Source organism: Anastrepha ludens, chromosome 6 (assembly GCF_028408465.1).
Source record: "Anastrepha ludens isolate Willacy chromosome 6, idAnaLude1.1, whole genome shotgun sequence".
Classification (NCBI taxonomy): domain Eukaryota; kingdom Metazoa; phylum Arthropoda; class Insecta; order Diptera; family Tephritidae; genus Anastrepha; species Anastrepha ludens.
In genome coordinates, this window is record NC_071502.1 from 47113515 (window position 1) to 47242743 (window position 129229).

General features: G+C 36.6%; 1 protein-coding gene across 1 annotated transcript; it reads left to right on the forward strand.

The window, feature by feature from the left end:
• The first annotated feature begins 45819 nt into the window (after positions 1–45819).
• On the forward strand, positions 45820–96405 carry LOC128867319 (protein espinas). The gene is given in 5 exon segments (XM_054108436.1): positions 45820–46475; positions 59976–60089; positions 60569–60697; positions 91661–91864; positions 94204–96405. Coding segments are annotated over 5 exon segments (2727 nt in total). The 5' UTR covers positions 45820–45893; the 3' UTR covers positions 95902–96405.
• The last annotated feature ends 32824 nt before the right edge of the window (positions 96406–129229 follow it).

The following is a 129229-nucleotide window of genomic DNA, read 5'->3' on the forward strand; positions in this document are numbered from 1 at the left end:
AGTTGATTTTAGGTGATCACCCGTTGTTGAGGGGTGCGGTGGTGCAAGGCCAGCCGAAAGAGTCCTATAAATGAAATCATATTCTGTAATTAATGGGAATATTTTCTATTTTTAATAAAACCAAATTTTGGAAATAAAACCAAACTAAATATAAAATACAACTCTGTATCTGCAAACTTTGTCATTGCCAGATTTTCTTTAATTTATTTATAAACGTGCTCAGGATGCCTTATTTACATGACTACTCCTATATTAATATTAACCCCGAATTTCTACCTTTTGTTATAAAAAGTTTTATTTGGAAAATTTTATTGCATTATAGAATTAAATATGTGTTTAGTAAAAGAATAAAATAATATTTCAAAATAATAGTAAAAACTTCCTAAGCACATCATAGATACAATTTTTTTTTTATACAAATTTATTTATTTTCTTTTATACTGCTGTTTTCATGCTCTCAACTGTACATATTTGTTATTGTATATACATTCGCCTGCATGTCTATTTTTGTGTACCCCTTTGTACTAATGTAAGAGTATTCATTATTTTTAAAACTATTCTTTCCCCGAGGTAAAACAGAAATATTCAAAGAGCATAACTAATTTAAGGCACTAAGTTTGTATACAAATATGTATTTATTCTTTCGGTTACCTTGTTGCATGCAACTCACTTGCGGCATTCAAGTAAAGTCTATCCATCACTTAAATACAAAACCGGATATGTAGCACATTTCTGTTTTTGATTCCTCATTTTAAGCTGTCTTGGTATACATATGTACATATATACATACTACATAAATACGTACTCCTATGTGCTATGAACAATGTAAATATGCAGTTGAAAAAATGCATAAAATATAGTACATGCTGACTTTACCACTAACACAGGCATGCATTTGATTATGAACAAGTGTTGTTTCTCTTTGTGCTAAATAAATATACAGAGGTAAATTAGTATATCGGTGTGGCCACTTGCTCGCTCAACCGCATCTCAGTCTACGCTTCGATTCATGGCAAACTTAATGACTAGCAAGAGAACAGTGGCTTCTCATTCCATACTCAATTAAAATGACTGAAATGTTTAAGCGGCAGTTAAGAAGCCAATCTAAAGAACATTAGTCATACACAGAGGGTGGTTCGAGTGGTATAAGTCTCCTTTAAAGTTTCCTTTGACACTTAAACCAATTTGGCGCCCTAAATTTTGCAGCCTTAAGTTCTTGTAAAAAGTCATCCTGTCATCGTACGGTGTTGTTTGGCTAGTTAAAGTGGTGATTCATGATCCGTCCTACCTACTTTTGGTACGAAGACGACCTTGACTAGTTATCAATTATCTGAAATACGGCCTAAGTTTAAACATGCTTTGAAAACTGCCACTAGGTAAGATACAGTCCAAGATTTCCTGTAACATTTTTGGAATGGACCCATCAAAACCCGGAGATTTAAAAGGTGAAAAAGATTTGATTGTCCATGCCATTTTCTCCTTCATAATTATTGCTTCTATAAGATGCTGCGTATCATATTGGTTCCGTCTAATACTTCCTCTCCCACTTTTTTGGCGCTGCATTCCGCAAAATGAGTGTTTAATAGAAGTTCTGATGATTCTTTTGCCGTAACAATCCAAGTACTATCTGGTTTTTTGACCCAAGAAGAAGAAGAATGAATGATCTTTGGAAAGTATACGGCTAATCCTAGCAGAATACCTGGTAGATTCGATAGACGAAAAAACTCCTTCTAGCTCTCTTTCTTAGCGGCCTTAGTTCACTTCTTGTACTGTCTTCGACTTTCTCTGTCCGGTGTACACCGTAGAGATTCGAGCTGCTGTCGATGAAAAGATTATTTTAACCTTCACACGCATTAAGTTTCCTTAGGTCAGGAGGGTGGGAGAATGAATTCAAAGGCTGGAGACATAAATTGGCGCGTGCACTGATTGATAAATCTTTAGTAGACCTATCGTAGCTATTTGCAAATATTTAGCAAATTTTTGCAAAAGCTAGGCATATAAAAAAACCGCTCGTCACATAATATAATACGATAAGAACTTCCCATAACCTTCCCTTTCTTCTAAGCCCATTTTTTAGAGAATTTTCAACTACAAATTCATTATTTTAATGTCATAGGACTGTGTATAAAAGAAGACGAACTCAAGAATTCAACAGCTCGAGCACCAGTTCGATAAAGATTTCGCTTAGTGGTATCGCAATATTCACTTATAAGATCCAATTGACGGTAATGAATGGCTGGTTATTGCTTCCAGGGGCCTTAGAGTACCTCGAATTTAACGTGGAATTTAACGTCGAATTTAACTAAATTTTGAATTTTGAGTAAATAAAAATTCATCTAAGTGGCTATGTAAGCAATAAAAAATTTTTAGAACTGGTGTAGGGAAAACCCAAATTTGACTGATGAGAAGCCAATGCATCCGCAAATAGTGATAGTCTGGTATACGCTGTTCAGGAGTGGTCCATCTATTTGAAAATACTGCTGTTAATCCTATTCTATTCAACTTTCGTCACCACAGAATAAACCAAGAGAATCGACTTTTTATGAAGTGAAATTGAAAAAAATGTGCTGGGGCAATCTTTGATCAAAAAAGATGGAAAACCAAGCCACGAAGCTAGGTTTTTTTGCTCGATAAGTTCAGTTTAAATTGGCTATCCGTGCTGGAAATCGTCGTAGACTTCTTTTGTGAAGTGCCGTTTATTATTCGAGAAATTAAGAAATGGTTAAAATAGTCCAATCCATATATGAAAACCAGAAACCGGCAACGTGGTTGTAGAAACTTTAGTTGATGGGTGCGCTAGTGCAAAGCCAGCCGAAAAAGTCACATGAATGAAATCATATTTTCTAAATAATAGAAATATTTTCTAATTCTATTTTCCACCCTATGGAAAAGCAATACTATATAAGTCTATAAAAACCAAAGAGCTGGTAATTGAAGCAGCCACTCTACTATTATTTATAATAAATATTTATCGTGTCCAGCGGATCAATGCGTCTCTATGAACCCATCATCAATAACAGATATGGCCTAATAATTTGGGCGATAGAATCATGGAACGCATTTACAGATTCGATAATTCCTTTTAGTTTTGCACTGACGGATCCCAGCTTGGCGGCATCTTCACTAAACAAGTAGAGATGGCAACGCGATATTGACTTCCAGACCACCGCAGCGTAGTTCAGACCGAATTAGCGGCAATTTATAATATCAAAGGTAGCAGTTGACAGCCTACGGACTGGCAATTTATTATTATTGTTTTTTTTTTTGTTTTGCTTTGATAGCTGAAAACTGCCGTTAAGGCTCGTATGCTAGCAGAGTAGTACGCTCTGTAATATATCAAGTAAAGGGAACGCAGAAAAAAATTGTATGTAATACGGAAACACATTTATATTCGGAGTACTCTGATTTGGTCAGAGCAGAAAATAAAAAAAATCGCAAGAGCTCTTCCCTTTCAATAGAAGCGAAACATTCGTAGCCATGTGGCTACTTACAGACCATATACTTATCTGGAGACACATCAATCCAAAACTTTTGCAGATGTTACTCTAACGAAGAAGATCTAGAAACTGATTAACTGCCATGCGCTATGAAGTAGAAGACTTAATGTTTTCATACAGGGCTCATAAGTAAGCAGAGCGCATTGGCAGAGTTTCAAGGTGCAGAGGCAGAGCTGAAGGGGTACCGGTGGTCTAGAGCTCGAAAATATACATAGCTTATTTTCAGGATTTTTTTAACAAGAAAAAAATTGAAAGCGATATTTAAATTTTTTAGGCTTTTCATTTAACTTCTTTTACATACAAAAATGAAAACAAAAATGTTTTCTTAATTGTAATAATTTCAAAAATGAGGCTGAAGTTGATCTTCCAGAAAAATTGGATCTGGACGGTGTTGTCCATTTTGGCTCTTCTATTTTCCTGAAACACAAAACCAAAAAAAAAAAATTAATGAGTATAACTGTAGCTATGCCCCGTACTAGAATAAAAAATAAAGAAAAATTGACAAACTGGCGCGGTTTTGGTTTTACACTGTAAAAAATGGCGTTTTTTTTAAATCAAAAAATACGAAATAATTGAAATAATAATATGATTCTAGTGCGAGCGATAGCTAATGATGCTATGAACAACATATTAAAATTTCAGACGATTCGGTTTAATAGTTTGTATTTTGTTTTTGTTTTTTGACAACACCAGACCGAAAAAAGTTGTTTCAATGATAAATGTGATATCACAATGAATTCTGTACAAGTGAATATGGCAGCATCCAACTCAACCTTATCGAACCCTATTAAAAAAACTTGATAGTATTACCTTGTACATTCACTCGAGTGCACATGCACATCCATAGCTGCATATGCATTACAACTCATTTACTCTAATCTCAGTGCTTTCGAATCAGTTCAAGTTAAGCTGCACCTCTTAAGTGGCAAATTACTCTAAGTTTTAGTATTCTATAAACTTTTAAAGCACCACCACCATTTAAGATCTAACTGTTGCATTAATTAACATACAGCTGCGAGCTGCAACATGCAACAAAAAACCGGCCAGCAAGCATTGGGCCAAGTGGCAAGTTGTGTTTTGTTCTTTTCGCCGCCGAGCTGCTGCAATGGCTTAGCTCATCTGCTGAAAGCACTCATTAACGCTGCTAAATACCGCTCGGCCTAATGGTCAACTGTCAAAATAATGCTAAATGCACAACAAAGGTGAAATGCTGTTATTGCAGCTACGCAGCTGTGTTGACAGTGCCACAAAAGTGCACGCAACGCGGCGTGGCAAATGAAGCCATCAAAAGTACTAAAATGAGTTGGGGCATTTGTGAAAATGAAAAAAAAAATAATAATAAATACATAAAAAACAGACACGCCGTCGCACAAAAATGCAGTGATTAGAAAATGTTGCAGGTTTTTCATTATTTTTTTTATTAACTAGAAAAGACATGCAACGGTGAAAATCCATGGCTGCGCATGTGAGTTGTTTGTCTATTTGCATTAATGCTGCCAGAAGGAATATTTCGCAGTTGTGCAGTTGTTGCTCACGGCTCCTTGCAACACTTAATGTACACATACACATCTACAAGTGCATGCATACAAGCAAACACACTTTTGGTATGAAGAAAATCTTGCCAAACTGGTGCTGTTATGATTTGCTTACCGCAGTTCGCCTTTGTAATGTTTTTCATCAACTGTTGCAACATACAACAACAAGAGTAACAGCAACCAAGCGACATCATCGTAATTATTCATCTGATATGAAGGTGTGTATGTATGTACATCGTTCAAATTTATCAGCAACAAACCATTTAGGCTCAGAATGGAGAGGCGAAATGCTCGGAGTATCATTTGGAACAATGTTGGCAAAAACTCGTTCAAAGCTCAACCTGATTTCAGGTGGATTGTAGAAGTCATTTTTGTAACATAGTTTTAGCAGTTATAACTGCCTCCCAGTTTATATTTTGCGAGCTCATTCCTTTAAATATTTAGTATTTTTTAATTTTATGGAAAAAAAGTGGGCAACTTATATGCCAGAAATCTCTGCTTTTTTGAAATTTTGAGGTACATTGGCCAAAATCGATAAACCTCTGTTCGATTTATAAACATTTCTAGTTATTTTAGTCTTGCCGGTTACGTGAAGGACGCACTTTGTTGCAGTTTTGAAATGATTTTCAAACCGCGATTGATTTTCAAAAAACTACTAGGACCAAATGACTTGACATTTCAACTGTAAATATAATAATTATTTTACATTCGGCATAAAAGTACGCATACATTTTTTAATATAATTATTTTAAAATTTATTTTTATAAACAATTTTTATAAACTGTTTTTGAAAATTGTAACGCTGTCTTTGAAAACGCGCATAAGAAAACCCAGCACACTTCTATGAAAGAAAATTGCAGCCACAGTTGATCTGATCGCAAGACTTAAAAACAGAACAAAGCTTTCTGAAAAAAAAATTACACAGCCTTTGTTGTTGCAGTAGCATAAACATTCCCCATGCATATTTGGGGAATGCTGCTGTAGTGACAGTCCGCGGCTGGATATTAATCCCGATTGTTCCAGTAATGTAGAACTGTCGTAGGAACGCGAAATTACACAGATTTAACTTGAACTTACTATATGTATAACGCAGGGCTTTTTTAGAATTTTAATTCTCGTTCAAAAAAATGTTCTAAACTTATTTTTTTCTGCCGCTAGAGAGGGCTAAATCTCTTAGCAGACGGCGTTTGCAATAAGAGTAGCCGACCTTTAAAAGAAAATAAAAACAATCTGCCAGGTCACATATGACAGATTAGCTGTAAAATTAACAGTCAAGACTGTTTTGTGAGGTTTTTCTTCATAGCAATTGGCTTGGTGGAATATTTTAGTGTTTTCGGCTTGGGAGTTAAGCCCGAAAAAGGAGATAATCTACTTACTTATATATGTGAACCTATTATTAGTTTTTAAGTTATGAACTTAATGAATTGTGACATAAAAGATATGAATTCTACCTTTTGCACTCAACGACCTCTCTCCTCTTCCTCTTCTTTATTTGTTATTCGTTTTCAAATGTAAGCGATTATACAATTTAAAAATACTATATTATTATTATCTTTTTTTTTGCGATATGCACCAGATATATTACTTTTTACTAGAAGGTACAAGATCCCCTATTGGCAGCCCCCGAAGCGAAACGACGTGGAACTAACTCTTAAAAACCACACAAAGTACCTTGGAGTAATTCCGGATAGTAAACTATCATGGAAGCACAATATATTAGAGAGGAAGAAAAAGGCCAGTAACGCACTATACGCATGCAAAAAGATGCTGGGAGTTACATGGGGTCTATCTCCTGCTATAATGTATTGGTGCTACTCAGCTATAGCAAAGCCAATATTACTGTACGGCGCTCTGGTGTGGTGGACTGCGCTAAGAAGACCGACATATAAAAAGCCTATGGAAAGTATTCAACGGCTTGGTGCACTCTGCTCAACAGGTGCATTGAGAACTTCTCCAACGGCAGCGCTTGAAAGAGTTCTCAACTTGTCACCGATTGATATTGCGGCGGAATACCTAGCAGCTAAATCCGCCGTAAGACTCCGCGCGACAGTCGAATTTACCTGTAAAACATTCGGACATAGCTCAATAGGCATTAATTATAGGGTCCAAACGGACTATATGACTCCGAAATGCAATTGGGTGAAGAAATTCCGAACAACAATAGAAAACGAGGGCTGGAAAAAAGGAATGAAGCCTAACCCAATTACTATTAATATAGATATTTACTGATAGATCGAAAATGTAAGACGGCATAGAGGCAGAGATCTATTGCGCAGAGCTAGGCATCGCGCAGCCATTTAAGCTTCGTGACCACTGCAGTATCTTTCAAGCAGAAGTCTTTGCTGTAGCTAAGGCTGCGGAAATAGCATTCGCAAAGACAGCAAGCAACTCCAAAATAAATATATACGTTGATAGCCAAGCTGCGAAAAAAGCAATAAACTCATATGAAATTTCATCTAAAATTGTACTAAGAAGCAGGGAAGGCACAAAGAGATTAGACGCAGACAGACGGTTGCATATCTATTGGGTACCCGGACATATGGGCATTGCAGGAAACGAAATTGTAGATGAGATTGCTAAAAGCGCTGTTTACAGACAATTCGTACAAGAGAACGACATACTGAAACCTTTAAATACGGTATACAAAGGAACGCTACGGACATGAAAATACGGATAGATAGGAGGTGGAATAATCTGGCCACTTGCAAAACCACGAAAATTATGTGTACACAGGGTGCAGATAAATACGTCCGATTCGTACTAGCTCTGTCTAGAAAAGAAAGCATAACTATTGTAGGTATGCTGACACGCCACAATTTGCTAGCGGCGCACGCAAACAAGATAGGAATTACAAACATCGATAGCTGCAGACTTTGCAATGAACTAGAAGAGATGGAAACGCTAGAACACCTTCTATGTTTCTGCCCTGCCTTAGCTAGAACAATATGAGAAGTTGGATAGAGCTCCAAAGTTTACTTAGATTCGCAAAAGACGCAAACGTATTACAAGATGTTTACTACAAAGAAACGTAAGGTTATAGCTCCATCTGGTAACACTAAGGATGAATAAGTCTATATGATGGCTTTCAGCCAGCCAGATCAACCTAAGCTAACCTTCTTCTTCTTCATTCTTCATTAGAAACGTGATCGGTTCAGGTTATTTGAAGTACTCTCCGGAGAACCCACATTTCAAATGCTTCCAGTCAGTTCATGTTTGAAATTATTTTTATCCGTATTTCCATGCCTTTCAGCAGAACTGACCCCACATAGTATTTTATGAAGCGTCTTGCCATATTTAAGAAATGTAGGCCTTGACATTTCAATGGGATTTCTTACATCTGTTGAGGCATCTCAGTTTTCGTTGAGCAGGCAACCAAAATATTGAAATGTATTTACTCTTTGTTTTTCTCTATGTTCCTGTGTCACTGCTGATTGTTAAATAAATATTGTTGTATGTATTTCTTTGGCTAATAGCGATGTATTTAGTTTTTCGTCTAGTTTACTGTGTTTGTGTATAGTTTTCAATCAGTTTTTGAAGGTCATCCGTGTTGTCACATAATAGAGTTTCATCGACGGCGTACCTGTGCTTGATTTACTTTGATACCATCGTCAATGTTTTCCAATGCTTACTGGGATATTCTTTAGGAATAGCAAGTGGTTTTACAGTGAAATAAATGGTGGTAATATAGAAATCTCTTTCAGTCCATGCCAGCTTTAATTACTTTTGACTAATTTTCAACCGTATATGTTTTTTTATTAGCGGAAAGCATCGAAAGTTGGAGTACGAAACTTTAGTCCTATAAATCTGATTCATAGTACTTCCACCACTAGTTACTCCAATCAGATCACCTATTAGAAAATACTGAAATTACTCCACAGCAGTGGTTGGTCAATTAAGTCTGCTCATTATTGTAGAAGGAATAACGCCTAAGATATTCAGTTACGATTTAAATGTCTGCCGTAGTCGAATGGGTTTGTGCGTGACTACCGATCGGTAGGACCCGTGCTTGAAATCCGAAGTGAGCATGAAACACTAAATGTTAAAAAAAAAAACGTTTTTCTAATGGCGGCCGCCCCAAAGGCAGCTAATGACAAACCTCCAAAGACATTTCTACGTTGAAAAGCTTTTCATAAAAAACCGCTTCCTGCTTAAAGTCGGCATAAAACTGTAGATCCCCAGAATTGTGAAACAACAACTGAACACGCACCACAAATTCATTTTAAGTACAAAAAAATGGCGCTGCTTTTTTGAAATATATATTATATATTTTTGTTTTTGCTGGCGGTCTTTTATTGTACATTTTCTTCATATTTATAACGAAAGAAAACACTTAACACCGTCAGTGAACAAAAAATTGTCAAAAATCAACGTGAATTTTAAGCTTCTTTAAACTTTTACTTCGTTATACTAAATTGAATGCGCTATAAAATTGCCTACCTGGAATTGCTCTGAAAATTCTGTTAAAAAATTGTGAAATTTGATGTACATTTATTAATTTTTTTTTTTTAATTGCAAGCTTGAAGCTTGAATTTAAAGGGTTTTTGTAGGAGATCGAACTATATTTTTTATTAAAAAAAATTTAATTAAGAATTAAATAAATAAATTGCCAAAACTTGCCAATAAGTTCTAGTGCTATAATTATTTAACGCAGTGTATAGAAGCTGCCATCTAGTATGTGAAGACAACTTTCCATTGTTAGCTAATTTCCTCAAACTCAATAAAGAATAAAGCCTTTTGTTTGCTTGTTTCCTCATTCAATGAAATTTAATAGCTTTACCTAATGTTCAGGTTCGATAAATCCTCGCGTTTCCGCTTCTTTTCTAGGCAGTATACCATAGACATATACTTTGACGCCGTAGTCGGTCCTGAAGTCATCAGTATACTATTTTAAAATGTATTTAAAAGCGTTAATACATCCCTTGTCCTCCTTTTCGGTTTTTTTCTGGAGTTTCACGCAATTTAGAAACACCAAATGAGTGAAGTCCTTGTCAACTTGTCTTTCTAACTTAGTGCTTACTTTTTCTTGCTCTGTCAATATGTGCCACACCGCATCGAGTACACTCAGGGCTGGAGCGTTTCGTTAAATGCCATACAAATCATGGTCTCAATATATTCCATGAAAACTCTTTCAATTGTTTATTCCCTCTAAAGTAGTTTCCGACATGTCAAATACTACCGTATTCAACCCCTTTTCCTCGACACCATCGGAACGATTCAGACTCATATCCGGCAAAGAAATATAACCCTAGCGGTCACCCACATACCGAAGAAATAATAAGAAAGGCTATCCGCATACAAAAAAAATCTTTGCTCTCTCGAATATCTGCTTGATTTGTCCTTTAAAGCGAATAACCGAGTCATTAACAGCAACCGTATTATTAGTGATAAAATATATTGAATGTTGAATGGTATTTACACTGAAGAAATGTGGTTTCGTTTACTCTTAAGAAGCTTTTCACAACGGTAAGGCAACTTCCTTAAGCTCCGGACACACCCAGAACTCAATATCGGTATTCAAAGTCTGGTGCTTAGTTTCCTACTAACAATATCAGCAGGATGCATCTTGGACCACCATAAGCGATGCAGTACTAGGAATAAAAGTGCATACATTTCTTCTCGATCTTCCAACACATTTTTGTATCAAGGAAAAATGGGATTAAATGTTAGCGCGCGTGCCCAATTTCATATTCAAGTTTTGACTTCAACTAAGTTCTGCAGAAATATCGAATAATTCATTCAAGTTAATTAATTTTCTTTGAAAGCTGCCATTGGCATACGAATTGCATGGATGCGGCTAACTATGTTAATAATAAAAATACTTGGAGGAGATTTGTTGCAAAAACAAATATACATTCGATAGAAAATATTTGATTTTTGTCTGCTTTCTGTTCACATAGGCGGCGAAGAAATCTCTCCAATCTAAATACGTAGTCTTTCTAATGCCACAACTCATTTCATTAGTAATGCCAGCCTGGTTTCTCCTTTCGCAGTGATACACCACTTTTGCATACATACAAGTGCATATGTACGTATATCTTTGCCTTCTCTTTTGATGGTGAAAATTTATTGCCCAACATCTTAGATGCATATGTCTGCATGTATGTGAAATTGTAATATTTCGCATTAGCCGCATGCAATCAAGAAAACAGCAAATGGCAAACCTGCAAATACTCGTATTCGGTGTCTTTCTAGATCTGGTTCTGCAGTGAAATGCACTTAAGAAAACCGTTAGGAGTTGTTCACAAGTCGCAAGACCGCAACTAACTAACTGGTACTCCTGAGGTTTTGTTGGACATTCATTAAATTTGGTTTATTTTGTGTGAGGAAGGCATATGCACGTTTATACATACATACATACATATGGAGCATAGAAATCTATGTATCTACTTATACCAAAGTGATGCGCTATCAGTGAATTTCAATGAATAGTTCGGGTTTATACTCGTTCTGATGTAGAAAGTGTCAATCGTGCAACAGCAGCCTTTCTTTTTCGTTAGTTCCAAACTGGTGTTAAAATCGATAATTTATAATAGCTCAGTTTTATGCCCGTATAATTTAGGTTAATAACTTTACTGCATATTTAAAAATTGTATTTTCAAAATCACAGCAAACCTTTATGCTCCGTATGGGAGTGTTGCTTATTGAATATGAAAAAGTGACGAATTGTAAAAAATTGTGTGGTACCTTGCTATTAGTCATCCAAGGCTTTCATAAGCAATTAGTTGTGAGCACTTTTCAGTAACTTATACAGAAAATTGATAGATGACATTTTATAAAAAGGGTGTCAAAACCTAAATTTTCGAGAAATGCTCTTCGAAATATTTTCCTAAATCCCTCTAAGTGCGGACAATGAAATAAATAAGATATTATGGGTACAGAAAGATCCATGGAGCAGTTAATTGCGCCCCCCCCCCTCATTTTCTTACGAGGGGGCTTAAAAAGTTTCCGTGTTAGAAATGAAGACATCATTTAAATACAAAAACGTTTGTTTTTATTTTTCAACATAGCACCCTTTCAGAAAGAAACATTTTTCCCAACGCTCTGGCCATCATTTTAACCCCTCCAAAAAATAAGATTTGTCGAACTCCCCAAAATATGCCTCTGTCTCGGCGATGATTTCCTCGCTTGAGCTAAATTTTTTCCCGGGAGCCAATTCTTCATGTTAGGCAATAAGAAAAAAACACAGGGAGCCAGATAAGATGAGTACGGAGGTTGCGGCAGCAATTCATAAAGCAATTCATGCAGCTTGCCGGTGAAACAGCACCTTCTTTTTCGCCAAATGCGGCCGTGTCTCTTTAAATTTTGTGTGAAAGCGGTAGTATTGTAGTATTGTTCAGTGATCGTTCCTCGTTTTTCTAAAAAATCCATGAGGGTGACGCTGTTCACATCCCAAAAAATCGTCGTCATAACATTTCTGGCCGTTGGGACTGTCTTCGCCTTCTTTGAAATAGACTCACCGGGAGAAATCCATTGTTTTGATTGTTGCTTAGTTTCTGGTGTGCAATGATGAATACAGGTTTCGTCAACGATGACAACACAATGCAAAAATTCCTTCGGGTCTCGTTTAAATTGCTCCAAACACCGCTTCGAAATTAACAGCAATCGCGGCACCCATTGGTTAAATAAATTAAAATATTAATTGCTATTACGGTCGATACACTCATATCCTTTGTTACTTCGCGCACTTTCGTTCGGCGATCAGCGAGAATAATGTCGTGGACTTTTTGAATGATTTCCTCAGTAACCACGTCTGCCGGGCATCTTGGTCGCTCCTCATCAAAAACTGATGTTCGTCCACGTTTAAACTCGTTGAACCAATATCTAACTGCGGTCATAGATAGCGAAGCGTCCATATAGATAGCATCCAACTTAGAGTTTATCTTCTTGTAAAAACAAAAAGCGAATTACCGAACGATACTGCCCTTTTTTCATCTTAGCGAAAATCTCGAAACACGTCTTACTCGACGTCTTAGCTGCCAGATCCAAACTAACCAATCTATCAGTCTGAAATTTGTCTTGGCGTCGTTTGATAGATGACAGCACACGATGCTAATACGAACTTCCCTCAGAAACGCCGTCTGTCATCAAACACGGGTACTTATTGAACCGCCCTCGTAAGTTCGCAATCTCTTAGCTACATTTCCTTTTAGTTTCGTCAAGAATTTTGTGTGTATGAGAGTTCAAACAAAAGCCAACGCGACATTGGTATAAAATTCCTAGATGAGAATCTATTCTTAAATTTAAATTTATTTTCTTAAATTTTCTATGAAAATTGTGTGTATTTAAGCATGCAGCGCATAAGAATGTCATTGTATTTCCAATGAAGGTATGTAGTAAGAGATAGTTTATTGTTGAATTATATAAGTACTTACTTGAACAGGGACTTATTGACAAGTTTTGACAATTTATTTGTTCCTTATTATTATTATGAGGAGATTTAGTACTGCGACTTAAAATACCTTCTGTGTCCCCTTCATTACTGCAGAGTATTTCTCTGCGCCCAATTTCCTCAATAAATTTGACTTTGGTGTTCTGCTCTCGTAAAATGTTTTCTCAAAGGTGTATGTGCCACTAATGTATCAGGGCACGATGCCAGCGCATTTTTGGCAGATTCATCTTTCTCCCTATAGAACCTGCAAGTTTCACTGTAGTATTTTCCCAAGTTAGAAGGATGTAATGTCATGTTAGAACAATTTATTGACAAGTTTTTCGTTTCTCATTCAATTTTAGAAATTTTTTTATGAAAACATAATTAATTCTCCTACAAAAACTACATAAATCCAAATTTGAAACTTTGTGCAGGTTTAAAAAAAATGAAAAAATATCTACTAAAACTTCTCACTTTTTAATCAGAATTTTTAGAAAAAATTCGAGTATGCAGTTTCATAGTACATTCAATTTTTATATAATAAAGTGCAAGTTGAATGAAGCTAAAAAATCGAATTGACCTTTGACAATTTTTTTTTGCCAGCGGTCTTGTACATTTTCTCCATTATAATGAATGCTTGAAATTTTTTAATATGAAAAAAGCACCCAAACCCGTCAGCAAACAAAAAAATTGTGAAGAATCAACACGAGTTTTGAACCAATACAAACTTGCTTTCTATTATACCAAAATTCAGTTAGCTATAAAACTGCATAGCAAAACTGTTTCCGGAAATTCTAAATAAAAACCGTTTGTGGAATATTTCTAAATTTTGTATAAAATTTCAATTATATAATTTTTGGTAGACAATAAGTATAGCTTACCACACTTACCACAGACTATTGAGTATTCAAAAACAAAAAAAGGAAAATAGCCAGAACTAGTGAAAAATATAGAGTGCTATCATTTCGTTGTTGGTTCTATTGTATAAACGCTCGGTTTAACAAAATACTTCACTTCGAGTCATCAACATGGGTTTGCGAGTAACGCCTCTGGCGCCACTGACAGTCTGATTGTGCGAGTATCTGTATTTGATACTTTGCTTATTAGTATTTTTTTAGAAATGTATTTTGTATTTTACTATATTAGTTGGTTTATTAATGTAAAGGGTTTTGTTACCTATTATAGTTTGAAGCAATTGTATTTATTTTCTAGAACCTTTTTATGCTTTTTGTGTAATTTAAATACTAAATTTGCAGATACTTTGTAAAAGGAATGGTTAGTTTTTTTAATATTAACGTTTACCCAGATTACACCATTCTCTTTTAATTAAACTCATCTCTGAAAATGCAATGCAGCTTACTCTCCCAGGCATTTGAAAGTATCATTACTACTAACAACAGACGTTTAACCACAAAGTTAATTACTCCTGCCCACAAATTATATTTTTTTATCAACAGATATATTTCATAACCAATAAATCGCATTTGGCAGAATCGATTTTCTTAAAATCAAACCTTCCGCGTGATTGCATTTAACTATTTTGTGTTCAGGAAAAACTTTCATTTTCAGTTAATGTTAATACTGTTTTTTAAACAAAATACAGCAATAAAAAGTAATTATTAATATTTGAGTTGCTATCGTCCATCTAAGATCATTTATCAATGGTTTACTGCATTTTGCTGACAGCTCAAATTTTTACTCAGATGAAAAAATTGTCGTTATGTCACTTCGTTTTTGTTAGTTTCTCTTTGTTTTTCGTTACTCGCATTGCATTTAATTTCCTGGGTGATATATGGTAGCTCAAACTTTCACAATGGCAAATGATTTATGATACGAACGACATCATAGTTTTAAAAGTATGAAAATCTTTAAATGACTTTTGGCGTAACTAAAGGTGTGTTTTAATAATTTATGTCTACACAGGGCTTAGTTTTTGAAAGGCAACTGAAAACCTTTAAATTTTGGAACAAAATGTTAAAGTAAACAAAGATTTTGCAATGAGGACAATTACCTAAGGAAAAGGTAGACAAAAGTCAACAAGTAAACTTCGGCAATATGTAAAAGTTGCCTTTACAAGAGACAACAAATGGAAATTAGTTGAATATTAGATTTACAGCTTGAAAATTAAATACTTTAATGGCAACATAAATTATTATTTTATTCCAATTTTTTCCATATAACTTTTTCCGTTATCGCTGGTAATTTTTGATGGCTTGCAAAAGAGAGATCAAATAAAGAATCAAGCTAATTTTTGAACGCTTGATTTGAAATGCACCATATTTTGCATTCAACGCAGCAAGTAGAAGTCAATTAAGAGCAGATTTGATGAATACTCATTGCGCGATAAAAGTTTTCATAAAAAAAAAATATTCAAAAATCTACGACTATTTGAGCCACTTAAAGCTTGTATTTTATTATAACAAATTTCAATAGATTAAAAAATGCATACTCGACTTTTTTTTAATTATCACTAAAAATTTTGCAATCTTCATGGAAATCTGTTGCATTTTTTTAATTTTCACAAAGCTACGACAAACGCGTCACTTCCGCGACTTCAACGGTGCCTCTCTTATGATCTGGCTTATTTTGGTTACTGTGGCAAAACCCAATTTTTTTTTTTAATTTCGCATTAGATGAAAGCAGAAAATGAAGTAGAGGTCTTGGAAAATATTTTATAAAATTTTGCCGAAAAATTTCACGGTGAATCTTGGACGTATCAACAGGACAATACTCCAATCCCAAGCGCTAAGCGTGCAAAGCAGTTTTTAGCGTTGAAAAATATTCCTTTACTCAAGTAGTACGCAGTTAGTTTAGGCCTGAATGTTATCGGGAACCTTTGGAGCAAACAAAACTTCTTAGCAAGCAGGTTCATAAAGGCGAAGGCACCTTAAATAAGCCATTCGAAAAGAATGGGCAAACATCGACTTTAGTGTCCTTCAATCACTCGTAAATTCGATGCCACGACGACAGGTATCAGTTACAATAAATAACGAAGGACCCATAAGTTATAATATATATGATTTTATAATGTTTTCTTAAGATTAAATATTTTTTCAGATTCAATATTAGTTTTGTACCATTTACTTATTTCCCTTTACGCCCTTAAAAATCATTAAGTTATTACAATCAAAGGCTGAAATAAATCCTTTAGCATGCTTTATTCCTACAGGGTGAGCCAAATAAGACCTCCTAATGTTAAACACAAATAACTTTTGCAATAATCATTTATTTTGGTTAATTATTTTTATACATTGAATATATTTTATAGAAATTGTGTATAAAATATTACATCAGACAAATGTCCACCATTTTCTCGATATAAAGATTGGCTCTTTTTAACGCGTTTTCCATTACACCATATAATGTTTCTGGTTGAAGGCACAGTATTTCCTCTCGAATATTTTGCTTCAACTGTCTATTAGTCTCTGGTTTATTAAGATACACTTTGCCTTTTAAAAATCCCCATAAAAAGAAGTCGAGCACAGTCAAATCTGGCGAACGAGGTGGCCAAGGGAAATCTGAATTTTTGGAAATCAGACGTTCGCCAAAAATTTCACGCAGCAGGTCTATAGTTTGCCTAACAGTATGCGCAGTTGCTCCATCTTGTTGAAACCCCAAATTAGGATACTGCTCCGCCATTCGCCGCAAAAAGTTTTCAATCAATGTTCTGTAAGAAGCTCCTGAAATCGATTCCGGCGTTTCATCCTATTTTCGAAGAAATATGGATCGATAACTCTAGTGGCCATAACACCTGATGTTGGTGTGTTGCCCTTCGATTTTCAGAGCCCCACAATCTACAATTTTGTTTGTTGACATAACCATTTAAATGGAAATGCCCTTCATCCGACATCAAAACATTAAAACATCAATCTGTGTGGCTAATTGTGCAAAACGAATAGCGTATTGTAGTCGTTGTTGGTAGTTCCATAATAAATTTCCAACAATTCAATTATAACCTATAAAAAGAGAAAAATAAAATGTCAAAAAATAAAAAAGTTATTTGTACTTAACATTAGTAGGTCTTATTTGGCCCACCCTGCACCCTTTTTTTTTTTTTTTTTTTTTTTTGGCGGTGAGGTTGGGTTAAAAATGCCTTCGCACCATATACATATTTAGTAACCGTCGCTACTACGTGTGTGGTGATTCCACTAAAAATATCCCTTCTCTTCTCTTGGATTTTTCCCTCCACCCCGGGACTGCTTCCGCATTGCTTCGAGGTAGAGGGCCAAGACGGCGTCCTAAAAAGGACACTTACTTACTCACCCTGCGTCCAGGGTCGCCTGTTTTGAGAAACCTATGCTCAATGCTCTTCAACATAAGTTTCCATTTCACGCTTCTTTCTTCGGATAATATCCTCCACAAAATTTGCGACGGCATTCCATTTTTCTTCGTCTATCATCATTTTCTCAATAATTTCTTCAGGTGTAAATACACCAATAGCTCGCTGCAGACCTGTTCTCTCTACGTTCCACCTCTCGCATTTAAAGAAGGTGTGTTCCGCATCATCATACTCATTATCTCCATATATGCAGTTTGGTTGGCTCACTTTTCCCATTCGCCACAGATACTTACGAAAGGACCCATGTCCGGACAAAAACTGTGTGAGGTAATAGTTAACCTCACCGTGCTTTCTTTCTACCCACTTTTTTAGATTGGGTATTAGTCCCGCTGTCCACCTACCATACCTTTCAGAGTTCCATCTTGCTTGCCAAAGTATGAGTGTTTGAACTCTATTATCGGAGAAGTATGGTACTGGGATTCCTGTGGTTTTTGCCTCCCATCTCCGTTTACGCTCTTGTGCTAGAATATCTATAGGGATGGTTCCGCTGATAACTAACACCGCTGCTTCAGATACTGTTCTGTATGACGAAGCCACTCTGTGAGCACAGGTGCGTTGCACAGATTGCAGAATTTTCCGCCGGCATTGCACCTTAAGCGAATCTGCCCATATTTCGCATCCGTATAAGAGAATCGAGTTCGTCGTGTCCATTAAAAGTTTGCGCTTGTTCTGCGTTGGACCTCCAAGGTTTGCCATGAGCTTACTTAACATGCCGCTTACCTTGGCAGCTCTTGTGGCAGCATGGTTTATATGCGCCCAGTAGGTTAGCCTTGTGTCTAATTGCACTCCTAGGTACTTGACCACTCTTTTTGTGGATAAAGTGGCATCAAGTACTTGTATGTCTACTTCTAATGGGATACGTCTGTTCGTTAGAAGGATTAGCTCTGTTTTCTCTGTGGCCAGCTTTAATCCATGGTCTTCTAGCCATGTCTGGACTCGGATCATCACCTGATTTAACTTTCTTTTGGCTTCGTCGGTGTTTCGGGCGTTTATTACAGCTGCAATGTCATCTGCGTATCCCACTAAATGCACATCCTCAGGCATCTCTCTTCGAAGGATTTCATCGTAGCTTATATTCCAGAGTTCAGGTCCAAGTATTGATCCTTGAGCCGCACCTGCGGTTATTTGTTTAGTCTTACACCCTTCTCGCGTTTCGTATAAGAGCACGCGATTACTGAGATAGCTACGAATAATCTTCAATAGATTATTCGGGATCTTGAATGTTACCTTTAAGGCTTCAATTACGTCGTTCCACCTTAAACTGTTGAAAGCATTTCTAATATCCAGTGTGGCTAGTAATACTAAGCGTTTGGAGTATCGATTACCCACCTGGGCATGTTCTACGCTAGTTATTACATCTTGGATGGCTCCTAAGGTGGATCTGCCACTTCTAAAACCATGCTGCCTGTCGGAGAGGCCGCCACTGTTCTCTACGGCTTCGCTAAGCCTATGCTTTATCAGTTTCTCAAAGAGTTTTCCTGCGCTATCCAGCATACATAACGGTCTATAAGAGGACGCTAATGTTGGGTCTCCCTTCCCCTTACTGATTAGTACCAGTTTTTGTTTTTTCCATATTTCTGGAAAAGTTCCTTCTTTTAGGCATGCGTTGTACATGTTTAGCAGCAAAAGAGGGCGTTCGATTGCCAATAGTTTCAATATTTCTGCAACTATGCCATCAGGTCCTGGCGCTTTATTGCATTTCATTGCTTTTGCAGCATCCATTAGTTCTTCTTCTGTGAATGGGACAGGTTCCGTTGCTTCATGCTCGAGTTCTTCCCTCTCAGCACAGTGTGTTGGGAAGAGTGTGTCGACTATTTTACTTATCACTTCGGTTTCCATATCAGCAGCAGGGGATTTGGCTCCTAGCTTTTTCATAACGATTTTGTAGCCCAGCCCCCATGGGTTATTGTTTAGATCGTTTCGTAGCTCTTCCCATTTGTCTTTTTTGCTTTGGCTTATGGCTTTCCTCAAATTTTTTCTACTCTTTTTGTATTCTTCGGATTCCGGTATCGCCGGGCCCAATCTTCTGGCTCTAGTATACTTTCTACGCTTATGGATGCACATATCTCTAAGTTCTGCGATCTCATGTGTCCACCAGTATACAGCATTTCTTTTTTTGTTCTTATCTATTTTAGGCATAGATGCGTTGCAACCTATCGTAATGCATTGCCCTGTACCCTTGTTTTCTTGCCTTATGCTGAAAGGTACAAAGATTTAACCTCTGATTATTTTATTACAAAACAAAAATTGTTTATTCAGCGTCCCATATAGCGGTTTCGCTTTGTGTATATATAAATGGACTAAAAAATATCGTGGAATATATCTTTCAAACGAAATATTGCAGCAATACTACAAAAAAAAAGAAAAACAAGAAAAACAAGAAATCAAATAGTCCTTTTTTTCAACAGTACTGATATCATATCCCACATTATGGGCTTACTTGCTCTACATTTCACTCATGTTGCATATAGTAAAGTAACAACACACTTCAATTACAATTAAAATTACAAGCTAAGCACATGTTAAGCTGTTCCGGGCCGTTGAACTTTCATGTGTTCGGTTGCACCTTTTGTCTACAGATTTACAGGGGATAGTAATTTGAACCAGAACAACTTTGTTGGCAATCGCATACACACACACACACACACAAAATGTATCATTGCACTTTGAGTGACTTTCAGTGCAACTGAACTGTTCACACAAATCGTCAAGTGATGTAAAAATAAACGAAAAAACTAACAGAAACAAAAACAAAATATTGTTAACCGCACGTTTCTCTGAATATGAATATAATTCAACAGTATCTTCGTATGCATCTGTGTATGATGAGCGCCCGTCTTTATTTCAAAAGTGCATGAAAATGCATTGAAATAAATCTTTTCTGAGGCATTCATTCTTCAAAGCCCTCCATTCACTCATCCGCAATCCCTGTATGGCTAAAAGTTTTCCTTGCATTCATTCATTTGATTTTTCTTTTTATGATTTGGCTTGTTGTCATTGTCACAATGCTGCCCACGTACGCTTGAATTCTATACGTGTACATATGCATGTGCGTACGTATTCGCAGGCCCTATTGTCAGCTTGTAATTGCTGCAGCCTGGAATTGAGATTTCTATCTATGGTATTTCTGTTCGCCAGCCCAAATTACTAAGAATTCTATGTCATCCAGGCGGGTTATCTTACTCGTAAGTTTGTGGCACTAAGATGTCAAAGGTAAAGAAATAAAACATTACAATTCTTTCTGAAAGAAGTGATGACTGCAATTTCACATTTTTTATTACAACAATACTAAACTGCGAACATAGGTATATGTAATAGTGTCAACTCGTTGCATGGCCTGATTTGGCAGAGGGTTATTGGAGAACCTAACAAAAAATCAAGCCATTGCCTAATATTGAATACCCATATGGCGAGAATTCGCACCAAGTCTGCGGCATTTATTTATGATTTTAACCTAATGAAAAGTGCGAATACAAATTTCTCGCAGCGTCGTTTTTTCCTCTGCTAATCATATCGGGTACTGCGCATCTAAACTGCGTCATGCGAAAAACCTATAACCATCTATTATAAGCTGCTACCAGCAAGTAAAACTATCGTTTATTAGGAATCAGCCTCGCATATCGGCCCACTTAAGCGAGAAGCGTAACTGACTTGATTAGCCTCTTTTCGTTATTTTCTTATGCGTTAATAAATTATACAGTAGATGACATTCTCAATTGAAAATAAAAAAACTATTTAAGAAAAACATCATAATGCATTTTATATCGCTACTAGTCGAAACATAGGGCGGAAAGAAATGTTCTCCAAGGATTTCTGTCAGCCGCTATGTGTCTGATTTGGTTTCAGGTGGCGGTGTTAGGACTCTCTTGGGAGATTATGCGCATCCAAGTTTAACGTGAGCTACCTCTGCGCCGACTTTCTTCTTTTGGACGCTCAGCCGCTATAGGCTAGACAAAGCCACAGAGCAGAAATATTTCAGACTTAAATCATTTATTATAACAATTTTGTTTAAACTCTTCTTTTTGACTTTGGAAAGAATGGGCATCCACCTTCAAAGCATGTAACTCCTCGGCATGCCCTTCAGCACGCATTTTTATTCCATCCTGAGGTGAGATTTGTAACTTTAGCGCTGCTTGTTTGTTTGAAGACAGGAGGTACTTGGTTTTGCCCTTGTTCACCACCAAACCCATTCGCTTTGCCTCTTTATCCAGTTTGGAAAAGGCAGAACTAACAGCGCGGTTGTTAAGGCCAATGATGTCAATATCATCGGCATACGCCAACAATTGTACGCTCTTATAAAATATTGTGCCTGAGCGATTAAGTTCTGCGGCTCGTACGATGCTCTCCAACATCAGGTTAAAGAAGTCACACGACAGCGAGTCACCCAGTCTGAAATCTCGTTTGGTATCAAACGGCTCGGAGAGGTCCTTCCCAATTCTGTGTTGAGCAAGGTCATCTTGCATAGCCGTATTAGTTTTCTGGGGATCAGACATCGCGGCATACAAGTAACTCCTTTTCGTACTGTCGAATGCAGCTTTGAAATCGACGAAAAGATGGTGTGTGTCGATTCTCCTTTCATGGGTCTTTTCCAAGATTTGGCGTATTGAGAATATTTGGTCGATGGTAGACTTTCCAGGACTAAAGCCACACTGATAAGGTCCAATCATTTGGTTGATGGTGGGCTTCAGCCTTTCACACAATTCGCTCGCTAGAACCTTATAGGCGATATTTAGAAGACTATTCCCGCGGTAATTGGCACAGATTGCAGCATCACCCTTCTTATGGATTGGGCAGAGCACACTTAAATTCCAATCGGCAGGCATGCTTTCATCCGACCATATTTTGCATAGGAGCTGATGCATGCACCTTACCAGCTCCTCGCCGCCATGTTTGAATAGCTCAGCCGGCAGTCCGTCGGCGCCCGCGGCTTTGTTGTTCTTTAGCCGCTTTATCGCTATTCTCACCTCGTCATGATCGGGTAGCGGAACGACAATTCCGTCGTCAACGTATGGAGTATCGGGATCTTCACTTTCTCGGTGACATGCGCAGCTGTCACTGTTTAATAGGTTCGAGAAGTGTTCCCTCCACAATTTAAGATTGCTCTGTACGTCAGTCAGAGCAGGATGGTTCCATGTGTAGAAGTCCACGCAAGTGGGGAAAGTTCCTGATCGCCATTCACTTGGGAATAGCCAGGGCGATTCTTCTGCATATGGTTAAGCAGCTCACAACGGCCGGGATTAGCCCACGTATCCTCTGGGTAGCTTCCGAACACCCGTTCGGGAGTGAGCTAACGTGAGAAGGCGAAACATTCCTGGATAGCTAGTTGTGCGCTGGGTTTGGGACCCGCCACTTAAAAATCCCCCCAATGAAAAGCTTAAAAAAGCCTCGGATGAGACCTTTAGCTGCTCTACCTTCAGCAAATTCAGCTCTTTTGTTAGTCACCAAATGCAACAAGTAAATAATATCAAGGAAGCAATAAGGTGGATTAATGGGAAAGTGGTGCGAATAACATAGTTTCTCCTCTCCAAACGGCATCCTTCACCCACAGTCCTAGACTTTTTGTCAGGTTTTTGCTAAGGAGGCTTTATAGAGCGAGTCAGGACGGTATGGCTTTTCCATCAGCAAAAAATAAATTGCTATACCACTATACTATGCTGCTGTATTGTTCTTATTTGAATAAATGTCAAGAAAGAATACTGCGGCGAGCACAAATCTACTCCTTTCAAATTAAAACTCATACCGAATTTATTAACCTAAAAGAATCTGTATCGATCAGCATTGGGTGAGTCCCATATTGCACAAGTATATCCCACTGAACCATGATTTCATATTGTTTGCCACAGTCTTCTGGTAGTCACTCTAAAAAAATTTTATTGATTTACACTTTTGATTTGCTAATCAGGTTTTATAAACTCTCCATATACGACTATTGGGAATACCCTCGTGTTTGAAAGACAAGACTTGTAATAATAAAGTAAATTACAGATATTTTGCGCTAAAGCTTAACAAGCTTCAACACTTTTATTTGACTGCCCTTTTTAACAGCTCGCATTATAAAGTGTTCCAACCTTGTGGTGCAACCAATAATCCACCATATAATCAATTTGTATTTTTGAAAATAAAAAGGATCGAACAAAAAAATCGATAGAAGACTGAATTGCAAAATCTTAACAGACAAGATAATTGTGCTGGTAATTGGCAAAGCAATCGACGTGGCAATTACTTTTGCAATCAACAAAAGGCTATTTTGTACTGATTGCCGACCAAATGTTTCTAGCTGTAAGTGCGGGCATGAGCACGTGATAGCCAACCGATGATGCTTGAATACAATTAAGGGGAAACAGAATTTAAGTTGTACGGCAACACAAACTGATCTACCAAACTTGTATTGATCTGCATAGTGATCGGCGTACTACAAGTAAGTAAATCGTCCAGTGGTCCTGTGTGTGCTATTTAAGCGTGCTTTGTTAATCGCTTTCAATTGTTACGCTCCATTTTCTATAGCTGCGTGTTGCTATGTGTGCAGTGCAGCGGCTGCTGATTGGTTTGCTTTTGTTGCAAGACCCTGCAATTTACTATAATTGTGAGATACATTCAATTGCTGAGCATTTATTTGGTTTTGCCTTGGTTTTGATTTACTTTTATTTGAATGAGGAAGCTGTATTGCGCATGCACGTAGCAGCGTTGGAGGTCACGTGGGAATCGCAATGACGGCATGCATGTAACTTCCGGTATCTAATTTTAATAGCATCAGAAAGAAAAATCAAAGAAATTAACATTAAGCTGAGAACTAAGAAGTAAACCCTTTTGTTTTTAGGTATCCACCCCTACCCGGTCAATCTGAGCAGCTGACTAAAGCTATAAAAATAGGTTAAAATATCATAAATGTCGTGTTATTCTTTACTTACTCTATATTCTCATAATCTCTTAATATATATATATCTCTTAATTGTAATAATAATAATGCCCAATGGCCGACACTTCGACCCTTCGAGATCTTTTGTATCCTACTACATGTTTTAGAATTAGTTAGGTTAGGTTAGCCAGGTTGTTTGTCTAAAACAAGACACTCGCTGGCCCTGAGCCCCATTATGATACCTGCATTTGATTACCATCCCCTAACTAAATTGCTTAAGGGGTTATATACCTTTTGTTGGACTAAAAAATCGAAAATCTTTTTGTGGCATATTCTAAAAGACATCATCTGAAAAATATAAATTCAAGAAATCATAAAGATCGGAGCACTAGAACGAAAGTTACTGACCGTGGAAGCGCGCAAATTATCCATAAATGAAGTGCATGCAAAACTTTAGACGCGATTTTCTCGAAGTTGTGTTTTTTGAGAATTACCGTCGCGGTGATCATTATTTACCAAAAACTTTTTGACCGATTTGCATAAGCTTTTTTTTAATTATTCGAAGTTACAACCTCGTGAATCTGAATGGTTCACTTTTTAAAAATATTTGCATAGTTCGCTGGAATTAATTTTTTTTTTAATTTTTCAACCCCTCAAAAATCGTTTTTTTGGTGCAAAGCGATTTTCATATCGAGAAAATTTTTTTTGGGTAAATAAACCGTGCAGATTCCCTAAAAAACATTTTTCTACAATAATCAGTTCATGTATTTGATTTCAGCTGAGCTGCTCATGCGCTACCGTGATCACCGCAAGCCTCTTCTAAAAAACGGCGTTTCGGGGGAGGGGCGATATCAACAATAAATAATAACATTTTTTAAAATAAAAACACCAAAATGTATTCTTCGAGAGTTACCCTTCAGTATGATATACCTATGCCTCATTTGAATAAAAGTTCTAAAACATATTTAAAAAAAATTATGACAATCGTCCATTTTTTCGAGCGCACAAGGTATATCGCACCCTAAATACAAAAGGGTCACAACTCAAAATGTTCCTTCTGCTCAAATATCAACGAGACGTTATCAATAAAACGGTCCGCGGATGACATATGGCAAAAATAATTTTTTTGTTTTTTGGTAGCTTACATGGCAAATTTCAGCGTGATATGTCACATAGTTTGTTTTTTTGTGCTACTGTAAACAAGTCAAGCTCGAGTGTGGAAAATTTTGAGTTGTGACCCTTTTGTATTTAGGGTGCGATATAACCCCTTAAACCAACCAACCATAGTTTATCCAGTTAGAAAATCAGCGAATTTCCGAGGTCTTCAACGAAATAATCGCCAAGATATTTGGCGTGGCTTGTTCGAAGTGAAGGATATTCAATTTCTCAACTCAACTCAATTTCTTCTTCATCTCTACAACTCTTAAAGAAGTCGTTGTGAGGTACATCCATTCTACTCTGAGGACGCTGGTGTTTCATTTGTTAAGTCCAAAAAAGATTTAGTTTTGCCCAGAGTGGTTTAAAAACCCTGCAGTTAGTAGAGACCACCTTCTATTTGTTTCCGCCATTACGCTCAAGTCAAGCGTGGTGTATAGTTTGTTTAGCGGAATGCTTTTGTCTTTTACTACTCGGTGAAGGTCAAGCTCAGAGTCTTTCCTTACACACTCATCCGATCTTTCATTTCCCTCCACTCCAGAGTGGCCGGGGTCCCAACAAAGTGTTGTCTTGTGTTATTGGATAAGCGGGAGTGCCCTCCTGGATCCTTTTATACATCTTGAATTTATTCGCATTAAGGCCAATGTCTTAATCGTTGCTTGACTATCAACAGAAATGGTAAGGTTTGCTGGTGGAGGTAAGTCCAACAGTCTTATCGTTTTTGCTGCTTTCCCTATAGCGTAGATCTCAGCTTGGAAGACGCTACATTGGAGTCTAAATGAGCAATTAAAGGAGAATTGTTCCGGGTAAACTCCCGACTAGTGGCATGGTCCATCTTTGCGCCTTCAGTAGAAATATGGTGATCGCTGTCTTCTGATATGACTCTGGTCTGTCAATCTTTTTCGGTATTCGGTATTTCGGTATTCGTATTTTATAGTAATTGTTCAGATATATCTTGGAAATCAGATAGTATGTTTTCAATGCGTCCTGCAATTGTTCCACAGATAGTAGAACTGCTGCCGATACATAGCTACATAGACATTAACTGTAGCCTGAGGAAGAAGTTTGACATAGCAGTTTTTTTAAAATAATCTTTATTCAAATTTTTAAAACCACTAATAAAAATCGTTTCTTTTTTCATTCTGTAATTCCATATAACTACTAGAAAAAAAACATTGCATTTGCACTTCGTAAATGCATAAATTTTCTGTTCCCTGACTTAGCCACTCAAATGTACTTCCTGAAGTGCCTACAACTATTAAAGTCAACATTCAATCTATCGCATAATTTTTATTTATGTGCAATGAAAGATAATGCTTGAAGTGAAGTCACGCAAAGCCCACAAGCTGCCACATTGAACCCATTTAATCTTATCTAATGTGGCAACGAGCATAGACATTCATCAAATTCGTGCACTCAGACGAACGCCTCAAACATATATGTGTAAGTATGTTTGTATAGAAATATGAATATATTTACTTGATAGCTTATGCGGTTATGCACGTACGTGCATTCACAGCTGTGCGCCAAATATTCAATTAACAGTTTGCGAACACTCAATGTAAGCCCACGAAAGAGTTACCGAAAAAGTAGCTGCAAATGCGCTTTTGCATAAATTAGAGCGCAAATACGTGGAAATAGAAAAGTGGTGCAAATGCGAATAAACAGTAAAAACAAAAATAAAAAACAGCCAAAGTTTAACCTAAGCAACTTCCATCATAATTGCTGCGCTATTCCTGCCACCATGGCGTATAAGCAACTCCAGGATTTTACTTTGGTGGCGGTTAAAAAAATATGGTTTTTGCTTTATGTGTGCGATTTGTTGCATTCACAGCAAAAATCGGTGCTAGTTTATGTTCTCCATTGCTGTTGATTTTGTTTCTCGTCTTCTTTTCTGATGCCATTATGGCTTTAGCTAAGTATTTTATGCTAATGAAAAGATGTGCGAGCGCGCATGTGCATGCGCATACAGAACAATTCGCCAGTGAGTTCTGTATATGTGTATGTGTATTTTATCTTTACCATTTGGGTTTGGTTAGCGCGCACCAGCTACAGTTGCTGCACGCCTGTTACTAATTATATACACTCCAAAGTCAGTTACCCAAGCGCACATTTCTAGTTCTCATTCGGATTCTTTTCGGTCGTGTTAATACATATAAATATCCATGCGTATGCTTGCGGCGGCGGCTTATCAGTTATAACGGTGCAAGGTTACTAAATAACATATCTTGCCGGTCTGACCTGACTGACAACTGCCTACTTGCCTCACTGTCTGCCACCCGTTCCTCTCACATTGCCTTCTCCTTGCACCACCAGGCTAGCGTGCCGACTATTGATCTAACTTGCAACGTTGAAAGCGCCTCACTTCATCCCTACTCCTCGCTACACTTTGCTGTCAGTCAACCTGTTTCTTCTACTACTGATTGCCTCTTCTGTTGAAAGCTGCTCGTTGTTCTTCTGTGGGATGCATCGACATCATGGCTGCATTGCAGTCCCATGGTGTGTATGAAATTGTGCATTTTGACGTTAATACTCACTAAATCGTGTCTACATACATGAATAGTGTACATAGTTATAAGTATAAGTACTTTTCTATATGCCGTAGCAATTTTGATGTTCCATAGAAGTATTTAAATTCACACGCAATCGCTTGTGGCAAGCAACAAGTTGCACGCTTTTACTCTTTTCGCAGATTGCGTGTATGTATGCCAGTGTTGGTGAGCAATAGACTAAATCATTAACTGTTTCCGTAAATTTTTAGTTACTGAAATGATTTCTTACGAATAGTTTAACTGAGAGATTAATGGACCATCGCTTTGTCGATTGACAGCTGTGACTAACGAGAAGAATTGCAGCAATTTAGTAATAAAAGCAAGCACACATATACATATATAAATCTCCATCTAATTCACTTTATTAGTTCAAATAATAATCTTATAAAAATTTGCCATTGCGATTGCCGCGTGGGAACAAGGAGACACAACTATGGGCTAATATCCTAATACAAAGATGATCTAAGGCAAATTCAAGCGCTCCCATCTCAATTTTTAAGTCCTTTTACCTCAAAATGTGATAAGTGACGTGAATATTTTGAGGTAATTCGTAGTTCAGAAAGAAGTATGCCAGTGATATTCGCCAGTATGGAATTAGAAAGCGACAGAAAAATTAATCCTGCACAAATTTTATATTCATGTGAAAATAAAGATTAGTTATACAAAAATTTTACGTTTTCTCATCGATTTAATTTTTTAAACAGATTTAATATTTCAAATGACTAAATTTTGAAAAAATTGTTTTAAATACTTATTTTCACTCTATGATAATATATTTATATGGACAACAAGCGAAAGAGAAAATTTCCAAATTTTGTAAATCGTTAGAAAACAAATGAATAGCAAATGGTTTGCGTGTAGCACACTCACTTTAGCTGGGTTTTGTCACCTTTTTGTATTGATCAGAAAAGTAGTTTATGAAAAAATAGAAATTAAAAAAATAAATAATTGGCGCGTACATTTCTGTTAGGTGTTTGGCTGAACTCCTCCTCTTATTTGTAGTGTGTGCCTTGATATTGATACATAAATGGAGGGACTTACACCTTTATGTTGCCTGCGAATGGCAGATGGTTTTTTATGAGAAGCCTTTTCATAGCAGAAATACACTTGGACCTGTACCATTGCCTGCTGAGGGGCGACCGGTATTAGAAAAAAAAATGTTGTATCATTTTGTTGTTTCAGGCACGGAGACTCGAACCTAAGCATTCCTGATTGGTAGTCACACAACAACCACCTATTCGGTCACGACAACCGACAAAAAATAGACATAAGTATTACCCATGCTATCAAGGCAAATATTTTTAACAGAAATCTATTCTAAAAACAAAACACCTGAATTTTATTGCAAAAATAGTAATTTATCATATTTGTGTTAAGATCAAAAGAAAAGTGGTTAAAGAAGTTTTACTAAAAAAATAATTAATAAAAACACTTAATTAGAGGTCAGAATGTAGGTATCAAATCAAATGGGTCCGAAAAAAATAATAATGCCTTAATTAAATTATTTATGCCCAGCGCTGCCATCTAACTCCTAAGACGTAAATGGCAAATAATGGTACAGATAACCTAAGTGTGCATTAAGATGTGGCTATCGTGGAAACTATAATTGAGAACATTGAACATTGAACAAATGAAAAGTATTTTTTAAAAGGCGTTGCCACTTACTTTTCAACTCAACAATTTTGTAATTGCCTTATATTATGAAATATGTTCATACATTAAAATATGTCCAAATGTCGAATTGTCAACTAAAATGCCGCCATTTCATAAAAAGTTTTAGGTGATCTGTTTTAAGAATTTTGGATTGAATAAAGAGATTTAATAAAAATGGATATAAAAATGTATTATTATTATTATTATTAGAAGGCCATTACGCACTGCGACCAGAGCTGATCTATTGTGAAAGGCCTATTTTGTAACCCTAGAGTTTTAGGCTTTTTAGAAATTTTAGCACAGTTTTGGGTTTGTTGTTACAAAGATTGCATGGAGATACTACGAAACCACCAAGGTGATGAAGTCTCTGTCTGCTCAACGCAGGACATTCACAAAGCACATGTTCTGAGCTTTCTATGTCCATTTCGCAAAAGCGGCAGACATTGGTCTCGGATAGACCAATATTATTTAGATGGTACCTCAGGCTGCAGTGACCTGTAAGGTATCCGGTTAAAAGACGCAGATCTACTCTGTTTAGTGAGAGGAGTTTGTCAGATATTCCTTTGTTGGGACTTAGGAATAGTTTGGCTTGACGCTGACCGGCACAGTTTAGCCAGTGTGCGGCAAGTTTTCTTTCCTCCCATTTCCTAAAGAATTCATTAATGTGGCCTTTTGTCAGTCCACAGAAAGGCTCAGGACCAGTAAGTTGCATATTTGCTCCTTGTTTTGCAAGGTCGTCAGCCATTTCATTTCCCTCATGTGCTTCATGTCCCGGAATCCAACCTAGTTTTACTATGTTGAGGTTTCCTAACGGGTTGAGAAGGTTTAGCCAATCATTTACCAATTTAGAGGTGATAGTTGTTGATAGAAAGGCTTTTAGAGCCGCTTGACTATCTGAAAGTATGTAGATGTGAGTACCTCTCATTTTCCTTCTAAGGCATTCTCTCACACATATTTCAATGGCATGTATTTCTGCCTGGAATATTTTGGGTAGGATCCCATCGGAATCGATTTTTTGAATTTGGGCCCATTGATTCCTGCCCCTGTTCTACCATTTTTCAATTTGGACCCATCAGTAAACCTTAGCTGGGAGCCAGGTTTGAAAGTGATAAATGTGATAAAAATGTATTACAAATATATTTAATTTTAGATGCAAGCAACGTCGCGGCCATCAGCTAATGTATTATAATTTCATTGATATAACTTCTTTCTAAAGATAGTCCAACAATTTTTTATTAGATTAGAGTCTGGCATGCTCCCCAGCTACGACAAGTTTCCCAGCGCGTTTAAGGATATTACTAACATTATTGTATTTTTACAACTGATAGACAAGCGGCTTTAAAACCCTAATAAAGCAGACGACAATCATCAAGGTAGCCATGAAATGTCGCACTTCTTTTAATGAGATGGCTGCGTAATTTCATCCAAAGGTAGCATTGAGCGACAGACAATGGCATTCGTAACAGCCAATGGCATACGTAAGGAACAGACTTGTAAGCTATTTCTTTTTGCTTGTAAGAGTAGCAAATGAAAAATGGCATAATGAACTCACGTCCAAAATCGCCCGTCAATGGTGGCCGGCTCTCAATCCTAAACGCACAGAATCTCTGCTAAGCCAAAATAAGCCCAGTCTTAACACACTGATTTCAGTCATAACGAGGCACTGCCTATAAGGCAGGCACGCCCAAAAGGTTGCGTGTGCAAGCACATGACTTTTTTAGAAGTTGCCTAGACGAGGGGGAGGAGGAGACAATCTCGCACCTATTATGCCACTGTTCTGCTCTATCCAAATGTAGGTGAACAGTTTTTAATGAGTTGGAAGATCTTAGTTCTGTGAAAAACAGGTATCTTCTAAAATTTATGAAAAGTTCACACTGCCTTTGGAAGAGATAAGAGCAAGTCCACACCATTGACGTTCATGGAAATAAAGTAGACTAAAGAATGACTTTAAACGATTTAAATCTGATACCAGAACATTGTTCAGTTCCGGAATGTACTGATCAGTACGAATTGTTTCTTCAATGAAATGTACTGGTCCAGGTTCTTCATTAAAAATGGCGCTCCAAATAAACTTTGCTGGTGAATATTTCGCTCTTGGAGGAGCACAGGCAATCGGCACTCTGTTCGCTTTTTTCTCTGTGTTTGAACTGGCTTTTTTGGCATGCCTCATATGGAGTATGCGTCGTTGAGGGTGGCTTTAGAATAATAAAAACAAATAATTTTTAATTTTTTTTTAAGGGCTCACCAAAGTTTTATTCAACTATTTTACTTTGCTCTAATGTATCAAGTCTCAATCTTTATGAGGTTTAGGTGACATAACCGCCTTCACTGCAACATATCCGGTAGTTTGAGCTTTTGAGCTGGCCTTGGAAAGTCTATTCATAGTAGTAAAATTTTCTTCAATAAGTACCTCTAACCATTCTTTAAAATTAATACCAAGTTTTTCTGATACATTGCTTTGTTTATTCAGGTACCCTTTATATTTAATTTTCCAAAAAGGTAAATTTCATTATGCCCGTTCAAAATTTGGGCTAAAATTAAGATGGGCTATCTTACTTAATTGCTTTGTCGGATTGGCTTCGGTTTTAAAAGTTTCCATTAAGCTCGCTTCAAAAATTGAGCATCGTCAATTCTGAAATCTAAATCCTTTTGATGATATTTTGCTTATAGTTTACATAATACACACATGCATAAAATCATTTAGTAGCCAGTTCAATGCGTTAAATAATTTTTTTAGCAAATTTTCTAAAACTTTAACTTTTTTGTAAGTAACTCCCTTAGCTTTAAAGTTCTTCAGCCAAAAATTTGTACAGTACTCACTTTTCAATATAAGCTTAGTTATTTCTGAAAATCAGCAAAAACAGATCTCCTAAACATGTGATGTAAGGTTATTTATAAATAACACCTCAACACCCCAAACAAATCTACTCAAATATCGCTGTCTTAAAAACTAGAGCGAATGTGACAAAACGAAGGACGCCATTGAATTTAAAAGGTTCCAGTGTAGTGAAAAAAAAATATTAAAAATTTATCCAAAAGCAAAAATTTAAAAGTCGAGTATAACGTTATTAACTGATATGGTGCGGAACAGGCAGAAGAAAGGCGCATACGCTCAATCTAACCCAGCTCTGTCTGGAGTTTAACATGGGAACTGAGCCAGGTTGAGGTATTGTGATTAGTAAAGGGCGCTAAAGACAAGAGATCGAAGGGTAAACCTCGAAGCAATCTTATCTAATATAATCTAATCTGTTAACTGGTAAACTAACCTAAAAATATTTCACTGACGGAAAATATTGCATATGCTGATCCACTTACAGATAGCAACACTAATTTTCATGAGCTGATTTCATTACAAATGAATTTAAATTCATTTCACATTTTATTTAGCCTAGCAATTTAGAAATTATTATTGTACTACTCAAAGCAATGTAAAATTTGTTCATACAATTATAATTAAAAAAAAAACAACTACTACAAAATAATTTAGATCTGAAAAGAAAAGAAACACAGAGAATGAACAAAGCCATATTTTTCTCATTTCAATACACGAATTTGCCACAAATTATGCGGAAATCGCAACCGCAAATGCCAACCGCAGCGAAAATTCTGAATAAAAATTCCATTTCAATTACGTTCGGCGGCTGCACGTCATCGGCCAAAATGTGCAAAAGAATCAATTCGAATTTGAATTTTATTGCAGGCAGCGAGTGGTTTTGGCGGATGATGAAAATGAACATTTGCAAAGAAACCCATGCGCAAGTCAATTGCATATCCGAGTGCAGGTAAAAATCCATATAAGCCACTAACACACTTGCAAACGATTCTGCAAATGTGCATTTTGTGCAAATTAAATGCGCTGTTTGACAATTAAATGCATTAATTTGACAGTCAGCTGATGGAGTGTTGCCTAAATGAAATTGAAATCCATACAAAAACGAATGCAGTTGCAAGTCTGTGAGCTCAAGTATTTTTTTTTTTTTTTTTTTTTTTGTGATACTTACATACATACATACATAGGTGTTTGTATGGCAGTGTAGTGAATTTGACATACTCGTAGACTCATGACAGATTACAGACATGACCCAGTTAATGAACGCCAACGCTGCTTAGCTCCGATAAGCAGTTGTTAATGCGATTTTGTTGCTGTTGATTTTGTTGTTTAGCTGTTGGATTACGCACCAACAACTTGGTACGCTGAGATTAGAAAGTACTTATTTGCATACTCTTGGCGATTCGCAAAAATAAATCTAAAAACTACAAGAACAACATTTTAAGTGAGCCGTAAAAAATACTCGCAACTGCTGCTTGATGCTGTGAATTGAGAACAGTTTCACTTGTCGGAATTTTATTCAATTAAACAAGTTTGCATAGGCCTTAATCCACAAGGCGATTAATATGTATATGTAATAATGTGTTGAGTGTGTCAAATATGGATTTCTAAAATTGGGGACAAGTTCAAGTGAAATGAAATTTGCAAGTAATAAGTTGAGAGAAAAAATATATAGAATTTGTGGAACAAAAATGAAGATCATTATTAAAGAAAAATAAACCATTTTTGCTTGGTCTTTTTACATACTTAGGAGCAGAACTTGATGCTGCTTCGCGCTACCAGCAAATTTATTTGTTTTAATTAATTCGTTGGATCTTAAGGGTTTTCCAATAACAGGTGTTATTTTGAACAGCCCGCTATTTCGGTAGATGTCACTTATGAAGCTGTCATTTTTTGATATTTGACAAGTCGAAACTACGTCATTAATAAAAATGGAACGATACAGGCTTAAACAACGCATTGAAATTATTAAAATTCACTGTAAACCTTGTCGGATCGCAATACAGAAATTGGTGAAAAAATTTGAGCTGTTGGGACAAGTTAGTAATGTGTAGAATAAACCCGTGCATGTCGCTCAAGAACAGCCGAAAATATTGCTGTTGCAGCCGAAAGTGTTGAAGAAACCCCAGGTTTGCCCATTCCTCGTCGTTCTTTGGAATCAGGCATTTCACAAACGTCATTACACCGTATTTTGCATAAAGATTTGGGTCTAAAGCCTTATAAAATCCAGTTAACACAAGAACTCAAGCCGGTCGATCATCAACAACGTCATTTTTTTGCTGATTGGGTCGATAAAATGCATGAAAATGCTCCAGAATTCCATCGAAAAATCATCTTGAGTGACAAGACCCATTTTCACCTAGGTGGCTTCGCCAGTAAGCAAAATTGTCGGATCTGGGGCTCAGACAATCCAAGACTTATTGTTGCAAAGCCTATCTGTCCTCAACGTGTGACTATTTCCCCCCTTGGATCCGCCCCTGCATAAAAGTAGGTATGAAATATCTACAACTAACTTGAAATATCATTATAACCGTGAATGTTGTAAACGTTTGCCACGTTCGGTTATGCCATGTAAATTCGCTTTCAATTCATTTCATTCCCAAATTTAATTCATCTTCGAAAGCGAAAATAAGCAAATCAAATTGAATATTGGATGAACAGAGAATGACGGAAATCGATGATTGGCATGAAATTAGGGAGCGAAAATATATGTGAATGAAAATCGCTGGAAGCAAAAATGATATGTTTACTGCTTTACTCGAGTAGTTAAATCGAAAAAGTATGCGCATGCGTAAAGTGGCTTGTGAGTGTTGAAACGGCAAAAATATTACCATAATTATTGTAATTGATTACAAGTGTGCGCATGTATTAATCATATATACGTATGAGTATACAAAAATATGCATACATATAAACATTCATTTTAATACTTGAGATTGGTTGTTGTAAATAAATTTTATTTATTTCATTGACCGCAAAAACAACTATAAAAATTAAGTTTTTAAGTTATTTCAAAATTTGTTTCTGGGTAGCACATGAAAATTTTAATTTTACTAAAGTTTATTTTCAACGCTTTTTATTAGCCAACTGTTAAGTTGTAGAAAACAATTTATTGACGATATGAAAAGTACAGTTTTAATAAGAGGCAAATATCATTAAGATATCCAACTATTGACAGCGATTGAAATGATTAATTTTATGCAGCTGTTAATTGCACACAAATCACCCGTACATACATATGTGATTATGTATGTGTGCAAACCGTTAACTTAAATTTCAGTAGCCGAAGGTTGGCTGAGAAAAGTGAAAGGAAGGCAGGCGACTTGGGCGCTCATATTTGATGGCCTAAAAAGGCGAAAAGTAGAAACTTTTTAATTGCTTTGCTTGGGCTGGGTTTTGAAGTTTTGTTGGTTTTCCTGATATTTGCAGCATACATGCGTACTTCTGCATTAGGGTGCATCAGAAAGGCAGTGATGTGAAAGCCTTCAGAAATTTAACGGGCAAGGAAATGCCTTTTTTGTGATAGCTCGGAAGTCTAAATGGGTGAAAATTTAGGAATATCTCGATTTCCATATCGTTAGATTCTACAAATATACCTATATGTATATAATTCGCGCTTACACCCTTTTTGTGTGTTTGGCCGAGCTCCTTCTCAAATTTGTGGTGTGCGTCTTGATGTTGTTCCATAAATGGAGGGACCTACAGTTTCAAGCCGACTCCGAACGGCAGATATTTTTATGAGGAGCTTTTTCGTGGCAGAAATACACTTGGAGGTTTGCCATTGCCTGCTGAGAGGCGACCGCTATTAGAAAAATGTTTTTCTTAATTTAGATGTTTTACCGAGACTCCAACCTACGTTCTCTCGGAGTTCCGAAGGGTAGTCACGCACCATCCCACTCGGCTACGACGGCCGCCAAGATTCTACAATTCAAAAAAAAATATTATATCTTTTTTATTGTTTTAATCAAGTTGTAAATATTTAACTTTAGCCCATTTTTTTTTTGTGATTTCATTAATAAATGGTTTATATTAGTGAATAATCGAAACAAAGTCTTGTGTGTTTTAACTAAAACTAAATAAATAAATAATAAAACAAAGGTTTAACTGTGGCATTCAAGTTTTCCTTAACCTATAACCCAAATCAAGTCCAGAATATCACTGATAATCTCATTGATAACTTTTTTAAACATTTGTTCATCTTCTAAATTTAAACTCTTCTATAATCAGAGTTTATTTAAAAAAAGAATTCCGTTGAACAAACCACAATACATTTTTTTTTTGACAAGGCACCCTAATGTACATATAAAACTTTAAAATCCGCAACTTATTTCAACGCCCATTCATCAGTTGGCAGGCAGACAGGCCATCAGCTAGTGAGCGCAGTAGCCAATTTGGCCAACTTAACGAAGCGTAAATGCATAATCATAAAATTTCAAATGTATGCTCTGTTGAATAATTACAAATTTATTTCTAATGAGTAGAAGAATTGCAAAAAATCCATAAAGAGAAAGAAAAATTACCCATAAATAAGCGAAAAAAATGCTTGAAAAGAGCAAAATAAAAAAAAAACAAAAATAAAAAATAAAAATAATCATAAGACACAAAATGCAGCATACCATAGAGAGAAAGTTCCCAAAGCGGGCGCACACATCACCATATATGCGCAATGAGATTGCCTGCCGCCAACAACAACAAGCGCAATAAACTCACAACAGCAGCAAGATTGGTAGCTACAGCAGCTTGGCCAGTTCTAATCGCTGCTGACCACTCTAGCCAACATCCACTTGCTTCACTGCGCAATTGCCCATGTTTCGTGGCGCGTCACTGACCAAATACAAATTAACCAAAAGCACGCAAGCGCAGTACCACCACCTCACCACATCTCACCAAGCGTAGACAAGAGGTTCGTTCGTTGCGCACAGCTGCATTTATGTGTGTAGTACCGCGCATGCGGCACATCATCTCGTTTACTTACTTACTTGCTTACACACATTCTTACAAACACATAATCAAAATGCTATCAAATAAATAAGAAAATAGAATTTTTCATTTGCCTCGTAAAAATGTCCGCGTTCAGCAATGTCTACAAGTACGAATATTACTTTTTGTGTATTGTACCATGTAGCATGCAACATGTGAACACTACTGGCATGCACATTGAGCAACCAAAGCTTTGCGCGAAGCCAATGCAGATTGTTCCTCTTTGTGTCTAAAAATGGTAAAACAGTATGCGAAAAATTAATAAAGGAAAAAAAATATGTTATGCTTAACACTGCTTTGCTTGTAAATGTAGAAAATTCTAATTTCGCTCTTGTTGAAAGTAGAAAGTATTTGTGGCATGCATCTTCACAAATTGCATTTTGCTGCGCTTTTTGTTTGCGTAAGGCAAGCCAGTTTGCTGTTGGCGAAATTGGAAGCAAATTTAGTCTGCATTCATATGAATTCCTCACCAAATTATAGCAAATGAAAGTTTAATACAATATGCCAGTAATTTATATGGCTTCGAAATATATCTTCTATTAATGGAAAAATAATCAAATAATCAAGTAGGGGAACTAACTCGAAGGCTTTCGCATTCAATGTTACTTTGGAATAAAAATAATTTTCTCTCAAAGTCCGGCTTGAAAAATGTCATGATTAATATTGAAAAAAATACGCTTTTATCGGCAAACGTCCCACCAAATGTCTGGCAATTAAGTTCCAGGAATTTTTCAATAAAACACAGGCAATTAAGTTACGAGTCTCGCTTTAACTCCACCCAATGATCACAACATTATTGTACTATTGGAAGTACCCTTGGTATGCCTGCGAAATGAACCCACTCAGCAACCTGATTACAACTTCTTTGACCACCTGTACGGCATCGTGATGAGTTCCCTAGAGGTAGTACTTCAGAGTACTTGGAGAATAAGAGTTTTCCTAACTTTTGAACACTACTGCAATCACTACTTAAAGCCACACCTCGCGCGGAAAAGCTTTGTCTGAATTTGAGCAGGGACAAATTTTAGCATGGAGAGAGCGAGGCCTCAAAAGGGGGTTCTGTCATGGTTTGTGCAGACATTAGTGTCAGAGGGCGAAACGCCCATATGTTTTATATTCACTAAAAATGAATCATGTTAAGTATATAGAACTTCTAAACGAAGTATTTATTACTTTTTTTTATCATAGTTTGGATAAGGACTCTGAACGAATCACCACTTAAACCAACCAACCCACAATTTGGTCTTGTACTTTTTTGGTCATATACTTTTTTCCTTCTATAGATTTTACTTTTCTTAATAATTAATTAAAATTTTGTAAAATGTGTGCTTATTTTGAGATATTTCTAAAACATATATCTTAAAAAGTGTAAATATTATATTAAAAACATAAATTGTTAGCCCTGAACCAATAATTAACAGAGAAATTTAGTTGGTCTTATAATTTTTTCGTGTGGTGTACTTGTATATGCTTTCTCGTGAATTAGGTATGCGAAATTTGGAAATTGATTCAATTCAGATAAATTTCTGAAAATAATACAGTTTCACTCTAATTTCCTTGACAAAGTCGAACTCTCTTAGATCCTCAAAAGTATACATAAAATAAATATGATTCACACGCACATCCTTAATCCGCGCAGAGTGGAAATAGTCATGTTGTAAATAACCGTAAAACAAGTTGGTAACGAGGATGTGGCAACAAACTGGTGCGAAGGCGCTAGTTGCATTCTGGGCGAATCATCACTTAAACCAACCAGCCAACCAACCACCCAGTCGCTAAAATTGACGACTTATGCTTGAGTCTTGGCGACAAAAAAAAGTTTTGACGACAAAAATTATTTAGCGACTTATCTGGCGACTTTTGGAGAGCAAATCAAAACCGTTTTGGGCAATATATACTTTTCTGTCAACTTGATTACCCGTGAATGCCCTTTACCTTCCATACTCTAGAGTAACAATTTACTGACTATAGATAAAATAACGCAATCCGTCGCCATTTTTTTTTTCATATAAAAATTTTCGAAATTCCGTACGTACAACGATAACTACATTTATACAAATTAACAAGCAGTTTAAATTTTTAATTCCAGATGATCCGTTTTTGAGTAATCGATGCGACCATGGAGGAGGAAATACTCGACGAGATTGTTTATAACTTTTTTTATAAATTAATATTTTTCCATAAAAATTTAGGATGACAGTCTTTAATGGACACTTAATAAAAAAAAAAAAATCCGATCCACAAATTCCTTCATTTTCCCCCTAAAAAAAATCACTTAATTCTGTGGCTGTCACAGTGGTGTTCCCCCTTAAAGCGTAGCTTTTTTATGCCACTTTTTCTTTACTATGCTTAAGTATATTTTATAAATCCATTTCAAGACTTTAATTAATAATAATTTAGTAAATTGTTGTATGATTTGCCTGGTTTTATTATAAAAGCGTATTGGTTAATATTATTAATTTTATAAATTTTCAAATTTCCAGTTGAATCCAGTACTGGATCAATTTCGTAAATAACTTTTTCAACATTGCTTGAATCACTCATGCTTTCCAATGATATTTTAAAGATACGAATGTTTTTCAGACACAAATTAACAAAGCGTTAGAAAATTTAGTAGATTTATCGAATCATAATAAAAAAAAGCAGTATTTCAGGAGATTGAAACTAAGCTCCGTTGATCTCAAATTTCAGTAGAGTTGGTATTACTGGTTTAATTATTATTCATCTAAAAATTTTAAGTCCGCAGCTGGCCTCTTGTGCACCTCTCAGAATGAAATATAGGATCCGCCCCTGATGGAGTTAGCGACTTTCTAGCGACTTTTGATATTGACCCTAGCGACTCAGATTTATTGGCGTTGGCAACACTGCAACCACCATCCTTAATTAAGTGATTGACCGAGCTTCTCCTCCAATTTTTTTTGGCGCCTCTTTAGTGTAAAATATAGAAATCATAAAATTAGGTCTTCCATGAAATTAAAATCTCTATCTTTCCATATTTCCGAAATATATTCTGGGTCGATTAATTTTATTAAAGATTCGAGAGTATATTTTAATATAAATTTGGTTAGGCATTTAAATTTTGCGGCTTATAACTCGCTTGATTTGCCTATAATACTTCACTCTCCATATCCATACGCTTATAAGACTTATAAGACACTCTATACTCTCTTTTCCGAATGAAATTGAATAAAATAAAATAATTGAATAAACAGTTCTCAACAATTTCAGCTACTACTAATATACTTTCTAAGCCAAAGCTACGAATTATTTAAACGACTAAATAATAAATGATATTATGTGAAGTATGTTTCATTGGAAGCTAAGTATAGTAAAGTGATCTTTCAGGCAGCGTACGGATTCCTCTGTCGAAAAAATCGAGTTTTTTTGACTTGATCCATTCATTGAACCAGTTTGCGATGCTCTCGTAAGAAGTGAATCGCTCTCCAATAAGGGATGACTGCGGAACAGATGGTAATCCGAAGGTGCAATGTTTGGGGAGTACGGCGGGTGGGGGAATATTTCCTAATTCAGGCCCTCTAAATATTTCTGGACCGATTTAGTAACGTGTGGCCTGGCATTGTTATGCAGCAAAACCAATTTTTCATGTTTACAGTCCCATTCCGGCCGCTTTTCTTTGAGATCTCAATTCGAACGCATTATTTGCAGTCGGTAACAATCGCCAGTGATGGTTGCAGATAGTTTAAGGAGTTCAGTGATAGATTACCCCCTTCTGATCACACCAGATGCACAACATAACCTAAGCAAGAATATTTTTCGCTGTCGATGGACCTGGTTCACCTGGCAGCCTCCAACATTTTCGACGCTTAGGGTTATCATAATAGATCCATTTTTCATCGCCAGTGACGATGCGATGCAGAAAACCTTTTCTTCTCTGCCGTTCAAGAAGCATCTCACACGTCACCAAACGCCTCTCGATATCCCTCTCCTTCAATTGATGTGGCACCCAGTTATCTGCTTTCTGGACCGTTCCCATCGCGTGCTAACGACTACCGACGGTTTATTTGTCAACATCCAACTCTTTTGGCATCAATTGTGACATCTTTTGATGAATATTCGACACATTTCAGCTGCACGCGTAAATAGATTTGACATCAGATTAAAAAGTATATTTACGTTTTAAGCGAACTACTGCGATCGAGGCCTCAAATATATACCTTCAAATCACCAGTATATCGCTATAGCGAACACAAAAATAGTATCAGCAGCGTCACCTCTTTTACGAAGGCGGAAACTTATTCCCATACCCATAATTTTGAGGTTTATAAAATGTTGAATATTTTGCATAGTGTCCTTCAAAGTGAAATATCTTAGGTTCTTTTAAAGCTTTTTAGTTTTCTTTTTTTTAATTTTTAAGTATTAAATATATATTATATAAATAGGTAAACACTTTTTTTTATCAAAATGTTTTGGAGAATCACCTAACGACAAAAAAAAACTTCCTAAAAATGTTCAACAAAAATATTTGAATTTTTTCCAGAAAAAAATTGTATGCACTTGTATATTTTATCTGAAAAAATTAAAACAAATAAATGTAAAAGTGTTAAAAAGAGCAGAAGATATTTCTCTTGAAAAACTCAATATCCAAATTTTCAACATTGAATAAATCTTACAATGAATAACTTTATTCACCTTTTTTTTTTTTAAGTTTACTTCTTACTATTCTGCAATCTATAAATAAACCACTTTTCTGAAAAATTAGCGTCAATGTTCAAAATTCTTGGCTCACTTGACATGGGATCGCTCATTATTTAACTTAATTGTGCCATTGTTGTCTTTTACGAGTACCGCTGCCAATTGATCGTCATAAGAACTGTCCCGACTATTCATGTCAAAATATTTCATAATAGCCCGAGCAAATTTGATTTTTTTGGCTTTGTGCAGAAGTGTGGTAATAATGCACTTATAAACCGAAAGTTGCTTGAGTTTAACTTTTTCTCAAATGCTTTTTGACTTATCAGATTCTGAATGTAAGCTAAATGAAAAATTATTCATTATTAAATACAGGGTGGTACGTATATAATGAAGTGCGTAAGTCTGAATCTCAGTGCATGAGACAGCAAAATCATAGAAAAAGTGTTTGCTAATAGCAGTCGCTCCTTGACTCCGAGTGTATTTCTGCCATGAAAAAAGCTCCTCATAAAAAACCATTTGCCATTTGGAGTCGACTTAAAACTATAGGTCAAACAAATAAGAGGAGGAGCTCAGCCTAACACCTAACAGAAGTTCACGGGCCAGTTTTTTTTTCTTAAGTAACTCCGTTGTTGTTGTTGTAACGCCATAAACATTCCCCATACATATTCAGGGAATGCTGCTGAAGTGACAGTCCTTGGCCGGATATAAGTCCAGTTCGTTCCAGTTACGTAGAGTCGACTGTCGTGAGAACGTTTAATTTACTCCGTCTATATAATCGCTTGAGTCTTTTTGAATACATGTCTTTTTAATGAAAATATATATTAAAGGTTGCCTTTAAAATTTGGAAAATGGGATTTCATTTTTAACTCTAATAGTCTAATAGAAGCAAATCGTAGTTTTTAGATGGCCAATTGACCTCGCTGTTCTGGCTGATTGTACGATTTTCGCAGGTTTTCGAAGATTTTTGAGTGGGTTTGATTTTTGCCAAATTTTTTCAAGCGCAAAGCGCCTCATTTGTAAATTTCTATAAATATAACCTAACTTTCTGACAAATCACAAATTTTATTTTAGCCCTCGGCGTAATAATTTTTTAGTGCCAAGTGCTGAATGCACCACCCTATAATACTCCAACAGAATAACGTATATACCATACATATATACTCATATCTGAAAGCGTGCATTGTACTGATTATTAATGTGAATTAATGTCAAGTATTGTCAACATTAATGATTTTTTTTGCAATAATTTGCATAACAAAAAAATAAAATTTTCTTTGTTGACAATATTCTACAGTTTGCTAATTTTTTTAAGAGTCCAATTAAAAAAAAATTAGTTGGCTGCTATTTACCAGACAACTTTGATGACTGTCAAATAAATTTACTTTTATGAATAAACTCCTTTAGTAACAGAATGATGCACAGAATGCAACCTTGACGTATCCAGGTCGATAGCAAAACACTCGGTATATACAGATAGTCTGCCTAATGGAAGCGTGACTGCCAATCGATTCTGATTTTGGGCAATTCGATTCTAACAAACAGCATCGGATGGATTTATAGTATGTTTACTTATATATTGTACGCAATATATTGAATGGAATCTTTAGTCACCACCATCAGCTATAATGGCTTCATATCTTCGAGTCATGAAATAAAATCTGAAAAAGGCGAGCCAAAGAAGCTCCGAGATATTTGGTAACTCCTAAAACACTCAGGCTAAAAAACCCATTGTATTTAAGGTAAAATGGTAAATAGTCAAGGAGGAAAGGAGAGAAATAACAGGAAGAAAGAGATAGGATAGAATAGAAACATATATGTAGCTAGACCTGTAAGAATGTTCCAGATCTTTGGCAAAACTGAAAATATCCTCCAATTTGAAAGAACGAATATTACACATTATCATGACATAGGAGCCCAAAATTCGTAGCCTTGCTCTGCCAAATGCAGTGATATCCGCCTCCACTAAGCAAGACATGGAAATCGTGTTCTCAATGACGCCAATAGGGGTCATATGCTGACCAATACCAACCATCAACCGAACGTCTTTTCTACCAAGTTTTAGAAAAGAGTTCGACACCTTGATGTAGACCGGACCATCACTCTTTATGTTAAATTTCATACATAATCCTAAACCAATTCATGATTTTTGTAGAACTGATGCCGGTTATTGCTTTCGCACTCTACACATCTTCAGCTTCGATATTTGGGATAGTTATATTCTGGCAAAATCCAAGGTGGGCTAGTTCTTGCAAACATCTGGCAGCTGACGGTAATAATGATTATTGGTAAATTTTATTCATCTAAACTGCATTCGAATTAGCGGTATACACAATTAAACGGTCAAATCCTTTTCCAGAGAAGCACCCCAAACATGCTTAACAGCTCGTTGAAGTTGTCGATTATCCACAGTACACCAGAACCGACGTATGCAACTATTATTCTAAAAGGAAGACAATTGCTCAACTCCGCTTGCCTTAGCCCATGCAAGTCCTTTTTCAATGTGTGACAATGGGAGCAGCGATTTTTTTCAATATGCTCCGGAATTTGAGGCCTTCTGCAAGTAAACATCCTCGAATCGTGTCTATGGATACTTTAACACGACTTTTCCTTAAAACTGCATCAGCTTCACGTAACGATAAGTTCGGCTTTGTCACAAATAAATCAGCGATCTTCTGATCTTGTTTTGAAGAGGTATTCTTATTTGGGTCTCGTCCGGGAAAGGCGTCACAGTTTTTAACTTCGGTATACCATTTCAACCATTTATTTATGAACGTCTTCGACTTATTCGAATATTTTTCTGCAGATACACGTGACGTTTTTGGCTCTTTAGGCAGTGTACATAGGAACACTGCTTCAAATCGTCGTTCATAAGTAAAAATAACGCACGCTTTTTAAAATCAACCCAGACCTAACAAATGGCGCAACGCGTATTGCGAAAAAGACACCGCTATTTAGCGGCATTAAAATGTTTCTGTAATGCAACTTCGAATTTGAATTATCACGCTTCCGTTACATAGACTATACATTTGGACATCACGCAAAATGCGAGTTCCGTGTAATTTGGGTTTTTTCATACACATTCTAAGTCTTTTGTCGTAAGAGATAAAAATAAATTTTAATCGAAAATTTTTACCCAAAACATAAAATTCCTTCCCAATTTTTTTATTTTGGAAAAATTTTAATAAATAATAAAAACAAAATTTTTAAATATCTCAATCAAAAAAACTTTATAACAAACTTTTCATCATTAAGTAAATCTCAAAATTATTAATGTTTTTCAAAATTATTTTGCTATTAAAAACTTTTGAAATTATCAGCTTAGAAAAAATAGTTTCAAACACAAAAAGGCAAAGTATTTTAACCCCACATTTCCTTTCGCTTTCATTTCAGTGCCACCAGCACGCGTGAACCTCCATCCCGCCTCTCATCGTCCTACACCTCATTAACCCATCAACAATTGCTGCTCGAAGTCACCATGCAACAGCCGACCAACTATTACACACAAACCGAAAGTGAATTGCTGCAACTAGAAGCTGCCGGTGGACATTTACCCGAATACGAACAACTACAACCAGAAGCCTCATTATTGCAAACACAGACACAAACAGCAACCTCCTCATCGCCTCAACAGCAGCTCTCACAGTTACAACAGTCGACACAAGCACAACAAACACTCCCAACAACAATAACATCTCTCAATAATTTGGAACGTGCGACGCCCAATTCATCCACAGCCGCCACACCTACACCGACCACTGCTAGCAATTTGGAAGCATCATCGAGCAGCACAAGCAACGGTGGTGGCAGCAGTAATAGTACGACCCCTCAACATTTTGTAGCACCACTACAGCGTCGCTGCCAAGCGCCGCCACCATCATTGCCACTCAGCTCGATTTCATCACCGCTGCGAGCAGCCAACTACAAGACGGCTGCCTATCATCAGCACCAACATCATCAGCAGCAGTTGGAATTCCAGCGAAATTCCCAATCGGACGATGATAGTGGCTGCGCGCTGGAGGAGTACACGTGGGTGCCGCCAGGGTTACGACCGGATCAGGTGAGTGACGAAAAATATGAAGATGAAAATATGTTACAAAATGTTTGTAGCTGCAACGCTGCCCACCTTAACGAAAAATTTGGTATCTGAAGAAATATTAAAGTTTGCATGATTTTTTCACAATTAATCTGAGACTTATAATGACTAGAGACTAAGAGACCGAGGAAATAAAATAGCGATACTACTTCGGATTTACTTAAATTTTAATTTTTGAAATGAGCTTAATAGAACTAAATGGACACGTCAAGAATCAGAAAGAAGATCATTACAGGTCAACTTTTCGGAAGAAGCCCAAGAAAGGTACCATCACAGCAGCCACGACATGTACAGGCCAAAAAAAATTTTCTGTAAAGCACCTCTTTGGCTAAAAGAAAAAAACATCAACATTATGGCTTTGTGCTTCGTTAATAGTCAATGATGGTTTTTATAGTTTTGTGCAATGTTTGGGAAAACTTTTTGCACCAACTCATCGATGCTTTCTGCGATCTTACAGGAGTTTGCTGGCAGGGTGATACATTGTGTAGATTCATCAATTTCCATTCGCCCATTTCCAATATCCAATAATTGTAATGCAAAATTTCCAGCTGATGCATCTCGTTGTAGGTGTACACGCATGTTAGTTTTCAAAATCAATTTCTGTAAATGACGCCATAGAATTGATGATTTAAGACATGCATTAAGTTCATCAGCGGGTGTTGAACGTGGTATATTGGGCAAAAATTAACAGACAATAAAATGAGTGCGCCACCGAAGATCCGCCGGTTTCCTCTCAGATCTCGCAGTGTACGATCAAGCGCTTCCAGTGCTTTCTTGTGAGACATTGTGCATTCACTCATCTATGAATTTGTCATATTCGTTTCCTCTGTGTAAAAATACATGGTCATACTAATATTTATGACAATCGGTTGAACGGGGCAGAAATTGCTACTCTGCAGCGCCACCTGGTGGCGAGTGGCATCAATGAGCATATTCTACAAACCTTCTCCGTGGAAAAATACATACATATACCAATTTTTATAACAATCGGTCCAGTAGTTTTTGAGTTCATCGATGACAAACAGACAAACATTCATTTTTATATATAAAAAGATTAATTGCTTTAAGATTCATTTTGGATGCAGTACCCTTACTGTTGCTACTTTCTAATCACAGTCAAAATGTTTGCTTTTACACATAATTTTTTTTTTATAAAAAGTTTTTCTTATAAACAGATTTCATTCTGAGATATTTTTTCTTCCGTAGAAAACTCGATTAAATGACGCTGCTATTATCCGGTATACTTATAAAATTATATTGGTAATTTTTTCAAACCAATTAAACAATTATCGAGTGCCACTTGATAAGTTTCTCTTTGTTTTTCTAACTTTCCTCGTCTATTGCCTCTTTTTGCCAAACTCATGCTCGCCAAATGAAAACTTCCCACACGCATTGGCCAAATTTTGTATTCGAGTCATGTAAAACCAATCATTTAGTCAACCAGCGACTGCCACCTTATGTGGGCATAAAATACCGAAATGGCTATTGCTGTTGACTTTTACGATTTTTTTCCGCAGCAGCTTTTTCCAATATTTTTGTTTTTACGGGTTTCGGCGCAGCTATCAATCGAAAGTGGCGCGTTTTCACTTTTTTACTGGCGATTTTCTACAACTCAACGTCATTCGCGTTTCAGCTACACTATGTGGCATGCCACAAAGTTGTACGAGTATTGAATAGCAAACCAAGAAAAGAAAAACAATAAAGCAATAAAAAAGAGAAAAAAATCGTCAACACTTTTATTTTCGTCGCGCTGATTTTTATGAATTTTTTCTGCAACACACTTCAAAGTTTTATCTGCTGATACCTAAAAATTTTGTTTTAGTTTTTTTTTTCTCTTGTCATTGAGTAGTATTCGCAACAACTATTAAGTGTTGTTGCATGCACATATGCAATCTTGTTATGTTGCAACCAAAAACAGTCTTAAATGTTTTTGGCTACGTGTAAAAATTCGTGTTCATTAGACACCGTAACAAAAGCACTCGTAAAATGTTGCTGTAATAATTTTCTTTGAAAATGTTTTTAATTCTCCTTATTCATAGATACCTACATACATGTATATGTATACACCGCTTAAACATGCACAAAGTGTGCAGTTACTTACATATACATATATGCAAGTAGGCATATGTACCAACAAATTCATGTATGCATTTATGCCAGCTGCCACTGCGCCAACTCACTTGGCTTGTAAGGAAATTTTCAAACGTTTTAGTTCGTAATTGCGCTGCTTTTCATTGATTTCTGATCGAAATTGTTTATAATTAAATGTAGTTATCTCAAGCTTACGTTGGCAATTTTCGTAATCTCAAATTATTTCAGTGGATTTTTGGCATAACATCTTTTTTTCGAAACCGTTTAAGCAAAGCTGCGAAATAATTGCTTTTCATTTGAAATTAAAGATATTTACAGTTGATAAATGTAATTAGAGCTGAATCATATATGTTCATATATATGCGTTAATGTCTAAAATTGCTTATTGCTAAGTGAGTTATAGTAATTTACGAGTTAATTACTTACTTTTCGAGTTAAATGAAATGATAGCCATCTGCGTAAATGAAAAATATTTTGCAATTATTTCGAAATTTAATTTCTTAATTCCATTTGTTAGCTCAGTAATAGCATTATTATTATAAAATTAAAAAAAAAATTAAAATAGATAGGCAAAGTAAAGTTCATTTTATAAATAACTTTAGCACAGGGAGCCATTTGCAAGTTTTGTGAATTTTTTTGTTTCGACTTTAATTTTAGTAGTTTTTTATGAAAATATAGCTAATTTTTCAACAAAAACCATGTAAGAATAAGTTTCAAAAATATAATCGTATTTTAATCGTAATTTAAAGAAAAAAACAAAAAAACATTCAAGCAGCCAATTTTATAGGCGGCCGCCGTAGCCAATAGATTGGTGCGCGTCTACCATTCCGAAGTGCATAGGCTCGAATCTCCGAGCATGAAACACCAAATAATAAAACAAGTTCTTTCTAATAACGTTCGCCCCTCAGCAGGTAATGGCAAACCTTTGAATGTATTTCTGTCATGGAAAGGTCTCCAAAAAAAAATATTTGACGTTCCGAATCGGCTTAAAATTGGACGTCCCTCCACTTGTGGAACAACATCAAGACGCACACCACAAATAGTAGGAGGAGGGTGTAAGCGCCAATTATATATATTTGTATAGCCCTTTAAATTTTAGTATCATATAATAAGGTGAAAGTTTCAAATTACCGCCAGCAGAAACAAAACAAAAGAAATTCAAATCAATCCTTGACAGTAAGCTTACATGGAAGCCCAATATTGAGGAAAGGGTGAGGAAGGCAACAATCGCCTTGTATGGGTGCAAGGGCGCAATTGACAAAAGATGGGGCCTCTCGCCTCGAGTTGTTTTCTGGCTGTATAATACTATTGTAAAGCCTATCTTGTTATATGGAGTCATAGTCTGGTGGAACTCACAAGAGAAGACGACATTGGTGAAGAAGCTGGAAGGAGTTCAGAGGTCGGCACTCATTGGAATCAGTGGGGCACTTCGAACGACTCCTACTCTGGCGCTCAACGCAATGTTAAATGTGGTACCCGTAGATATCGCAGGCAGAACTGGCGCCACACGTACCGCAATCAGACTGAGCGGCTGGAGCTATAAGCTCAACCTCTCTTATGGGCACTCAAGCATCCTTAGAAACTTTGAGTTCATCCCTCTGTCAACAGACCAGTGTGTACCCTCGTTTAGTCCAACCGGAACATTCTCCACTCACATCCCGTCAAGGGAAGAGTGGACGGGGGGCTACACCTGGGGGCAGGGCCTGGTGAACTTGTTCACGGATGGATCGAAGTTGGAAGGAAAGGTTGGCGGAGGAGTCTTTTGCGAAGGGCTCCCCATCAGACTAAAATTCAGGTTACCGGACCACTGCAGTGTGTTCCAGGCAGAGGTAGCCGCAATCAAGGAGGCAGCTGATTGGCTGCTCAAATGTGTACTAACAGTCAAGAAGGTAAATATTTACTCCGATAGCCAAGCGGCAATAAGGGCCCTCGGGTCTATGACGGTGCATTCGGAATTGGTCAAGGAATGCTTGACCTCACTTTCGACTGCGTCCGAATTCTTTGACATCAGCCTCATCTGGGTTCCCGGTCACAGCGACAATGCGGGAAACTGTGAGGCGGATGAGCTGGCCAGACAAGGGATATGTGAGGTGATTTCCCCGCGGAGGGAGAAAATTGGAATCCCCCTGACTACCTGCGGTCTGCTCCTGGAAAGATGGGCATCGCGCAAACTCAGCGAGCGCTGGGCAAGTACACAAACGTGCAAAGTCGCGAAATCCTTCTGGCCACGTGTGGACCGAAGGCGCTCGGGTGAGCTTCTGAGGCTGACAAAATATCAGCTCTCCAATCTAGTGGGTTCTCTCACAATGCGCGAGGAATGCATGCTGTGAGACTTGGAATCACCTCGAGTCCTTTCTGTGCTGGATGTATGGAGGATGAGGTGGAATCATCTCAGCACCTTCTCCTTAGCTGCCCTACCCTGGCGGGGCTAAGATTCTGGCATCTTGGCTCTTACTTCTTTGCCACGCCTGCTGATATAGCTGGCGCTGACATTAAAAATCTGATGAGTTTCATCAGCAGCATTAAGCGGTTGACGCAAACATAGTCATCGTTCATAATCCGCACGCTCCTAACCTTCCCATCACCACTTCTCCCCGCCCTCTCCCTGCACCTCATCGGTCCTTCCCCTCTCCTCACTTCCTTGACAATGGTATCACAAAGGACGAATCTTTCTTCGTCCAAGTGTGCCCACTCCTTGGGCAACCATACTAACCTAACCTAACCTGAGTCACATGACAGTCACTTTATTACACCAAAATTCAATTGACTTTAAAATTTTTCTGAAAACTTAGATTAAAAGGTCGAAATTATGCTGAAAATTTATTGAATTTGTTTGTTTTTTACAAATAGTGAAATTGTAAATTAAACTCTTTTTGTTGTGCTATAAACTATATTTTTAAGAAAAATATTGTAAAAAAAAATTAAGTAAATAATAAAAATTGTGCAATATGTGACGCTACAATTATTGTGCGCATCAGTGTATATATTTACAATTATAATTGGCACCTGTATGCCATACACTTTGTTGGGTGTTTGGTCGAGCTCATCCTCCAATATGCTTTGCGTGTCTTCACGTTGCGCCACAAATGAAGGGCCTTGCAGTTTTATGCCGCTTTCGAAGGGCAGTTAGATTTTTTTATTTAGAAAAAACCGGTATAGTTTTATGTTTCATCTCCACAAAGGCCTTGAATCCGGAACCTCCCGAATGGTAATCATGCACACATCAATTCAGATATATAGTCGCCGTACATAATTTCTAGAACAGAGACAGAGCGAGTTTTTGAGAGCACTGAAAGAAATTTCGCTAAGCTTCTGGAAATAAAAAGGATTGTGGAAAGTTAAATTGTGTCTCTGTATGAACTTTTCCGTTTTAATAAATGCACTTGTCTGCATGAAAACCTGCACTAACCTATTACCAGCTTATTCTTTTGCATAATGGCCTTCTGAAGTTAAAAACTGAAGAGGCTTTACCCCTAAACAAACAAATCCTGCGACCTTAAATTTATTCGGATGTACTTTTACAAAGTTGTACAATCATATACCCCGAACACTCAAAAGGAAAATATAGTCCGAAAAAAAGTTTCCCTCTTTTGGTGATTGCTTTAAAAAAATTATGCCCTCGTTTCAATGAAACAACCCGAAAATAGCTTAAATTTTTTTTATATTTACACTTCAAAATAAGATTGAATGAGTTTTATAATATAAATCCGTACACAAGTAAAATAAATGTTTCAAAGTAGCTAGGATTCAATTGAAGTTAGTTACTTAGGAGACTTCAAAGTTGCTAATTACGAAACAGATATTCAAATTTCAAAATGACAGACGGCAGTTTGAGTTGAAATTTGCTTCTAATAGATTTGTATTGTATTTGACTACGAAACTGATATTCAATTTTTAGCTATGTTAGTTTCACTATTGTGAATTGAAAAAAAAAAATAACCGGGACAAATTCGTAAGCAGAGACTCCAAAAACCTTCGAGTTTCGAACCAGGCAAAGCGAAAAAATATCTTCGGCAACTTTCTATCTTCAACAGCCGCATTCTAGCTATCTTGCTTTCGGACAATCGACAGCTTTAGACTGTTTAAATCATATATAACGACATCTCTTGCAATCGGAGGTCTTTGCAATACTTAAAATAGCAGACTGAATAACTAGCAAAAGATAGTGAGAAACTAAAATCAGCGACTGTAGTGACAACCAAGGACTTAGAAACCGCTCGCACCAATTAAAAATTGTTCTTGAATATAAGTCGAGGCTGTTGCAAAGTGATGAAATGAGGCTAAACTTATGAAGATACCGGGATACAATAGTGTTCAAAGTAGAAAACTCAGGCTGATATATTGGCGAACTGCGGCTCCTTGGGGTAGCCAATTAGGCCGGAGCCCATTTAAGGGTCAGAAATAGAAAGAGTAGCACGACCAAATACATAGCAATTGGCATAAGCGCCAAATGTTAAGCGAGAATGCTGTGGTACAACAAGGTTTTTATAAATAAAGCTCATGAGATCCGTTGGTGCAGTACTGACACCTACGAAACAAACACGTTTTTTCTGAGCAGGCTTGGCGAGATGAACAAGCAAATATACCTTCTCCTTCTCACAGAAAGAGTGAGCTAAGGATACCAATAGAACTAATTATGGAACACCACGCATAGGGAAGACATATGGTCACCATAAGCATCATCGTCGATACCGTATGTACATCTTGTTTGGTGGATGAGGATAGTACGGCGGCTTTTCTCTACTGATATTCGAATTCCGCCAGATTTAAGCGGTAAATTTTTGGTTTGGATGTATTGAGAATGGAGGAGCTACAATCTATTTCCCTCGATAAAATCCTAAGATTCATAAACAATATGGGAAATTTACAGGAAAGTAATTAATACTCACAACACCTGTGGCCTTAAGTGCAATGGACTATAATATTGCCTGAGTGCTTGGAAAAAATGCCCGCGTAGACGCATTCCATTCATGATAACATCATTACTATTAATGAAATTTCTTTAATTTAGGATCAATCTTTCACTCCACTTTTCAGTTTCTTAGTCATTTGACTTTTGTAATCGCCAAATCGTATTTTACACTTGCCTTCATTCTGCGTTTTGCTGCCGATTTTACGGATCCATACACTCACTATTTACTTCACTCGTACGATTTAAGCTGGAGTATGCCGTCTTTATTAAGAGGGCATATCATAAGTGCCACATCACTGTACTTGAACGCATTCAAAAGAAGTTTTTTCTCTTTGCAATCAGATCAACAAACTGCACTGTTCCGATTCCTTCATATAATGCAAGGTGTGCATTACTAAATTTAAAATCGTTGTAAAGTAGAAGTATACTTTCACTACGCTTTGTTTTCGGTATTATAAATGGGTCGGTTGACTCGCCTTTACTCCTGGAGTGCATTCATTTTCACATACCTCGAAAAATCTTCGGAGTAATGATTTATTTTTCCTATAGCGGGTTAGAGCTGTTTGTGCCTCGAAAGCAACTTTGATTAGAACGTTGAATGAGTTTAATCAGCTTTGAAGTTCTTTGTTGGCTTTTGATTTTTCTTAAACGCTATCTTAAGCCATAATTTCAAATTAGCAATCAATGAATTTTTTGTATAATTACGAAATATGTACATCTATAATAATTGTTATTGTTATAATATAGTAATATTAAAGATCTCTGTTCTATTGCCCCAATTGAAAAAATAACGTCGAACAGTTACTAAGACATTCTTTTTCACTATTCACAAACAATGCATGGAAACAGATCTTTAGAATGAGTGGCATGGAGCTCAAATTTAGAGTTACTTCTCCATTGACATTTTATAATTATAGTTATAGTAAAGACTACCCAATGATATATTATATGCATGCATGTATGTATGTATGGACGAGTGAATTGAATAAACTCTGTTCAACCCATAACTCCGTGCGCTTTTTCAAATCACACCACTTATTTTCGTAACTCCACACCTGTTTCCAACGATGACGGAAATAACGTTTTTATAATATAGCATTCAGCTTTATCTGCGTACATACTCGTCTAACGTAATTCATTTGGGCAAACCACCCAATCGATTGACGCCACTCCATTTAATTTAGTATACCAGCGTGATTTGAGCGACATTTTCCGATTGCGGACAACTGCAATTAATAACACTTTTTTGAGCGTTTTGTTTTTTTAATTTCATTTTTTATTTATTTTTTTTAGTTTTGTTACAAACATTTTTCATGTTTTAGTGGCCCCCTGCTAATCAGTAGGGGAGGCGACCTGCGTTCGTACAGAGAAAATTTAACGCCACCATCGAAATAGTTTAGCGGCGACGATATAGAGAAAAGCATAAATAGCAGGCTGCCTTGCTGTGCAGCAGGAATACCTGGTAGGAGAGAGATAAATGGCACATGAACCGAACGGTCACCTTGGGTGCAGCTCATGTGTATGCAGATGTGTTGTCTACTGGCGTCGTGCTGCTGTGGTCTACAGTTGACTGTAGTATGTGCTATTATGTATGTGTATGTGTGGTGGGTTGCACTGACACTTTGAACCAAATAAATGGCTGTAAAATATTTTTCCTGTTGCTGCTGCTGCTCTGCTGTAGTGTTGTTACCCTATTAAGCCTGGTTGAAAATGACCAAAACAAAATTTATCGTAAAGACGCACTGCTGCTGTGGCGAATCGACTTAGTTGGGAGAGTGAAAGTGTTGTGACTGCGTGTATATTTTGATTAATTTCACTGTTACTTGGTTGCTGTATTATTTCGGAGGAGGATTGCGAGTGGGAAAGAAAATGGAGAGATTTGTTACAAATTGAGGAAGTTTTGAAATAATGTGTAAATTGAAAGTATTGGGAGGAAACGGGTCATGGCAATAATCTGGTAATCAATGACTTTAATCGAATTAATAGGGTAATCTGAAAACTTTGGCAATATTTTGATTTTCAAATAACTGCAGGGTACGGCGCCAGGTAAGTGTAGAATTTATTTATTTATTCACCTACAAAGGTACTTACGGACTACTAGATTAGGTAAACATTTTAAATAAATTCATCTTAAAATTAAATATATTTAAATTAAAATTTATAACTATGGGGTAAATGATATCGGCTCATTATATGCATAATTCAATTTATGTACAGCGACTGTGAAAATTTTAGCCTGTCTCAATACACATTTAGGATAATGACGATATGGCAAATCGTGTAGCGGCCGCCGTAGCCGAATGCGTTGCTGCTTGACTACCATTCGGGAGTGCGTAGGTTAGAATCTCTGTGCATAAGCATCAAATAATAGAAAAAGTTTTTTCTAAAAACGGTCGCCCTCGGCAGGCAATGGCAAGCCGCCGAGTGTATTTCTGCCATGAAAAAGCTCCTCATAAAAAATATCTGCCGTTCGGAGTCGGCTTGAAACTGTAAGTCCCTCCATTTGTGGTACAACATCACAAATACGAGGAGGAGCTCGGCCAAACACCCAAAAAGGATGTACGCACCAATTATATATATAAGCCATTAAGGGCTTTGCTTATAAACGCTATTGAAATGTAACTTCTTCCATCAGATAAGCTCTACAAGCCTAACAGTTTACGCCTACCCAAATAATCGGGATAACCATTTGGCCAATGCAGTTTGGATAATGCAAATTTAATAAACATTTTTTGCACTCTTGAATGATTTTCGTGGTAAGGGTTCCAAATTAAGCAACAATAATCTAGGTGACTGCGTACTAACGAATCATCATCATCATTATTTGGCGCTACAGCTTTGTATAAGCTTTGGCGTACTGCACGAAATGTGTCCGTTTAACCCGATACTTGGCATATTCCTTCCAGTTGTTGACCTTGAGTTTCCTCATGTCGTGTTCCAGTTCGTCGATCCATCTTAATCTGGGTCTGGCTCTTGCTTTCGTTGCAAATATTTTAGCGTTAATTATTTTTCGTTGAGTTCTCGTGGGGTGTACTCTCATAATATGGCCGAGCCATCTTAGTCTTTGAGCTATAATGAACCGTACAACATTTTCCTCTCTTATAAATTGGTCCATTCCTCTTCATCTTGTATGCCATTCGTCGTTGCCTTTGACTGCATCGAAGATTTGCCTAAAAATTTTCCTCTCAAATACTTGGAGTTTCTTTTGATCTTTTTCACTTACGAAACATTTACGCTTTTAAAACAATTTGATCAAAAAAATCTTCGAAGTTCTTACCAATAAACCCAATTATTGAAAATGCTTTACACAAGATATGGTCCACATGCTCCACAAAAGTTAGTTTTGAATCGAAAACCAGGTCCAGTCTTTCATCTCATTGTTTTTTCATCTTGTCATCCAGATTGTAATGGAAAATATAAGGACTCACCCTCCTACGATATGGCACAACGCAACATTTTTGAACATTTAGATGTAAATTATTCACTGTGCACCACGTGTGAAAATTTTCAAGGTCAATTTGGAGATTACTACAGTCAGTCACCTCACGGTTTCGCAAAAATTAAGCTTCACATTATCCACGAACATTAAACATTTCGCTTTAAGAAAATTATTTGGTAAATCACTAATAAAAATGAGTAACAATAGTGGACCGCGGTGTATCCCCTGAGGTATCCACGTATCCCTAGTCCACGCGTTTACCATTACGGACGATCTTACGGTACAAAAAGCTTCTTCCCATTTCAAAAAGCACTGAAAAATTTAGAAAGTACTCAAAAATTTAGAAAGCGAATTTTTATTCCGAAGGTAGAGAGCTTATTCATAAGAATAATATTACACTAGTCTACAAGGAAAAGTATCCGAAATAATTTAAACTAATATCTGCTTCTCTGTCCATGCAAAATTCGGATTGATAACTAAAATTAATTTATTAGTTTGAGTTTTTACGATAATCGTATCTTACGTGTTTAATGGAACTAGGCCGACAAAATTTAACCAACATTCAGACCCAGAAACCAGACTATATATTTCCGAAGGTTTATGATGCGCTGAATCCAAATCGAATATATCATGTCTATGTTATATCTTAATCGATTTTCAGGTGTAGGAAAATTTCGAAACATGAAAATTTCAAAATGCGATATCTCTGCGAAAAAAATGATATTTGAGCAAACAAAACGCCATTTGAAAAAAGAAGGATTGTATTTAAAGATGCCATCCTTTAATTTTGGTGAAAGAAAACATCTGCAAGGCTACATAACCTCAAATATGGGCAAAAATGGGGTTTTTTGCACTTTTAGGCTAGGATATCTCGAAAACCAGAGCTGATAGAGCAATTCTGAGGCCAGATTTGGATTCAGCGCATCATAAACCTTCGGAAATATATAGTCTGGTTTCTGGGTCTGAATGTTGGTTAAATTTTGTCGGCCTGTGTTATTAACCTTGTCGAAGGCTTTTCGAGAATTTGTGTAAATAACATTAAATTGGGCTTGATCTTCAAATGCATTGATAATTTTATTGGAAGGAATGGACGAAATAGCAATGATATTGCATGGTTCTAAAATCCAAAAAACATATCAAATTATTGGCCCTTTTTAGAAGCAAAGAGAATGTTAAGAAGGATATGGCTTTGAAAGTTTACAACTAAGGTCCGAGTACTTAATGGTCTGCCAAGCATTTTAACCTTTTTTACATCTAAATTTTTTGCTTCGAAATAGCTTCCCTGCTCCCCCGCTGTGGTACAGATAACTTTTAGAAGAAAAAATATGCAATTCGCGGCAGTTCCTGCAATAAAACTGCCGAACAACATACACCACGCCAACCCACAATTAATTGAACTAAGGGTCAAATTAAAAATTATAAAAAGAATTCCACAAGTGCATGCTTACATGTCAAAAAATTAATTTTAATCCCCAAATTGCGTTTCAATACCTTTTTTTAATGGGAAAAGTCGTAACTTTGAAGTCGTAATTGCATAGTTGTCGTTGATGTTTCCTCTCATTCTTTCGTTGTCCCTTCTGGAGTCCCGCAGCGCAGTATACTGGGGGCATTACTCTTCATCATCTTGTATAATGTACCACCTTGTAGGTGGCACAAAATTAATCATTCAATCATAACTTATGTTTTTGAATAAACTTTTTACTAAATACAAAAAAATGATTTTGATTATGAAAGTCTTTATTTTGACCTTTACGCGCTCCATTACTTGTCTGTTTGTATACTGCAGCTGTATAGTTCACAAGTATCAAATATGATTGAGGTACGACGCCATTATAAAAAACACAAAAATTATGAATCTTCCTATGGGGTGATTATTTTTAGGCAACCTAATATAACTGAGTGTTTTAAATTTTCGAAATTCTCTTTATGTAGCCAATTTAAAAATTGTTAGATAAATTTCAAGTTTTTCTAATGCGTGTAAGCTCCAGTCAGATCTGAATAAGATCTACTCCTAAGTTTATGGAAAAGCTTACACATATAATTTTCTACGTTTATCCAGTTATTCGCCATCTCGTATGTAATTAGGAGTCGTATCCCACCACCTTAAATGAAGTTTCGGATCTCGGTTTAATTTGTGTTTCAAAACTCCTATTTCTAAGCCATTTAAATTATATAAATTCTTAGTCGTAGTCTATGCTTGAATTTATACAGCGCTTTGATTCAGACTTTGCCGATCCATACACACTAAAGTTAATATTAACCTCGCTTTTATATTCAAAGTGGGAATATGTTGTCTTTTTATGGAGGCCGCCTCCATCACCTTTGTCACATTAATAGACTTCAATGAATTGAAAAGAATTTTCTTCTTTTCGCTCTCAGATCACTTAATTTTGTTGATCCGATTACTTCGTACTATACAAAATGTGGTTTAGTAAACTTTAAGTATTTACAAAGTAGAAGGAGTGCCCTTTCTTTCTTCTTTATCTTTGCAATAGTTTAAGTGTTTTTTCTTTACATTCAAGAAAACACCTGCAAAGTAATGTATTATTCGTTCTGCAGCGAGTTAGGAGGGTTCATGCTTCGATACCTAGAACATTACAAGAATTTATTTAAATAAAACTTAATTTAATAAAACTCTACAGTTTTTCATTTTTAATATTTTAAGCAAACTTCTATATTATCACTGAATGAATTATATAGATAAGCGCGAACTATTTTATTAGTATGTAAGAAATTATGTACTTCTAGATTTAGTAAGCATACAAATACAACAGCTAGGCTCAAATATCAGCAAATTTAAACTAAATATAAACCATAGTTATATATTTACTAGACAGGGCAGCTCCGCATTAAAAGCCACAAGCGGCACATTTGCCAGTTAGTTGTGAACCTGGTGCGATTAATGCACTAGAAAGTTATTGAATTAATTAATATATTATTATATATTATAGAATTTTCTTCTTAGACAAAATGATTAATAGACTTGTTCGAAAATCTTAAACCTTATTTTCTATTGTTACAGGTCCGCTTGTACTTCTCACAACTGCCCGACGATAAGGTACCTTATGTCAACAGTGCCGGCGAAAAATATCGCGTTAAACAGTTACTGCACCAGTTGCCGCCGCAAGATAACGAGGTGAGTGAACACTACGAATACAATTCCCCTCAGAAACAAACAATTAGAAGCTCTAAAAGATATTTGAAATTAAGAAAAAGAACAAATTGTTTGCAAAACAAAAAAAGGCAAGTTGCCAAGTAACTGAAAATGACTGCGGCCTTCAACAATGAAAATCCAAAGTGGCATTTTATCAGAGCAGACAAAACTAAAAAAACCAAAAACAACTAGCTATTTAAAAAACACAGCAGTAGTTAAAAAACACTGTACAAATGTGAAAATGAAACCTTTCAAAAGTTTTTCCTTTTCACTTGTAAGATTAAAAAACTTTGGCTTTTTATTTGCTACTTCGACTTCAACTTTGTCTACAACTTTAGCTGCATTGTCGCGACCGTTGAGGACGTGCAAGTGTATTTTTTAATTAAAATTTACTACAATTTTCTGACGCTCGTTCTTTTCTACATCTTTTTGTTTTCTTCTTGGCTTCCGTTTTGTTGTAGGTGCGCTACTGCCACTCACTAAGCGATGAGGAGCGTAAGGAGCTGCGCATATTTTCGGCACAAAGAAAACGTGAAGCATTGGGACGTGGTGCCGTGCGTTTACTTTCGGATGAGAGGCCTTGCAAGGGGGTGAGTTGTTTTTCTATTAATAGGAAGAGCAAGTGTGGGTATTAAATAAATTTGGTAATAATTTGTTGAAAATATTTTGAGTTGAATTTAATGAGTGCTGAAGTGAATTGTAAGTGCCGTGATGTGGAATTAATTAATATCGGAAAACTGATATACTGTTGAGCAAAATCGAAAACGCGTAGCGAAACGACTATTTCCACTAAAAAACCAAGAGAGATGGAGGTCTTGAAACTACTAATGTTCAGATGCTTATAACGAGTTTTTTATTTTGTATTTACTGAATTATTCAATTTTGTAAATTTTCATCACTAAAGGAAAAACACTTACCAAACAAAATATTTATTTATTTATTTTATCCCTACAAACCTTTAAGTAAATAAAATTCCTTAAATTGATAAACAGCATTAAAAATATTTCGACACCCCTCCTTGAAAGCGAAATCTGAAGGCTGGTAGTATTACATATGGAGATCGAAACCATGTTTGTACGCGCTTACTTGTTTGAAGCGCTTCTAAAAGATTTCTAAAGCCCCTAAAGAAAACAAGGCATACAAAATCTTTATACTCTTTCTCAATACATTCTATATCCTAGAAAGGTATTGCGGTCAAAGTTCTCCTTCAATTGGTAATGTGCGTTTTGGAGTTGATCCACAAATATTTTATCATTGCAAAATAGATCACTTCCGAAATAAAACAGAATACAATGTAAATTACGCTAAGGAATAATGTCATTATTATAGCGATTCCATGCCGAGTGATTCAAGTATTTTGGGCATTATGGTCAATTCTTCTACAACATAGTTTATTTGTAGACTTGAGTCATTGAGCAGATCCATAAGTAAAAATACTCTCAGCTGGTCGTCAAAATATGCCCACAGCTGACACCATCAAAACGGTATTTTCTGTAACATAGTTGCTTAAACAATGATTAAATTTCGTAGAAACTCGTAACAAAACGTCTAAAAACTGTCGTACTTATCTAAATATTAAAATAATAGATAAATAAAAATAATAAAAGAGGATTATTATAAATAAGAAATAAATTAAAAATATTACAATATTATTGCGAATTTTCCAGCTCAAAGATATTATTTTGTATTGCTTTTTTTTCGATATTCTATTCTACAAATTCTAATTCATAGCAACCCCGCCTATACGCTCAAGAAAAAAGACCAAGCACTCACACTATTACACACCTAGGTGTTTGTCAAAAAATTGGAAGAAGACAAGTGTTTTTATTTGTATTTCTGTACAATGACTTGAATATAGTAAAAAGTAAACTAAAAAAAAAAAAAATTCAGGATTTTGAAATTTATTCAATATTGAAATATTTAGTATAGAGTTTCTTAAAGTGAAATATTTCACGAATTTTGTTTTGTAATTTTTAAGATAAAATATACCCTTGAAAAAATGCTTTTTGACAACAAAGAAATATAGTTAGAAATATAGTATTTAGAAAATAAAGTTTGCATCGATTTTATTTTTTACTATTTTTTATTGTAAGACCTGAGACTATGCTCAATAATTCTTAAAAAATACATATTCCACTTCCCATAGCTTTTCAGGTACTACTAAGCACAGTCTCAGCTATTAATGTGAAAAATAATCAAAAAATCTAAGGGGGTGTATTTTTTAAAATTACTAAACAAATTTTTATTAGTAATATCACATATTTTTTCTCCAAACAACATTGTTTGTAAATTATATTTAATTCTAAAAAATATAATCAAAAGTATTGTAAAACTGCTAAAAAGAGTTAAAGATATTTTACTCTAAAAAACTCTACCAAAATTTTCAACAATGAATATGAATGAATGAATGAAATGATTATTAAAGTTTTTCTAATATTTTTTCAGTTTACTTCCTATTATACTCAGGCCAACAAATAAACCAAGTTTTTGAAAAACTTTCATGCTCGAAATATTTGGATGACTTAGCATAAAATCGATCTCTTATGTCTTCTATCGATTGAAAGTGAGTGCCTTGGTAGTGAGTGAATGGTAACGCGTGATTTTCAGAGTTGAAAATTGGACGATATTTGTTGAGTTCTTGGACAAAAAATTGTGGTTTTGTTTTATTGTTTTATTTGCCACCGAACTTTTGTCGAATCAAAAGTTTCACTATAACCTTTTCCTTTAAGTCTTGATAAGTATTTTAAACTGGATATTGAATGATAAATCTCCGGTACTTTTTTGGCAAAATATATGTACGTAGTACAATACTTGCCCTAACCCCTACTCAGATTTGTCTCATATACCTTCTGCTCAAATATGAACGAGTCGGTATCAATAAAACGGTCCGCGGATGACATATGGCAAAAATAAATTTTTTGTTTTTTGGTAGGACTGTTATAAGCTTACATGGCAAATTTCAGCGTGATATGTCACATAGTTTGTTTTCTGTGCTACTGTAAACAAGTCAAGCTCGAGTGTGTTCTTCGAGTTTAACGATGGAAATTCAAGTTGAACAAAGAATTTGTTTGAAATTTTGTAATTCCAACAAAATTTCGGCTTCAGACGCCTTAAAAATGTTGCAGACAACGTATGGGTACTCTGCTCTATCGCATGCACGTGTTTTCCAGTGATACAAATCGTTGAAAGAGGGCCGTACATCGGTTGAAAACTTGCCTCATGAACGTCGTCCAGCAACATCAGTAAACGACGAAAACATCGGAAAAGTAAAGGAAATTGTGCTTGAAAATCGCACAAATCGCAAAATCGGTTAACGCTGAATATTATTTAGACGTTTTAAAGCGTTTGCGCGAGAACATTCGTCTTAAAAGGAAGGAATTGTGGGACAACAAGTCATGGTTCTTGCATCACGATAATGCACCAGCTCACACATCACGTCTTGTTCGCGATTATTTGAACAAAAATAATGTTAATATCGTTCCGCAAGCACCGTATTCGTCTGATATGGCTCCATGTGACTTTTTCCTGTTTCCCAAGCTCAAGTTGTCGCTCCGTGGAAAACATTTTGAGACAATTGAAGTCATAAAAGAGAATTCGAAGAACACACTCGAGCTTGACTTGTTTACAGTAGCACAGAAAACGAACTATGTGACATGTCACGCTGAAATTTGCCATGTACGCTTATAACAATCCTACCAAAAAACAAAAAATTTATTTTTGCCATATGTCATCCGCGGACCGTTTTATTGATACCGTCTCGTTCATATTTGAGTAGAAGGTACATTTCGTTGCAAAATTATATAGACATCCCGCTGTTTTTTCATAAAAATATAGTTCATACTCATAAGCTTCAAACTTTGTGCAAAATTAAAAAAAAAGTTTAAAAATTCCGCAATTTTTTTGGATACGCAGTTTTAGTATAACAAAGCGCAAATGCTAATAGACTATAAAATACCACTGATTTTTGTCAACTTTTTTTTTTGTTGGCGATGCTATATTAGACTTTTTCTGCTACACGAAAAAAACGAGCATGCCGGTTTGTATGGAAGAAAAGGCGTGGCCGAAGTGAAAAGAATTGTCAAAACTATTACCAGAATCGGTTGAATTCTGCTCAAGAAAACGATCTATAACAGCTACATTAATGCTATTTAATAAAAATTAGGAGTGTTAGTTTTTCAACTCAAACCAAAAGGAAGTAAAATCTATTTTGCATCAGTGCAACTTTCTTAAACTTGTTGAGTAAATTAATTCTCGACACAAGTCTTCAATTACATTCATAAAAACTTTGCGGCTATTTGAGAAAAAGTTTCCAACTTACTTATCCCTATTGTCAGTGCAGTTTAAAACTTCAGCTGGCATTTCCATAAATATATATGTATACAAATTGACAATGAGTGTAAGTTGTATCTTTTGGTGCAATTTCACCCACCCACAAACACACAAATGCGAGCGGAAATGTGTTGAAAAACAACAATAAACGATTGTATGATAATAAAAGATGCAGAAAGACAAAAATTTTGAACATAAAAATTGCAAGATAACCGTTACCATAGATGCAGCGGAAATAAACTAAGCAACAGTTGAGATACTGTTATACAAGCAGTTAAGGAAAGTGGAAAATGTCACTAAATACGACACAGCAAACTGAAGACAAGACACAAAAAATGAACTAATAAGAAATAATAAATAAAATAGGGATAGTAAACTTTAAAACAATAAGGAAACCAGGCAGTAATGCTCCAGAAAAAAATACTTTTATGCAGCAAAAAGATGTAAAGAAATATTATTATGTTAGAGCACCAAAAACGACCAACGAAAAGTCACATCGCCAACTGTTAGAAACACAGCACAGAGTTGCACGTTGCAGTGCCAACCGTGTGGTAATTCATACGTACGTACATTTGAGCAAGAAAAGTGAAAGGGGCAAGCAGTCAGCCGCCAAGTAAACGGGCAAGTGACGAAGTAGTGTCAAGTGGCAGCATAATATACGTTTTTTTTTCTTTTTTGCTTTTTATGTTTTCCCGCTTTTATTTCAATCTTTTGTTTGCACTTTATGTGATTTCTTGCGAAAATTTGCATCATTATTAGCTGCAGACATTTGGGAGGGCACACCGTCTGAGGCTGGGACCGGCAGACAGACAGTCACTTTGGCGCGCAGCACTTGGACACGCCGAGACAAAATTTTAGAGTGCGCGCTCAAGTGCATCATGGAGCAACTTTAGACGATTGTCGATTATTTTTTGGCACCATTCGCTGCCCGTCTCGCCGCTCCTACCTTAAAACAAACAATAGTAACTACTAGTCGTAGTTGTGGTGCAGTCAAAACGATTGTGTGGAGTGGGTGTGGTATAAGTGCGCCTTTTTAATAATCTTTACTCAGTTTTAGGTTATTGGTGCTTTTATTTTACAATGAAGTTGGTCGTACGCTGCTTATTTTTCGTATTTAAAAAATTTTAAGTCCAAACAAAAAAAAGTTTTAGATACTTATTAAAAACTTTTTGGTAAAGCAATGCAAGGCACTAACCTGCAATTTTATGAGGGAGATTTTTCGAAGTACAAAGATATACGCATAGGTGTATGTGCATTAGGGAGCTTCACCACTGGAATTATAAAATTTATTATATTTTAAGGCTTTTGCAAAAACATTTCGGAAGAACAATAAAATTTGAATGTTAGTTACTATTTTTATTTATTATTTTTTTAATAGCCTCAGAAAATAGAGAAGTTTAACCTTAAATGCATAAAAATATTCATAAATTGTATCAACGGAATCGAATTCATGAAATTTTAGATGCTATTTTTAACTGTTTTTGGAAGATAGTTTTCAGAACATCTTAAATAATTGTACCAAATCTTTTCCGATTTAAACTTCTAAGATGTCATTAGACAGGTATTTGGCCGAGTTTAACAAAGCGCGCCAGCCGTTTCTTTCTCATGCTAACCGGTGCCAGTTGGACACACCAAGGGCAGCCAAGTCATTCTGCACCTGATCTGCTCATTGTTCCATTATCTACGATCTCGCTTTGAAGCGGATTATTGTGAGATGCTCATGCACCGGAGGACATCGACCTGCCGACAGAGGCACCTTCCCCATTAAGGGACCGGGCATTCCAGATGCATGCCCTCAAATCATAATCTTGAGTCCGTTTGCAGCAATCGTCATCAGAGAAGCAGTTCTCATTTTAGAAACCTGCTGTGGTCCTATGGATATACACAGCACTTATCAGACCAATCATCACTTACGCTTCTGTAGTCTGATGGCGACGGAGCATGGATAATTCCACAATCCGGGAACTATACAGGCTGCAAAGAAGTGTATGTTTATGCATCACGGGTGCCATGAGTACAACCTCTGGTGATGCCCTAAATGCTATGCTTGATTTGCTCCCCTTGGATCTTAAGATACAACAGGAAGCAATAAAAGCAATGTGTAGACTCCATAAATATGGTTTCTGGCACGAAGATGGAACTTCGGGACACAGAGAAATCTTTAAGTTGCTGTCGGAGCAGTATCCACTGTTTTTGGCACCTAAAGATGACGTGATACCCACAGTTTCATTTGGAAGGAAATTTGATGTCAAATTTCCATTGCGTGAGCAATGGAGCAATCCAGAATGCATGCAGGAAGGTTTGACGGAGTTTTTCTTTACCGATGGGTCCAAGACTGAAATAGGGTCTGGAGCCAGATGGTACTTAAACGATAGTAATAAGTATCACTATGCTAAGGGGGGAATGGCAACTGTTTTCCAAACAGAAGTTTTTGCCATCCTAAAAGTAGCCGAATGGATAATCGAGAAGAGATGGAGCGGGAAACAGATTGGAGTCTTCAGTGACAGTCAGGCTGCATTGAAGGCCCTGGAGAACGCGAAGCAAGCCTCAAAGATTGTTCAAGAATGTAAGAAGAAGCTTAATTCTGTCGCAAGACAAAACAGGCTTGTACTTACATGGGTTCCGGGACACTCCGGTGTTCAAGGAAACGAAATTGCCGACGAATTGGCCAACCGTGGATCAGCGGTGCCCCCACAGGGGCCAGAGCCAATAATCGGGATCAGTTCCGCAGGAATTAAGAATTGGATCAGCGATTATGTATGCAATCTACATAAAGAGCGATGGTCCGGTCTGGAACGCTGCAGAACTGCAAAGTGTTTTGTGACAAGTCCGAACAGAAAACTGTCAAACTTTCTACTAAAACTTAGAAGGAAAGATATTCGGTTGATGGTCGGCATCATTACAGGACACAACCCATGGGGTCAGCATATGACCACCATTGGAATCATCGAAGACCCGGTATGCCTGTCATGCTCAGAGGAGGCGGATAGCACTGAGCACTTCTCTGTGAGTGTTCTGCCTTTGCTAGAGCAAGGCTACGAGTATTGGGTTCCGATCATGAGAATGAGTAATATTTGTTCTCTAAAACTGGAGGATATTTACAGATTTGCCAAAGAATCTGGAAAATTCACACATTACTAACTATCTCTATCTCTGTCTCTATTCTTTCCTATCTCTGTCTCTGATACTTTTCTCCCTCCCTCCTTGACTATCTACCCCCTTTTCAGAGCTTTAAATACAATGGGCTCTTTAGCCTGAGTGTTTTAGGAGCCACCAAATCTCCTGGTGCTCCTTGGCTCGACCTTTTCGAATTCAAATTCAAGCAGTTCTCATCCTAGGATTTGTTTCGTTTTTATTGGGGCAGGACTTTTACCTAAGCCCAGCGCACAACCAGATATCCTGTGCTTCTTTGCCTTTTCAGGTTAGCTCGCGCTCTAGCGGATGTTCGGAAGCTACCCTGAGGATAATTGAGCTGCTTGGATCATATGCAGAGGAATCGCCATGGTCACTGCCAAGTGAATGACAATCAGGGACTTTCCCCATAGACACGGAATATATATATATTTATATATATACTTATATGTATAATGGGCACTTACACCCGTTTTTGGGTGTTTGGCCGAATTCATTCTCCTATTTATGGCATGCGGCATGATGTTGTTCTACAAATAGAGGGGCCTGCCGTTTTAATTCGACTTCGAACGACAGATATTTTTGTATGAGGAGGTTTTTCATGACAGAATTATACACCCGGAGATTTGTCATTGCCTGCCAAGAGGCAACTGAACTAACTCAAAACTGATTTATATAAAACTCGTAGTTGGCGGTGATTTTAAAATAGGTTTTTTATGTGGAGTGATGCACCCTAATATGCCTGCTTGCATAATAAGTAGATGCATTCGTACTCATAAATACAAGAAAACATTGTCGCATGCATTTGTCGCCAATTCACTTCCTTTGGCAACTCACATCCGTTTCTCGATTTTATGAAAGCTGTAAAGTATATTACATGTAATTTCTGGCAAATGTGGCAACTATCGGGTGATGAAACTATAAATATCACAAGTAAATTTGCTGGTTATGAAACAGAAATTCCATTGTTTTTCTACAATTTTGGTTGCATATTTTAGGGATTGTAAAATGCACGAGTCGTGAAAAACAATTTAGATAATTCATGTATGTAGCAATTTTGAGAATGTTATATTTTTTATTATACAATGGAAATTATAACAGGCAAATTCGTTTTTATACAATGCATAAATTATTAAAATCAATGAAAGCTAAAATTTAATGCGCATATTTAAAGCAAAGCCTTTGAATATTTTTCACTGTCTTAATTTTAAAAACCGTGGCGGTCTTGTCATGGCTCAGAAAATTATTAATAAAACGAAACTCAACTAAGTAGAACAAATTTAGAGGTCTGATATTTACATATTTTTTACTTACTTCATTTTTATAAAATTAGATGATACTCTGGTTATGACTTCGGTAATTTTGTGTTGTTATGTGCTGTAGATACTACTTACTCACTTCTGTTTCTTCTTCTTCTTGATTGTCGCGGCAATACATTGGCGGCCCCGCATAACTTACTGCATGTACCCCAATCCGTCTTGACTAAGTTCAATCTCCATTCCTTTTGCTGCTTACTGACGCCATTTAGAAACACCAAGTGTTCTCAAGCCCTTTCACTTGGTTATTACATCACAAAGAAATCCTTCTCTTTCCTCTACTGTCATCAACAGGCAAAAACTTGTATCCTTTCAGGACTTTGATGCCTGGAGCGATTTAGTTTTACAGCTCGAAAATTATGTGCATTATCAAATTAAAAAAGTTTCATAATAGGAAGTCATCATATCTGAAAACTATTTTCGGGACCTGGTACTATTTCTACGTAATTTTATGCGGCTTGCATTAATTTAGACAAGCAGCATCTAGGCAACAGCTTCTTGTGCTGCCAAAGGCGGCTTTAAAATAAGCGGAACATTTTTCCAAACTAAATTTTTTGGTTTTATTTTGGGAACAAGCTAAATTCTTTTGCGTACGGACTTTCGTGGCTAGAGGGAATAACTATTTACGGTTAAATTGGCGCGATAACATTTCTTAAGTGCACTAAATAACATAGGTGACTAATCAGCTAAAATATAAAGTACAAAAGCGGAAAACCATGACTGAAAATTAAACAAGGCATAACATTTGTTTGCGCCATTCAACTTAAGTTTTTTGTTAACAAAGGAGTGATTCTAAATTCACTCTCGAAGCATTTTGTGAACACGCAATGCCAATGAAATATCTAATAAAGTTAATTTTCTGGAAGTCATACAGTTTGCAAGTTTGTTCAAATTATACCCAAAAAGCAATATTTGAAATGATCTTTCCCATTTTTCAATAATGCAGGTGGCAATGAGTATAACTTTGAAATAACTCTGGAACTATTGTTTGAACTTAGAAGACTTTCTCGGAATTGCTAAACATATTTCAAAAAAACACTCAAACACCGAAGGGTGACTGTATTGAGAAAAATTTTTTTTTTTTAATTTTTTTTTCAAATCTATGAATTCAACGAATGGTCAGGCACAAGCTCAAGTCTCCATAGGCAAGACCATGAGATATACAAATATTCTTTACCTTTATATTAATATTAAATTGTGTATATATATATATGTATATGTAAAGAATTATTAGTCAAAATAATAGTCCTTCTCAACCGGACACCTCATTCGACCGGATAAAAAATACCTACAAATTTTTACTTGAGATATTCAGTGAATTGAGATATTCATAGATTTCTCACATAGCTTTGAATAATTTGATGCATAAAAAGTAGACCGTTAGCTAGAAATGCCTTATTGTTTATTGACCTCTAATTTCTAAAGGACCTCTTTTTGTTAGCTCAAAATTGGCGACATGAAGGTGAAAGATCTTTAGTATCTGGAGAATGGCGCGCCATGTGACTGTGTGACTCATCAAACAAACGGTGTTTTAAACACTGAGTTCGGTTGTCAGCCACATGGACAATGCCAATTAGCCAACTCGTAGCTGGGATTGGACGCTCTTAGACTTCTTGTATGGGTTGTCTCTAAGCATCGATGTCATGTAGATATACCAGATTCAGTGCCTATTGCTGAGGCAGAGTCAGAAATCGTCATTATAGGCTTGATAAATTGGTTGGACAAAAAGGCTACCGCACTTGAATGAAGTTACATTGCGTAATTTAAGAGGAGTAATAATGCAAAATCTTTGAAAAGTAAAAGGTATGTTATATACATTTTTTATTAAATCAATCGAGCATCCGTTTTTAATGTGGAGATATGTTTAAAAGGCAGGGTGACTATTCAAGCGTACATAGGATTTTTGCCTTTTTCGTTTTATTTTTTTTTTTTGGTACACATTTCTTGAACATAACATATATTAAGTTGGGGAAAAAGAAATGGTTTTAAACTGCTTCATGGGCGTTCTTTAGCTCCTAAAGCATCTTTAGCTCCTAACATGCCTGCCAATTTCGATTATTTCTGTGATTTTATCGATATTTTTTTTTTTTTTTTTTTTATATCTCCCCTTTATTTATTACAGTCTGTTATATATTAACAATATGTAATTTTTGTACAGTTAGGGTCTATTATGTTCTTTTACCAATGTAAGAAGAATCTGTTATTATTATTATTGTTTTTTGTGATTACACTGTAAATCTTTTAGTTAGATCAGTCGGTGTGAGTCGCTTTAATCTTCGTTTGATATTTTCTGCCGGTGCTATTTTACGCATTTCTTTATCGATATAATCGACTAAATGCACGAACGGAATCAACGAAACCGAAATTGCACGAGATTAACTGCTACAGTAGCGGCACCATAAATAAGATTCACAATTTAGGTGGCCTGGCTTGCATTTTGGCTCAGAACGGAATGGAACAAACAAAAAATAGCAATCTAATATTTTTTGTGTGAAATGTCACCTTGACGACGAGTATAAATTTTAAGTTGTTTGATCGATACTTTACAAGATATCGCCATACACCGAGCAAATACTTTATTCCTTCTTCCCAAACTAACACAAATTGTTTAAATAAGCTTAATTTGTTCACCAAAACCTTGCCTCAATCACCGAACTCACCGGCTTTGGCCCCTTGCAACTTTTTCTTGTTCCCAAAGCAGAAAATACCTATGGGAAGGCTGAGCGTTACCACAATTGGGAACATCAAGAGCGCATTGTTGAAAGAGATCAGGCCCTGTTCGAGGATGAAAAAAAGCGCTGGCACAATTGTATTATATCTGGGGCAGATTACTTTAAAGAGGGCAAAATAGATATTCATGAACAAATAAAAAAAGTCAACTTACCTTTTGCACACAACTTGTACGTATCTCGATTTCGTTAGGTTGGTACAAATAGCCACTATGTGAAGGGAGCCATATTACCTATTACTTGTACCCTGGCAATCCTAAAGCTGTAAGTTAATAAATCCAATAGCAATTAACAGCATTTCATATAAAGAGCTACATAAATGCATAAATCACTATTATTACATGGAACGTTACTCATACGCAAACAAAAAACCAGACACATCTTTACAAAGTGACATTTTATTTGCTCGCTCATTTCCCTCACTTAGGGGGCGTCCATAAATTACGTGAGATGTTTAAGGGGGGGAGGGGGTCGAGTCAAATCTCATCTAATCTTACGTTGGAGAGAGGGGGGGTCTCGGCAAATATCACGCAATTTTTTTTCTGATTGAAACAAAAAAATTGTACATGCTTAAGATTTAATCTCAAGCGTAATCGTAGTATGGTTAAGATCATTCACTAATTCGTTCGAAAGAAAATAATTTCATTCATACTTCGACGTTATACATTACTACTGTCAAACCACCATATTTGTTATATACCAAATAGCTCAATTTAATCTGAATTTGCGGTACAGTGTAGCCCGTCGGTTGTTTTCGCGCCACTATGAGCCGAACGCCCTATCACTCAGGTTGACGTTTGACAATTCCGGACTTTAAAGAACATGACGGAAAATCATTTGCTCCATTTCTAATACGCGTACCGATTCAACCGCTGAATGCCTTCATCAGCACGCCTATTGATCTCTATTGCCCAAGTATACGTGATGATTTAGAGAAAATATGCTACAGTACATGCGGTATTTACTTCGCATCTATCACAAGAGCTGCAGAGCACAGGCGAGCAGCTCACATTGCACCAGCTAAGCAATGTTCCGCAAAGTGCGACCCTCACGGATTGTCATAAGACGAGCTAATGAGTTACTGTGCGTAAGCGTCAACGGCTTAGAGTGGCTAATTAGAACGAAGTTGAAGGAGCACATGTTTTTACTGAAAATCATATGGACATGTTGGTCCCAATAGTCTCTCTTGAACCGCATGATTCTCCATGGACTGAATTAGAGTAAATATTCTTTTTTTAATCGCAGTAGTTACGATTTAAGTCTTCTATTGTTAAATTTTTATTACACTTATAACTCTCAGCAATATTGATTACTAGTCTTAACTAGTCGTAAATAAAAGCACGAAGCAAATTTTTTTTCTTTTTACAATAACAATCCAACGCGTTTACATAAGAAACCCACATTTTGAAAAATCTCACGTGAGATTGGGGGATGGGGGAGGGGGTTGAATAAAATCTCACGACATCTCACCAGGGGGGGAGGGAGGGTCAGAAAATTGAAAAAAACACCTCACGTAATTTATGGACGCCCCCTTATGTATCCAACCGAGAAATCAGCGCTATTTGAAAGCAAAAAAGTAAAAAAAGAAAAACCTCATAAACCTGAAATCCATAAAGAAAATTTATGAAAATAATCAATGACGCACACGCACAACAAATGCGACGGAACGCAACGAAGTGTGATGAAAAGAAAATCCAGAGGAAAAAGTGCATGCGACAATGTCCTACCTCATCACCATTACCATCAGCTGTCATACCACTTAGCATTCGAGCGAACAATGATGAAGATGATAATAAAGTACCAACTGGAAAAGGATGTGACAGGAATATGACAGGCGAAAAGTGGTCGAAGACTGGGCGAGTGAATGATGCGTAAAAGGAATTGTGCGAGTATGCGTGAATGTAACAAATGGAATGATGAACTGAATAGTAGAGAAGTGTTTGAGAGATTCGAGCAAAAATAAAGTGCGCTGAAGTGTGTAAGCGAGAAAAAGGTAAATTAAAAGCAAAGAAGAAAATCGATGCAGTGAGGCGGAAGTGTCGACAAATTTTGAGAGGAAAGAGCCCTGGATGACAATGGCTGAGTGCGCAGACAGGCAACAATAAATGGCATATGTTATGTATTGAACGTATGATATTTATTAAAAATGAAACTGTATAATTCTTGTATACATATGTATGCAGTGTATGTGTAAAATATTGGAATCCGCGGACAACTTGTTCGGTCGGTGTCTCAATTACGTCTGTCTTTTTCTCATACTTGACACCCCTTAACACCCAGAGGCGGAGTAGAATTGTGGGGCCTGTCGCTCGCGCTTCGATCTGCGCGGTTCTTCCGGTGTTGGCGATGACGAGGCGACAGGCTGTAGATTCGTTGATGGTCCTGGCGATTGAGTCTCCACGACGTGACCAGAAGTACTTGAATCAACTTCATCAGATGATTGGATTGTGCTGGCTTCGACGTCTTCGGTTGACAGTATTTCGCAGTCGGAATCTTCTGATGCCACCCGACTACGAAGCTGGTCCTGATGTCGTTTGATGACCCTAGAGTCGTTCAACCGAACCTCATAAGATATAGGCCCAGTCTGATTTTCCACCAGGCCCTCGATCCATCTCGGGCCCGTCGAATGATTACGAACCCATACTGGACTGCCTGAAATAAAAGGTTTAGTACTGACAGGGTCGGTGACCTTACCGTAAACTATTTCTTGAGGTTGAATTTTGTCGAAATAAGTTTTCAGCTCACGATTGAACAGTAGCTCAGCAGGCGAGCGGTTCGTTGTTGAGTGCGGGGTGGTGTGTTGGTTGAACAAATATCTAGCCAGGCTGAGATCGATGTTTATGCCAGGCTCTGCTTTCTTCAAATAATTTTTTGGTACTTTGAACCATTCGCTCCGCCTGCCCGTTTGTAGAGGGATGGAACGGTGCAGAACGGATATGTCGAATTAGATTGTTCTTCATAAAGTTCCTAAACTCCTCAGATGTGAAAGCTGTTCCGTTGTCCGACACGAGCTCATCAGGTAGCCCATGCGAGGCGAATATTTGGCGTAACACCTTAATAGCGGCCGCTGAAGTAGTTGAATTAACTACGGCCACTTCAAGCCACTTAGAGTAGGAGTCGATGAGTATGAAGAATAATTTGCCTCGAAAAGGACCTGCGAAATCCACATGCAGGCGGGACCATGGACGTTTTGCAGATTCCCAGTGGTGCGTTGTTGTTTGGGGTTGATCGTTGCGATTTTGTTGACATGAACTGCATTTCTTCACAACGAGTTCGATTTCCGCATCGATGTTCGGCCACCAAACATAACTTCGAGCAACGGCCTTCATTTTGACGATGCCAGGATGTGGTGCATGAAGAGTTTTCAAAATATACCCTCGAAGAGTAGACGGGATTACAGCGCGGTTTCCCCAAACTAGACATCCTCTATTTGCACTGAGTTCAGTTCGACGGCAAAAGTATTGATACAGCTTATCGGAGCGGTTGATTTTGCTGGGCCACCCCCTTAACACCCAGTTGAAAACTTTGGAGAGCTCCGGATCCTTAGAAGTTTGAGAGGCAATCAGCTGCGCGTTGACAACTGGTTTTGCCGATATTTCCACCATGAGAATGTCTTCGGTCGTCGTAGACTCTGCTTCAGACAGCATTGGACAACGGCTCAAAAAATCTGCATTGCCCATTCTAAGACCAGCGCGGTGTACCAAATTGAAGTTGTACGCGCTGAGAAAAATTGCTCGACGAAGCATTGTGTTCGAAATTACGTTGGGGACCGGTTTTGTTGTGGTGAAAATTCCCAAGAGTGGACGGTGATCGGTGACAAGCGTAAAAAATCTGCCATATAAGTAGTTGTGGAATTTCTTCACTCCAGAGACGAGGGCGACTGCTTCCCTATCTATCTGTGCGTAATTTCGTTCTGCCTTCGACAGCGTCCTTGAGTAGAATGCAATGGGTTTCTCCGACCCGTCTGCCAACCTGTGACTGAGAACTGCTCCGAGTCCGTACGGCGATGCGTCACAAGTGAGCACTAACGGCAAGTTCTCATTGTAATGGATAAGCACATTATCTGATGCGATCAGCCTTTTAAGCGTATTGAAAGCTGTTTCGTGTTGCTCCTTCCAAGTCCATCGAGCACTTTTGTCGAGCAAGCGGTGAAGCGGCTCAGCGATTGTTGCTTTGTTGGGTAAAAAGGCGTGATAAAAGTTGAGTAAGCCCAGAAAAGCTTGGAGTTGCTTCTTGTCCTTTGGCGATGGTGCTTCATGAATGGCCTTGATCTTGTCATGTGAGGGTCGTATACCGAGATTGTCCAGTTTAAACCCCAAAAATTCGATAGATGGCACACTAAATTGGCACTTGTCCTTGCGCAAACGTAGTCCGGCCTTGTCGAAACGTGAAAATATTTGTTCCAGTCTGTTTGCGAGCTCATCTTCCGATTTACCCATGACCACGATGTCATCAAAGTACGGCAAAACGCCAGGAATGTTTTGCAAAACGTTTTCGATGCAGCTTTGGAATATACCGGGTGCTGATGAGATGCCAAACTGCAGCCTGGTTACCTTGAATGCGCCTTTATGCGTTGACACGGTTTGCAGGAGTGACGAACGCTCATCAACCACGAGCTGTTGGTATGCCTGTGCCAAATCAATTTTTGCATAAATCGATCCACCTTCAATCGAAGCCAAAAGCGTGCTAACGGCTGGAATTTGATGACAGTGTGGCTTAATTGCCTTATTCAGCGTCGATTTGTAGTCACCGCATATACGGATGGAACCATCTTTTTTAACCACGGGCACTATTGGCGTTGCCCAATCGGAGTATTCCACAGGCTCCAAAATACCTTGACAACATAAGCGATCGATTTCTTCTTCCACGAGGCCCCTAATGGCGAAGGGTATACGGCGTGGAGGCAGTCTCACGGGCGGCACCGCCGAATCGATTTGTAAAGACACTGGTGGTCCTGTGTAGCGACCAAGATCTGTTGAGAATAAATGATCGTATTTCTTCAGAATGGTTTTGATGCTAAGACCACTGTTGACGGCAAAAACTCCTTCTATACGTATGCCCAGTGCATCGAACCAGTTACAACCAACAAGATTAGAGCCACCACTGCTTGCGATGATTAGCGGCAAGTTGTCAATTTTACGGCGGTTGTAATAAATTGACACATCGATGATCCCCTTGACTGGGATGTGGTTGCGTTGGTAATCGCTAAGATCCAAATCACACTTGGAAAGATCTGGCCTTCTGTTGGACCAGACGCTATTAAACGTAGATTCCGTCATGATGGTCACAGGCGACCCAGAATCCACTTCAAAAATACATGTGCTGCCATTAATCGTAACTGAGATCGACTTCTTCTGATTGACCAAGGGCGTGATCTGATTGACATTCTCTCGACGAGATGATTTTTTCCGCATTGAACCTGAACGAGCATTTGTTGAGTTGGATGAAGACGCTCTGTGTGAATTGACATTCGACGCGCTGCGGCAGGCTCGCTGCAGATGCCCCTTAATTCCGCATGCGTTGCAAAGTGATTCACGATATGGACACTGCTTACGAGGGTGTGATCCACCACAACCATTGCATGACAGCTGCTGGTTTCTGTTGACGGCGTTTTTTGTTCGTGTACGAAAACGATTGTCGTTGACAACATTAACTGGTTCACTGGGGTGCCTCATAGCCATAGCACTGATGGCTGCTGCCTCATTCGAAAGTGCACGTTCGATAACCTTTTGCACTGTTAGATCCTTTTCTGCCAGTAAGCCTTTCTGCAGTCCTTCGTCCTTCATGCCACATACAAAACGGTCGCGAAGCATGCGGTCGAGTGCCGTACCGAAGTTGCAGTCCACTGCCAATGTGCGCAATGCTGCTATGTAATTACTGACAGACTCGTCCGGATATTGATCACGTTTGTGAAAATGATAATAGGCCGCAATTTCGGATGGACGTGGTGAAAAATGGTTGGTTAGAATCGTTTTTATATCGGGAAGATTCAGATTACTAACCTGCTTTGGTGACGCCAATGATGCCAAGAGGTCGTAGAGTGGCGCTCCGGCCAATGTGAGGAATGCTGCCTTTTGACGACCTTCCTCTTGTACATCATTGGCCAGAAGGAACAAATCGAAACGCGCCATATACGTTGACCATTTATTTGGATGATTTAAATCAAATGGTTCCAAATTCCCAACTCCAGCCATGTTGACTCGTTTGACCTCTTGCAAAATAACTCGTTCAGTCTTCACAGTGAATGTGCTGCTATCAGTTGAGGAATGCGAATCACCGCTACTTTTTATTTGTTTGCCGTTACGATCCATGTGCTCTCAACGAGAGCTGACTTGCGACTTTTTTCTGATCCAATTTTTATGACTTCAAAATATTCTTTGCGAATAAGGCGACTTAACACAAGGTTGTGTGAATGTCAGTGCATTTTTGTATTTGCAAACGGTTCCTGCAAATTCAATGTCCTTGTTGTTGTGTGCCGGTAGGTTTTGTCGTTATGCTTTGTTTCACTTTTCGAGTGACTTACGCGCAATACGTATGTACATATAGTATATGTGTATGTTGTTTTTATTATATTATGTATTATATTATTGTACACATCCCATCCTCGTCGCCAGTGTTATGTATTGAACGTATGATATTTATTAAAAATGAAACTGTATAATTCTTGTATACATATGTATGCAGTGTATGTGTAAAATATTGGAATCCGCGGACAACTTGTTCGGTCGGTGTCTCAATTACGTCTGTCTTCTTCTCATACTTGACAGCATACAAAATTCATATAACAAATATAAGCGCACAAGTTAAAGTTAAAGGGATAAACGGGTATTCAAAGAAAATGGAAATAGCAGAAAAAATTAAAAGCAAACGCTTAGTTTGTTGCCAACTCGATTTGAGGTAATGCCAAAAAGTTTATGTACTGAAAAGGGCACGATAACGAGCGTCATTAATAATTCCAAAGCTTCCGGCCTTGGCTGATGGCCGAACGAAGCAGTGCTAACGGGTGTGTATATATATATATGTACGAATACATAAACAGCTACCCTGTGGCGCAAGCGTGAAATACTTTAACAATTTTGCCGTGCTGCTCAAAGCAGAGGAAAGGGCTTCGCGAATGAAAGGGCTTCCGACTTCCTAGGCTTGGTCAAGTTAGGTCGTTGCCCGCAAGTGTGGGAGCTCACCTAAGAATCCGTGCATTTTGGTAGGTAGGGCAAATGGGGCAGGAAGAAGTGAGCATGTACGAGCTATCAAAATTCATTCTTTGTGATTCTATAACAATGACTAATTGCAGTTCTGTTAACTGCTTCATCATGAAATTCATCAGGTGGCTAATACCTAAGAATGCTATATCTGTGGGTGTAGCAAAGAAGTGACAACTGTGATGTATTTATTTTAGACCGGAGAGAGCAGGGCAGTGAAGCAGAAGGTTTTGATGCCTGTGATGCCTTTATCTGAATGAAAAGTGAATTAGAGAAAAAACAAGGGATATAAGGAAACGATGACCTTTAGAAACTGAGGCTTGAGCAGCCACGTGTGCTAAGAAAAAATCTACCAGACGACTAAAAGAGTAAAAAGCCGAATTCTAGACCCGTAGAAGCAACCTCCAGGCAGCTAAAATAGACCGTTGTATCGAAATTAACATTGAACGAAATGCAAACCGCAGATATTACTCCTTAGTGCATGTAAAGTTAGCCAGATATACAAATAGGAGACAGAAGGAATACAAACTAGTTATGGTTCTAAATTCACTATAAGCGACCCAGTTCAATACTAATGTATTTCCCTACAGGGAGCCACATTCATACTCACACAGGCGTTAACATAAGAATAAATCGTGCTTTCACAAAGTCACAAATTCAGCTAAGGTCATAATGCGCACTGCAGAAGATGAAATGTTAGTTAACTTGCAGGCGTAAATTGCCAAATGCTACCATATTTCATACATACAATAACATATTGCTATGTGTGCGTGTGTGTGGGATAGTTAGGAGTCATTTGAGTTTGAGTGAAATTATTTTCGGGTCCGCCTCTGTGACATTAGATGCAGACACAGACATAGGTAATGGCCAAGGCGACAATTTGTCAATACTCTAATTGAAGCAGCACTAGCAGTACAAATAGCATACTTCTAGGCAACTAAGCAATCAGTGTTGTATATATGCATGTGACTATTTTTGTACCGGTAAAGAGTGTCATGAACCCGTCGTGACGTTGTTCAACTGGCAGGGTTAGCGAAAATTAAATGCAGATTGCTGACAGCGGCAATGACATGGGCGGCAAAATAAGGAAAGTCAGATTAATTGGATTGATAAAAGTAAATGACTAAATGCTACAGATTAAATATACTATGAAAGTACTCATTTACTATGAGAAATTGAGTAAAAGGACAAATGTAAAAGGACAATATGGGGAGTCAAGGATTGATGATAGCTTAATGTAGAGAAATAATTGTTTTGACAAAGTTAATTTGAAAGTATGACATCATGTAAGTATCGTTTTTACGTGAGTACCTATTGATAATACAATTTTACGCTAGCCCACGGTACTATTTAATCGTTTTGTCATTCAGTCTAGGTATATATGTATATAAAAACAGAGCTGTCGAGAGGATGATCGGCATGCCACGTTTACAATTACTTGGTAAGTAATCTCGAGGGAGATTAAGTACTGAGCAACAATAGCGGGCCCACAACAAGCCCTATTGGTTATCCCTTCAGTTGAGAGGGTACTAAGTTCTTAGGTGAGTCAGACATTGGGAAACAGATTGGAGTCTTTAGTGACAGTCAGGCTGCATTAAAGGCTCTGGAGAACGCAAAGCAACCCTCAAAGATGGTTGCTTGTACTTATATGGGTTTCAGCACACTGCTGGGTTCAAGGAAATGAAATTACCAGTGAATTGGCAAATTGTGGATCAGCGGTTACCCCACAGAGTTCAGCGCCAACAATTGGAATTAGTTATACAGAAATCATGAATTTGATGAGCGATTATGTATGCATTTCACATAAGGAGCGATGATCCACCTTTGGGATCTTTTAGTACCCGTTTCGTCAGTCTTGCTTAGAGGAGGCGGATAACACTGAGCATTTTCTTTGTGAATGTCCTGCATTTGCTAGAGGAAGGCTACGAGTTTTGTGCTCCGATATCATGAGAATATGTAATATTCGTTCCCTCAAACTAGAGGATATTAACAGATTTGCCAAAGAATCTGGAAAATTCACACGTTTAGCTACCTCTATCTATCCTATCTCTTTCTGTTCTATCCTATCTCTTTCTCTCTGTCCATTCCCTCCTTTCATCCTTCTCACCTTTCACCCATTTACTTTCCAGAGCTTTGAATATAATTTGCTTTTTAGCCCGAGTGTTTCAAGAGTTACCAAATCCCTCGGTGCTTCTTGGCTCGACTTTTTCAAACTTTAATTTCAAGGTAGACAATAAGTTTTTTAATGGTTGCCCAACCGGTTATAATAGACGGCATGTTTCGCAAGCTCCAGTTCGATCTGTATACTGAGACAGGTTAACTGCTTTGTTTACTGAAAAACCGGTATTTACCAGACATACATACTCCAGTATATTAGAACCCCTAAATGCAAGAAATTCGTCTTTTCAGGGAAGGCAATTAAGTATCCCTTGGGAGACTCATGATCTAATGAGCAACCAGAACTTGAAGTTTTAATAGAAATACTTTGAAGATCTGAAAATGCCCTTAAGGGGGTAGTATGGTATTTTTTTTTTTCATTTTTTTTTTTTTTTTTTTTTTAAATTATTCTATAACATCTTAAGATTATTGTGTGAAAGTTTGAAGTGCATTAGAGTAAAATTGACAAAGACACAAAGGATTAAGTATCTACCTCTCCAACCGGATTTCACGCTATAAAAATCTTCACAAATCTTTAAACGCGTTTTTCTCACACTTGCCTTTTTTACGGTCGGTGTCCACTGTAGATTCATATCTACTGCACCGATTCTTTTCAAATTTGGTTTTTTTGTTTCTTTACTTTATTCACGAGGTAATGACGTCGAGTTTTTTTTTTTTAAATTTTGTCATATTTTAAAACAACAAAGTTTTCAAGTTTTTTTTATGAAAAATCGGTGTTTTGACTTCAAAGCGCTTTAAAAAATTAAAAAAAAAAAATTCGACGTTGTTACCTGCGAAACTTTATTAGCTGATGAAATCAATTTGGTTTTTTTGATTTTAGTTGATCCAGTAATGAGTTCTGAAGGACACCGCAATAAAACTTTTTTATGAGATTTTTCAAATTTTGTATAAAGTTTGAAACTTTGAGTTTTTGTTGTGCTACAGTAAAAAACGTATATAAAAAATAAGTAAACAGTCAAAACTATGCAATATGTCGAGCTGATTTTGTTGTGAACACAGGTGTAGTAGATAGTTTTTCCAAAAATTCAAAAAAAATATTCTCCCAAAAATTTTGACGAAAAAAAATATATTTAAAAAAAAATATCTCTCAACAATTTAAACCAAAAAAATAATTTTTTTTAGAATTATATATACTGCTTTATATTTCAAAAAATTGTTTTCAAAATATTACGAAGAATAGGAGATATTCAACTTTCAAAAACTCAATACCAAAATTTCAACGTTAATTAAGCCTCAAATTTTTTTCAAAATTTTTTCAATTTACTTCTTATTTCACTCAAGTCTAGAAATACCACCTTAATCAAAATGTTCCCGGAATATGTTCAGGAAATTCAAAATTCAAGCTAATTCTTCAAAAGGAATATTATAGCCTTCAAAACACTCCCCATCAAATGCAATGCACTTATGCCAGTGTTTGATCCATCTCTCGAAACATTTCTGAAAGAGCCGTTTCCGATTTCTTCTTTACTTCCTTTCGGCTGTTAAAACGCTGTCTGTGCGACGGTGCGTTATCGTGGTGCAAAATCCACGAGTTATGTTCCCTCAAATCGCTTATTTTATGGCGAATTGCTACACGTATGCGTCTCCTTATTAACTGTCTGACCTTCTTGCAAGAATTTGAGGTATACAATATAGTTGTACGAGTATTGCATAAAAATTGTGAGCATAGCTTTCTTTTTGACTGAAAACGAAGTGTTTTTCTTGGTATCAGTTCATTCGGAGCCCTCCACTAACTCACCTGATGTCGTGGACTTACGAGTCGTTCTCATAAATTCACGTCTCGTCTCCAGTAATAATGCATTTTATAACTGTTGGGTAGGATTCTGCCTTGGAAATCATGCATTTGGCCACATAAACGAGGACCCTAATGTGCATGAAATTCTGGTATTTGGGACCAAGTTTACAGCAACACGGCGCAAACCCGTGGTTATTTTCAGTTATTGATCATTGTGGCAATTCGTTCATTATCCTCGATGCATTTAATACAAACTCGTGGGAGAAATTCAAGTCTATTTTTAAAACTGTGAAATAATCGATAACACGTACAGAGTTAGATTTACTCAAGACGGCTTAACTTCTACAAATATATAGCAATAACGTTAAAAAAATAATTAATATATAATAAAATTTTGCTAGTAATGTTAGGATGTGGCAATCTAAGAAAACACAGAACTTAAATAAGTTGACTCCCGTACATATAATGTATGTATTTATATGTATATTTCTTCTAATCAGAGGCAAATGACCTTAAGTAGATTTTTCCCTTGATTAAGGTGAAATCACTCTAATTACAACTAAGCGAGCAAAAAAGACTAGCAACAATTGCAAATAGCAAGACGCTGTCACTGGAGTATTTGCAATTTCTCTGCAAGTGACACTAAGCGAGAAAAGACGTTTAGCTGTACGGCCACTGGTAGTGTTATCAACATAGGCCACAGCCAGAAAGCAAGTCCAAAGCTATTACATAACTGCAGCAACATCTCTGTAAACTCACTAAATTTTTGTACCAACTTCCGGCGGCAACTCAATTGTCGGCAAATGCCTCCTTCCTCGACTTACTGCCACTGGAAGGGTCAATGGAGGCATGTTTAATGGTTTGCAAAAGTAAATGTTGAATATTTTGTAAAAACAAGCGCGCTTAATAGCCTGGAAATTTAAGCAGCATAAAAGCAATGGCTGCCAGCGGCAATGCGCCTTCAAGTATGCAACGCAATTGCCAAAGAAAAGGTAATTTGCACTTGTACTTTGTGGTATAATAGTGCCAAGACTGAAAAAAGATGGTAAATGTTGGTAATTGCGTTGCCGCTGCCAACGCGAGTGCCGCCGCAAGGAAGCTAATGAAGCAATTTTAGAGGCAAACTTGGCAGGAAATTGTAGTGCTGAGTGGTTGGATTAATTTGCGGTGTGCAAATACTCAACTATTAAGAAAGAGGTTAGATTCTTGAAATGTAAGAGGCGACAATTAGTTATGCACAGGAGCTAGAGCAGACAACTAAAACTCCTATAAGGTGACTTCAAATATACATTCGAAAGGGCTATAAAAGAAGCTGCCTGTTATTTGAATAGTAGCGCCAGCGATAGTGTCGCGAAAATGTGCTGAGTAAAGTTTGTTGTGATTTGCGGCTGCTCAAAAGTGCGACAGAGGAAGCGAGTTTAATTTTGCCGGCACCTATTGGTGTTGCGGTTTAATGTTCGAAACGGCTGTCATGCCAGGCGCGCTGATTTTATTGCAGTGAGCGGACGGGTTGGCGATTTAATTACTTTGAGTTTTTAATTTAATGAGTTAAGCCATTAAATGTTACCGTTTTTAATGTGTGGGTATGCGAGTTTTTCGCTTCTGTATTTGTATACAATTTGCGTATATTTTACGTTACGAATATAATTCAACTCTCAGCGAAGGGTCGCATGGAAAAAGCTTTCAAATTTGGCTTTTATACTTTTTTATATAAATACAACGTCTACCACTTATGCAGAGTTAACTTTTATCTAACCACTTAAGTTTTGGATCTGTTCTCAGGTATTTTGACTGGTATTACAATGACGTACTTGCACAACCAAAACTCCAATTCATCCTGATTGTAAGCACTGCAGAATTATTTGTGATCGGCAAGCTTCTAGATACTCAGTCGGATCAGCAGTCTATTGAGCCAAAAATCTACACACTTTCTGTACGTATTGGCCACAGGTTGAAAATGAGCTTGCACCCATATTAAAACGTGCGGACGGAAGTTGAGATAGTGAGTGTAGAATCGGAAGAAAAATGAAGAAACCTGAGTTAATGATCGTACTGCGCCAATGAGTACCCAAGTGGTGAGCCTTAACCCACACGGGTTAAATTTGCGCTTATGAACTACTCTCTCTCTCTCTCTCTTAGCTTCACAGTCTGTGGTGGCCCATACATAGCTTCATCAACAATCCTCTTCCAATTCAGTCTCTCTCTTGCCTCATTTCTCCAATTACGAGCGTTCATCTTTTTTAAGTCTACTTCGGCGTCATGAAGCTATCTCTTTCTTGGTCGGCCTCTCTCGTATGTACCACAATGTAGCGCAAAATTAATCACTCTATCAAAAGATTTTTGATTTTGCCAAAGGCCTCTTAGGTTAATCATATTTAGCACTTGTGAACCAAACAGCTGCAGTATACAAACAGGCAAGCTATGAAGCGCATAAAGATCAAAATCAATATTTCCATTGCTCAAAATCATATTTCTTGTATTTAGTAAAAAAATTATTCAAAAACAAAATTGAATGATTAATTTTGTGCCACATTGTCCATATGTATGTAAATGTAATTGACGAATACACCCCTTGTTTAAATACTTGACCAAGCCTCCGTAGACTGTTGATGTTCTACAGATTTACTAGACCTCCGAAAGACAGATGAGTTTTTAAAAGAAATTACTAGATTATACACACTCAGTAAGTCCTCCTCATCACCATCATTAGCACTACAGTCTTGTACAGACCATTGCTTCCATAACTATGGTCCTCCATTGCGATTGATCCTCTACGACGCATTTCCAGTTTCTGATCCCCATTTTCTACAGATTGACCGAATTTCGTCAACTTAGCGACCTAGCGACCTAGCAACCTCATTTGATCTACCTCAAGCTCTCCGTTCAATTAGTTGTTTGTGGAACGCTATACTGGCAGCTCTCCATTTGGGCATTCTGTACATGTGCACCAGCTTCTGATTTGTTGACTTTTTTCCTCCTCCTCACAAAGATATAAATTAGAATGAATTACCGATTAGGCGCAAAGTTCATAAACTACGTTTGGACGAGTCATAATTTGCAAAAAAATAAAAACTAACTAAAATTCGATGGGCTTTAAAACTGCGTACCCAAAATTTTTCTAAAAATTCGAAATAAAATGTGTGAAGTTTTGAAGATTTTTTTTATTTGTATAAAATTTGCACAAAGTTTGAATCATGGCCTTAAATAGTAATAGAATGAACTATATTTTCATAAAAAATAAAAAATAAATCATAAAAAAAATAAGTTATTTCTTTTGATAATCTTGCTGCCGAACACTTCCTTTAATAATTAATTAAGTGAACAACCAAAGGCCTTTACTTTTGTGAAAAAAAAAAATTACAGCTGGAATTTCTGTATTTTTTTTGCTGGTATTTCTATAGAGCATTGGCAGTTAATTAGTTGCCTCTCGAGGAGTTCTGCTGCACACTCGATAGAGGCTTCGTGTTTTCACTTATTCCCATTCTCTTTTTGCTTTCTGATAGGTTTAGTACTAGACTAACTAACCTACTCACGCTTTTCTACACAAGCAGCAACAGTTTATATTAGTTTGGAAAAAAATAAATCCATTATTTTTGCGCAAATAGTTTAAAATTGTCTTATTGTCGATCTTTGGCTCCTGTGTAATGCTACGACTACTAACAGGCCGATTAACCTGGGCTATTTCAGTTATTTGATCGACATTTTCGACATTGTCGACTTTTTCTTTAACATCAAAAATGCCTGAACGGAATCGACAAAACCGGAAGTGCACGTGATAAGCTATTACAGTATCGACACCATCAACATCATTCACAAATTCAGCGGTCTGGCTTGCATTTTCGCCTTTATCAAAGAACAACTTTAAAACATACCGAATTTTATTTTTGCTGACTTCATTTGCTACCACGCTGTAACTCACAACTAAATGGAACAAACAAAAAACAGCAAACTATTTTAAGCATAAACTTTAAATTGTTTAATTAATACTTTAGCAGATATCGATCACTACAGACATCAACCGAGAAAATAATAGAACGCCATCGGATACGGTTTAGTGCTATGACCTACAATTCACTCCATGATACACCGAGAGTTGTCATTTTGGACTGGGTTGATCTTTGATAAATTATAAGAGGTATTTCAGTTGCACGCCCTACTTGTAGGGACGGGTTCCACCGTAACGCAAGTTTGCCATTTTCTTCTTCGCTTTTCGCTGAACCATAATGAATCGCAATATTTTTTGGTTCTCTTCTTTTCTTTCCTTGACCAATTGACCTTGACCCAACAAAGAACGTTATACGAGGGGTGCCTTTTATATGTCGGGATTAGAGAACAAAAACAAATTTTAATCATCGAAAATCACTTTATTGTTTTTCAAAATATTCTCCATGAAGATCTATACAATTTTACATGCGTTTGAACCAATTGTCGAAGCACTTTTGCCACTTTGAATGAGGTACCTCCAAAACATGCATTCTGAATGCCGCAACCGCTTCTTCAGGTGTCGAAAAACGTTGACATCTCAGTTTGTTTTTTACGTACGGGAATAAAAAGAAGTCATTCGGTGCCAAGTCAGGACTATACGGCGGATGGCCCATTAATTCGATGTTTTGGCTGCTCAAAAATGCAGTTGTTTGAGCCGATGTGTGAGAGTTCGCATTGTCCTGGTGAAGAGTGATCCGTCTTTGGCGATTGGTTTTCCTAATTTCTTGGAAGACAACTGGCAAACAAATGGTTGTGTACCACTCAGAATTTACTGTTCTGCGTTGTTCTAGTGGTACGGTTGCGACATGTCCAGTTTTTCCGAAAAAACAGGCGACCATTTGCTTGGAAGTGCTTCGTGCGCGAACAACTTTTGTTGGATTTGGCTCATCTTGAAACACCCATACAGTCGACTGCTGTTTACTTTCGGGCTCATACGCGTAACTCCATGATTCATCACCTGTCACGATGTCATAGACGTGTTTCGAAGCCCCGCTATCGTATTTTTTGAGCATTTCCTTCGACCAATCGACACGAGCCTTTTTTTGAGCGATTGACAAATTGTGTGGGATCCAACGCGAACAAATTTTTTTGACAGTCAAATGTTTATGCAATATTGAATGTATGCTGGTCCCACTAATACCTAAGATTGTCTCAATCTCACGATAGGTCACATGACGATCTTGCAATATCAGTTCGCGCACAGCATCAATGGTTTTCGGAACAACAACTGATTTTTGACGACCTTCACGAAATTCGTCTTGGAGTGAACTACGACCACGATTGAATTCACCATACCATCGATAAACACTGGTCCTTGATGGAGCTTCATCGCCAAAAAATGAATTAAGTTCATCCATGCAATATTGCTGAGTTAATCCACGTCGAAAGTTGTAAAAAATAATCGCACGAAAATGTTGACGATTTAATTCCATTTTTGGACCGAGATGAATCTTTTAAGTTACTGTAAATAACACAAATAGCGCTGGTATTTCAAAACGTTCTGAGTACGTAAAAGGCAAAAAATGTCAAACTTTGCGATACAGCTGTCAGTTGCCAGATTGCAAGACCAGGGTTGCCAATTCCTGACATAGACAAGGCACCCGTCGTATAAGTACATTCTTTGGATCCAGTTATCAAAACTTTGCTAGGGTGTATCACCGAATTATTTGAATAACTTCAGCAACGACTTATCTTCAGCATTTTAGAAAATTGTCACTTTTGCGCAAAGTTATGTGTTTCATCAACTTGATAAATCAAGGCCATTAACTGAATATGGATAAGAAAAATAACTCTCAAATTCAATGATGAGCGTTGCACCTAAATTTAAAATGCTAAGCTGAAATATCTTAACATCTTAGTGATAGCATAAGTTATTCAAATTATGAGAATTTATTAGCAATTTCTTGCACCAACAACTTTTACATATCACTTTTCAACTTTGATTTTGCTATGGTTAGCATTATTTTACTAAAAATACTTTTACTTATCATATGAATCATAAGTAACATTTATTCAATCAGTGCTTTAATACGTGATTTGAGAAAATATAGATAGATACCGAAAATAGTGCTTCTATGCGAACCATTAAATTTATTAGTAGGTAGTAGGTAGTTTGTTGATTGATTCCTGGTTACTAAAAGCTAACCCGAAGGGTTGTACCATTTTTTAGAACTGCAGGCCAATCAAACACTAACCAATAGAAAATCGAAATGAAAATGTTGATCAAAGCGCATATACCTATAGTATGCTAAGCCTTCACTTTCCATTGAGAAACGCTAATCATTTTAGCTAAGGGCATTGCCGAAAAACTTTTCTACTTTCAAAGCGAAAAAGAGGCGATGTTTATGAAATCAACTTATCCAAAATGTATGTCAATCACCCAATTTTTTAATAAGTGGAAAAGTGTTTTTGGTAAATATGTAGGGCAACACTTTTCAACTCTACTTTTCGCTAAAACCACTTATCCAAAAACTTCAAAGTGAGTGCAATTCGGCCCAATTGTCTTGCTCCTTTGTGAAGTTACTCAAGCTATTCCTACTAAATACAAAATGTCTTACTGATCTTGATAGCAGTATTGATCCTTAATGGGAGGGCATTTTCATTGGAGCAGCATCGTCCATACGTAATTATGATTTAGATTCACTCACGCAAACGTCTCGAAGAATATATTTCCAATTTTGACAGAACTGCTGAACATATTCAACGTCATTCCATATAAATTACGCAGGAGTATAAGTGGCTTCTCTTCGGACTATCAAAAACGATCTTACGGTTAACGAAAAAGTGGCTGTCGATTTGTTTACCAAGAAGCTTTTCCAGGATTTGACATACCGTAAAATTCTTGTCGGGGTAAGACTCACCAGGTCTGAAGGCTCATTGATTAAAGTAGATTATAACTGGTATATTTCAAGTGATATTGAAAAGTCTTGCGGTAATAGACGCATATGGAAGCATCACCCTCCTTGTGGATAGAGTAACTTATGAGCCGCCGTAGCCGAATGGGTTGGTGCGTGACTACCATTCGCAATTCACAGAGAGAAGGTAGGTTCGAATCTCGGTGAAACTCCAAAATTAAGAAAAACATTTTTCTAATAGCGGTCGCCCCTCGGCAGGCAATGGCGAACCTCTGAGTGTATTTCTGGTCCCTCCATTTGTGGAACAACATCAAGAGGCACACCACAAATAGGAGGCGGAGCGCTGCCAATCACCCAAAAAGGGTGTACGCACCAATTATATATAGGGTTTTTCAGTAAGAGCGCTTCAACTTTTGAACTTTTTGAAAAAAAAACACAAACGGTTTGACTTTTTTAACAAATTTTTTTTTTTTTATCGAGTTTGAACATATACATTTAAGTATGAAATTCGATTTCTTTTGCATGACCAGCGCGTGCACGTTTTACGAAGTCCAATCGTTGAACCCAATTTTCGACCACTCTTTTGCATAAATCGGCCGAAATTCCAGCAATTTCGCGTTCAATATTGGCTCTGAGCTCACAAATCGTCGCCGGCTTGTTACTGTAGACCAATGACTTCACATAACCCCAAAACGGGACGGCTTGTTAAATGGACCGTAAAATAGCCGTAATGCTCTTAATGCAGCAACAGAACGATTATTTTCATAAAAAATTTGCACAATTTGCCATCGTTGCTCAAGTGTGTAGCGTTCCATGATGAAATGAATACTAATGAAGTTTACAAATGACAAGCGAAAAATAAAAAATATTGCGTCGGTCGCCCTCCCTATCGGAAAAAAGTTGAAGCGCACCTTTTGAATAACCCTATACATATACCTTATGGGCAGAGTGAGAGTAGATTCCAATCACCGGGCTTAAAATCATTTAAAATCACTCTTAACAGTTTATAAAATTGCTGCCGCTCAGCCGATATGGGCTGCAAATGGCTTAATATTTTTAGTCTACATTTTTGCTTTTCTCACCTCGTCTTGCGAACTTTTTTTCGTCTTAAAAAGCGTCAGTGGTATTGCAATTCATTTTTGACCTTACTCACTCACTAAATCAAATCACTGAATAAAATTTCTTAAACATCTGATGCACTGACATTTGCAAAATACTTCTCATAGAATGCTAAGCATTAGTTCTGGCCGACTATGTGTTTTATCGCCATATCTTTATTGCATTTAATTTTGTAAATATGTTTATATGAATACATCCCTTCCCATGCCTTTTGGTTTAGTCGTAAAAATTCCCAGGGGAACACTTTTCCTCATTGCCCTAAGCAATTTACATTATGAGTAGTATTCCCAACCCTCAGCTGAACTCACAAATTTGCCATTCAAGCCAGTCAGCCGTTCTTCCAACGAACTCCTCGCCGAGTTTTTGTGTCTGCAACTGTTTGCTGTTTCGTTTAAATTTTTTTTGTTCCTTTTTATTTTGCTTGGCATTACAACTTCTTTGCCATTTCGTTTATGACTTTTTGTTTCAATTTTATTGCCTACCGCTAGGCATAAACGTTTTATGCGATGACTATTTAACATTTATTGTTATTTAAATATAAAAATATTTAAGATTCCCATCAGTTAATGTTTTCCACACCCTCGCCAGGCATGCTGAATTATATGTCTGTACATACGGTGTGCCTCGCTTTACGCCCGAAAAATAAGTAAAATTCCTTTTAACTACTTTTATATTATTGTATTTTTGCATTAAACGCGTTTAATATGTACCCATCCATTTCCTTCTCACTCTCCCCCGGTCTTGTGCTTCCTCAGCCTCTTCATTCCCAATATTACTACCAGCCGCTTTGCACTTTGATTTGCTAGCCACTGTAAACAAAATCGCCGGCGAAAAATGTAATTTGTTTACAAAATTGTATATGCGTGATTTTACCTTTAATATTAAGTACATTCCTTAACACACACACATACACTTCTATATACATGTACAGATTTATAACCTTCGTGTCTTCTCTCCTATTTGTATTTTCTTTGCAGTGCGATGAGCCATTATCCGCCGGTGACATTGTGGTCTTTGCCCAACGTGTCGGCTCTCAGATTTGCTGGCATCCTGGTTGTTTCGTTTGTTGCGTTTGCAAGGAATTACTTGTGGATTTGATTTATTTTCATCGTGATGGCAATCTCTATTGTGGCAGACATCACGCCGAGACGCAGAAGCCGCGTTGCTCCGCTTGCGATGAGGTATGTACATACCTATATATGGACAACCTGAATGTTTGTTTATTTAGTACTTACAGGTTGCATTTCCTTTGCTCTGAGCTCTCTTGGCTTATGATTTTGTTGGTAAATCGTATTATGGAAATTCTGTAAGGATTCGAAGGATTTCGCATATTTAAATTGAATTTTCTTCTGGTTTACATATTAAGCTTATTAGAGTGAGTTTAGATTTTTAGGAGTAATACGTGCTGACATTTATTTGTTTCAGAAGCTTCTCAGTTGTGGATCTACTAAAGAATGTTGAGCGCTTTTCTTTGCTTTCTTTTATGCTTACATTAACCTAATTATATATTTATCCGATTTAGATGAAATGCGCGCTATTTGGTTCCATAATTTGTTTACCATCAAGAAAATTTTGCAACTACTTGAAAATTTCATAAATGCAAAATGTAACTCCAAATTCTTCTTATTCGCCAATACTGAGCGCTTGTGATCAATCGCCTGCTTCGATCTATTCAGTTCCCTTTTAGACAGCTGAAAATCAAAGAAAGGAGGGTGTTGAGTATTTGTGGATGTTCGATGACTGATTTGCGGTTGTGCCAAAGCAGTGCTTCCGAAGAAGTTCATCAGATTTTTTATATCAAGATACCTACCTGACCACACGTGGCCAGAAGGATTTCGCACCTTACAAGTTTGTGTACTTGCCTAGCGCTCGCTGAGTAACTGCGAAGTTTATCGTTCAGGCTATCAAGGGCATCTCAATTCTCTTCTTTCATGGGGAAACTACCTCACAGATCCTTTGTCTGGCCAGCACATCCACTTCGCAATGTCGCCAATGACCAGGTACCCAGATAAGCCGTATGTCAAAGAATTCGAATGCGATCGAGAGTGAAATTAGCCATTTACTGACCAGTTTAGAGTGAACCTTAATAGAGCACAGGACCCTAATTACCGCTTGGCCATTGGAGTAAGTATTTATTTTCTTGACAGTTAGTAAGTGAATAGCAAATCAGCTGATTCTTCGATTGCGGCTACCTCTGCTTGGAACACACTGCAGTATTCGGGTAATCTAAAATTGAGTCTGATGGGGAACTCTTCGTAGAATACTCCTCCGCCAAATCTTCCGTCCAACTTCATGCCATTCATGAACAGGTTCACCAAACCTTGACTTCAAGGGTTGCACCCAGCACATTTCTCCCTTGATATAATGTAGGTGGAGATGGTTCCGCTTGGACTAAGCCGGGGTATACACTGATCCTAGGTCAGGGAAATAAATCCAAAGTTTCTAAGGACATTTGAGTGTCCGTAAGAGAGGTCGAGCCTGGAGCCAAAATACAACTCTAGGTGAGATGCTCATCTTTTGCCAATAGCGCTTACAAGGCTGCTGTTGCCTTCCTTATCCTCTCCTCAATGTTAGGCTTCCACGTTAGCTTAATGTCAAGGATTAGACCCAGGCACTTAAGTTTGTAAGAAAGCACCAACGGAGCGCCCCATATTGAGGGGAGTTGAGTTCAAGGTATTTTATACCCATAACGTATTATATAACCGTATTCACTAGCGGCAAATCTTGTTTGATACCTTCGTTGTTGCTTTCGCATACACATTTTTCGTTGAGCGGACAGAGCTCAAACATAGCGAGCAGAGTGGTGAGTCGAAGACGCCTTATTTAACTTTTCCGCTAATACCTAATTTATATGATATAATTCTGCGTTGTTCTAGAAGGCAAAGCAACTATTCAGTTTTATGCTTAAAATGTAATTACTGCGGACTAAAAAATATTCATTGTTGTCGTAGTTTCTAATGTCGTCAGCAGTACCTTGTAAGATTGTTGGCAGTAAAGATCGGAATAGAGTTTTTGGTTCAGTGGAAACAGCTCACAGTGGATGATTCCAACTTCCAACCTCAATAAATTCCAAAAAAAAACCTTATTGGCCTTTAATCCGTGGCTAGCGTTCGTTTGGATTGGTTCATCACTTTTTGAATACGATCTTTTTCGGCTGTGACCCACTTTTTATCGACAACTTGGTATAATACTCTTCCTTCTTACCTTTTTCAATTATTCTTGTTTGCAACCTTAATTCTTTTCAATATTTTAGTCTTATCATACTTTATGCCATTCGAATGGATACCAATTTCTATAAATCATGCCTAAGAGAAGAGCCCAGCTTGATTCTAGTATCTACTGTATTCTAGGCCCTTAAACACCTAAAGTAAGGAGAAAATATTCCATCTTACTTAGATACAAATTTAGCATACATTTTCCACATAAGTGGACTACTATATTACTATATGTACTAAACATATTCTTTCCTATTCCAATTTACCGCAAAATTTAAATTATACCTGTTTTTCTCTCATTCCAGATTATCTTCTCGGATGAATGCACCGAAGCGGAAGGTCGCACCTGGCACATGAAACATTTCGCCTGCTTCGAATGTGAACATCAACTTGGCGGGCAGCGCTACATCATGCGTGACGGCAAGCCCTACTGCCTCAGCTGCTTTGACACCATGTTTGCTGAATACTGCGACTATTGCGGCGAAGTGATCGGTGTCGATCAGGGACAGATGAGTCATGACGGACAGCACTGGCATGCCACTGACCAATGCTTCTCATGTTGCACTTGTCGCTGTTCGCTCTTGGGCAGACCATTTCTACCGCGCCGTGGCACCATTTATTGTTCGATCGCTTGCAGCAAAGGTGAGCCACCTACACCATCCGACACCAGTTCAGGACCACAGCTGCGACCGACACATCGTGCCAGCACAACAAGTCAAATTGCGCGTTCACCAAGACCGGGCGCACGTCATAAGGGTAATAGTGGTGGTGTGACCGGTAGCAATGGAAAGAGTGCAAGCAGCGCAGGTGATTTGTTAGAAAGGCAAACGCGTCAGCGAATGGAGGTGGGCATTGATCGACTTATGATCGTAGGCAAGCTGGCGGCGGGCTGTGATGATGTTATGCCACCACTGCCAGGGGTACCACGGCCAGCGCATCCGCCACCCATCGACCTCACCGAGTTGGGCATTAGTTTGGACAATATCTGCGCAGGAGATAAATCGGGTTTTGGCGATACAGGAAATCTCACCTCTTCGCTGCCAGATATGCTGATGTCAAAAGGCGAGGACTCGCATAGCTATCAAAGTATTGACAAAATCAACATAAACTCACCGAGCGCATCGGAACTTACGCAAAGCACACAAGAGATTACCAACGAGCTAGAGCTGGAAAATGATAACGAAAACTGCGAGCTACCACGTGACAACTATGAAATTCTATTGAATGCGAAGCGCGCGCGTAACAAGTCCGATGTGGACGATGACGACGACGATGACGATGAGGATCACAGTGACGCACCAGGAAACGAGGCCAATACACGCTCACACCTCAAAGAGGTGCGCTTCCATAGCGTGCAGGATACAATGTCACGTTCGAAGAGCTATACGGACAGTACGAACGCGCGGCGCAGACGACGAAAACGAAATCAATCGCGAAGCTCCTCTGAAATGCAAATAAATCAGACAAACCTACGACTGCACAATGCGCAAACGCATACAGCGGGCGTACACAACAATCTCGACAATGGTGACGCGGCAAGTGTCTGTTCAACCTGTTCGTCCAGCTCGTCCAGTGACATGGATGACTATTTATATCGAATACCTGCGCGCAGACACTATGGCGGAGTGCGCGTGTCCTATGTACCAAACGATGCGATCGCTTACGAACGCAAGCGCAAACAAGCGGCCAGTGAGCAGCATTTGGGCAATGGTGGGGGAGGAGGTGGAGCGTCCTTGATTGGTGGCACAGCAGCAACAATGACAGCATCGACAAGTGGCGCAACGAGTGGCGGGGAGACGAAAAGTTGTATCATTTCATGACAGCCTCCGATCTTACCACCGCCACCGCTCAGCCTTGGCAGCTACTATATACTGGACACGATATTGGAGGAGCAACGTTTGGTGATGGAGGAAAAGCGACCGGGTTGTTTAAAGCGCGTTTGGCGCATGCTAACTGCCGGTGGCAAGGGTAAGAAGACAGCAGAGGAGATGCAACATGTTTAGAGTGAACTAAAGGGCATTCAAAAAAAGTTGTAAAGGAAGAGAGTATAAAAAAATGCAAATAGCATAAAAATTAGTTAAAAAAAAAGCACTTTAATATAGGGCGACGTTAGAAGAGAACGCAAGAGAGCACTGCCGGACAAATGCATTGCAAACAAACTTTGCAAAAGATTTATACAAAAAGGCTGAGAAACATACTTTAAGGCATTACTCCGCACACTTTTCTCTCTGTGAGTTACCTCCGATGTCGCACTTGCATTACGAGTACTTAAAAAAGGGGTATGTCTGGCCAATAAACCAGCCACATCGCTCTATATACGAGCGTGCATAAAATGTTTGTATGTATAATTTTCTAATCCTTTAATTTGCATCTAAGTTGGTATTCTAAATTTACCTAGGGTTGTAAAGAACTATCAATGCAAGAGCACTTGCTCTGTCTATAAGAAGCACTGAAGAACTTCCATATCGTAGTTGTAGTTTTAAACGGAAAACGAAAAAAGCGTATTTAACGAAACTGTGTACAAAATATATAATATACATACATATATACATATACATACATATTTTATTGAATAAGGATTTAACAGACAATTGTATTTTATGACAAAAAAACTTTCCTACAATTACTAATACTCTCACAAAATTTGTTACACTGCAATTCTCAGCAAATTTCTGATTGCAAACACAATCCAAATTGGAATCGCACAAAAATAGAATTAAAAAAAAAATGCTATAAATCAACGCTCCGTTTTAAATTGTACACGAAAGTAGTTTTATCCCTCATAGCGTTTTAGTTTATGAAAGTCTTTTTCACTGGCAAAATCGCCTTTTCGCAGATTTAAAAAACTTTCAGTTTTACTTACATACGGAAACGGACCAGAACTTTAATTTTTTATTAAACTTTGTAAATGTATATGAAAATCTAATTACTCGGAACCAAATTAACAAAATATGTCTAAATGTTTCCTCAATTGATTGTATAACTTTAACACGGCGGAGAAAACTCATACTAGCGAAATAAACCTTCGCTGCTTATGTCGGGAGTAGATTTGTCTTCAGAGTGCAAAAGTGTTAGAATATTGGGTAGCATATGAATTGAGGTAGAAGGCAATCAAAACGTGTTACTTAAGCGCGTCGGACTGCCAGTTTATGATTTCTTTACGTGATCATGCTTATGAAGGGTACATATGGTATGAGCTTAAATTTTTTTTATTGCACAGGAGCCGCCAGTATTCACCCCAAAACTAAAACTGTATCGTATATTTTAATTCCCTTCTTCAATGTTCAACAATTTTCAAGTTTATGACAGAAACGACAAACCATAAATGAGTAAATTTAATCTTCATTTTTTTCACAAAATATAGTTCATTATCTTACAAAACCTATGCAATTTCTCTAATAAACTATATATGTATATTTATATAATTGGCGCGTAGGTACACCCTTTTTGGGTGTTTGGCCGAGCTCCTCCTATTTGTGGTGTGCGTCTCGATGTTGCTCCACAAATGGAGAGACCTACAATTTCAAGCCGACTCCGAACGGCAGATATTTTTATGGCAGAAATACACTCGGAGGTTTGCCATTGCCTGCCGAGGGGCGACCGCTATTAGAAAAATATTTTTCTTAATTTTGGTGCTTCACCGAGATTCGAACCTACGTTCTTTCTGTGCATTCCGAGTGGTAGTCACGCACCAACCCATTCGGCTAGCGCGGCCGCCATAAAAAACTATAACTTTGTGTAAATTTAAAAAAAATCAAAAATGTTCATCAAAGTTTCATAAAATTTAAACAAAATTTTTGCAAAAATTTCGAGTATGTAGTTTTTTAGCACATTAAATTTTCGTATACCAAAGTGGAATCTTCAAGTGTCCCTGAAATCGCGTTGATTTTTTAATTTTTTTAGTCCTAAGGCGAATCTATTAAAGGTAATATCGTCCCCTTAGTATAACAATATCCTATATGCTCATAGGCTATTATTTTTTTATTGAATTTTTGGATTCTCCATCGTCGATTTTATATGTGGTCAAAATTTGTTCAAATTCTAGTTCCACAAAGTGGGTCAAAACGTCAGTCAAAAATAATAAATATTTACAGACATAACGAGATTTGAGTGAGAGCTACTTTCGACAAAAAGTTTGAAATTCATTTTCTCAAAACATCAAAAAATGTATAGGCTATTTTAATACTAAGGGGACGATATCGGTAAATCAGCTGACTAGTATTTTTTTCTTTCGCCGTGTTCACCGCCGTGAAACAAGGCGAATTCATTCTATGCTTTCTACTTTGCCAATACTTTGCTTTGACAATCAAACGTACGAAAATATTGTTGTTGGTCTAGTGCCACCACCTTTAATGAATGCATCTTGGGTAGTCCAGTGCATTTTATACATACCTATAACGAATGTCCGACTGTTTTTATAACTGTTTATATAAGAAAAAAACAATGGTGACTATATCTACTGGCGGTATCTGTATTGGTGTTGCCAATCTATTTGCTTCCCTTTAAATTCTGGGCTTGGGACTTAAATGACCTGCATTATCTTATTTTCTGCCATAATATTTAGCTTCTTTAGAGACGCAGGAATCATTGAGGACTTTATCCCATATGAGACAAGGGAAATTCAAGTCTATTTTTGTTCCAGACCTATAGAGCACATTCAACGTGAATTGGTGAAAAAACTGCAGCCCATTACAGAAATTGAGTTTCCAGAATCGGACTTAGAAAAGTTTGGCATAGAATATTTCAAGGGAGAGGGATTACTTTGAGGAGGGCGAAATAGATTTGGAAGCGTAAATAAACATTTTAAAATCTGTAAATAAACTAAATTTTCGGTTTGATTATAATAGATCGCATTGAAATTAAAAGAAATAAACATAACTTTCTGCAGCAGTTATATAGAAAAACTATAGCACGTTCAGTTTTATGCTTTTTTTTTTGCTTTTACTAACTATGTGATATAACTCCCAATCTAAACTGGCATTTATAAATATAACTGGCCCAGAGTAGTAAGCAACACAATAACAAATCAACAGTTAAGGAAATCAGACAACTCATATTTTCCATATTTCCTTTGCCTGTTACCAGGTTTGGCCAATCTGTTATGGCAAAAAAAAAACATTGTGCGCTCAACTTTGGCTGCCACGTAACTAGGTACTCGGCAACCGAATTCAGTGCAATAAGTCGTTGTTCAGACGGTAAGGGGATAACATTTTGCAAAGACTGTGTTAATTTTTTTCGTATACATACAACTAACGCAACTTTAGTTCCTCCGTAAGCAAACTGCGCTCATAACCCCGGTGATGTCAGCCGATCAGATGATTATTTCAAACTCGCTAAGAGCCGGTTGTCAGTCTGATATTGGCCGCACCTGCTGAATTTTTTTTCAGCATTGCTTATTCCCGAGTATCTCGTTTAAAGGAATTTGGCACACAGCGGACATAGACACAAATACGAACCCGTTGGAAAAGTGTTTACTTTACAGAGCGATAGTAAACATTTCAAAGTTGTATTGGAAATAAATAATACTCCAAGCGGTTGCAACTTTTCTGTTTTGTAGCAATTAGAAAATTAATTTTGCGGTTTTTTAACACTCTTTAGCTTATGGGCACGTCCTTTTATAATTGTATGCAATTTATGGTGAAAAAAAACTTCCAGGAGAGATTAACTTCAAAATATAAAAATCCCCATACAAATCAGAGCATTCTGTGCAGATTTATTAGCGCACATAGGTATATATTTTGAGTTTTGGTCTTATAAAATGTAGACTACTGGTGGTTGTAGCAATATTTAGAAAAAAACCGGCATCTTCGACTTCAATTTTTATTTACATAAATGAGGGAAAACGAAAGGGATAAAAATGCGTGTACGATTTAAAACGGAATGGCCCAATAGAGCACAACTTAAATTAAAAAAAAAAAAACACATAAGCATTTAAAAGCAAAACAAACGAGTAGTAACAACGAATAGCAAAAATCTTTAGAGATGAAACTTTCAAGCATGACACATATCTTCTACGAAATCATTTACAAATTATTGAAAATTAATTTTTGCGGCAGAGAATGTCTCTGGTCAGGTTTCACGCGTGGTAGTAAACCAAAAAAAAATGTAGAAACAACATCAAAAAAAACAAACGAGCTGCAAACAATGAAGCACAGAAAGTGAAAAGGCAACGCACAAAACATACTTCCAAAATAGAACAATAAACAAACAAAAATACAAAATAAATAAATAAAATCAAGTCCATATATGTAAATACAATATTTTTTTGTAAATATAAAAGTCTGCAAAAATTCCCTTTTTTCATTTAATTAACATTACAAAGACATTTCATTTCATCGAATGCCAAAATGGCAATACTATTTTAAGAGATACATCTACATCGTGAATATTTGTGTACCCAAAATTAATTGTACTTTTGTTAATATTTTTTTTCCACCACTACCCAATATATTTATAAACTTTCAAATGTAGTTTTTCTGTTGTTTAATGATTTTTGTTAAACATCCTACACCACAGTAGCCGATCGATTATTTGAGCATTCGCTTAAATGAGCAAAAAATCGAAACTACATATGCCAATTATGGATGTGAATGAGTTGTGCTCAAATATATTTTCTTGAATTCTGAAGGTTTCACATAACTCCGTACCAATGCTCAGTACTCCGTAAATTTGATAGTTAGTTTTGAGCAGTTTTGACTATTTTTCTTTTCTTTTATAAATTCTCATATTTTTTTTATAAATAGTTCATTCTACAACAAATATTTTATAAATCAAAGGTTTTAAATTTGTACAAGATTTATAAAAATTCGATTAGTAAAAAATGTCGCGCATACGTCAAATGGAGAACCGTCAAGGAAAAAAATTATCAAAAATCAAAGCGAATTTGAGTTACTTCATAGTTGTGCTTTAAAATACTAAAATTGTATGGACTATAAAACTTCATATCCAGATTTCTTTTCATATTTCGAGTTAAAATTTTGAAGTGTTGATGAAAATTTCTGGCTAAAATTTTATGGGCTATTAAATTGCATATCCAATTAGTCTCCAAATTTTGAAATTGAAAAAAATTCATAATTTTTTTATGAAAATTTATCGGATTTTTATGAAACTTATACAAAGTTTGAAATTTGGATTTAAATCATCTTTATTATGGAATGAACTATATTTACAAAACATTTATGAAAATTAAAAAAAAGCAAGAAAAAATGTTGAAAACTGGTAAAAATTTTGTGGTAGTATAGTTTTTTCGCTGCTGTATATACACCGGGCAAAGGACTAGCACTCCAGCAGCATCCAGCAAAATATATGGCAAATATTTCATGATATTCCACTATAAACTAATCAAAACGGCGCTTTAGTGCTACTTGGCGAGTGTGAGACTGATACTTCAACCATTTCACCTGCCTATACCAAAAACCGAATTTGAACAAATATTACTTAATTCTTTGTATCATTTAATTCTCTCGAAAATCTAAACACGTCGTGCGCACCAAAATGCGCTTAGCCCTCGCGACTATCCAAATTGTATGTGATAGGAATGCAATAATCGGAAATGGTCATCAGAAATCATATAACCAAAAACACAATTCTCACGCTACCTCACTATCAAAATTGTTTCGCTTCTGTTACTATTCTTACTAAATTTGTACTTTTGTTTTAGAAGCCCAAACCACGATTGGATTGTTGTAAATGAATGTTTTATTATTAGTTTATCCTTATTATATAATCTTACAGCTAATTAATTCAAAACAAAATTAATTATTTCATTATAAATGTTATAATTTAAAGTTTTAATACTTGGTCGCACCGCCTTTCGCCTTAATTACCGCTTTAATACGTCTCGGCATTGTTGTAACCAGGGTTTGCAACAATTCCTCCGAAATATCGTTGTGCCAAGTGTCCATTATAATGTTATCCAGGTCAGTTTTGTTCTTCGGCTTTTTTTCAGCTGCCTGCTTCTTTACAATGGCCCAGAGGTTCTCAATTGGGTTTAGGTCGGGACTGTTACCCGGCCATTCCAATTCGACAATTCCGTTTTTTCCATAAATTCTTTTACCTGCAACAAATAAGGAATAAATCATTGGTTTTTTGATTCGACATTTAAACAAAACACTCGGGAGATTAAATCATAACTTACTTTGTGAGATCGGTGGCATGGCGCAGAATCATCCTGAAATATAACGTCCGTTCTTAGAGAATACTGCTCCTCAATGACAGGTATTAAATGCCTATTTAAAATTGAAATGTAATCATCTCCGTTCACCCGACAATCAATAAGAGTCAGTGCTTTCGTTCCGTCATAGCTGAAGCAGCCCCATACCATTCTACCAACTGACTGTCTTACAGTAGGCAGTATGCATCCAGTTTTATATCTTTCGCCAGATCTGCGCTTCACATGGTGGATACCATCCGATCCAAAGAGGATAAATTTGGATTCATCCGAAAAAATCACATTCTTCCAGTGCTCGACAGTCCAGTTTTCATGAGTTTTGGCCCATCGGTATCGTTTTTGACGCATTTTTTCGTTCAAAAACGGCTTTTTTGCGGGATGTCTTCCTACAAAACTGGCATTTATCAATCTCCTACGCACAGTAGATGAATCTATTTCGACACCAGTTGCATCCAAGAACTCCTTCCTGATGTCTGCCGAAGATTTGAAACGGTCCTGGATACACATCCGCTTAATTATCCGGTCTTCAGCAGGCGGCGAAGCCTACTTTAGCAGCAATTTGATGTACGGACAATTTTTGTTGTGATAGTGCAATATTTTGCGCCTTAACGACAGCTCCCATTTGCTTCGATCTTGGCATATTTTTGATATTAACACTTGCCACGTATCAACTATTTCACTTATTGGTTAAATTATGATACAAATAATTCAAAACTGTTCTATTTATACACAAAAAAAGCTACTTACCGCCAAGAAGCTTTATACTCAAGCTATAGAAATTTAAATAGGGTAAATTAGCTGTCCGGTTTTTTTTGCACAGGACTGTAAATATGTATTTGCGAAGTTTCTAAGAAATCAAACACAAAAGAATATTATTAACAGAAAAAGAGAAATGATCAAAGAACAAAGCGACTACGAAAATGTTAAAAAAAACTTACTTTATAATTTATGTAACATCGCATTCTGCACTTTCTATGCTGTGAAGACAGCTAAATTTGCATCAGAATATTTTTAACTTAATCAACAAAACAAAAAAAGCAGCATTCAAGATTGTCTGAGGCTACCAAAAGCTTGCCACAGGTTTCATAATCATTAATTTTATAAATATTAAAAACATTTGCTTGTATTATTTAGCCAAGGCGTGGTGGTGAAGTTTCTCTCACACACACCATTTACACATTATCATATTTATTCATACTGATGTTATCTTTGTTAGCTTATCTTTTTCATTTTTGGCAACACTTTCGTTTATCTATACAAAATTAAATTTGCATTTGAGAAAGAGAAGAAAGATGAATACCCGTAGTAGTGACTAATATTAGAGTGTCCATCGACACGAAATGTGAATTGTAAATTACTTTAAATGTTATATACTATATATATATAAAGTACTATAAATATACTTACATGTATGTAAATGCATATGTATTATAAATTTGTGAAAGAAAGTAAATCATTTACATAAGTTGTATTTTTATTGTAGTTGTACTACACCTAAGTATATCATTATTGAACGCTGCAAAATAAAGCGAGTAAAATAAAGGAATACATTGTAAAATAATTGTGGTTTTTTTATTAGTTATAAATACTCACAATTTTCAGAATGATAATTATGGTACTCAGTTCCAACGAATGACTTAAATATTGGAGGTGTATTCCCGGCTCTTTCCGCTGACCTCAACACATTTAGCCCATTTCACCACCCGAAGTACTAAACGATACCAAGGGTGATAGGTTACTACGTTTGACCATCAGCTACGGTGAAAAACAGAATTGAGAGAGTAATTTCGGCTGCCATGTCACGGGGTATTCAGCAACAGAATTCTGCCCAGTTATTTTACCCGCATTCTCACACTCTTCTAATCAGACGTTGTTAAGACGGATCGGAGCAACATGAGCGAAGATCAAGGATGATAGAATACAAGGTTGATGTCTTCCAAATTCGCTGTGTCGTCAGAGCCCGTGAATAAACGAACAAAAAGAAGGAATCACTTGTTTGTGAAGAGGAGAGTAATAGATACAACTAAAGACAAGAAATTACTCACACATACTTTCTTGTCACAGCGTCTTCCGTATTAAAAAGCAAACTAACTGCATTTAGAGAAATAATGTTAATTACTGCTTTGGGAGCTGACGTCAAGCTTGTCAAAATCGCGAAAAATAATATAAAATAAATTTTTTGGGAAGACGCCGCCTTCAATATTTGATTTCTTGTATTTTGGTATTTCTATTGCTTTCGTCTACTCTTTCTCTAATTCCCCTTTGCGTTTGCTTGTATATTCTCGAATCCTGACATCACAACGAACTCCTTAGACCTATTCTTTTATTATATCGTTCTTGGATTACTTCAGCCAATCTGCTGATTCATTCAAACTCGCTGAGAGTCGCTTAACGGACTGATGTTAGCTACACCTCTACTTTTCGTACATCGTGATATAATTTGGAGTCAATTCGAGCTTTGTATAATAAAATTAAATAGATAAGCTTCGATAGTGGAGCAGGCAGCGAATGCAAAAAGCAAAATCGCGATCAATAAATAATTAACTACAAAATCCTTACAGAGACAAGATCGTCCAATGCTCGGCCCACTCCGCTAACAAAACTCGGCTAGAAAATTTCACCACGAAAAAAAAAATAATAATTGCTTCGAAGATTCTGATTAGTTCCAATTTATCTGTGCAAAAGAGAACATAAATCGCCGGTAGTAATAGTTTTCTTATGTTTTTAATTTTGATTTCTATAGCGTAAAGATTATCAATTCCGCTAAATACGCTATGTTCTAGGAATGGTTACAGTCATTCGAGGCTGAAGTGTTTAATTCAACGGTTCGAGTGTTTATTGCAGTAAATGCTAAATGTTGCAAAGAAAATTTATTATAAACGGTCAGATCGTGGGGAAAAGAAAGGTATGATTTGTCCACACTAGGCACTAGGGGAGTTAACATCGAACTAGTCGTATTCTCTCTATTTCGAACTAGTCGTATTCTCTTTTTTGTTGTACGGCTATAAGGGCTATAGGGCGATTCCATAGGTATGGGCAATTCCAGAATATGTAGCAATAAATGCAAAAATCCTATACTAAAATATGCAACAATACGAGAGCACCCCAGTTGCAGAACTGAAGCAACCTTAAAATAAACAGCAGCCAAAGGATTTAATTTGCCTTCCTACGCCTCGTTGCAAGGAATACAACTGTAGCAATTTTTACATTTGTATAGGAAACTTTGGAATTCTTGCACCTTTCACCTTGCAAGGATCTTGTAAGCATAGAGAATCCACCTTGTGAATGTTCATCCCCACTTAATAAGTAAGAAATTATCGTTATGGTAAGTTTGGTCGAATGGAGAGTGATGATGAAAAGCAGACGGAGTAGTCTTGAGTAAGGCTGCTGCACTAGAAGAGCATATAGAGGATATTTAATGGAGAGATGCTGAAAAAATGATAAACGGGTTGCGGATCTTGTTTCATGATATCGTGTGACCAAGGCAAGTCCTTTATATTTATTTTGTTTGGTTGTTATTGTCGTAAGTAGTCTTAGAGGACCTCTAATGGTATTTTTTTGGTTCTAAATATAATCATAGTTGATCGAGTCTGAGTTAATTTTATGCTTAAGTTTAATAAGTGAGTTTTTGGTAGTCAGCGCTTTAGAGCAAAATTAGGAAAAGGGTAAAAAAATACGGATTTGGCTGCTAGATCAGCGTTCTCATTTCCTTGGATAATTGCATACCCAGGAATCTACATAATTTAAGTATTAGATTAGATTAGATTAGCTTTGTGGGGGGTTGGACAAGTCCAAGCACTCAGTCAGTAGACCATTGTACTACACCCGGATAGAAATCAGTAGAAAGAATAGAGATAGGAAAGATAGAAGGTGGATGGTAAAAACGGATAAATTAGTTTGAGGTCACTCTTCCACAAATCTCTTGGATTCGTTAATGAATTTTAAGAGATCCGGAAGAGGAAGAGTATGAACTTTGTCCATACTCAGTGTATCGCAACCCAATATCCTAAGTTTGATTCTGGCAAATGCAAGACAGCTACAGAGAAAGTGCTCTGCAGTGTCGTCGTTCTCAAGACAGGATAGGCATATCGGGCTGTCTACGACCCCCATGGTAGCCATATGCTGACCACAGATGTTGTGTCCTGTGATTACACCCACCAGTACTCTCAGGTCCTTTCTGCTGAGTTTTAGGAGGAAGGTCGCTGTTTTCCTGTTTGGTTCTTTCACAAAGCACTTGGCTACTCTGCACGAGTTCAACTCAGACCAACGACCCCTGTGAGTAGACCTCATGAAGTCGTCAATCCATAGTTGAATCGATGCGAAAGTGACACCTAGAATGGGTTCAGGGCCTAGTGGCATATTTGCAGAGCCTTATTTATCAGCTAAATTTAAGTTTTGGAGCTCCTTGTTCTTTACTTATTGCACCTATTGTTCCATTATTTATTTTACTTTTGTCAGTGAGAGAAACAAAAATAGTGATGCATAAAAACTGTTACGAATCAGGTTTTGTAAAATACTATCATATATATATAGTTTGGTAGACTGAAAAAATACGTTAAAGAAGATGTTCACAGCTAAATAAAGTTACCACTAATTAAATTAATTAGTTAAACGGTTGTGAGTATCCTTATTATTAAGAATCGTTCGAATAATCATAGAGTCAAACAACAAAAACTTTCAAACCTTTCAGAGTTGAAGAGTTTAAGAAAACAATTTTGTCATCCGGTAAGAGTAGGTTTTTCGATTTCTTTCATCTCTTTAATATACATAGAGTTCTTCATCATATGAACATATCTCAATTGAAACTTCTAACAGATGTATACTGGTCTGGTGAGTCATATTTTATAGAATATATCACACGCACTAATCTAAATCTCCCCCAAGGATAAATAACTATAGAAGTCGGATTCATTCAGAAGTTTTGTCAATTTATTTGTTTGTTATTCTATTTTAATAATTTTTGTATGAGAATATAGTTAATTTTCCTACAAAAATCATATAATTCCAAGTTTCAAGCTTTGTGTAAATTAAAAACAAATTTACATATAACAAATTTGGCTCTAAATTTCAAAATTTGTAAACATATTTTTTAGAAAAATTCCGGGTATGAATTTGGTGCATCAAATGGTACATTAGTTTCAGTTGGCTCCAAAATCGCATTAATTTCTGATTTCTGTTTTTTTTTCTTCCCGTTTTGCTGACGGTCCTATAGATTTTCTCCATATTGGTATAACGATTACTCTACATTTTCTTTGTATGGAAGAAACACTTTTTAACAATTAATACAATTTATTATTTCCTTTTTTTTTGTTTTTTGAATATTCATTATTTTTTTATATAATTTTTATAAAAGCTTAGTTCATTAAATTAAATATCATTAATTAAGTTAATTAAATACCAAAAACCATATAAATTTCAACTTAAAATTCTATACAAAAATTCGAAAATTCCAATAACTTTCATCGCAATTCCTCGGTTTTTAATTAGAATTTCTGAAAAGATTTTAGAATGCAGTTTTATAGCCTATTAAATTTCAGTGTAATATGTTGTTAGTTCAAAATAATCTTTACAAGTTTTTTTCTTTGATAATGTTGCGCATTTTCTCCATATAACAAATGCCCGAAACTTTTTATAACAAAGAAAAAAAAATCGTAAAAAAACAGTGTTTTAAGTCACTTGAAGCTTGCACAAAAATTTAATAGGCTATAAAATTGTACACTCCAAATTTTAAATTATTTTAAATTCTATTTGAAATGTTTGAAGTTTAATGAAAATTTGTTGAGTTTTTGTACAAAGTTTGAAATTTTGTTTTGTATGGTTTTTGTAGGACAATAAAGTATATTTTCAAACAAAAAAATATTAAAATTAAATCAGCAACAAGTAAAATTTTAGAACTTATGAATAAGTCCCTGTATTACAATATAAATATTTAACACAGTGAATACATAATTATTTTAATTCTCTTCGTCTTGCTTGACGCGATTAAGAAAGAGCACCAGTCGTTTCTTCCTCGTGCTAACCGGCGGCAGTTGGACACACCGAGTCCAAGTCCTTCTCCACCTGATATTTCCAACGATTAGGAGGTCATCTTCTTCCTCTGCTACCACCAACCGGTACTGCATCGAATACTTTCAGAGTCACTGCGGTATGTCTATGGCGTCGTAAAACTCATACAGCTCATTGATTCATCACTTACGATACTCGGCATCACCAATGTGCAAAGGTCCAAAATTCTTCGACAGAATCTTCTTCTTAAACGCTCCAAGGAATGCCTCATCGGATATTGTCATCGTGCAAGTTCCAAGTTTGAGAGATTATTAAAGTCAGACAACGTTCTAATGAGTGGCGCATTTGCACTATAGGATGTTCCACTAAAGCCAAAGTGAAATATCTTAAACTGACGCAAATTTCTGCAAGCAACATTAAACTGAATTCTTTCTAGAAGAGCCGGGTAGTCAATTTTGCCATTAACGAGATCAAAGATAAATGATACTAACTGAAGAGTGCCTCTATCGCTTAATGGGAAAAGAATAATCAATTGACAGCGAGAGTGGTATGATGGAATCGGATTTGAGAAATTGAGTGCATGGAGTGTAAAGCGCAAAAATGCATATCATATGATGTGGCCTTTTCGTGGATATTTTAATATCATTTCAAAATAGGGTGTACTATACGCACTTTGCTATTAAAAGTTGTTAAAAGTAATTCACCATTTCTATTATACAATTAAGATTTCCTTTTGCTTACTGATCTATGCATTAGTTGACCCTTACATGCATCCGTCTTTACACAATTTAATTGAATAAAAACAGAAATGTAAACATATCGCGTATACTTACGAACTTTAAGTTCAAACAATTTGTTTAAGTACATATGTATGTAGATATACAAATATGTATGTGCTTACCCAAATGAATGGCTGTCATTAATCAAACTAATTGATACACGCAACGGGCATATATTACTTACATTAGATGGAACATAACAAAACGAAATGCTGCGACAAGCAAACAAATGACCAAGAAACGGTCGAAACAGAAAGCGGTCAAGCGGCAATTAGCATTTACATCATAATTGTGTGGTCAAAGACTAGGCAGTCGAAAGGTATCAGAATTTCTTTTAACCATCGAAACAACTGAAAGAATGTCAGTAAAATAAACCAAAACAGCAAAATGTAATATTACATAACAGGGAAACTTAACAAGCAGATGACGCGATGATTTGTCTACTGTTATGTAAAAACAGAAGATACTAATTAAATTTAGTATCCATTGTGCGAACGTTTTGAAGTTCGGAACGTTGTTTTTTAGCCATTCTTGGTTTACTCGAGCTTTGTGGGACGATGCCGAGTCCTGTTTTGAAAAGTCAATGGTCTGCCATCAAAATTTGTGTCTATACACGGCTTCATAGTAACCTCCAGAATACTTTCCCAATAATACTTCGCATTTACCTTGACATCAGGATCGATGAAAATGGTTGGAGAGCGCCCATCTGCGGTTACAGCGGCCTAAACCATTACATGTGGCGGGTGCTGCGCCCTTGTTGCCAATCGGTGACTCAAATTCTCGTATGAGCGGTGGGTCAATTAAATCCTATCGTTTTGAGAGTTTACGAATTACTCAGTTTGAAAAGCTTTCTAATCAGAAAACACAATGTTCGGAACACGGAAATTGATCGCTTTCGGTCAAGCGAAGCAATTCCTTTGCGCTCTTAAGTCTCACTTGTTGCTGCTTTGGTGTGAGATCATGCGCCTTTTGGGTCTTGTAAGGCTTGACTTTGAGATCATTTTTCACTATGCGGCGGATGCTATAGTCAGATATTTTCAGTTCTTTCGCCATTTGATTGGTACTTCGTCGGGGATTTCGCTCAAGTCGCTTTTTCATTTTTAGAACCATTTCACGTGACGTTGCAGTCTTTTGATGACCACCTCCATAACGTTTCGCGATGCTACTCAAATAATCGCTGATTGTGATTTTCCAGCCAAATATAATGCATTATCTATGAAAATACAACCACACTATTACGTTTGAAATCCATTACTGATTTTCTTTTTTCATGTTTACTCTCGGGAAAATGCTTCCGCGAGCTTGTACACAATACTCTGGACTGCCATTTAGTCAACTAACAGAGAGCTGATGCACGGGCGATCTGAAGTTGGTTACATTTCAGTGCCAGACTCTGTATTTTAAGTCTCTTATTTTTTAATGCAGTTTTTTTTTATTGATTGTAACTTTATGGAAATGATCTTTCACAACCACAGTTTGCCAGCTATTATTCCTCTTAGCGTACAAGACGATAATACAATAAAACCGAAAAAGAACTAAATGCCAAACATAAGAGCAAAATTTTTAATTTAAAGAATTTAATTAAATTAAAGACTGAACTCTTGTTTGGCGTGAGTGTAATCACAATCATAAAAGTGGTGACGCTTGCCGCCGCATTAATTTGCTATACAGGGGGTGCGATGTGGGTATCCCTATTGCATATTTTATGGGACTCATTAGTTTGTGTAAAATACAGGATATTTTCACTTGACTGCACCTGGTATTTTCCGCGCACTAGCTTACATATGTACTCATAAAAATATCTCTATATACAACTAAGTTCACAATAATGGCAGTGCGATATACTGCAAAGTTTTGACTATTTATTTATTTATTATTATTTGTTTTTGTTTTTTTTTTTTGCATAAAAATAAAGTTTGTGCTCCAACAAAAACAAATAACTTAAACTTTCAAGCTTTCTACAACATTTGGAAAAACTCGACAAACTGCCAACAAAACTTTAAACTTTTTGATAAAAATTAGAAAAAAAAATTTTAATGGAATAAAGTGCAAGTTTGAAATGACCCAAAATTTGCGTTGATTTTGTACAATTTTTTATTGGCCGTCTGATGCAGTTTCTCCGCATAAATAAATATCGAACATTTTTTATATGGAAGAAAATGCATAACACCATCAAAGGAATAAAAAACTATAAAAATCTAAGCGAAATTTGAGCTCTTACTTTGACTTTTTTATACCAAAATTCAATGGACTATAAAATTGTTTAGTCGAAATTTTTCTAAAAATTCTGATTAAAAGGATTGAAGGATTGATGAAAACTTATGCATTTTTTTTAGAATTTGACGCAAAATTATTCATCCAATTTTCTTTTTGAAAAACTTTTTTACTAAATTAACCAAGCATGATTAATTTTCTTAATCTTCACTTGCTCCATTGCTTGTCTGTTTGTAAACTGCGGTTGTTTAGATTACAAGTGTTGAATAGGTTTGGCATACAATGCCATTTCCAAAAATTGTAAATCTTTCAATAGGGTGATAAATTTGGCGCTAAAGTAGTCCTCCTATCAGAAAATTTTTCGATTGGCCCCTAATGTCAGTTCTGTTTTGACTTTTGTGTAGTAAACACATGCGAAATACACGTTAATAAACAATGTTACGCTACACTGCTCCAGAACGCGGAATATTGCTGACTATTTATTTGACCAATAATCGGTCGGTGACTTTGGCACAACGAGAATTTCGTCGCAGACTTCCTCGCCGTCCAACGCGTACTGGTGAAACACTGCGACGTTTAGCCGCTCGCCACGAGATGCTGCCAGGCGTGGCAGACCCCGGAGGAGCCGTTCTGCAGAGAATATTGCTGGTCTAGCCGAGGATGTCATGGAAGCGCCGTCGACATCGACATCGACGGTCTTTACAGCGAATTTTGGTGCAAGATTTGAAGATGTTTCCGTACAAAGTCCAGACGATGCATCAGCTGTTAGCTGCTGACCGTCAATTGCGTCTAACATACGCTCAAGCCATCCTTAATCACCACCAAGAGGAAGATGATTTTTCATCAAAAATAATCATGAGTGATGAGGCCCATTTCCATCTTAGCGGGTACGTAAATAAGCAAAATTTACGCTTATGGGGCACTGAAAATCCGCGTGTAACCCACGAAGAGCCATTACACCCGCTCAAATTCGCTGTATGGTGTGCTGTTTTCGCTGGAGGTGTCATCGGACCTTTTTTCTTCGAAGACGTCGCGGGCCAAACGGTGACTGTGAATGGTGAGCGCTACAGAGTAATGATCAACGAGTTCTTTTTGCCGCAACTTGATGAATTGGGATTGGAAAACATGTGGTTCCAACAGGACGGTGCAACGGCACACACTGCACGTGACACAACCGATATGCTGAAGGATGCATTTCCCGGGCGCCTAATCTCCCGTTTTGGCGATTTGCTCTGGCCAGCAAGATCGCCTGATTTGACCGCTCCAGACTTCTTTTTGTGGGGCTTTTTGAAGTCGTGGGTTTATGTCAACAAGCCTCAGATTCTTGCAGCTCTTAAAGACAATATCCGTCAAAAAAGTGATGGAAAATGCCATAAAAAGGGGCTCAAATGGCAATCAACTGTGGCGGCGGCCATTTACATGACATCATATTCTCGACTTGATGTAAAAAAAATTAAAAGACCAAATAAAAATAATCCACAAGAAAAATCAATGTTTTTCATTTTTTTTTAAATTACAGCCAAAAAACATCGCAAGCTTACTTTTGCGCCACCTGTACTAAGTTTGAAAATTTGGATTATAATTTTTTGTTGTTTATGAACTATATTTTTATAAAAAATTTAAAGAAAAATTAAATAAAAAATAAATTAGTCAAAACTTGGCAATGCATCGCGCTGCTATTAATGAAAGAGCAGGTGTAAGATATATATATTTAGGTGCATATCTGGTAATACATACATATTTTACTGTATATAAATATAAATCGGTATATAAGTACATAATAATATAAGTACTATGATTATATGGCATTTGAGTTTAGCTCTCACTCGATGTGCAAGTGGTTCTCCATTTTTATAGCGAATTCATGCAGCGCCATTAAATCACTTTTTGCTTTTTGCACACACACATACAAACTCACATACACAGCCTTACAAAACACACCTTCAAACAGATTTTTATTTTCACAGCACTTTTACACTTTTCCTGTGGCAACACTTACTTCCTACTCCTACAGCGCGGCAATTGCACACTGGCTTTTGTCTGCTTCTTCTTCTTTACTTGTATTTTTACGAGTTTTTAAGTAGTCGTAAAACGTAACACTTGATGTGATATTAAACGACGTTTACATTAATGTTGTATGCACTAAATTTGTACATTTGTATGTGATTTATATTGGGTATGTAGTCGCGGAGGGCGAGGTGGGAGTTACAGGTATTTACCAAGTTGACGAATAGTAAAAGTGAAATGACTGTGCTGAAATTCTTCATTGGTACAGTTAACCTTGCAAAAGCTAATAAATATTTATCCGCTTTAGCCGACTGAGCTGCGTGGAAAGGTCGATAAACTTCTTTCTGTGTAATAAAGCAAAGTGTAGTGGATAGGGAAAATGATGCAAACAAATTTTGTGTTTCTAATAATAACATATTTGGTGGTGAGGCATTGAAACAGAAGTACTGTAGTAAAAGGAGTGATGATTATCGATCAACAAAATATTTTTTTTTTTTTGCTTTTGGCTGAGCGAAAGGCATCTACTTGAATGGCATAAGATTGTTTAATACATAGTTAATACTCTATAGTAATAGTAAAAATTGTCCAGGAAGATTTTTACTTGCACGTGGAATTATAGATTTTATATTGCACAGTTTTTGATTTCCTCATAATTTTTTCATTTTTGAAAGGACTTTAAATTTAAAAGAATTCTATTTTGGAGAATAATTTTATGGACCTTTATTCGCTCTGTGATATTAGTATGTATATTAAACGATGTAGGATATATCCAGCTATTAAAAAAGTGTGTATATTTTTCAACTCTTTTCTTCTTGCCGTTTTTAAAAATCGTAAAAAAATAGTTAAACTTTGCTCTAATGAAATAAAATGTACGCAATGAATGATATAAAAAGTCTAAATCTTAAAATTTTCTGAAAATTGGTTTATTTGTAGGCTTGAGTAAAATATGAAGTAAACTGATTTTTTTTGTTTTGGAAAAAAATCTTAGATTTCTTCTAAAAATTGGAAAACAAATTTTTTTTGTCATGTATGAAAAACCAATTTCCATAAGATTTTTTTCTTATTTTTTTTATTAATACAGTAAACGCTCACAAATTAGAACTCTTAGTAATTAGAATTTCCAGAAATTATATTAGAATCAACTTTTTGAATACATTAGAATTTTCGATTCTAATTTCAGAGCGTATTTTGTTTTTTTGTTGCAAAATAGATATAAAAAGAGGAATCCCCAATTTATTCATGTTACGCTCGGTAGTCGTTGGATTTTCGTCGCTATCCGTACAGTTTTTGTTAGTTTTGTTTGAAATTCGATTCGCGTGCACGTGTTTCGGCATTGTTTGCTTAAAAGTAAAAGTCGTTCGTTGAAATGCCAAATAAACGTAAGAAAAATACTTTGTCTTTGGAAACCAAAGTGCAGATCTTGGAAAAGCTTGACCAAGGTATTCAAGGGAAGCGGTTAGCCCTAGAATTTGATGTGGCGCCATCTGCAATCACCTATATCAAATCTATGAAATCATCAATTTTAAGCGCTGTTTCTAATACCTATCATAAGGCTAACAAAAAATCATTGCACATCGTTGAATATCCAAAAATGGAAGCAAGTCTTTATGAGTGGTTTTTAAATCAACGCGAAAAAAAGTGTACATTAACTGGGCCAATACTAAAGGAGAAAGCCAAACAAATATTCAAAGTGGAATATCCCGATAAAGATGAAAGTACATTTAGCGCAAGTGATGGATGGTTTAGCAAATTTAAAAAACGACACGGAATACGTTTTTTTTTTAATTTGTGGCGAGATTCTCTCTAGTGATATTGCTTCAGTCACCCCGTTTATTCACAGATTTCGTGCAAAAGTCGTTGAGATGGGGCTAATGGAGTCACAAATATATAATGTAGATGAAACCGGATTATTTTACCGTTGTTTACCTGACAAAACATACGTCTCTCTTTTCGAGAAAACCGCCCCCGGGTATAAAATCCAGAAGGAACGAATTTCAGTGTTACTTGGTGTAAATGCTGATGGATCACATAAATTAATGCCATTAGTAATTGGAAAAGCAAAAAAACCAAGAAGTTTCCAAGGATTCAAAAATCCACTCCATTACAACTTTTCAAAAAATGCTTGGATGACATCTCGGATTTTTCATGATTGGTTTCACAAGATATTTATTCATGAGGTAAGAAAAAACTTTGTTTTTAGGTTCAGTAATTCCAAAATATTTTCAATTCACAGGTGATTCGTTTCTCTCAGGAAAATAATTTGCCTCCGAAGGCAATTTTGCTAATTGACAACTGCTCTGCTCATGCACCAATTGAGAAACTTCAAAGCGACGATGGAAATATAATTGCATTTTTCTTTCCACCGAATGTAACAGCAACTTTACAACCAATGGATCAGAATCCTATTAAGTTAACCAAGCTAAACTACAGAAGTATGCTTCTTTCTCAATTAATTGCTGAAGGAGGTGACCTCAAGGTTCGCTTGAAATCCTTTTCAATTCGAAATGCAATCATGCTATTAAAGCAAGCTTGGTATGATGTTCCAGAAAGAGTAATAAAAAAGTCCTGGTCAAAGTTGAACAACTGGGACTCTGATCAGTATGAAAGTGATGACGATGATGTGCCACTAGCACAGCTACTGCAAAAAGATCAAGACTGCAATGGAGCTCTTCAGGCAGCTCAAGCACTTTTAACAGAAATAGAGCCAACTAATAACATTAGCATACCAGAAATTGAAATATGGAACAATGATGTGCTTGATGACGACCCTGCACATGATCTCAATAGCGATGATGAGTCTTCAGGTAGCAGCGAATTTGATGACCGGGAGGTCTTACCAGTTGTCTCTACTTCTACAGCCATTGAAAGCGTCAATAATTTAATAAAATGGTGTACTTATAGTGAATCGTTTTCCGCAAAGCACACAAGCAATCTGCTAGCTCTTCGCAATGAGATTGTTATTGCAGAAACAAATAAAAGGAAGAAGCAAACAGCAATAACAGACTACATGCCTGCAAATTAGTTACGAAGTTTTTGATTAATTTTTGGCTGTTTTAATGTATATTTATCGATCTCTTATGTATTTTTGATAAAAAAAAATATATTTACTGTAATTGGAGTTTTTGTTTTTTGGACCTTTTTTTGACTTAGCGCATAAATACATATATGTATATTGGATTGTTACCTTATGTTTTCTCGTTTTTATGAATAAAATTTAGTAAGACAAAATTTCATTGTAGTTTTTCAATGCAAATTGACTTAAATTTTAAGGTTTTATTGAAATAAAAAAACGTCCAGGAATTAGAATTTTTCAAAAATTAGAATCACCCTAAAAACAAAGTGGTTCTAATTTGTGAGCGTCTACTGTAGTTGTTAATATGCTAAGTAATCCGTGAAAGTTTCATAGTGGGATTATATTAACTTTTTGTGTTATAATCAAAAGGCACAGTGATACCGGTGAAAAATCAGTGCAAAATACTGCGCTGGCATTATTGAACTTTCAAAAAAACAAGGTTTTTTAAAAATCATAACTTAAATTAAGAAAAAGAAGCAAAAAAAAATATTATAAAAATATTAAAAAGAACCACACCAAAATTTTCACCATTGAATAAATCTGAGAATTATTAAATTTTTTTCAAAAATTTTTCGGTTTATGTATTTCTTATTATAGCTTAAAAATTAACAAATTTTCTTAAAGTTGAATACCATGCCCAAAATACTTAGATCAGTTGACATGAAATCACTCAACTCAGCTGATTGCGCTTGATTTTCGACGTTATAACTATTTACGCTTTATTACATCACCAGCTCAGATGCTTCTGAGCAAATCTGGATCATCGTGGAAGCCATTCAACACCAACAGAATAGTTACATTTAGCAATTTCGGATCCAAAATCTCCGAGCACATCAAAACACGTATAATCCTGGTATCTGAAAACAAGAAAACAAGTATCAGAAACAAGCAAATTGGATACTAAAACCCACTTATGTTGGTGAAAATCGAATTTTTGTAGACCACGAAATTTAAAAATAACTTTTTTCACCATTTACTTTAGTAAATATTTATTATTTTATAATTTAATACATTTTATTTCTCACCACAAAGAAAAGCGTCTACTCCATAAATAAGCCAATGTAACATATCATGATGCCAATTAGCACCTCGTGCTCTATATCTTCATGCATATCCCACACACGCACGTACACATTTTTACTACACTTATGAATACGTCCGCTAGCCTAAGGGTGGTAAAAGAGGAATGAGTATGTGCCGTGAATTTATTGAAAGAAATTGTCCACATACTAATAAATTTACTTAATACAGTAACACAAGCACACATTTATACCTACAAGCACACGCACACTTGCTTGCAACGTAAACACTCATAAAGAAACGTATAAACTCTCGCCCAAAAGTATACTAAATTCCCTATAAATTCACACAATTGAGGCCAACGGCACCGGCTGGACATGTCAATGAGCTACGCTAAATATTTTATTAGCCAACATATTTACAATAACAACACAACCAACAACCATATACAAAAGGCGAGAAAAGTGTGGCATGAAAGTCTTGCACTGCGGTCGAGATTGTGTTAAACTTTACCCGGAAGAGGCTAAAAGTGAAAAAATAGGGAAGCAGCAGCAATAACGCACGCAGAGCAAGGCAGGCAGGCAGAAAGGAGCAAGGGCCATATTATGCCCCGCACGAAATGGCTAGCTGCTGGCTAACCGACTGGCTGCTGCCTTATAATATACTCGTATATATGTGGCCAATGATGTTGGTCATAACAATAAGAATGATGAGGCCGCTAGGGATTTGACGTTTGGCAAAGATTGATGCTGTAGGGGTGGGCGATAAGTATGAGAAGATGTGAGAAAATGTGTTTGACAGGAAAAGCTATGTGAATAAAGAAGGCACTGCAGAGAGTAATAAGTAAAAGGAAAGTGAAATGTATAACCGTAGCGAGTGTCTTAGTATTCAAGGAAGAAGATGTTGCATTTTCCTCGAAGACTGTGGTTGATGAAGTAGCCTACCGCACTTCCGCATCATTCACAATACTTGCTCAGCAGCGCTGCTTTTCGGATTTCTTTTTTTTTTTGTGACTTTCTTGCTATACGAGCTTGTCAGTAGGCAGCAGAAAAAGTGCCCTCAAAGGTTCATTTGCCACTTGTACGTGACTGTCTGTTGGTTTGATAGCGAAGTCATTCACAGGAAATTGGCAGTCCTGTTTGCACGATTTTTTGCACTCCCATCCCACTCTGTGTCGCCTTTGTTAAATTCCAGCGAAACATATGTTTTCAATTTAGTTTGTTGTGCCAATAATTGAACAAGACATCTGTTTTCTGATTGAATTACGAGTGGCGAAAATCGATATTTAAGGTGAAAGTAAGATTAATTGTATAAGAAGCTTTAAGCCGAATAATTTATTAGATATTTGTTTATATGTACATATGTGTACGTGTATAGGTGTATTGTACCTTTAATACATTTACTTGATCTTTTATGGTTTTCTTCTATTTACTTTAATGCGATTCGCACCTGTGCTCCTTGCATGACTCCATAAGGGATACCATAAAGCATTGAAAGTGAATATCATCAGTCATCGTCAATGTTGACATCTCGACGCAGCGCAGGCGTCGTATTTAATACTTAGAATAGCTGTTAATAAAGGACACCTTGAGGAGGTGATTCGGTACTTTATATGATACTTCATACGACTGCATTGAATTTGTTGTATTACAATATCGATGTAAATAAGAACACAAATCATGTACTCTAATATTTGAAGACCAAATTCAAGGCAGGTACATTTTTCTAGAAACCTTATTGCATACCCTTCATTAAACTATTTATTGAAATGGGTTATTAAATCAGATGCCTTTGAGTAACAACACTTCCATCGGGAGGCTCATATCTAAACTTAATGTAGGGAAGGCGCTCAAAAAATGCTTAGACGTCTCATCCATGCAAAAATAAGCAAAGTACAGGTGGTTCCATATTTCTTCAATCAAATCAACATCAGGTGTCAGTAGACAATCCTACAGGCAACTTTCTGTAGTTTCAATTGTGCACCATTGTAAGCACCATGGAAAATGCTAGGAGGAGAAGAAGGTGTGTTTCGCTGTTTTTCTTGACGTGTTACAAGCATTTGACAAGCTATGGTACGTAGGTGTACTCCATAAGCTGAATTCGATGCTGCTAGCACAAATGCCTCAGGAAAAAACTCTAGCGTACCACAAGGGAGCATTTTGGGACCTCTGCAGTATCTCTTCTACCCACAAGACCTACCCTCGGCAATCGGATGATCCTGCGCTACTTGCTGTGCACGTTAGGGTTGAAGGTGCTGGTACTAAGCTTCAAGATGCGGCCAACCAGATTGCTTCCTGGGCCAAAAAGTGGAGATTTAAACAAAACGAGAGCAAATCAGCTCACTTAGTTTTTTCTCTGAAATATACAGAATACAAACCAATCTTTATGGATGAATCGACAATCCCATACGTCAATGTATCCAACTACTTAGGTATTACACTCGATGCATAACTGCGCTGGAAAGCGCATTAAAAAAAAAAACGTGATGAGCTCGATTTAAAACTCAAGAAACTCCATTATCTAATAGGACGGCGCTCTAAACTATCAACTTTCAACAAATTACTTATTTACAAAAAATTGTAAACCTGTGTGGACCTATGGCGTCTAATTCTGGAGATGTGCAAGTAAAAAGTACATAACTTCCATTCTACGTCTGCAGAACAAGGTTCTTCGAAGCATAGTAAATGCGCCACACTACATACGAAACAGGGATCTTCAGCGTGATCTTGCCATGTTAACTGACACTGAAAGGACAACAAAAGAACAATAAATAAAAAATAAAAAATAAAAATGAAAAAACACTGTGAATTGGGAGCGTACATACATACATATATGTAAATATTTACTTAGCACTATATATATGTATCCGAAGGTTCCAAGAGTCACATTTGCCTAGTTAGGATTCCTGTACTTAAATCCTTCTTGAACATAACTCACGAAAGACATATCATTTTTCTGGCAATAAATGTGCATCAGGTATAGACTTGTCATCCCCAAGTACTCTCCGCTAGTCGTGAATATCGGTGTATACTTCTCCAGAGCAAAGTGAAGACTATCGCATAAACCTCATATCCTGACTCGAATCAGCTCAAAAGCTTTATGCCAAGATTCTATAGGTGCATTACTGACCATACAAACAAAATCGATACTGTTTGCTCAACTTAATTATAAAATCTATTATATTTTAAATCTTTCGCTAAAATATTAAAAAAAAATATATTATATTTACGGGCAATATAATGCGAATAAATTTCTTGATGGCGTTGCCAGTAATTCCATCACTGCTCGCAAATGCTGGGCGTCTCATAACGAGATGGCGGAATATCCGCATCAATTTGATATGGCTGCCAGGGAATAGTGGCACACCAGAGAATTATAAGGCAAACAAATTAGCGAGAGAGGGCACTACCAATCGCCTCCCTCTTGGCATAGAGATTGTAGGTATACCCCTCTAAGCCTACAAACTGTTAGATCCAAGTAGCAGTGTGACTACAGCCAACAAGAGATGGGTTAATAGTCTGACATGTAATGCGCCAAAAAGAATTTGGCCAAAATGGAACGTTAGGCGCTGAAAGTTGCTACTTAATCACTCAAGGAAAAGCGTCTCTATGTTATTTGCTTTGACCACAGGTCCCTGTCTCCTAGATCGACATGCTCAAAAACTCAACGTACCTCATTTTGACTTGCAGACGCAGCAAGTAAGGGGAGGAAGAAGAGTTCGTCAGACATCTTCTCTGTTAGTGTCCCACGTCGCATGCCACTAGGTTAAGATACTTTGGCTCATTGTTTTTGAATGATAATGATTACCTCCGGGATAGAAATGACGCCCAGATCAATGGGTTTGCACTTAAAACTAAATGGTTTAACGAGGTTTGGATCGGTCTGTCCCTAAACCAGCTGACTGAGACCGTTGCCGATCCAAACCTCGTTAAACCATTTAGTTTTAAGTGCAAACCCCCCTTCTACCTACCTAACATACCTACCTACCTACCTGCCCTCAACCGATTTGACAAGTTTTATAATTTCGGTGGAAAAAAGTTTACCTTAGGCATTCAATACACTTAAATAAGCTCAGTTTTGGCATTACTATGTGCAGATCTCGGTAACCAATCGCCACACGTATTGTTATATATTATAATAATACGGTCAAAGTCCTCAATCTATTCATAAAGTATAAAATTTATTTTTCTTTTGTTTATAAAATTTTTTTCTATTACATACTTTTATACTCATTTTAATTTTTTTGTCATTTACTTATTTTTTTTTTTTTTGTTTTTGGATTTTACATTGTATGATTTTACATATATGACAACTCAGCTTTTGTTCATGCAAAACCATTCTCAAGTTTCCAATTGAAGGAAATCGACGCACACCGGTCTAGCTTAAACCTTTGTATGTACTTGCCCTACTTCACGGTTTATCAGCATTATCCTTGTCTCGTACTTAGTGAATCCAGAGATGGTATAGAATTTGATCCTATCATGTCAACCCAATTTTTCAAAACCGTACTGACCATTTCTTGCTCTGTCACACAACAAGTGACAAATCATATCTAGGGAGATGTTCAAGCGCGGCTGCAGGGTAGCCAACCGACATCGCCAAGACACGATTACGTACTTTAGTGTGTTTTTCTCAGCAGCACAGCTAAAGTCGGTAATAATTGTTTCATAAACAAAATGGTGCAACCAGTAGCCCTTCTGAAAAATTTGGTCAGTCAAGATATCACTCAAAAACCAACGAAATGGAATTCCCTTGCCTAAATTACAAGTCCTTTCCAATAGCGGAAAATTTAGGGAACTTAGCACTAAGTTTTTAATAATTTTAATAATATTTGATATTCAGGCGTTCACGTAAAAAACGTTAACTTTAACTCAAAAGATAGGTTAAGAAAAAGTGTAACCAATGAACGAAAAGTAATGAGAAAAAATACAAAAATATAAAAAATATTACCGCAATCTCAAGTAGTAATTAAAAAAGAATGCGGCTTTTCTGCATAAACAATCCAGGCACGGAATATCTTCTTACCAGCCTAAGGGTTAAATATGCTTTGCATAGCTTCTTAATGTACATAACAATATTTCTTTGCCTGCATTTAGGCGCATCAATCATTTGTCACTTGCTGATTTTGTGATGAAGGTGGAACAAAACACAGCTGAAACCAACGAATATAGAAAATTATTTATAGCAAATCAAGAAATAACGACTAGTGAGCACATAACATGTGTGGATATGTATATGCATTTGTGTTAGAATAATTGAGAGAATTCTGCACAATACACAGGGAGTATACAGTAGTGCATAACTATAAATGCACAGTATTTGTGAAGTATCTCACTGATTCACTGTACGTATTGAACGCGAACAGCTATGGGGATCTGAAACTTCCAAAGATTACTGAGCATAGTCTTAGCTAGTAATAAGAAATAAGAACAAAAATAAAACAAGGGGAAATTGTTCAAAAATTACAAAAACCATTTTTTCTTAGAAAGTAAAAAAAAAATGTATTTTTCTAAAAAAACCATTTAAAAAAGTTATTTTATCATAAAAACTAAAAACAAAGTGATAAAAATTTTAAAAAGGACCGAAGATCTATTGTTTGGAGAGAAAAACATTTCTCCTCACAAGATATTAGTTATTTTTTTAGATAGAATGTTTTATTCTAAAAGTTAAAAAAGTGTATACAAATGGTAAAAGAGTCGCATATATTTCACTTTAAAATTTCTATTCGAAAAATTTCAACATTGAAAAAAACTGAACATTATTAAATTTCTTCCAAAATCTTTTAAGTTTATTTCTTATTATAATCAAACCTACAAACATAGTCAGTTACAACAACTTATAAACTAGTAGAACAAAGCAGAAGTAGCCTTACCACCTTCACTGTAAATCATACAGTTACCTTAATCTGGATCACGGGACATCGAAACATTGAAGGAAACGAAAACGCGGTCGAACTGACAAGAGGGGGATCTGCCATGAATAACATTCCTGCAGAATCGGTATTCACAACACTGATTGCAATCGAGAATGCAATTTCCCTTAAAATATGTATTTACAAAACGCGGAATGCAGATGGAGACACCAGACAACATGCAAAGTTAGCAGAACGTTAGGGCCCATCTACAATCGCAAACAAACGTCAATACTGATAAATATGATCGGATCGGAGTCCAAAATATCGGTCATATTTTGGAATTAGCCCGAAACAGAGACGCTTTTTCAAATATTATAAAAAATTTATAAAAATGTTTTTATTTTTGTGTGCATATTTGTTAAGCTTTATTGTATTCATTTAATTTTGTATGCATGGAATTTTATAGTTACATTATATTATATTTTATACATGATCGCTTACATTCGGTAGCGAATTGCAAATAAAGAAGAAGAAGATAAATATGACACGAAGGGATGCCTGCAGACGCAGGGCAGTAATAATTGACTGGTCTATCGGACACCAAGCAGCCAAAATGGGCATCCCTTGCAGCACAGTCACAGCTGTAAACAGCCAGAAAACAAGGAAATGATTTTGCATTTCCTCTGTGAATTATGGAAAAAGCGTTATGGAAGGAAAGAATGGGCAAACCATTGATCAAGAGTCTCGAACAACGTCTGGCTTAAACGTCGCTAACCTAATAAGATTCATAAACCATACGGACTGTAAATAACCATTCATGCTGTAAATACCATTCAACAAGTTAGTAGCGCGGAAGTGGCAATAAAATGCAGCGGAAGCGCTGTTAGGCTTCGAATGAATCACCACTTTAACCAACCAACCAATCACTTAAATCACTTGACGTGGAATATGCACAACTGTAAGCAACGACATTTAAATAGTCCAATGCTATATATCTTATTTGCCATGAATGGGAACTAAATCTTTCCCATGGGTTAAAAAATAAACATGAAGTTACGCTGAGTACATATTTCAATCTAAGCAAAAAAACGTTTTTCGGCCCTAAATCGAGATTTTGATGGTCAATCCAAGAATCCGAGTAACTTTTTTCTACTTTACTAGACCTATAGATTGATGTATATCTCGAAAAAAGAATATCTTCAATGTCACACAGCGCAATCTATACTATAAAGGTGAATGTCTGTACGTTGTCCGCGCATCACTACGAAACGACAACACCAAATGACGTAAAAATCTTTATACATTCATATTTTCACCCAATGAAGGTTATAGGCATGTTTTTATGATAGAACTCCCTTCCCACAGCCCCCAGACCTCGCCATCACTCTCATTCGTCACTAATAATTGAATATTTGCTTTAACTTAATATAAAAGATTTTAGTTTTTCCTATTTCCCACTATTTATAGCACACTCTAGACTTCATAATCCGCATAAGCTCTTCAACTATGACCCAAATGCAAAGTTCAAAAACGGTCTGAGATAGAAAATTAATAAAAATAATTTTGTTTGATATTTTTCTGATTGGTTGTTTTGATTTTATTCAACGAGGCATAGAAACGGATGCCGGGTATTCTAATATTATGATTATTAATAAAAAATAATTTTCTATGAAATTATTGTTTGTAATTCTTTTATATACATATCCTAAATCCCTCAAAACTACTCCTACGCGAGCGGGGCCGCGGGTTAAAGCTAGTAGCAAATATATATATACATATTTTTTCATAAAATGTTTCATTTGTCGCAACGCTTCTAACTGTAAAAAGCTTTAATAGGAAATTTCATGTTTTTTTACATAACTAAAAGTAAGGTGTGTCTATAATAATGCACCACAATGTATGCTTTTGGATAACGAAAATTTATACGCGCATGTTACTCACATTACTCTCCTCCCACTCTATCGGAAATACCGATGCTAAACGAATTTATTAACGCGCCAAGCCAATGTTCGTATGTGTGTCTAACTACAGCGCCTAATTATATGCTATACTTAACTGGCTGCGCGTGACGTTGGAACTTTCACTTGATTGAAAGCTACTCTCATCAGCAAAGAGACAAAGTCACAGCAGCTTGTTTGTGCAAGCATCTCGTGAATATTTTCAAATGCAGACTGTTGACATATTCCTTCACATTTTAACCGCAAAGCAGACGAGATATTCAAAAGCACACAAGTATTTGCATACGTAATGTAAATAAAGTATATGCGTATATGTATTTCGCTAAACTTGTATATTATGTATATGTATACAAACAAAAAATTCTCAAGTACACACACACGTGCGTACTTACATATCAGCAGCAACATTTTTCCTGCATTCCCGACTGATTGTTATGCAAATATCGTGGCACCTACACTCACTTTCTCCTATTTGGCAACGTGGCGCACATACAAACTACTTAATACATATGGACATACACGCAGATACTCATTTGATTCGTTGGCGTCATGCTAGAACATGTTACTTCCACATATATTTTTCCAGTCTCTCTTTAATCAGCATTCTTTACGCTCGCTGCTCAACAGTATTTATTTGCGCAATTCCCTTGGCATTATTTGACGGATTTCCACAGTAATATAAAATATGCATATCCCTTGTTAGATGTTGAGGCTATGTTTTTCTTTTTTTCTTTTATTCATAGTTATGCAAAATTTCCCTCATCCATTGCAGCAGCTGTTACGGAGTTTTATCATTTTTCATATCCTTAAAATTTAAATAAACGCTCGTATATGTACGTGTGAATGTGCATATGTATGTATACGTAATTTGTAATCATTTATGTATGAGGAGCTTTAATTTGTAGAACTCAATAATTTCGTCGCCATAGTCCAATATATTTGTGCTCTGTATATGAATTAGTAGTCCAAAAATCGGGGGAACGATCAGTATTGTGCTCACAAAACAAAAGTTTTATCATAATAATAGTTGGTTTTGCAGTTAAATTTTCAGAATCCCTTTAATTATACTACGTCACAAAAAACCCCTTAAGCAAAATAAAAATATAATTCCAGAAAAACTGAAATTGCCGTATACTCGTATGCTGTGCATCGCACCTCTTCTACCAGAGAATGTTAATGCATTAACGCATTAACGCGTTAATGCATTAACATTCTCTGCTTCTACCAAGGCTTCGCTTGACCTATGATTTACAGGGCAGATGAGGAAAGTCGCGATTAAGTTCAGTAATATGAGAGAATATGAATATGAAACTTCAAAAATTGTAAGATATGATTTAAAAAATCATGAATTCATATTTTTAAAGTTATTCGAGCTAAAGATATCGATAATTTAAGAAAAAATCAAAAACAATTTTTTCAAAGCTTATCATGTTTTGTACAGTAAGAAGTTGAAATCGGAACTAGTTATAATTCGATGCTGAGGGCACACTGTAATTTCACGTAGCACACAATGCTCGATTTTTAGCAAAGCTTTCGTTTATAAGCTTTGGACGAATTTCAATCAGGATTTACTGCAGTCCACAAATGAACAACAAATACCATATGTAAATAAAATTGCTAAAAAGGGACACGAACAAACGCTTAGTTTCCCTTTACAAGAGTGAGTTTCCCCCAATTGATCAATGGCATCTACACTTCCTTCGATCTGTTGTAGTATCCAATAATTTCTAGCGGTTTATCGACGCTGTTCCTAAGCGATATTTGAAATTGAGGTAAAATTTTGTACGGATATCGGCCGCTAACCAAGCTTTTAATTTATTTCTGTGAGGTTTACTTGGCAATGAAACCATAAATGGGCACTTATCCTTGAGGCTCATCAACAAAAAGGGTAGATTTGCAATCCCTTCCTATTCGGGCGTGGGCCTCAATGACCTACAATGACCTTTATCATAAGTCCGAAAAACACTCTTTAATTCAGTAAAACGAGTTCTGGACTAATACAGATGAAATGGTAACAGTAAAAGCGACACCTCTTTTACTGTTATCATTTCATGCTGCTGATACTATTTTTGTGTCCGCTCTAGTAATATACTGGTGATGTGAAGGTCTCGATCGCAGTAGTTGACATTCGTTTGAAGCGTAAATATCCGTTTTTATCTGACGTCGAAAATGTGTACGTTCGTCCCGAAAAAACAGCATTTGCGGGAGGTCATGCTTCATTATTACCTTTTAAAGAAAAGTGCAGCTGAAACGTGTCGTATAGTGGCATATACTGAAAGGAAAGTATAAAGGAGAAGACGTTTTGATACCACGCATCTCAATGATTCCGTGACGCTACTTTTGTTATTTTCAAAACGATGGATCAAAACGAAAATCGTGTTTTAATTTTACACTGTTTCTTGATGGGGAAAAAACCGTTCAAGCGAACCAATGGTTTGAAAACTAAACTAAAAACTAAACAACAATAAAACGAAGGTTTGCTGACTTCAAACGTCATCGTAGAGACATCGTGGATGCACAACGCAGTGGACGTCCAAATGAGGCGGTAGTACCAGAAAACATCAAAAAAATCCACAAAATCGTTTTGAATGATCGAAAAGTGAAGTTGCATGAGTTAGCTGACATCGTAAAGATATCAAAATAATGCGTTGGCTTTATATTGCATGAGCATTTGACTGTGAGAAAGCTCAGTTCAAAGTGGGTGTCGCGCTTGCTCACTGTTCTCAAGAAACATGAACATGATGATGATTCTGAACAATGGCAATTCACAGACCTAAAATTGCTCGCCGGTAAGAAATTTCGCTCGAATGAAGAGGTTGCAGCTGAAACTGAATTGAAATGTTAGAGCGGCGCTGGAATGATTGCGTTGATCTCAATGGAAATGAATAAAGCTAATTTTGAACAAACAAAACGTTCATCATCGAAACGCCTCATAGAATTAAAAATTATAATTTGGAAGTAAGGCTAGAATTGTATATGTATAAGTTATGCGAACTTAATCGATTTTAATGCAACTTTATCTAGATTTAAATAGAATTTGTTTACTTTGCTAAAGTAGGCTCAATCTGTACGGCTGGCCTGTATACTGAATAATTAAAGAAATAAATAAATCAAGAGACTGACGATATCATATGCACATATTCGTTGTATTTAGTATTTTTGAAGACTTCAATTTATGTATGTATGTATGCACGTGTATATAAGCTTATTATGATAAGTACATTTTTATTTGTACTCCTTCTAAAACATCTTTCTGCAAGCAACATCTGCGTATAGCACCAGCATAAAAAGCAAATGAATAATGTTGAAGACAGCTAAGCAAGAGTGATGATTTGTTACACGCGTATGAAGTTTCACAATAGACAATTATAGCAAGGAACAAAAAAGTGAGATAATGATTTGAAGCAGCTGTTACTGAAGGCTGCTTGACAATGGAACTCTTTCTGATGTTATGCCAGTACAGGATACAGCGTACAGGGTCATTCTAATTCGAGTTTATTTTTTAGTAGTATTCTGTTTTGATAACTGCTTCAATACGATTTTGTCTCTTTTCACAGATGTTAAGAAGAAAGTCTGAAATTTACTAGATTTTCTAGATTTCAGATTTCACTAGAGTCCAGTATACGAATAAGTGAAATCCAGCACGAAAATTATTATTCTGCGAAAACTAAAGGGTGATGTTTTTTAGAGCTATAGGAAAGTTTTTCAAAAAAGCACACGTAAAATTCAGAAAAATTCATGAAATTTTTATTTAAATCGATAGTACATTCCATATAATTTAATGTTTGAAGATTATTTCATTCCAGTTACGTTACGATTCGCAGCATCTTTGAAGAAGTACGGTCCAATGATACCTCCAGCCCATAAACCGCACCAAACTGTGATCTTTTCTGGATACATTGGTAGCTCTTGCAATTCTTCTGGCTGATCTTCACTCCAAAATCAACAATTCTGCTTATTTACGTACCCATTGATCCAAAAATGAGCTTCGTCGCTGCACACAATTTTTCGATTAAAAGTGGATCTTAAACTTTCTTAACAGAACACGCATTTTTATAATAAAATTCAATGATTTGCAAGCCTTGTTCGTTTGTAAGACGATTCATGGTTAAATTATAGACCAAACTGAAGATGTTTGACAGTGAAACAAAACACGAAACGTTCGTCAGCTGTTTAAACCAACTGTTTAAAAAGATAATAGCTAAAAAATCATCATTTACATCTCATAAAATTATAGATATACTTGGCAG